Consider the following 144,179-nt stretch of genomic DNA (forward strand, 5'->3'; position numbering starts at 1 on the left):
TACTAGCCCTGAGGGTGGGTACACCCTCTTTGTGCCTCCTCCCAAGGGGAGGGGGTCACATTCCTATCCCTATTGGGGGAATCCTCCATCTAAAAGATGGAGGATTTCTAAAAGTCAGAGTCACCTCAGCTCAGGACACCTTAGGGGCTGTCCTGACTGGCCAGTGACGACTCCTTGTTTTTCTCATTATCTCCTCCGGCCTTGCCGCCAAAAGTGGGGCTGTGGCCGGAGGGGGCGGGCACTCCACTAGCTGGAGTGCCCTGGGGTGCTGTAACAAAGGGGGAGAGCCTTTGAGGCTCACCGCCAGGTGTTACAGTTCCTGCAGGGGAAGGTGATAAGCATCTCCACCCAGTATAGGCTTTGTTACTAGCCACAGAGTGACAAAGGCACTCTCCCCATGTGGCCAGCAACATGTCTGGAGTGTGGCAGGCTGCTAAAACCAGTCAGCCTACACGGGTAGTCGGTTAAGGTTTCAGGGGGCACCTCTAAGGTGCCCTCTGGGGTGTATGTTACAATAAAATGTACACTGGCATCAGTGTGCATTTATTGTGCTGAGAAGTTTGATACCAAACTTCCCAGTTTTCAGTGTAGCCATTATGGTGCTGTGGAGTTCGTGCATGACAGACTCCCAGACTGTGAGAAAACAGGGCTGATTGCAGAGGCCCCCTAACTTTTTGCCCCCATTTTCCACTTTTTGCTGGTGTTTTCCTGACTCTGATGGTGCCCTGGGTACTGCTAACCAGTCCCAGGGCCTGTGCTCTGTGTAAAATGGATATGCAAATTAGGCTAATTATAATTGGCTAAGTTAACCTACCTATAAGTCCCTAGTATATGGTAGGGCATGTAGGTTTAGGGACCACAGCATAGGTAGTGCACCCATAGGTGCACTGCTGAGGTGCCCAGTGTCATGTTAAAGGCAGGCCTGCCTTGCTGGCTGCTTTTAAGTTAAAGTTATATGCAAATTCGACTTTGGAATTAAAAGTAGTTCCAAAGTCTTAAACTACCTTATTTTTACATATAAGTCACCCCTAAGGTGTGCCCTATGTGCCCCTAGGGCTGGGTGCCATGTAACTATAAGCAGGGACTTTATAAAAATAGTTTTATAGGCCCTGGTGAGGTAAAAACAGCCAAATTCGTTTTTCCCTCATAGTAGTAAATGGCCTTCATAGGCTAGAATGGGGAGACTTTGTTTTAAATTTTAAAGTCTCCTTAAATGATGCATACCAAGAATTTGGTATCAAATTAATTGTTGTAATAAATCCCACAACTTCCAGTTATTGGATTTAATATAACTTGTTCAGGTAGAGAGTTTTAGACTTTACCTAAAAAGTTGCCAATTTCAGCCCTGCATTGTTTTTGCTGCTGTGCTCTGATTGGCCAGCCTGTAGCAGCTTAGCCAAGCTGCCTTGATGAGGTGTGAAGTGGCCTGGCTTCACACAAAAGAATGTGCCTGTGGGAGAGAATCTCCCCTCAGCAGATGGTGAGGCAGGAAGGGGGAGGGCTGCCAAACTGGTCTTCAAAGGCAGAGAAGGACATTTGGAGCAACCAGCAACACCCCCACATCCTGCAACCCCAGACAACTAGGTGCCCCCTTGATTAGATTAGGAGAGGGGTGTGTTTATGATTTTTAGCCACACCAGTGGGTGGGCTCAGCCAGATATAACCTCCAAAAATCTGATTTAGCCATGTTGGATTTTTAGAGAATGTTGCCTTCTGGGATGGATTTTTGCCACACTTCCCAGGAAGTGGTCATCACAGGGGGACGACCCTGTACCTGATTGGAGAACCAGGACCCCCCTGCATTTCACCCAGGAGCAAGGATAAAACTGGCAGACCTGCACCCACACCTCAGATCCCCACCAGATTTCAACAAGAAAAGAACTAAAGGAGAAGAAGGACTGCCCTGCTGGACCCCTGGCCTGCACCTGGAACCTGCACTCAGAAGGACTGCACCAGCTGCACACTTGGGCTTCACCACAAGAAGGACTTTGCCTGGCTTCAACTGGTTCAAGGAGGGACTCCCTGTTTGCTACAGGTGAAAAATTGCTATCCAGAGTCCCCTGCACCAACTCCTGAAGAAAGTGACCAGCTGACCACTGTCCAGTGGCCAAAAAGGAGTTTGCGCCAGGAGCATTCTGGGAGTTGTAGTCCGCACCCCCCAAGGACCATCACAGAACTTCTGGACCCTTGGGGTGAGCTGTGGACCCCAAAAGAACCTTAAAAGGACATCTGGGTGAAGCCCCAGAAGTTTGGAGAAGATTTGAGAATTTTTGTAAAAAAGCTCCATAGAGGGACCGACCCGCCGCGGAAATTCTAGCCGGCTTGCCTCAACCGCGACCCGGCCTGATTTGGTGGTTCGTCCCGGTAAAGAAAAATCTCCGAAAAAGAGACTAAGTCCGAAGGTAAAAAGTTGACGGGGACCTCCCAGCCATCGTATCCGAGAAGGGCTCCATGGACGTCGGATCAAGATCCAGGTTTACCCCGGTCGAAGGATTTTCACCTCGAAAAAACGACTAAGTCCGAAGGTAAAAATCTCCACCGAGGAATCCAGCATCGCGTATCCGGAGAAGGGCTCCAGGAGGTCAGATAGGACTGGCAGGTTCGTCCCGCTGAAGAAAATCTTCAAAATAAAGACGAAGTCAGAAGGTAACTTTTTAACCGAGGCCTCCCGCGACCTGTAGCCGAGCAGGGCTCCATCGCGGTCGGCCTGAAACTTTGACTTTGCCCCGTTCGAGGTGCAACCAGATGACCCGATTGGCGCTTTTTGTTTCTAAGCGCTAGAAAAATTATAATTCTTTAAAAATTCATATCTCCGGTTCCCTTTATCCGATTTTATTCGTTTTTGTGTCATTTTAAAGATAAAAATATAAACTATTTTTATAAATTGGTTTTGGATTTTTAAACTGTTTCCTGTGTTTTATTTAATTACTGTTTTGTGATATTTGAATGCTTTACACACTGTCTCCTAAGTTAAGCCTTGACGCTCGTTGCCAAGCTACCAAGGGTTGAGCTGGGGTTAATTTACTGAGACCTAACTGGACCTAAGTGGAGGTTAGTGGCTTGTTGCTAGGTGTAGGTACCTACCTGCCCTTACCAATAACCCATTTTCCAACACAGACCATATACTCTTATGGCTACCCTGCACTTACAATGTCGAAGGTTTTGCTTAGACACTGTAGGGGTACAGTGCTCATGCACTGGTGCCCTCACCTATGGTATAGTGCACCCTGCCTTGGGGCGGTTAGGCCTGCTAGAGGGGTGACTTATCTATACTGCACAGGCAGTGCGAGGTTGGCATGGCACCCTGAGGGGAGTGCCATGTCGACGTACTCGTTTTGTCCTCACCAGTACACACAAGCTGGCAAGCAGTGTGTCTGTGGTGAGTGAGGGGTCCCCAGGGTGGCATAAGATATGCTGCAGCCCTTAGGGACCTTCCCTGGCATCAGGGCCTTGGTACCAGGGGTACCAGTTACAAGGGACTTACCTGGATGCCAGAGTGTGCCAATTGTGGAAACAAAAGTACAGGTTAGAGAAAGAACACTGGTGCTGGGGCCTGGTTAGCAGGCCTCAGCACACTTTCAAATCAAAACTTAGCATCAGCAAAGGTAAAAAGTCAGGGGGTAACCAAGCCAAGGAGGCATTTCCTTACAGGACACAACAGGCTACAAGACACCTTTCCTGCAGCTGCCTGCTAATCAGTCCCAATTGGACCTGCTATGGACCCTGGTGGTTGCTTCTACTTCCTGAAGTGAGTCTTGAGCCCCAAGTGTTGTTCCTAACAGCATGGAACCCTGGGCCGTTTCAAAGTGTACTCCTCCTAACATCTCCTGAAGCCTGGGACCTCTGGAGGACTGGTATCAACCTTTGGATCTGATGAATGTGTGTTGCCACTGAGCTTTAGAATCAGGTTGCTCAGCATTGAACATTTCTGCAGCAGAAAATCCGATTCCAAGGAACCTGAAGGAGGTAATCTGGTCTCACAGTGCTCTCTTTGTCAACAGCCTGCAGACTTGCCCTGCTGGAAGAAGGTGAGCTTAAAAAAAAACTTTACCAAATTGGAATGGAGAAATTTTCACCAGGCTCAGAGGACAAAAGTATCCATTTACAGACAGACCTTCTCTGGATGCGAAATTCAAATATCACCAGCTCAGGGTTCTCTGGTCAAACGTCAATGGCTTCAAGGCTTCACTAGGACCTTGTTTAGTGGCTTACATGGTGGAGCCCTCTTGTGCCACAACCTGCTGCCTTGCCTCACCGATGATTTAGGATTATAATTTCAGAGACTGAGTCCTAAAGGTAAAACTTCCAACCATGTCAAAACTAGTTTCTGCATCCGAACCACACTACATTGCGGTTGGCCTTAACATGCGATTAGGTACAGGTCAAGTTTAACCAGGTGAACTTTAAACTTAAAAATGTTATACATCTGGGTGCCCTTACAGGATTTTTGTCTTCTTGACATTTTATTTATTAAAATTTACTCTTTTTCTAAATTGCTTTGGGGTTTTTCTTGTGTGGTATTTTCACTTTATTACTGTTTTAGTACTGTATAAATATTTAGCACATTGATTCTAAGTTAAGCCTGCCTGCTCTGTGCCATAACTAACAGGGGTTTGAGCTCAGGTTAATTTAGTAACTTAGTGGTTCTCCATGATAAGGATTGTGTTATTACATGAGGTGGATAGTTACCCCTTCAACGAATACTCCAAATTCCTACACCTCTTATAACAAAATATTCCACGTATTACTCTTCTATGCTCTCAAACAACAGACATGCTTGACGAACACGTCACATTGTGCAAACAATACAAATGCATTAGAAGCTTTACTGGAGTTAATAAAGAAACTCTTCCTTAAACGTTGATGTGCAGAGAGTAAACTCAAGTGTCTTATATAATGCTTTGCTGAAGAATGCAAATAAAAATGGTATTTTCCGAAGATGTGGATTTATTAAAAAAATATATACATACAGGTACATAATACATCACTGATAAAGCTGAAACCAAAATGGTGGCAGTATGAATACATATTCAAGTACAAACCTAGTTCTATTTGGTAACTTACAAAATGTAATGCAAGTTAAATGGTCATTTTCTTATCTCATTTCAAAATAGGTGTTTCTTAAACTACTGCCATAAAAAGTTTCATTCAGAAACCAACTTCAGACACTGTTAAAGTACTTTGTAAACTGAAGGTTCAATTGAGCAAAATAAAAAATAATAAAAAATGAAACTGTTCAACTCGCAGATTGTATGTAAAGCAGCTATATCATGCCAAAGATACATTACGCTGATTACAATCTCACACAGGTATTTAAAAAGATACTTCTAACAGGGAGGAAAATTTACAGCACAAATCCTAGCCAAGAAATAAATCTGCTCTTCCTAGCACCCCAGAGAAACAATGTTAGGGACTGGTGGAACCCCAAATGGTGCAGGTGCGATTGGACCTATGTTTCCCCCTCTGTGGGATTCAGGGAGCCCCAATGACCTCTCCCTAGAATTGTGTTTATTACTTCAAATGCAGAAGAACATCAGAGGAGTAGCTCCCAAGCTGCACGTGTGCAAGGCAGGGATTGTAGGGGCGCTTGGCAAGGTAAGGAAAATGAAAAGTGGTCTCCAATGTTGTCATGTCTCATCAACCAAGCATGCTGCAATCAGGTAACAAGTATGGTCACTCCAGTGGCAAGCTGCTAGCAACAACAAAGATTCTGACATCTAAATAGCAGAATAGCTGCATCTACACAGTCTTATAGTTGGGGACCGAAGGCCTGAATCCCCCGCCAGTATCTAAATAAAGAGGACTTTTTTTTTATTAGAGACAGGGTGCTGGGGCATGGATGTATGAAAAGGTCATCTCTAATCTCTCTCCCAGCCTACACCCAAAAAGAGAAACTGAATAGCAAATATTCTGAATATGAAGTTTTCACAACTTTGAAAACTAGAAACATATTTTTTGACCAATAAATGATTATTTTGAATTCAAGGGAAAAGAATAACTGGGTTAAAATAAAAGTTGCAGATCACACAAACAAACTTCATTGGGGGTGGAAATTAATTCAACATACTTCTCTGAGGAAAGGCTTCATTAAGACTAACATAGAGGAGATTAATTGAAATCACTTTGGGGAGGGGGAGGAGGTGGAGGCGGAGGTGGTAAAAACATTGATGAGAATGGAGGACTCTGCAAATGTGGAGACTGATGTGGAGACAGTGGTGGAGGCATTGATGAGAATAGTGGCATGGATGAATATGAAGGGTTACATGAATGGGAAGTAGATGGAAGCAGTGGGTTTGATGGAGGTGGTAGTGATGGGAATTGATGTCTATGTAAAATTTGATGAGTTGGTGAAGAAATTGTTGAGAATTGGTGGCTATGGGATTGATAAGGGCTTTCTGTTGCAGATAATGGAGGTGGAGGGGGTGGTGGAGGCACTGAGTATGATTGGTTATATAAATGCGGCATGTTATGCTGTGGCCAACTCATGTTTGTATTTATAGGTGGGGGGGGACTTTGCCACATAGTTTCACGGCCTGGGTAATACACCTGGTTAGGTAATCTATTTTGTTCTTGATTTACAGTAATTCGTTGCTGATAATGTGGTGGGCAATTATTGAGCCTCTGGTTCCATTTGTTTGAAGGAAAATCTCTTGAACATGCCGGATTCGAACTGCTGTACTGGTGTGAGGGATATGAACTGCTCTGCTGTCTCGATTCCCTTTGTGCTTTGTTAGTAAACTTCTTCTGTGAGAAACCAACACTGTTTCGTAGAGCTTGTGAAGAAGGGCACTGTTGAGGGTTTTGCTTTTCATTCACTTCCGAATTTCCTGTATGAAAGAGAAAATATAACTCAGCAGATAAAGTAAAAACAATACACATTCATGTTACTAAAATGTATCTAAAACTAAATCAAGAGCTTTTTTTACATTATTAGCATTTTCATATTCTGACAAATTTAATTACACACGAAAAACGTAATCAGAAACTGGCTTCACACTTTCACAATAAACTTTTTTCAAATATTACAATTAATTAAGGTTAATGGTAAGAGTAAAATGTTTATGATCTGGTCATATCTGCTTAAGCTTGTCTTTCTTATCAACTTAACAATATTTAATTCGCAATTGTTTGTGGATTGGTTACTGCATTTTCGTTACTCTTTATATTTACTGTACGTGAAACATAATACAAATGAATTCATGCTTTAAAAATAAATATAATCTGGCAAATACAACTTAGCTTCTTGTCCAAAAATGGGTAAATTAAATTAGGCTCACTTATAGGAATACTATGTAACTTTTCAAGAAATTACGGGTGGGTCTAGACAACTTTATTTTTCAATGTGACTTGTCAAGAAATATATAAATCTGAAGGCGAAGCATTTTGAGAGTTGGGAACGTTTAGCTTATGCGGAACGGAGTGTCAGACAGAAACGTTCAGTTTTCACTTATTAATATAAAGTAAATGTGCAATAACGCAATCATTTCCATCTTACTGCTCTATCCACAATTCTACTTTAATTATCATCTTAGCGGCATCCAGCTTGGTCTTCGATCGATTTATCACATTTATTGAGTTGCCTGGAATCCATTTAGTCTGTGGTGTTAGCTACATAAGTAGTAACAGTTCTTTTCTTGTCATTTTTCGGTAGCGACATACAAGCTCCTGTTAATCACATAATCCATCTTTGTTTTGTACATTAGAGGGGATCTTCAAAATACCAACTTTTGCTTTTGCCATGAGTTAATTTCTCTAGTGTTCATTTTCACGTCACGAAGCTACTATTGTTATTGCTCCGGAAGCTACTTATGCTTTCCTCCTCTCTATAAGAGCTCAAATATTCTACTGAACGATCTCCACTTAGTTATTTACCCAAGTTTCCCCCGTCGTGTTGGATCACAAGGGTGAGCACAGTTGAGGTGCGGGTAAATTACCAGTCTCTCCCCTTGTCCCCTCTGTAAGAATACTAAATAGTTCATGCAGAGACAAATGCGCAACTGACAGTGCAGAAAACAGTTCATATTTTTTACACTGCAAGTATACAATTTAGCAACAGTATATACATTACGTATCAGTGGAACATCATTTTCCTCCCGTGCTTCTCTAATAATCAATTTCTAGAAAACAAAAAACCTCCCCTAGCAGTTATCAGGTAGAATGCAACAAATGAGAACACAAAGAGGCGAACAGCCATACCTAAAGCTTTAATTGCGACCGAATCAATCTGTTATGCCAAAAACCACTCACTTAGCAGACTATAGAGAAAATGTTGCACTCAAACATGTAGGAGCTGAAGACAATCAGTGATTTTGTTAGTCCTGGTAGATAGTGTCTTCGTTCGATCTACAACCTTGCATACCTTGCACCTCGTGACTGGACATGAAAGGGAAACTCAAAACGGTTTCCTTTAGGTTCATTCATGTATTATAGCAAACATAAGAATGAAAAGTGGTGGTTAAAATGCTTGAGTTAATATTGTGAATGGGGAGTAGAGGCCATGGTCGTTTTCTTTCTCTGCTCCATTTCAGAAGTTACCTTTTACAAAATGCTGTCTATTTATGTGGTTATTTGACAGATAGCAGAGGACATGTTGCCAGGGAACGCGACCCGCCTTCAGTGTTTGAAGTGTCCAACCCAACTGCATAAGGGACCTTATCTGACTCTGTCCGTGGTGTAAGGAAGACATATCATATCTGTTTGTATAATGTCTATAGCAGGAGACAATGTTATTTAAGGTGTATATCTGGTCCGACAGGGTATTAATCCCTTCATCGACAACAGCTAATGCCTTTTTTTTTTTTTTGTTTGTTTTTTTAGATTTTCCTGGTCTATTTGCCTTAACCCGGCAGCTGCTTCTTGTTGGGAAAGCTTCCAAATTTTATTATATACTTCATATAAGAAACGCTTTCAGTTGTATTTTCTGAGGCCTAACAGGAAGTCATGTAACTTGGTATTATTGGACAGGAGACTGAGGTGTTCTTTAACCGCATATAGTGAGGAAGCTCTTAACCATTGCTGGCATAGTTTCCCTACACTGTATGTTGTAACTATACCCGCATGTTCGGATGATATATAGCGAGGGTCTGGCCTATTCGTTCTAAAAACCCCTGAGGAGTTGATACAATGTTGGTGACACCCACTGGTATCTACTGGGCACAATAACCACCCGCCAGGACATGTCAGTGAAATATTAAATGTACCATTCTGGACCCATTTGTCGAGCTGATCTTCAGTTATTTTTGCCATTTACAAAATCTTGCAGGGGCAGGTATACTGAACATGTTTAATTCTTTGATCTTTGCTAAGCCTAGACAACTTGTTTTTTGCACTGTTCCATTTAAGAATATCATTTATACAGGTATCAGGCATGCTCTGAATAAAGCTTCCTTCCCCCTGATTTGCCAATGTCTAGTTCCCCACACACTTTTTAAGTCAATCGACTTCAGCCAATATTTATAGCCTTCTATAGTCAACCCAGAAACAAAGGAATCCGAATATATCAATTTTGTGTTTGTCAATAATATGTGTATGTTTTCAGCTGGTGGCAATTTAAAATAATACGACTCAGCATTTTTAACGTAATGCCCATAAAAATATGTAAACTTTTCAGGATATGTTTTGGAACTCCCTTGTGGTGGAGTCGGACAATGTTCCCATTGTGTTTAGTTAAAAATAGTTTTGGGGCTGCTTGCTCTATGTATGAAATGGTGCCCATAATAATTATAGCAAAACATATCACCATCATTTTCTTCAGAATGATAAACATCTTCAAGGCTCTATGTTGTACACACAGAGCCCTACATGATAAAGGGTCCCCACAGTTGCGCTCTTTGGCCACTTTCTATAAGCCCTCGAGACATCTTAGGTCTTCATCAGCAGCTCTGGCAGCAATCCCCTCTGTAAAAAAGGCTAGATGGGGCGGAAGGTCCTTGTTATACCTAGGCACGAAGCTATGGAATTCATTACCTTTATCATTACGGCTCACCGACCAGGAACTAATCTTTAGGCGGCTATTGAAAACATGGTTATACTGATCTCTTTATATTCGCTGGTAGGTTCTGCTGAAGCGCTGGGAGGCGTTCGGGTAGCTATGCGCTATATAAATTGGTTAACGTAACATAACATCTTCGTTTTCACATACAGTATAATACTGCAATTCAGTCATCATAGAATCAACTGTTTTCACATCCCAATCATCAGAAACAATGCCTGGTAATATTATATCATTAATGGTGAGTTTGAACACATATGGTATATTAATGACCTCCGTAGGGTCGTAAATATCAAAAGTTACTTTATCCCAAATAATCCCATCAGGAATTGGTACTGTGGAAATGTTAAAAAAAAACAAGTCTCTTTGGACTTTGTGTGATGAAAAATTTGGTTTTAGGACCTCATCTACCAGTTCAACTGTTGATTTTTCAGGAAGAAAATGACCATATATTAACAAAACAGAAGTGATGACAAAACAAATCCAAAGTAGGAAAGCTAGTACAGTCAAGGGAAGCCAAAGATAGTTCCATGGAAAAATAAAGTATGTTACTTTAAGCCAGTTCATTAGCTTACATGTTCTGACAGTTGAGGTGTTGAAGAGGAGAATGAGTCTGTGACGTCATCATTGATGTCAGCAAAATATCCAGAAGCAGTTCGTGCAAAAACTGGAGCTGTGTAAGTTGGTGGAGTCGGTGTTTCTTGCAGTGGCACAGAATAAATAGCAGCATCCGTTTGTGTTGAAGCTGTATCGAATTGATCAACTATTTCGGTATTATTTGATGTTAGTGGAACCAATGCAAGATCATTTTCCACCCTCCCCAAGCTGCAGGAGGTGTCTGTGTTGCTACTCACAACTTGTAGAGGAACGTCCCGACCAGTAGTGAGAGGGATTCTGGAACTACTGGTTGTTCTTCTTGGTCTGCTGTGCAGGATCGGCCACATGGTGTAGTTTGACATTGTCGATGGAGACAAAACGATTGTCTTTGGCACCTGCCAACGGTGGTAGAATTACAGTTCTGGTACTGTGTATTCCCAAGACTGGGACTGGTGCTAGATAAGAATGACCAAATTCCTTTTTCACAGCAACCTTTCCACGTACTAGATCCCCGTATCTAGGCATCCAGTCGGTAGGCGTTCCAGGTACATCTTTGATTCCTGTGGAGGTAGCATTGATAGAAGAATTGTCGTCACTGAACTGTTGTAAATCCTGTAAGACAGTGACACGTTCATTTATGTCAAAGGGTGTTTCCACCACCTCCACGCCAGGACCATCAAGATCTGGAACATACATTTGAGTTCCAAAAGGGTACTCATATGAAGTACGACCCCACAGGGACCTTCTAGGCAGATTGTTAAATGCTCTCTGAACTCCATACAGGTGATTTAAGCCAACTACGACCTGTACCTAAGACTCTGGCTGTTAAGGATTGCTTTAAATCACGGTATAATCACTCCACAACACTATTTCCCTCGGGATGAAATGGAGACGAGTACTGGAGTTGGACCCCCAACAAAGCCATTGTGTCCCTGAATGCCCTTGAGGCGAAAGCAGGGCCCTGATCTGAGAGGAAATCCGCAACTGCATATGTACCGCAAATCTTTAATAACAGTCCGAGCGTCAGCCGAGCATTGTGGCCACACCCATAGAAATCTGGAGCAAGAGTCAACAGCGACCAGAATATACCTGTATGCAGTGTCCGGTGTTAGGGGACTGTAATGGTCCAAGTACACACATTGTAGAGGTTTATTTGAAATTAAGAGGGGTGTCTGTGGCGGGCATTTGGCAGTGGAAACTTTAATTTGTTGGGAGATGTCACAACAAAGGACATACTGCTTAATCTCCTTGTAGAGGCATGGCCACCAATAGCGGGCTTGTAAGATTGATATTGTAGCCGCCACACCAGCCTGGGCAGATGCTACCCCTCCGTGTGCTACTTTAATCAATTGTGGTCTTATATCTTTTTTGGGAATACCTCGCACCCCTACGCCTGGTATCTTAACTTCACCGTTCAGGCATCCTCCCATTCAGTAGGAATATTTGTCAGGAAATGCTTTTGGATAGGGGGAACCATCGGGCATAACTTTCATGGCAGCCCATATGTCTGCGTCTGGTTTCATACTAAAACGAGTTACTGCAGCAACAGCAGCCACAGCTACTGCTGACTTTGCAGCTTCATTAGCCAATGTATTCCCAGCAACGTGTATTCCAACGCGCTGGTGTCCAAGTGTGTGTAGAACATGGACATTTGGTAGAGTTTCTTTCAGATCCGCTACTTCCCCCCCACAGAAGTCTGTGTTTAATGGTGTTGCCTTTAGAATCTCTGAACCCATTCTGGTGCCAGTAATGCAGGTATTCACTGAAGGACAGGACACAATAGTACGCATCACAAACAATCTGTGTATACTGTGCAGGATCCGTATGTTCCAGTGCCATCACCAGAGCTTTGAGCTCTGCTAATTGTGCTGTGCAATCCCCTAGGGCTTGCGTAAATGTATGTAGTGGACAGAACTTATTGTCCTCCATATAGCCACTTACGACTGCGCAAGCAGCAGAGTATTGATGCTTTGTGCCTATTGCAGGTTGTGCTGAGCCGTCGGTGTACATGACTGTGATATTGTTCGATAGGCAATGTGTTTGCTGGAAATGGGTATTCCAGCTCGTATTGCAAAAATTCTTGAGTTTGTAACTTTGGGTCAAAGATGTAATCTACATCAAAGGCTGTCAAAGACGTGGCCCATTGTATCCAACGTGGATGTAATACTTTAGCGTTTGGGACGCTTGCTTTTGTGGCAGCCTCTAGGGCTGGAACTGGAGAAATGACAATAATGCGTTTGCCCTGGGCTAGAGGTCTTTTTTTAATGACAGCCCTCTGAACAGCAGTGAGAATTTTCTCAGTGGGAGCAGAGCAGTGTAATGTGATTTGTAAGCTATCGGGACGTCTCACCCTCATTAAAGGTTACATAAGTGAAACCAATTGCCCCAGCAATTACTCTGATGACCAGGTGTGTTTTTGTTGTCCCTCGTGTGTAGGTGTTGTGCTGCTAGCAAGACTGTCTGCAGTTCCCTAAGTATTTGGTGTGTTCGACTGTCTAAAATTTACTTTAAAAGGTCAGGACGTATTAAGTCACATAAAGGTTTAATGCATGAAGCATAATCTGGAATATAAATTCTGACAAAATTTAGAAAACCCAATAGTGATTGGAGTTTTTTTTATCATGTTTGGCGATTGTAGTTGTATGCATTTTTCTAATAATTGTGGTGCTAGGCTCTTTCCTTCACTTGATAGCTCATATCCCAGTAACAGGACGCTAAGGAAGGGTATTTTTATTTTTTTAAGTTGAATTTGGAGTCAAACTCAGCAAATCCTACAACAATGCAGGCTACCCATCTTGAATGTTGTAGCAATTCATCATCCATAAGATAGATATCATCTACATAGGACAACGCTTCAAGGTCAATGTCGTGCAAAACTGCACTAACACGAGCTGCGAACAGTCCTGGGCTGTTCTTGTACCCCTGAGGTAAAAAACTGAATTTTTTTCTGGGAGCCTAGTCCACTGAAACTTGTTAAGTCTCTACTCTCAGGCACTATATTCTGGCAGGAAAAACTACTGGAAATATCCAGTGTTGTTTTGTATTTTCTACGCACCATATTGTTTATCAGTGCTGTGCTATGTGAATTATGCATAGCGTATGTGCGAGTATGACTGTTTAAATGTCTGTAATCCAAGACTATTCTGTATGAATGGACCGGTTTGGCTACTGGAAATAAATGGTTATTCATTGGGGAGACACAGGGTTCAATTACGCCCGGATACTTTAGTTGTGCGAGTATTTCTCTCACAGGTGCTTTTGTTTCATGTTTTATTGGGTACTGAGGTTGGGGTTGAGGTTCATTTTTAATGGGAATTACATGGTAGGGGGATTCTTTATCCCATCCTACATGATTGCGATATAACGCGGGGTGCCTGTGCCAATGCCCAATCAATGGCATAGGAATCGAGTTCCACTGGAACAAGGGGTGAGAAAGAATGTTTAACAACATCTTCTCCATATGGGCAGGTAGGGACAAATTCAGGTGGCCAATCTTGTTCAACCAACAAAACATCATATATATTTACTACGCGATCCCAAAAGATTGCGTCTATTATGCGTTCAATGTCTCCTTCTAACTGTACCCTTACTGTATACACTCTATCAGGCGTGGAGACATGCATGTCCGTAGTTTCTACTTGTAGAAAGTCATCAGTTGCTTTCACCTCCAGATGCTCTAGAAGACTCTGGTGAAATAAAGAGCAGATAGCCATCATGCACAGTAAAGCCAGCCGACAGATGGAAAGAGCGAGAAAGAGAGCATTGTAATAAAGAACTAATTAGGGGCCCAATTATTAAAGTCATAAAAGTGCACCCATGGTATAGGTCTAAGCATTAGTTCAGATTTACACATTTGATGAATCTGCAGAAATAGACCAGGAAATCATACTTCTAGAAAATATCTGTGAAGTGTATTTTAGCAAGAACAAATATGCATGTGTAGATTTGCTCATGCAAAAATCTGTTGAGCGTTTACAAGTTCACTTTCCCTCCAACCACTTTTTTCCCCACCCCCAGAAGAAGCTTTACTTCTGACCCTTCCCAGGAGTAAATTTCCAGCCTCTCTCAGTATGGGAAAAATTATCAAGGAGCTAGAGAAAACCCTTAAAGCATGCAAATTAGTAGGTTTGTACAGTCTCAAAAATGCGTTCCAGCCCTGGAACTATCCCTTACTGCTAACTCCAGCCCCAGTACGTACATCTGCAGAAAGGTTGCAAAATAGGAAAGCTGCTAGTATTCAAGCCCTACTATTAAATTAGCCCTGGCATATTTAGAGAGGCTATTATCAGAGCTCTTATATAATAAGATCACTGCCATAATTTCATTGCTGCACAACAGGACACCAATGCGATAATTAGATTTCATAGGTCAAGTAGGTTTGTACAGGAATATGCCTCATCGACAAGTAGATATTTTTGTAAATTCCAAAACCATGAAAAAAAGTTTGCCAAAAGAATAAAAAATACTATATATCTTTCCCAGAGTTTTAGGATAATTCTTCCAATCTCTAATCAGACCAATATTTAGACCAAAGAGAAGAAAACAACTGTATTGGAGCTCAAAAATATTTATATGATTAGTTTTCTACTTCTGCTGAATCAATAGGAACCACAGTGCTAGTGGCCCTAGTTTTAAGTTTGTCGTTCTTCATTACCAAATACATGGACTTTGATGTGAATATACTGCTCCTCAAAATATAGGAACATAACATATCAAAAAGCCCAAAATGTTAAGGGTCTAATGTCCTGATAAAGAGTAGGACGGATTTAGTTGCAAAGTATAGGTTGTCAGGAATTTATGTTTCTAGAATATCCAGACCTAAATCCACCTATTACAAATTAACCTAGATGAAATGGGAGAATCTATGCAGGCCTGATCACTGGGCGAAATTATGCACAGAGATGCCAATCAGATGATGAGAAAAACACATTTACCATCTACTTTGAACAGGTGGTAAATGTGAGCAGGAAGGCCAGCGAGTAGTGGGTGGCCGTTGACAGGGTGGCAAAGGGAAGGGGAGGATGTGGCTGTCTAGAGGGCTTAAAATGGCCGCCTTGCAGCTCAGAAGACTTCTGGCAGGGAATGGGCGGGTTCTTGAAGCTCAAGCCTAAACTGATTTTACTGGTTGGATTTTCCGTCCAGTAAAATTCAGTTTGATGTGTCTGACTTGAGCCATTCCTGTAGAGACAGAGCAGTACCCTGCCTGGGATACCTCTCAGCCGGACTCGTGATCAAGACTTAACAGGAGTTTTCTTCTACGATTTATAATTATAAAAAGGCTAGGAGTGAACATATTACTAAGGATGAAAGATAACATGCATCTGGCATGAGAAATCATCATATTAAACCATTTTAAGTTTCAAATCAGGGAAGACCTGCATAAAACAATTCTACATGCGAACTGAACTTTCAGAAATTGTGATATAGCAATCACCTGGTGCAAAGGAAGATGAAAGCAATTCAAATTGGCATGCAATTGAAGTTACGTACTGATAATCCACATGCAGCGTTAGAGTCGTCAGTTAAACTAACAGGACCAAGGTCATAAAGGATTAGTAATATCAATTAACAGAATGCACACCGTAGGGGAAATATTTCACGTCCTATTTCAACTACGCGAAAACTCGATTTCCTTGTTTGTTCAATTTGCTGCTTATGCCGGTCACGCTTCTCCGGTTTGCACTACCGACTTCAATCTACCATTAACAAAACTAGATCGTTTGCTAGTTTAATTACAACAAGCTATGTAGACAGAATAGTCTGCAAACTGCACATCAGCGCTATTTGTCCTTTATGTAGATTAAAAGGAACTGAAGAGATAACGGCTCTGTAAAGAGGAGATAAAAAATTGTATTAAGTACTTTACCAAACACGGGATCAGAAAACAAAATCCTACATCCTACAGTCTAGATCGTCGGTATATTAGTATAGCTCACTCAAAGTCCAAAGGTTTGTTTTTACAAGCAAGGGGTGAAATACACAACTGTCATACAAGTAAACCAAAATGTATTTGTAGCACAGAAAACAGCTGAGTTTTACATTTGTATCTATGTATGTCAATATAAGCTCATGAACACAATGGAGACAGGCGTATAAGTGAGAGATATGAGGCAGAGTACAATGAAGTGTCATTAAATAAATTAAAAACAACTAATCCGTACTGTCGTGTGTGCAAAATTTGCGAATAGTCAAAAATGAAATTCTCTTTGCAATGACTGTCCTGGAAAAATAATAGTCCACATGGCGGCTCCCATCCCACACTCCCTTTTGTTCACCTGGAGTCCAACAAAGACTCAAGGCAAATGCACCAATTATTGATATGAATTTTTTTCAAAACCTGTATTTCTATAAGATGTATAGCAAGAAAAAAACGTGGCGTGCACTCTAATCCAAAGGTAAACTCTTCAGCCGCAGAAAAATATCCAACATATGTAAAACATTCACATCTGCCTACTGGGTTGTTTGTCACTTTCCTGTGTGATGTAGCAGACATGCTATAAAGACAAAGAAGTTGACTAATGTCTATATAAACGGGAGACATTCCTTGATAAAGTGCAGCACTAGGGCGAGGTATGCACATTATTATAATACATGTACAATGTATTATATTTTATTTAGTGAACGGGGATACACCAATCTTTCTCACATGCCATCATCTAAAAGATTGTTGATGAAGACGTGGGAGAAATGAAAACGGATTTTTTAAACATGAAAATAGGCGCAAATAATGAATTGAAACATCACAACTTCAAGCATGTGGTCTACTGAAGACCTAAAGGGACTGGAAAAGAATATGCAGGAGCCCAAGGGCACATGAGGGGTCAATTAGCAGCCTTAAACACAACACGCCCAAGTTATGGCTGGAGTTGCACTTTGGGTCTGTAGGAATGGGAGTAGAGCTAACATGGTAAGCACGCTTTCAAATGAACCCATAAATATGACTGGGGTCTCTATGTGCTCCAACAAGTTTTGATCTGGGTTTGCACCCAGGCATGCAAGGGCTTTGAGTCCTCCTTTAAAGTTCAGGCACATATGATATGAGCAAAGGGTAAAATGTTATTCTCCGTGCTCTTGTGCATAAAGCGTGTCAGTTAAACCTCAGAAGGAAACCGAGTACCGCGCTGCTGTGTGCACATCACTATGCGCAATGGCAAAATAGGGATTACGACCTTTTATTTCATGTTCACTCAACAACAACAAAAACGGTGTCAAGGCCTGTTGGTGCGGCTTTATTGTGTTTCACCCTGCTCTCTCGTATGCATACCGCTCACTTTGCAATTACATGGGCAGAGTCTTTAACTACTGGTATCCACTCTGTTCTGGTGCAGTGGTACATGGCTACAACCCATGAGAAGAGGAACGAAGCATGATACGAGGTAATGTGAATGTGAAGGGCACGTAGGGGTAAATCTGAGAGCAGGGCTACCCAGGGGAAGAAGTGCAAGCATGCGCCTTGTGCACCATGAAAGGTGTATTACAAAATAATATATTTACTCATTAATAACCTGTACAGAAAGTTCAATCGGGGGTTAATAGAAGCGTGTGGAGGTAAATTAAGTAACAGTAGCTTCTTTTGTACAACCTGAAAGCGACTGATAAGATGTCGAGTAAAGACTAAAAAAAACTACACTTTTATAACCCAAACAGGATGATATAGATGCCCGAGTCACCAACCCTTTAACAAGAGGCAGGAAGACCTTTCCTTAAGCTCTTTAAAAGAGAGTGACGCACTAGAGATCTCGATGATATGCAGGCAACATGTAAGATCAGCATTGAGAGTAAGATCAAAGTATTTGGTAATAGTGATAGGCTCACATCTAAGGATGATTCCCTAGGAATACAATCTTTGTTTCATTTGCGTTCAACTGCAAAAATGTACTGGTCATCAAATATGTCACTGAAGCAAGACACTGAAGACGTTTTATGGGGAAGTAAGTGTTACTATCAACTTTGATGTGTAAGTAATTTACTAACAGTCTAGTTAAAAAATAAAGCCAAAAGAAAAAAATAAAGCAACTAAAGGGGTCAAAAAATGTGAAAGAACTCCACAAATTGCACAATAATTCTTAATTAATAAATTTCAACTTTAAAAAGAAAAAAGTACTTCAATTCACATGCAAGTAAATACTTAACAACATATTATCTTCTCTAGTACTACATGAACCTCTTTAGCACCACCTGAACTAGCCATTTTTAAAGACGGTCTCAGTGTTAAACAATGGCCGTCCCATTCAGAGTTCACAGTGAAATTCTTCCTAATATAGTTGTCAGTGTTCTCAACGTAAAACCCTTTCTTCTTGCTTTTGGCAGCCTGTTCATAATGTAAACCCTTTCCTTGTGTATTAGTCAAAGGGTTCACAATTTAAAATCAGACTCTCAGGGTAATGAGTTAGATAAATTGAGGCAGACTCAGGGCTAGAGACCGAGAACTGAACAACAAACAAAAAAAACACACAATTACCTTAAAAGGAAAAAGTATTTGAATGGACACAAAACTAAACAGTATATCGAAATGTGAAATATTTATAAGATTTGAGGTGGAATTACAAATTGAAAACTCACTTTTTAGTGGCCTCACAGACTAATCAGGGTGCAGATAGCATACCCTAAAGAAAGTTCGCAAGTGGCAAATAACCTTAAAAATGTAGGCTGCTTCCACTATCAGTAAGGTATCATTTGGCAATTTGCGTACAAGCAAGCCTTAATCATAGAAACCATTGATGATCCTTCAAAGAGCTTGGAAAATAGTAGGCTTCACAATCAAAAAGGTTAGGCTTACAGGCTTTATCACCACATTAAGTAAATAAAATGAATACAAAATATTAAACTTGACTGCCGTCTCTGCCTGGAGAGCCGTCAAACATTTTAGGAAGATTCTAACTATACATTGTTAAGAACCTGATATTAAGTATTTTCCAGTGCCAGACCAAGAAATCACAATCTAAAGACATATCACGGGGGAATTAACCCTGTAAATGTGGTCTACCCCCACTGTATATGAGGTGCCACGTAACACTGCTCACAGGCAAGCTCAGATCATAAAAAAAACCAGCAATTGTCTTATATGCAAGGCTGGCTTTTCCCAATCAAAAAGAGTTTGTCTTCAGGCTTTGTCAGGTTGTTCTCAATATAAAATGAGATGCCCACTTCCTTTGTAACCACATTTAAAAAGTGTAATCTTTTTCAATGAAACCTGTTTCATATACTAGATAAGTCACACTATGACCGTACGACTTCATCATGGCTAAACAAGGATTCCGATACTTTTAAATCTACAAATGCCCAGTCCATATGAATTATATTTTATTCTTATTGGTCTTTTTCAGTATAGCTCTAACTACAAAACTCCTGTGTTATACTCATTGTCTAACAGTAGGCATTGTATCCCATATCTCACTTAGCTTTTCTCATCTTTTGTGAATGCCATCAGGGAAGATAGATGCCACTGTATATTGTAGATTACAGCGGCTTATTTTAATACTGCCCCGGTACACTCAGTATACGAAAGTAACTCCTGCTACCTTCTCTTCTATTTAAAAATTCTCATCTTATAATTCACTGTTTAGTTCTTTGGCTATACTTTTAGCTTGCTCACCTCCCAATTCATCGTCATAGGTTTTCCCTTTAACCAAGAGATTGGCTGACCCCAGAAATGTGTTAATTGTTCAAGCTAGCTCACTAATCTTACCTGACAGGAATTATTTAGGTCTCTTCCCTATTGATTGCAGAACCCCTTTGTTCATTAACGATGGGTCAGTGTTCAATGTACAGAGATTTGGCCCTGTTTTTTTTTTGTTGCTTTCAGGGTATGATTAGCTCGTCTTTCAAACATACAATTTCCCTTTTCTCCTTTTATCTATCTGAGGGGTTTGTAAAGAGGAAAAGCTTCTCAATGAGTGTCCCGGCGCTGTCTGTAGGACTGATCCAGTTATGACTTGTTGATTAGGAAGCCATCCCAAAAAGCTACGTTTTGTAGAGTCGCTTAAAGGCCTGGATGTCCTATATGGCCTGAAGCTGTTGCACGAGAGCATTCCAATCCCTTGCACCGAGGTAGGAATAGCAACTGCCACCCAACCTTTTCCTTTTGAACTGTGGAATCACCACCAACAGGAAATTGGAGGACCGCAGTGATCTGGGCGATAAGCTCTCTATGTCAAAACCAACCCTTTAAACCTCACATGTTCCTGGACAGGAAGCCAGTGTAATTCTTTCAGGTATTGTTGGATGTGGACTTTCCTAGAGAGTTGTAACAAAAGCCATGCAGCAACATTCTGAACTAGCTGTAATCTCTTAAGGAGATAGGCCGGAAGAAGCCAATATACTGAATTGGCATAATCATACCTTGAGGTGATCAGGGCCTGGGTCACCGTTTTCTACTGTGGTCGAGGGAGAAGATGGAGGAACTTTAACATCTTAGGAAGGCCAAAACAGGAACCTAACACATTGGCCACCTGGGGGACAAGAGGCAAAGTAATCAAATTTCACCTGTAGGAGGCGGGCTCTCTATGAAGTGTACAAAAATGATGTGCACTGTGTAGAAAATCCAAGCAACCCCACCTTGGTATTCGAAGGTAAAAAGCAGATCACTGAATGCTCTGTTTTTGTGGTAGTGTGGGTGAGCAGTAAGCAGCTTATCTTGGAGATTGCTAAGCATTTGTTGCACTCAATGTATCAATAAATGTGTAAACACTCAAAAGAATAACTCAAGACCAATTTACAAAAATACTCTATATGTTTATAAAATGTTTACAACCACTATCATCAAAATTGGGTACGTACTTGTAGGAGGCTGGTCTGGTTTGTAGAGGGTAGCAAAGGTATGTACACCTTATACCAGGTCCAGTTGCCCCTTATTAGCGAAATGTAGGCAGTGTCTAGAAGCCAGGCTGTCTAGGGGTAGCTGTAGCTGAGCAGCCAAGGCTTGTCTAGGAGACATGCAAAGCTCATGCAGTACCACTGTAGTCACACAGTACTTACACACATGAAAGAAACTACTCAGTCTTACAAAAATAAAGGTATTTTATTTTGATGACACAAATGCCAGAAATACCTTCGAGACTATACTTCGTTAGGAGGTACGTTATTTACACAGTATATACACACTAGAATGCAGGAATAGCTGTAAAAACAGAAAAAAACCAGTGCAAATAGTGAAAATCACAATAGATAGCAATAGGCTGAGGAAGAACACAAACAATATACTAAAATAGTGGAATGCGAAAGTCAGTTTCCCACCTAGGCAAGTGTAGTGTGTAGAGGGGCGCTGGGAGTGAAAGAAAACACCAAAGGTAAGTAATAAAACTCACCGCAGAGCCCAGGAAAGCAGGAGTAAATCATAGTAAGTTTCTTACAACGACAAGAACACGAAAAAGAAGATATTGCAAGAACCAGAAGGGACTGCAAGACACCAACGATGGATTCCTGGACCTGAAGACCTGTGGAAGGAGGAGACCAAGTCCAAGAAGCACTGAAGAGTCCAGGACGCACAGGAGCCCCTGCAAACCCGGTTGAAGGAGTAAAAGTACCACCACCGGTGAAGAACAACAGTCCGTACTACACCCAAGAAGACAGATGCGGGTTCCTAGTTGGTGCAGATGATGTCCCACGCCGGATGGAAGATTGCAGTCTGGTTTGCGTTGCTACATTCCACCACAAAGCTCACAGTTAGCAGAAAATGGTGCTGCCCGGGACCAGGTGGCCTCTACCCAGGAGAGGGAGACAGAGGGTGCTCTCAGCAACTCAGAGAACCCTCAGAGGACCAGGCAGCATGCACAGGAGCCCCACATCACAGGGACAAAGAAGGTGCAAATGGAGGCCCATGCAGCACTAAACAAAGGGATCGCACGCCACCGGAGAACCACTCAGGAAGCTGTGCGTCGCAAGGAGTGCTGGGGGACGGAGCTGTGCTGTTCACGAAGAACTTCGTGGAAGGTTGCACGCAAGCCTTGGCAACTGCAAACCATGTAGTGCACAGGGTTACTGTCTTGTGTGGGGAGGTAAGCTTTTACCTCCACCAAAGTTGGACAACTGGACCATAGGACCGTTGGGACCACTTCAGCCCACCACCCGTGTTTCTGGATCCACACACTTCGTCAGGAGAGGGTACCTACGCCACTGGTCGTCACTGCAGAGGCGTGCCTGCTGAAGCAGGGAAGTGACTCCTTCACTTCAAGGGAGATTCCTTCATTCTTCTGGTACAGGCTGAAGACAGGCACTCCTCGGAGGATGCACGACCTAGAAACAGTTAGGGATGCTTGCAGGAGCTGAAGATACAATGTTGCAGAAGTTGTCTTTGCTTCTTTGTTGCAGTTTGTAGAGTTCCTGGAGGTCCAGATGCAGTTCAGTCGTAAGATAGTGAAGTAAAGAATGCAGAGGATTCCTGCTGGAGTCTTGCCATCTGAATCTGTGGAAACACCCAGAGGAGAGACCATTAATAGCCCTGAAAGAGGGATTGGTTAGCTACACAGGTAAGCACCTATCAGGGGAGGGCTCCGGCGTCACCTGCTGGCACTGGCCACTCAGATGCTCCGAGTGCCCCATCACCTTGGAATCCAAGATGACAAAACCCAGGGACACTCTGGAGGAGCTCTGGGCACCACTCCTGGGGTGGGGATGGACACGGGAGTGGTCACTCCCCTTTCCTTTGTCTAGTTTTATGCCAGAGCCGGGACTGGGGGTCCCTGAACCAATGTATACTGGATTATGCAAGGAAGGCACCATCTCTGCCCTTCAAAGCCTTTCCAGAGGCTTTGGGAGGCTACCCCTCCCATGTATGTAACCCCTATTTCCAAAGGGAGAGGGTGTAACACCCCTCTCTCAAAGGAAATGCGTTGTTGTGCCTGCCTTCCTGGGCTGGAGCTGCTTGAGCAACAGGAGAGCAGAAACTGGTCTGTGAGGTGACAGTAACTGGAGCTGCCTGAAAAACCTGAGAAGGCTGGTATGGCAGTACTGGAGGTTCACTGTAGAGCCACCAGAGTGCATGGAATTCTGCAAACAATGCTAGAATCAGCATTGGGGTATAATTCCAAGATGTTAGACACCTTATATGGCCATATTCGGAATTACCATTGTGAAGCTGGGCATAGGTACCGCTTTTAAATACCATGTACCCTGCTCTTGTGTGCTACAAGGTCTACATAAGGGTGACACAATATTTAAAAGGAGGTTTGTTTTCTATCGAAAAGGGTTCATTTTAACAGGTCGGGTTGCATTTTTAAACTGCAGCTGCCGAACTGCTGTGTCAAGCCTGGAGTCTGGTGTTTTCCTGGTCACACTAGTAGATCGCACAGTAGTGTTGCAGCCTCAGGTAACTTTTTACTTTGCTTGCCACAGGTGTACTTTAAACACCACATACTACTGATTTATAGGAAAATTAAATATGCCAATTCAACATGTTTTAGGGGGTCAAAGCACATGCACTGGTGCCGGGTTAGCAGTGTCCCACTGCACAAAAAACAAAACAAAAACAAAACAGCAGCATAAGTCCACAAAAAGAAAGGGAGACCAGGCAAAAACATCCACTTTCTCACGCAATGAAGCAGTATATGTATAGTTGTTCTAGCCATGTATGCTTTTTCCTCACTTTCCACCTGTATGCTATAAGCCTCCCAAAAAGAGCTGCCCCTCCTTATGGGAGTACGTCTGCTTTCTGAATGTTTTTTTTTTTAATCAGACTAACCTTTTCAAATTTACCATTCTTATCTACTGTGCTGTTGATAGAAATGACTAAATATTTTATCAATAGGCACAAGTCAAACATCAAACAGATCCAAGGATTCCAGGTCACAAAGAAAATGAAGTCAAAGGTGCGAGATGTGATTAACATTTTCGTACAACAAATAAAGATTAAAGGGTAGCATATGCCATGGTAATCATTTGTGAAATGGTGCCCAAATATAACGACATTCTAACACATGAAAGCCTAATAGATAAATAACTCACGGGCTTGCACAGCTGTTCAACTTGTGATACATGACTATAATAAAAATGTTTTATTTACATATATTTAATCTCCAAGTTGCAATGCTGGGCATAAAAAAAACTTAAGCTAACGAGTTTAGCTGCCACTCCCACACAACTTGCACATAATCATATTCCTTGGCAAATCATTCACCTCACTATTAAAAACAAATCACATGAGTAAAACTAAAATTATTACACATTTTTATTGTTACCCAGTAATTTGGCAAAGGGTCTTAATAATCTAATCAAGCCGTAAGACATATATGGTTCCAGTCATCTAGTTCATTCTACTTGCATCACTTTTATGAATGTTAAATATAGCACACAGTCACGCTTGCATCCTAATCATCAGCAGCACAACTATCATTATCGCAGAAGGTACAGTGGCACTGGGCTCCAGGCATGTTAGGGGTGTTTACTATCCTCGCCCTAGGAGACAATTTCCTTGTTTGTAATAGGACCACGGCACTGTGACATTCCTAACCTTTATTCAACAGATCTGTCAGTGCAAACTGACAAGCAATGGTGCTAGAACTCAGTTTTGGGCCATTTAGCTTGTTCATTCATTTTAAGTGCACCAATAATCTAGACATTCGTTTGGAGTGCAGAAAAAATGTAGCAATCCACCATCAGCGGCTCGTAAATCCTCTGAAACAACTTTTCAAGTTTGAAACTGGGATCACTCCTCTTGAACCTTCACCCCAAAATATTCTGAAATATTCAGGTGTCACTTCTCCAATTACACGCTTTGCCCAATCCTTGACTCACAGAGGGAACTGCTGATTAGTATGCGAAAAATAATACTTCTTGCTGGTACACTGGGCAAAAGTGAGGCAGACTAGTAAGGTGAGAACAATCCAGTACTATAGTGTATGCACTATAGGAAGCCAATTGTACTTTTACACTCTTGATGTACACTTCTATATAAACAGGAATGCAGTCATCCTTTGGATTTTCAGATGAAAGACCACTCCAACAGAAATAAGCTAAATATCAATGTATTAATCAGACACAAGTGTGCTACCACAATACATAATGGCACACAACTCAGAATGGAAAGCATCTGAAATATACCTGTTTGCTTGCCTTGAATTTTCTAGCAGACCAAACTTCTGCTGCCCTTTGGAGGAAGATAATTAGGCACAGAGTTCCAGCGCACTGACATGTTTTGTATGGCTAAAAGTTCAATTTTGCCTGTCTGCTTTTGGTCCATTCTGTTATTCCATGCCATCTGTAATGGATCCAGTATCATCATAACCAGAGGTGTGGAATTTAATAAAATATGTACTTGTCAATGGGATTGAACTGTAAAAAAAAAAAAAAAATCTACTTGTTCCATTGGTGACATGTTGTGTGACGACAAATTGTGGCAGCAGTCTCACTATAGAAGAGCTCTGATAATAGCCTCTGATTTTGCCAGGGTTAATACTACAGCAGAGCTTGAATACTAGCAGTTTCCTTATTTTTGCCACCTTTCTGTAGATCTATATACCGGGGCTGGAGGAAGCAGTAAGCAATAGTTCCAGGGTTGGAGTGCCTTTGAGTCTGTACAAACCTAATAAGTTGCATGTTTTAAGGATTTTTACTAGCTTCCCTCCAATCATTTCCCATACAGAGAAAGTCTGGAAATTTACTCCTGACAAGGGCAGAAGCAAAAGTTCTTCCAGGGCTAGGAATAAAAAGTGGTTGGAGGCAAAATGAATTTGTAAACGATCAATAGATTTTTGCCTGAGCAAATCTACACAAGCACATTTGCTCATGCTAAAATACAGCTCACAAATATTTTCTAGGAATATGATTTCCCGATCGGCTTCTGTAAATTAATTCACACGAATGAAAGCCATAATTCTGCACTAACGCAAAGACATATACCATGGGTGCACCTTTGTGTTTTTCTTTAAGAACTGAGACCCCAATTAGGGCTGGCATTAACCAAAACCTTTTTTTATTAAAATTCTATTTCTCGCTCTATCCATCTATTGTCTGGTTTACAGTGAGTGACAGATAATATTCCGTTCTTTCACAAAGCGCATATTGGCACACAAAGTAGTTTTGTTCAGTGCTTGGAACTAATTGGCAACGTGTGCTTTTTGAGAAAAAGCTAAATTATTTTTCCAATGTTTGTTAAAATAGTGAGGGCCTAAAAGCTCCCACAACTAAGTTTTACAAAAGCCATGTCAAAACAAGACATGCATTGACAAAACCGAAAGACTGACTGACCACGGATGTCAGATCGGTTAGCTTTGGTAATGCGTGTTTATTTTCATGTTTCCAGTAATCTTGTTGAAACTGGTTACAGTGGTTTTCCATTACAAATATTTTTGGGGAAATACTAGTATGCATCAACACATTTTACTAAATGATGCTTCAAAAACATTGGTACCTAAAATTTCTCAGTAATTTAGCAAACCCTTTTTTTCCTAGTTGCATCCTTTTTCGAACATTTTATTTTGAAATCAAATAATCATCAATCTTGATTACACTTTTCTACAAACATAGCATTGAATCAGACAGCATTCTGGTAGCTTTATATTTAGCCTCATATTGTTAAACTTTTAAAATGTGTCTAATTTTTTTTTTTATTGGAACCAATGCCAGTTGTGCAGTCAAAGCTTACTAAATTTATTTAAAGCACTCACTTTAATAATCAAGTCTTTGCATTAATAACCCATGTATACAAGCCGAAACCGCATTAACACATGGACAAAATTACCTCAAATGCAGACTGTTCCCTTCCCTTTAAACTGGCAGCCTAAGAGTTTGTTCTGCAGAGGGGTGGGTCTACTTGTTGCAAGGACAAAATAAATATGAAGACTTGTTGTCCTTGACCTTGAACAATGTGTCCTGGTCATCGGGCTATAGGAATTAGACACCCCTGATAACCTATGGAAAAGTAGAGAATATTGGGATTCCTTACATCAGTATACCATTCAGCAACAAAGCAACCCAAGAAAGGGACACAGAGGTCTTCCAACATCACCATGTTCTAAGTCAGTGGTTCCCAACCTGTGGTCCGGGGACTCCTGGGGGTCCGCGAAGGCTCCTCAGGGGGTCCACGACTGCTCAGAAAGTTAAATAATATTGACAGAATAGGTCCCCAGCATTCAGTAATGACTCAGTAGGGGGTCTACGTATTCCAATAATGAGTCAGTGGGGGTCCCCGGGTTCCAGTAATCATAAAGTGGGGGTCCACAGAAGTCAAAAGGTTTGATAGCTCACAATTAGTGGATGAATTGAATTACTTATGCAGTTCTGTTACCTCACCCCATCCAGCGTGCAACACTAGGATCAATTTCCCTCCTGGCGACATAGTCAAAGTAACAAACTAAAATGCATGCTTCCTGATAAAAAATGTCCTTCAAATGAGCAAACTGATTGAGAGTAACACACTAGATATATCACTCATAATTGAACATTGCTAATTGATAGTGTTACCAGTGACTTTTTGATATTCTGAAGGGTAATGGTTATTCAATAGGGACAGACCCAAAGGTAGGCGTACTAGGGGAGAAGCAGCCATTATTAGGGAGTTATGTTTAGTGTTTATCACTTCCATTCTTATTATCAACTGAGAAGATACATGCTTATACATATAAAACCACCCCTACCCCCGTTTCTTTGTTGATCCTTCAAATTTACCCTCCCTCTTGACTTAAGGTTAACTTATCAATTAAGTAATGCACTGTAATTCCGTTCTTTACTAACCTTAAATTGTAAGTTACATGATTCTTGGTGTTGGAAAGTGGATTACTGGTAAGGGCAGGAAAGAACTTACACTTAGCAACAGGCCACTAACCTCCATTTAGGTCCAGTTGGGTCTCAATAAATTAAACCCGGCTCAACCCTTGGTAGCTTGGCAACGAGCTACAAGGCTTAACTTAGGAGGCAAGTGTGTAAAGCACTTAAAAATCACAAAACAGTAAATAAGAAAAACACAATAAAAATCCAACACCAATTTATAAAAAATAGATTATATTTTTTATCTTTAAAATCACACTAAAATGATTAAAATCGGATAAAGGGAATCTGAGATGAATTTTTGAAGAATTAATGTTTTCTAGCGCATAGAAGCAACTAGAGCTCAAAGGGTTAAAAAAGGTCACACTGGAAAGGGATTAAGTCCAGAGTTCAGGCCAGCCACAAGGTAACATTGTCACACTTACTTCCAGAACTGTTTCTTGATTCAGGAAAGTGGTCCACAGCACCACCAAGGGTTCAGAGGCTCTGGTGTGCCTCTTGGGGTCTGGGACTACAACTCCCACAATGCACCTCTTCACCTTATAGAGTTGCTTCAAACGTCTTTAAACTTCTGGATCTTCTTTCAGAGCTCATTTTGGGTCCTTGAAGTGTCCACAACTTGATCCAAGGTTCCAGGAGCTCTTGAGTTGCTCCTTGGGAGTTGGGACTAAAATTCCCAGAATGCACCTATTTTAGGAAAATCTTGCACTTCTTAGAGACAATGATGAGAATAGCTAACTAAGCCACCAATGTTTAAAGACTACAGTAAGCCAATTCACGATCCTTCGAACCTCCTGAGTACCTACTGTAAAGATTACAGATATTCCAAAACATCACCACACATCTAGTCTGCTGGGCTTCTAGATTCAGCTACATCCGCACCCTCCTTCAGTTACATCACTGGCCCCTAGTTATGAGTTTACTTTAGACCTCTCTGCCTTAAGTCAGGTCCCTGCTTCATTCAGTCTTTTAGCAAATAATATCTACAGCCAATCACCCTATCTTCCTCCTCTAAAAAAACACTGTTACCAGACACATGTTTGCCAGTAGAAGGTTGGAAAGTCTGAACTTCTCGGTCTGTTCTGAAAGACTGAGAAATTCACTGCTTGATCATAAACCAAGATTGCATGCCCTGTTAAGTTCATATACATGGCTAAAATGTGTCTGTTCTCCAAACTCTACTTATATTTATAGTCTTCTACCAGTCAATGAGTGGTTTACATCACCACCAAGAAAAACCGGGTGTGTGAGCAGTATTGCAAGTCCATGTAATAAGCAACAGCTTGACAAATTACAGAATGCAAGCCGCTATCACCCAAACATCTCCACACACTGTTGCAGTGATCCACTCCCAAATGCAAGAGGATCTCGATGCAATCTCTGGCTCCCGGGGAGCACGTCTGGTTGTGCCTAGATGGTACTTATGAGGTGCATTATCAGAAATCAAAGTTGTAAACGTTTTGCCTGGTTGTCATTGTGACCTTAGCTGGGAAGTGTAGTGGTGCTGCTTGAAGAGAAAATGTGTTGCTACAGATGGATCAAAGAGTTAAAGTTAATCACAATAAAACAAGGGAGGGAATTCCCTGATTAAATAGACACCCGTAGAAATGCAGGTATCATAACAAAGAGTGGTATGCAGGGCAAACACATCGTTAACAATCAATATATGCACTGACAAAATACAGTTCTGAGCCATTGGACCGATACTGCAATTTTCAACAGAGAATAACACACAATAGAACAATGAGGTAATCCAGTGGTATGTGGAAAACAATAGCTAACGAGCAGTAGCAGCTAGTCAGTATCCAAACGGTACAATCGTTTCTGGACAGACTTATCTCAAATCCGTGTTCATTAAAGGATGGTATTTCAGCGAACTAATATACAGGTAGATGGGATCTTACACAGGCAAACAGTGAAAACTCATAAATCCAGAGCATATTAAAAAAAAACATAGAACTGATACTGCTTCTAATAAGATATGTAACATTTTGAAACTAATATACTTGATAATTAATTCGTAGTTTTGCCTAGTTACTGTCAAATTTGATTGACAATCTAAAAATATTTTGAACTGATAAGCGGAATTATCTACTCATAAGCCCTGGTCCATTTCTTGCTGCTAATATTTCATGAATACTGGAAAAGATGAAGCACTAATTTTCCCCCACACCGTTATGTGTTTCTGCATGAACTGTATGCGGTTATCTTCTTCATTTGGTGGTGGAAGTCAGCATATTAAACGTACTGTCTGGAATTTTTTTTATTTAGTTGACCCGTATCCATGAAGTTAGTTCCACATTTATGAAGTCTCACACTGCACAGAAGGTGTCCACAAATTCTGATTTATTTTGAGGTAGGGTATCCAATCTCAAAAAAAATCCACTACGCCTTTTTAAAAGCATATACTGCTAGATAAGGGTACTGGGAAAATGCTTTACCTTAAAATCACCCTATTAACTCCTCATGAAAATGAGGTACAAGACCTTGTTGACCTTTGCCTTACGTTTACAGTCCTTTTTCAAAACCTTGAAAATCCAGCAATGTCACGCTTGATTGGATTGCTGGATTGTGAAGTCTGCGGGTTGACAATATAAAAAAAGGTGGGTTAAGCCTATCAATGGCTACGCTTTGTAAAACTTGAGGACTTGTATAATGGGGCCGTAATTAGATTTCTTGGGAAATCCTACTTCAACAGTTTGGTAATCAGAGTATGTCACTGTGGTTTACTGTTACCCAGATTTGCAGCTTCTTAAAAATAATTATGTGGTCATAAAGAAAAAGATCTGTTATATGGTATTCCATATATAAAAAAACATGGCTGGGAGGAGTGGGCATTTAGTATCAATTACCGCATCAACAAACTAATGAGGCTGCACTCCCAATCTCTTGTTTAAAGTTCATAAGTCAACTTACTGTATTTAATAAAAGAGTGACAGCATCTTTCGGAGGTAGACTATATATCACTTTGTGCCGCCAATTTTAACTGAATGGCATTTTTATCTAGAAAGCCAGCACCTGAATGATTGCATAGAATGTACCCTTCAAACCTGGACCAATGCCTTAGATGCAAAGCAGAGAAGAGGAGTGGTTGGGTCCATACATGTTATGAGTGCCCAATGATTCAACAATTTTAAGAGGGGGTATTTCGTGTAATCAGTAAATGTTTGTCCACAGCCGTTTCTCCATCCATTATGCTAGGGCTATTTAGCACATCCTGTGAGGTCCATCATCTACATGAATTTCAACAATATTTTCTCTCAATAGAAGTTGTGGTTGCTCGTTCACCGATTCTCCAAAACTGATAAACATATGTGGTCCTGTCATATTTTCACTGGCAGAATAAAATAGTTAAGAAGAGGCCTATGCCAAATGGGTTTGGGCCCTTCTGAGGTTTAATGCAACATGGGGTGTTATTTTTTTTTTTTATTTTTTTTTTTAAGGAACGATTCAGAGTTCATTATTCTTTAACATATGTTTGTGTTATTTATATTATTCCGTAGGGGATATGATGAGCGATATGTTCAACTGTATACTGATCTTTGGAACCATGCGGTACTCAGGGAAACTGTTTTGCACAATCGGTTTGGCTGCTATCTATTTATGCACTTTAAGCCTTTACTGTTACTTTTATATGGACTAGCCCCTGGATGAGTTCTAGTAGTCCAGTACTGGATTGCAAGAGGCACCTTTTTGCCAAGGCTCCCTGCACTTTATCATGTTGCTGTTATTCACATATAGAATTCATATAGGACTTCGCTCTGAAATGTATATTAACCCCTTCTGTGCCCAGGACGTAATGGTTACGTCCTGAGGCACAGTGCTTGTGTGCCCAGGATGTAACATTACGTCCTGGGCACAGAGCCCAGAGGGAGCGCTAGCGCTCCCTCTGTGGGGTTCTCCCCCCCACCCCCCAAGGCAGGGATGGAAGGGGACGCCCTTCCCCTCCCCCCAACCCCCCCACAACTCCTGTGACATCAGCGCACAAGCTGATTGTCACAAGGCCTCCTCCCATCGCGCTGGAAGCATTGCATTTCTCTTCCGATCACGTGGGGGAGGTCGAGAGAGGCTTCAAAGGGAAGGAAAGTTATTGTTAAGGGTCACTCCCCACGGGGGTTGGGGGGGGGGAATTTATTTTAGGCCATTCCTGTCCCCCCGGGGGCAGATCAGCCTATTGCTATTAGGCCGATCTGCCCCCAGGGGGGGCAGAAACCTCTAGGCGCCAGGGCAAATTTTGTTTGGGGTGTTTTTTGTTTGTTTTTTCAGAGCTGGGGAGCGACCCATTAAGCAAGGGTCGCTCCCCTTTGGGGGGGGGGGGGAGGATTGTATTTAGACCATTTCTGCCCCTCTTGGGGGCAAATCGGCCGATTTTAGGTCAATTTGCCCCCAAGGGCAACTAGGCACCGGGGATCTTTTTTTCTGCACCAATGTCACGCAGGGGGAGTGACCCCATAGGCAAGGGTCGCTCCCCGGAGGGGTTGGGGGGCAAATTTATTTTAGGCCATTTCTGCCCCCCCCCGGCCAGCTGAGCTAGAGGCCAAAATCCAAAGGTAGGCACTTTGTAAAAAACACTTCTGTTTTCTGTGAAAAAATTTGATGTGTCCACATTGTGTTTTGAGCCATTTCCTTTTGTGGGCGATAGGCCAACCCACACAAGTGAGGTACCATTTTTATCGGGACACTTGGGGGAACGCTGGGTGAAAGGAAATTTGTGGCTCCTCTCAGATTCCAGAACTTTCTGTCACCGAAATGAGAGGAAAAAGTGTTTTTTTGGTCAAATTTTGAGGTTTGCAAAGGATTCTGGGTAACAGAACCTGGTCAGATCCCCACAAGTCACCCCATCTTGGATTCCCCTAGGTGTCTAGTTTTTCAAAAATGTGCTGGTTTGCTAGGTTTCCCAGGGTACCCACTAAGCTAGAGGCCAAAATCTACAGGTAGGCACTTTGCAAAAAACACTTCTGTTTTCTGTGAAAAAATGTGATGTGTCCACATTGTGTTTTGAGCCATTTCCTTTCGTGGGCTCTGGGCCTACCCACACAAGCGAGGTACCATTTTTATCGGGAGACTTGAGAGAACACAGAATAGCAAAACAAGTGTTATCGCCCCCTTGTTTTTCTCTACATTTTTTCCTTCCAAATGTAAGGCAGTGTGTAAAAAAAGACGTCTAGAATCCCTAGGATGTTGGAAAAAAAGGACACAAATTTGGCGTGGGTAGCTTATGTGAACAAAAAGTTATGAGAGCCTAAGTGCGAACTGCCCCAAATAGCCAAAAAAAAGGCTCTGCACAGGAGGGGAAAAGGCCTGGCAGCGAAGGGGTTAAATGTATGTTTTCTACAATCTGCTCAATATTTAAGAAACAACATCGATCATCAAAATATTCTGGCTGTACAAATCTTATTTTTTTCAAAAGCCTTTGCTCTTGGTTATTTCACTATATAGAAGTTCGAGGTTTGCCCTTATATATATGTCACTTACCCAGTGTACATCTGTTCGTGGCATGAGACGCTGCAGATTCACATGCTGTGCACTGTTCCTGCCATCTAGTGTTGGGCTCGGAGGGTTACAAGTTGGTTTTTTCCGAGTCATGGGACCGAGTGACTCCTCCCTTTCGGCTCCATTGCGCATGGGCGTCGACTCCATCTTAGATTGTTTTCGCCGCAAAGGGTGAGGTAGGAGTAATGAATATACTAGAGGTGCCCATGCAATGGAGTAGCAATGTATGTACATACTGTGTATTAAAATAATAATTATTTATATATTTACAATTTTCATGCAACTAAAAACGGCTACAGGCTCCCGGGGAGGTGGGAGGGCACATGTGAATCTGCAGCGTCTCATGCCACGAACAGATGTACACTGGGTAAGTGAAATTTTCCGTTCGATGGCATGTGTAGATGCAGATACACATGCTGTGCATAGACTACAAAGCAGTAATCTCCCCAAAAGCAGTGGTTAGCCTGTAGGAGTTGAAGTTGTCTGAAATAATGTTCTTAATACAGCCTGTCCTACTGTGGCTTGTTGTGTTTCTAACATGCTACACAGTAATGATTAGTAAATGTATGAGGCACAAACCAGGTGGCTGCCTTACAAATTTCTGTCATTGATATATTTCCAAGAAAAGGCATTGTAGTGCCTTTCTTTCTAGTGGAATGTGCCCTTGGTGTAATGGGTAATTCTCTTTTAGCTTTAAGGTAACCGGTCTGAATGCATTTAACTATCCATCTGGGAATGCCTGGTTTGGATATAGGGTTACCTGCATGAGGTTTTTGGAAAGCTACGAACAATTGTTTTGTTTTACGAAATTGTTTCGCTCTGTCAATGTAATACATTAGTGCTCTTTTTATGTCTAATGTATGCAAGGCCCTTTAAGCTACTAAGTCTGGTTGTGGAAAGAAGACTGGGAGTTCCAGTTTGGTTTAGATGGAATGGTGATATGACCTTTGGTAAGAATTTTGGATTTGTACGGCGAACCACTTTGTTTATGTATTTGTATAAAGGGTTCTTGAATAGTAAATGCTTGTATTTCACTCACTCTTCTAAGTGATGTGATGGCTATAGGAAAGGCTACTTTCCAAGTTCGAAATTGGATTTGACAATAATGCATGGGTTCGAATGGTGGGCCCATGAGTCGTGTTAATACAATATTAAGGTTCCATGAAGGTACTGGTGGTGTCCTTGGGGGTATGGTTCTTTTTAGTCCTTTCAGAAATGCTTTAATAACTGGGATTCTAGAAAGCGCTGTTGTATGTTTATTTTGCAGATAGGCAGATATTGCAGTGAGATGGATTTTAATGAAAGAGAAAGCTAGATTAGACTTTTGTAAGTGTAGTAAATAACTTACAATTTCTTGTGTGGAGGCATCTAGTGGCATCATTTGATTAGTCTGAGAGTAGCAAACAAATCTTTTCCATTTGTTTGCGTAAAAATTTCTTGTAGGTTTTCTCGCTTGTTTAATGACCTCCATACACTCTTGTGAAAGGTTTAAATGTCCGAATTCTAAGACTTCAGGAGCCAGATTGCTAGATTGAGCGATGCTGGATTCGGGTGTATGATCTGTTGTTTGTGTTGTGTCAACAGATCTGGTCTGTTTGGTAGTTTTATGTGGGGTACTACTGATAAGTCCAACAGTGTTGTGTACCACAGTTGATGTGCCCATGTTGGTGCTATGAGTATCATGTTGCCTGAAGTCTGACGCAACTTGTTGACTACAAATGGAATGAATGAGAGGGGGGAAAAGCGTAAGCAAATATCCCTGACCAATTGATCAATAGAGCATTGCCCTTGGATAGGGGATGTGGGTGTCTGGATGCAAAGGTTTGGCATTTTGTGTTTTCGCTTGTGGCCAACAGATCTATGCTTGGTGTTCTCCATTTTTGAAAGTATTTTTGAAGTACTTGAGGATGAATCTCCCATTCGTTTGTTTCTTGGTGATTTCTGCTGAGGCTATCCGCTAATTGATTGTCTATCTCTGGAATGTATTGTGCTAACAAGTGAATGTGGTTGTGGATTGCCCATTTCCAAATGTTCTGGGCTAGAAGGGAGAGTTGGGATGAATGTGTCCCTCCCTGTTTGTTTAGGTAATAGATGGTTGTCATGTCGCCTGTTTTAATAAGAACATTCTTCTGTGTGAGAAGAGGTTGAAAAGCTTTGAGTGCTAGGAAGACAGCTAACAACTTCAAGTGATTTATATGTAGCTGTTTGACATCCCATTGTCCTTGAATGTTGTGATTGTTTAGGTGAGCTCCCCAACCAATCACTGATGCATCTGTTGTAATTATGGTCTGAGGCACCGGGTCTTGAAATGGCCGCCCTTTTCTTAGATTTGTGGAATTCCACCACTAAAGAGACATGCATGTTTGGCGGTCTATCAAACACTAGATCTTGAAGTTGACTGTGTGCCTGTGACCATTGTTATGCAAGGCACTGTTGTAAGGGTTGCATGCTTAGTCTTGCGTGTGGAACAACTGCAAAACATGATGCAATCATCCCTAAATTTTCATGACAAATCTGACAGTGCATCGTTGATTTGTTTGTATTTGTGTGATTACATTTTGGAAAGCTTGTATCCTTTGTGTATTTGGATATGCTAGCGCTTGCTGAGTATTTAGTATTGCACCCAAATACTGTTGTATTTGTGCCAGTTGCAGATGTGATTTTTGGTAGTTTATTGAGAACCCTAGTGTGTGCAAGGTTTGTATTACATAATGCATATGATTATGGTTTGCGTATGACTGTCTGAATTTATTAGTCAATCGTTTAGATATGGAAAGACATGTATATGTTGTCTTCTTAGGTAGGCTGCGAATAGCGCTAGGCACTTTGTGAATACCCTTGGAGCTGTTATTCCAAAGGGCAACACTTGGAACTGATAGTGTTTTCCTTGAATGACAAACCTGAGATATTTTGTGTGTGCAGGATGGATGGGTATATGAAAATATGCATCTTTGAGGCCAAATGCTGTCATGAAATCGTTTTTTTGTAGTAGTGGGATGGCATCATGTAGAGTTAACATGTGAAAATGTTCTGATAGGATGTAAAGATTGAGGTTCCTGAGATCCAATATTGGCCTAAGGGTGCCATCTTTTTGGGGAATTAGAAAATATAGTGAGTAAACTCCTGTCCCTATTTGAGATTGTGGTACCAATTCTATTGCTTGGATTTGACCTTTTCTTGTAACGACTGATGTGTTCTGTGGATAGTTTGTGTGACCTTGGTGGTATATTTGGAGGAGTGTGTATCAATTCTAGGCAATAGCCTTTGCGAATAATCAATAGTACCCAATTGTCTATGGTAATGTTTTGCCAATTTGTGTGGAACTGTTGTAGCCTTTGCCCACAGGAGAGGTGTAGAGTGGAAGGGAATGAGATAAGTCACTGTTTAGGGTGCTGTGGAGGTTGCTTAGAGGTCTGAAATTTCCCTCTATTTCTGGGGTACTGTCCTCTATATGTGCCACTAAAACCACCCGTTGGTATTGCGGTTGGTAGGTTGGCTTTGCCTGTGATGTGGATGCCTGTTGTCTGTGGTATGAACCCACCTCGAAACTGAGGTTTCCGAAAGGATCCCCCATATGGTGTTGAGTATAGGGCGCACATTGCTTTTCCTGGGTCTGAATCCCTTCTTAATTTTTCTATGGCCATGTCAACTTCTGGCCCAAAAATATGTTTTTTATCGAATGGCATATTTAACACAGCCCGCTGTATTTTTGGTTTAAATCCAGAAGATCTGAGCCATGCATGCCTGCGTATTGTGACTGCAGTATTGACACTTCTAGCAGCGGTGTCTGCTGCATCTAGATCAGATCAAATTTGATTGTTAGTAATGGCTTGCCCTTCTTCCACTACTTGTTGTTCCCTTTTTTGGTGTTCTTTGGGGAGATGCTGGATTATGTCTTGCATCTCGCCCCAATGGGTTCTGTCACAGTGAGCTAACAGTGCTTGTGAGTTGGCTATCCTCCACTGATTTGCTGCCTGGGATGCAACTCGTTTCCCTGCAGCATCGAATTTCCTGTTCTCCTTATCAGGTGGGGGCGCATCTCCTGATGACTGACTGACTGCTCTTTTTCTGGCAGCGCTAAGGACCACAGAATCTGGATGTACCTGATGGGTGATGTAATCAGGATCGGAGGGTGGAGGTTTATATTTTCTCTCTATCCTGGGTGTTATTATATGTGCCTTAACAGGTTCACTAAATATCTGATCTGCGTTTTTTAACATGCCTGGGAGCATGGGAAGGCATTGATATTTAGAGTGTGTTGAGAATAGGGTGTTAAACAAGAATTCCTCTTCTAGGGGTTCTGTACGCATGGTGACCCCATGGTATGCTGCAGCCCTAGCTATAACTTGATTGTAGACAGTGCTATCCTCAGGTGGTGAAGGTTTAGAGCATGGGTACTCACAAACCTTTTCTCGGGGGCCAAAATTGCAGTATGGTTTGCGGCCGAGGGCCGCACTGAAGTGATGTGACAGCGGGCGGCGGTGCTTAGAGGGGGCGGGGCTTAGAGGGGGAACAACCACCCCACCCCCTTTTTCAAAACATCGCCATCTGCTCTCACCCCTACCCCAGTAACACACACAGCGCCATCTGCTCTCACCCCTACCTCAGTAACACACACAGCGCCATCTGCACACAGCGCCATCAGCTCCCACCCCTACCCCAGTAACACACACAGCACCATCTGCTCTCACCCCTACCCCAGTAACACACACAGCGCCATCTGCTCTCACCCCTACCCCAGTAACACACACAGCGCCATCTGCTCTCACCCCTACCCCAGTAACACACACACAGCGCCATCTGCTCCCACCCCTAGCCCAGTAACACACACTGCGCCATCTGCACACAGCGCCATCTGCTCTCACCCCTACCCCAGTAACACACACAGCGCCATCTGCTCTCACCCCTACCTCAGTAACACACACAGCGCCATCTGCACACAGCGCCATCCGCTCCCACCCCTACCCCAGTAACACACACAGCGCCATCTGCTCTCACCCCTACACCAGTAACACACACAGCGCCATCTGCTCTCACCCCTACCCCAGTAACACACACAGCGCCATCTGCACACAGCGCCATCTGCTCTCACCCCTACCCCAGTAACACACACAGCGCCATCTGCACACAGCACCATCTGCTCCCACCCCTAGCCCAGTAACACACGCTGCGCCATCTGCACACAGCGCCATCTGCTTTCACCCCTACCCCAGTAACACACAGCGCCATCTGCTCTCACCCCTACCTCAGTAACACACACAGAGCCATCGGCACACAGCGCCATCCGCTCCCACCCCTACCCCAGTAACACACACAGCGCCATCTGCTCTCACCCCTACCCCAGTAACACACACAGCGCCATCTGCTCTCACCCCTACCCCAGTAACACACACAGCGCCATCTGCACACAGCGCCATCTGCTCTCACCCCTACCCCAGTAACACACACAGCGCCATCTGCACACAGCGCCATCTGCTCCCACCCCTAGCCCAGTAACACACGCTGCGCCATCTGCACACAGCGCCATCTGCTTTCACCCCTACCCCAGTAACACACACAGCGCCATCTGCTCTCACCCCTACCCCAGTAACACACACTGCGCCATCTGCACACAGCGCCATCTGCTCTCACCCCACCCCAGTAACACACACAGCGCACACACACAGCGCCATCTGCTCTCACCCCTACCCCAGTAACACACACAGCGCGCACACACACAGCCCCATCTGCTCTCACCCCTACCCCAGTAACACACACAGCGCGCACACATACAGCGCCATCTGCTCTCACCCCTACCCCAGTAACACACACAGCGCGCACACACACAGCGCCATCTGCTCTCACCCCTACCCCAGTAACACACACACACAGCGCACACACACAGCGCAATCTGCTCTCACGCCTACCCCAGTAACACACACTACATTAAAAACAAATAAATACATAACCAAAGAGCCTTACCTGACTCAAAGCACTGTAAAGATGCCACAAATGTGGAACAGCAGGCAGGCAGGCGGGCAGCAGACGTGGAGCCGGTGACAGGAAGCAGACGACCAAAGTCCCATAAAAGTTAGCTGCAAGCGCTGACTTTTATGGGGCTTTGGCTTCCAGGATCGTCAGGGCAACACCATAAACAATGGCCGCCGCATGTAAACCTAGAGGAGGGCCGCGGGAGCATGCTCCCGCGGCCCTCTTCTATGTTTACATACTGCTGCCATTATGATATGGCGTTTGGTGTGCGTCTCGCGGGCTGCCAAGCTAGGTCCGTGGGGCCGCTGGTGGCCCGCAGGCCGTACTTTGAGTACCGTTGGTTTAGAGGTATAGTTGTCTGGGTCATTACTAGGAATGGGATCTGGATCATAAAGGTCCCATGGATCCACATTGTCCTGTTGTGAGTCATAAGAGTGAGTGGGTGACTGCACTGGTGTAGGACTAGTAGGAGGAGAGGTAGGTAGGTGTGGAGAGTGAGGAGGAGAATGAGAAGGAGAAGATTGGGGAGCTGGTGGTTTCTCCTTCTGCTTTGGCACTTTTGCTGGAGGTTGCATAGTGTCCAATTCCTCCTGAAAGGCTAGCTTTCTTTTTGTTTTTAGAGGAGGTGCTGTCTGAATTCTGCCTGTTTCCTTATGGATGTGGATCCTGGACTGCCTTTCATCCACAACTTCAAGTATTGGTTGTACTTGATACTCCTCTTCATAGGTTTTGTGGCTTTCTTTAAGTCTTTTTGAAAGTCCATGTTCCTCTGTGTATGCTGGCCTTTTCGGCTCTGAAGCTGGCTTTTTCAGGGTCGAAAAAGATGATGCTTTCGGCTCCAAAAGTTATTTTCGACTCCGAAAAATTATGTTTGCTCGAGTCGGACATGGAGCTCTTTTTTGCCTCCGATGTTTTGGGAGGAGTGGCCTTTTTCGGTGCCGAACTAGTAAGTTGGTCACCGGTAGTCTTTTTTTGGGCCAAGCCATGGCCTTCCGGCAGTGGCATACACAAGGCCTTATGTTTTTGCGAGGGGACAGGGGTAGGGGTACTCACATGTTGTCCTGCTGTGACCAGTCTGTCTTCTTCTGATTCCTGATCGGATTCAGAATCTCGAACCGAGACCGCTGTTTGCATCAGTTCTTCCTCCTCCCCGTCCAGATGTTCACTGCTTCTCGACGCCATTTCGAGTCTTTGTGCCCTCCTGTCTCGAAGGGTCTTTTTCGATCGGAAGGATCGACAGGCCTCACAATTTTCTTCCCGATGATCCGGGGAATCGCAAAGATTGCAAACCAGATGCTGGTCTGTGTACGGGTATTTGGCATGGCACAGAGGACAGAACCGGAATGAAGTCCGATCAATGAGGCTTCCATGTGGTTGGCCCATGCGCAATGGAACCGAAGTGGAGTCACTCGATCCCGTGACTCGAAAACACTTCTTCGAAGAAAAACAACTGGTAACACTCCGAGCCCAACACTAGATGGAAGAATAATGCACAGCATGTGTATCTGCAGCTACACATGCTATTGAACATATATATACACACACATGAATACACACACATATATGTACATACATATACATATTTAAACCATGAGTAAATATACATTAAACAGGTTTAAAGAGTATGTGTGTAGTTTATTGTTATGACATAGTAGCGATACATATTTCCTAAAGAACTATATATAACTAGAATATACACAATCAGATAAAAAAATATTTATCAACATAAGCACATGCAGTCCATAGCTGTTTGGATATGGTGGTTATGAAGGAAAGAGCCAACTCGAGTAGTTTCCTGAAGACAAGATAGTTATCTGTGGCTCTTATAGTTGGGGGTAATGAATTCCATAGTTTGGCTGCTTGAACGGAGAAGGATGTACCACCTATAGACTTACTTATATGGTGGTGTTCTAAGGCAGGGTTGCCAATCCTGAGCTGAGGTTTCTTTGTTGAATGTATTTGGTTATTTTGTTTCTGATAAAAGCAGTCCTGTTCCATGTATAGCTTTGTGGGTGATACAAAGCAGCTTGAAGGTGCATCTTCCGGCAACGGGCAACCAGAGTAGTGCTTTCAAGACAGGGGTTATGTGGGCTTGTGGCTTTACATGTAATAGTATGTTCTAGAAATAAAGAAAATATTTTTGCTATCTAAAAACCATTGGTCTGGAGTCAAGTCATTGAGTGTGTGCTTCTTCTATTGTCTGTGTGTGTATAACAAATGCTTTGCACTACCCTCTGATTAGCCTAACTGCTCGACCACACTATCACAAAAGAGCATTATTATCTACCTTAGCCTCTGTTAAGCCTCCGGGGAACCCCTGGACTCTGTGCACACTATCATTTCGATACAGTATATACAGAACCAGCTTCCTACATTTGGTGTAGTTTATTCAGAGCCAGCTTTGTACATAAGCCAGTGGGCTGACAACCTTTAGGGTGGCTACACATTTTGTATGACGACTTCCTAAGCCTAGTGGTTAAATTACTTCCAAAGTTAAAAGCATTTAAAAGGTGGTGTCCACTTCAGCCCCCCATAGTCATTTTCAGTCTGTCAAGGTAGAGAAATTAAATATGTGTTTGCAGTTTCTTCCTTTACGCCCACTTAGCGATGTGGAGTTCTCACTTGATAAAGTTTTAGCAAAGTTTTTCGGCACATTTTTTTGAAGTTCTTCCCTGAATTGGAGAAGTCTCTACAAAACATCCAGACACAACAGTGGGGAAAAAAACTGAAGATGGTGAACTAAGGTGGGAACATCTGGAGGAAGTAATTCAATGGTCACAACGAGACCCCGAAAGGTGGTTCTGTCAAAGCCCACCAAAAAAAAAAAAAAAAAAAAAATAGAAAAAGAAGACCGATTAGAAATTGGGTGAAAAAGAAAGTTACACACCCAACCAGTAGATGGTCAAATGCACATCATGTGCATCCAGAGAAGATTCACACAGCAAAATGGTAGGGAAGGCCCATTCCCCCTTCCTCCTAATTGCCTGCATACATAAAGTGAAGGCTAGTTTCAATGAAAAGGTGCCAGTTACACCTTATGAGTATTAACTGCTCACCTGCACCCTGCTGTGCAATTATGAACAGAGATTAAATAGAGAATTCAGTCTTTTGTGTATGAAGCACTTCGTATCAAGGATCTTACCATAACAGACATCCACCAAAACAAAACACTATGGGGGTTATTCCAACTTTGGAGGAAGTGGTAATCCGTCCCAAAAGTGACGGTAAAGTGACGGATATACCACCAGCCGTATTACGAGTCCATTATATCCTATGGAACTCGTAATACGGCTGGTGGTAAATCCGTCACATTTGGGACGGATTACCACCTCCTCCAAAGTTGGAATAACCCCCTATACATCACAGGTCAATCAAGGCAATAGCATGCTCAATAATAAAAAGAAAAGAGACATATGATATGCAAATTTATATTTTAGCATTCAAAGTGATAAGACATGGTTAATGCCCAATTGCAATACCATTATATGCGCAATCACTCATATTACTAAATGATGTGATCAGTATAACTATGAACAAAGAGCTAACAATTAAGAATAGATCCTCATTCATCATTAACAGGTTTAGCCGGGCAAAGGGCTCTTTACACGTGGATGATAATTACACTATATAAATATATATATAATTTTCTAATTAGCTGCTGTGTGGATTTAGCATCTTAGCTGCTATGGCGTTTTAATGGAATACCAATGTTGATATCAGATATAATTGTTTGATAAATAAACTTTTACATTTCCAAGATATTCGAGAATGAATGACTTGCTCACTTCGTGTGGTGTTTCCAAAGCGGAAATAATAGTGGAGCACAACAGGTTAGCAAAGGAAGGCACTGCTCCTCTCAAATCAACCTCCTGACTAACGCGTTTGGCAATGCACACAGTGCTTTTTATAAACCCATTTATTAATGGCAGCGTGGTCACCTGTTTTATGGTTCATTGTACACAGATTTAAAGACACTCCTATATGGTGGAACTGCAATTCTTACCGGTTTCCTTCTGCTCAGTTTTCATCTTCTTTCGTCCTTCATGCATGGACTTCCGTTGCTTCCTAGCTTCCCTTTCTTTTTCATCATCGCTGTAATCTAAAACCTACAAAAGTGCACAGGTTAATATTGATTAGAATAACTTTCTTCAAAAATCTCTACTACTAACGGTCTTTCCTAAGAAGAGATACTCTTAATCAACGAAATTTTAAACATTTCAATAGTTATTGCCTTATGACTGGGTCGGATCAAGTCATGATTTTTAAAAAGTCCCAATCTTTATTCTGCAACTCTCCTGATGCTGTTACAGACAAAGCAGTTTTTATATCTTAAGGCTACCAGCAGCCCTGGGTTAACCTATTTAGGTAGGATCCAGCGTGTCCAAACTGAGGGCATTAATGGTCTGAAAAGATTTACACACTTCTAGAAGTTCAGAATGAAATTCGTGGTGGTTTGAAAGACTCAGGTTACCACAACCTGTAATCAAACTATGGAGTTATTTTTTTATTCTGAATATCGACCACTTCCAACTGAATTGCTTCTAGACATTTACAATAATGTGCTTGTGAGTGTTAAGAGGGAGAGGCAAGAAGTGATAGACTATGTAGATTTTTAGGTTTTTTTCCGATGGATAAGAGGATGTGGTCAGTATAGCGGAATTGAGGTGCCTAGGTGACAGAGGAATTGCTAACAAAACTGGCATCTTGCGTTTGGGTAGCTAGTGGTTTAAGTAGCTGTCCCCAAAAAAGCCTGCATCTGTACCATCCACCATTTTTAGATGCTGAATAAAACAGCACAGGCTTTGTCACTTTTGAGACCTTTTTTTGTTACTTTATAGTGCCTTTAAAGGCTACCCATTGCTTACCAATTGATAGGTTTCATTACCACTCTCATTTTCATGCCTCTTATTCAATAGGTTCCACATGCTTTTTTTCCTCTTCGTGTGTTTGTCCTTCACCTGGAGAATGCATACATTACTGTGTTCCACCACTGCCCACTTTTTCAGGTGCTAGTTGCCTTTTTAAGCTCTCTAGGAATGTTTTTAGGGTCGAGCCTGCATTGCATGCGCTTGCACATGCGTTTCCCTTGTGAGACACTTTAGGAGTTAGAAAAGGGCTCGGAGCCCTGTCCATGTCACGTCGGTGTCTTTCATTGGTTCGTGGGTTTGCCTGTTAAAATTTGCTTGCTTTCATTAGTGGAAGGCATGCATACCTCATGCCTTTTCCGGTGGTTAGCCCTTCTCGAGCGCAACAACCAAGTGCTGAAAACATGCGAGGCTTGCATTTTTCTGTCCGGTTTGTGGACTACTTTTTATCTTTTTTCACAGCACGATCTCACTTGGCAGAAGTCGAGCGCTTTCCATGACATCGACCCCGTTACAAAGTTAGTTGCACTTTTGCCGGTTACGTAGATAATTGCACTTTTGCGGATAGGTTTCACTACGAGTGAACTGTAGCAGCGCGATTGCGCTCTTTTTTTCCATTTAATGTGGCAAGAAAAGTCTGGTTGGGAGTTTACAACTGCTAATAGCTCTAACTCAGAGAAACGTGAGACCAGTTGCATTGCAAATGCTTGTTTCTCGTGCTGTCTTCCCCCATGCACTTCTCCAACCACTGTGTTCCTATCCCCCTGGTTGTCCATGTGCTTCCCTAACTCCTCCTGCCCACTGTCCATGTGCCTTCTCCAGTCCCTCCCATCTACTCTCAATTCTCCATGTGCCTCTCCTGCCTACTCTCCCACCCTCCATTGTCCATATGCTTGCCCCAGTCCCTATCATCCATCCTTTGTTGTCAGTGTAATTGCTATAGGTACTCCCACTCACCTTTTGTTGTCCATATGCATTTCATAGCCCCTCCCACCCATCTTCTTTTTTCCGTGTACACCCCACCAGCCACTCTTGCCTGTCCTGCGTGCTACCCATGTCCTTCTCTCCCACCCTCTCTCCATCCATCCGTGTTGCCTCATTCCACAAGCCACTCCCCAATTTGTTTCACGGGACGAGTTGGTAGAAGACATTTCACACACATTGAGTGTGGGTCAGAAGCAGTTGTCTTCCTCCCACAGGAGAAGGTACCTGTGAGGAAAACTCCCTTCAAATTTGAAGAAAAGTATGGGGAAAATGTCAAGTGAAGGTGGAAATATCTGAAATGTGAAGAATAAAATTGAAGGGAAAGCAGTTACTAGAGGTAAGAGTATCACATTTATTTTAGCTGTGTGCTACAATGTCGTCTGTGTAGTGAGTAAAGGAAGTTTTTTTTTTTAAAAGACAAAAGTAAAAAAGAAAAATGTCTAAAACCAGACCTCTCTTGATGTCTACGGAAACGTCACCAGATTTTGAAATTTGAGCTGCCTACCTCCACTGTTACTGCTAAATACTGATTTTTAAATTTCATGCTACCTAACTATCACATACTGAATATACACTACCACATACTGTGATGGTAGATGTATAAAGGTAGGTTTAAGTATCCTACCCTTCAGCTGAATGACATTTACATTTTGCTTGGCTAACGTGATGCAGCAAACGTGAAATACCTGCATGCAAACACGCTGCCCTGGCCAAAAGCAAATATTCAAAGTGTATAATTATAATTTAAATAAAGACATCTGTAATCTCTCTTCGAATATATATTTACTTTTAATATACATACAATTAATCATACATCAATAGGACAATGCATCAGGTGTGACAATAGCGAACATAAGTATTACTTACATCAGGAGGTGGCTCCTCATCATTTGTCCATGACGCATCAGATCCTTTCTGCCTATGGAGTACCAAAAAAGGCACTTTACTGACAGTACACAAGGTGTAAATTTCAAGCAAAACTACACTCAAGCAGTGGAGTACCAAAAAAAGCAGTTTACTGACAAAGATGTAAATTACAAGCTTTGACTTATGCAAGCAAAACTACACTCAAGCAGAACACACGTTCTGCTTCCCATAAAGTGGAATGATAATTCTGACTTACCATTTTATCCCATTTCAGGGGCTGAAAAGGCGATGTGACCTTTACAAACTGACTTTACCAACTATCCGCCCACCATCTTTGATTAGAAGCGAATAATTCACCCATGGGAAAGTCAATTAGTGTTTAGGGTTCATTGTCAGGAAGACTAGCACTTAAAAATAACAAAAAGGTACAATTGCTGGGCACAGGTCTTGTGTTGTAAAGCATCTCTGAGATAAGATCCTGCATAAGGGGAACTGGACTCTATGTGTTTCACTTTTATGTAAAAAAGGTAGATGAAGTGTCCACAGTTTGCAAGCTGACTGGTGGACATGCAGGTGTATCATGCTCAACTTGATTTTTTAATCTCTTCAACGCAAATGTATTACTCACATTTACTGAACGTAAGCAAGTAAAAGTAGTCATGTTTGGCCAGGAACGGCCTAATGTCCTCTGGCCTATGTCAATAATGCATAAATTATGAATTGCCCTGTTTTTCTTGATTGTAAACGGTAGAGCTTTTTCAGTGAAACTGAGGGTTTTTTGTGCAAGTTCAAATCTTCCTACTTTCCTCAGGATTAACTTCACTATAGGTTTTTTTTTCTCCATTTTTTAAAAATATACACTAAGTTCTTATTTCAATACGTTTGCAGCCAACCCCACACCATACACAGCCGAAAGGAAGGGGGTTGGGGCTGCTGCGTTTAGTCAGAGGGCCTGGCCTGTGACCAGGCCCTGTGCTCAACCCAGCGATGAACACAGTGGGGTGGGTTGTGAGCAGGGCAACATTTTTTATTTATTTTTTTAGCTCTGTGAGACTCACTGGACCATAGTGGGCATCACTGGTTCATGCAAATCTCCTGTGGGATCACAGCGGCACAAAGAACACACAAAAATCTGTCTTTTTGACCCCTGGGAACCATCCTGGAAGGGCTAGGGGGGCCAGGGTATTCTTACCATGCACCTTTCTATATTTTTTAAAGATATTTTCAAGACTTGAAGAACAAGTCCAAATGTTCTGTAATGGCAGCTGCAACATTTTTCTTCATGTAGCAGCTGCCAATCACATTGTGCAGTCCTGCGATTTCAGATTTCATGTTTTGTCCCACAGCAAAAGATATCTATACATTTTTAATCTTAATTTCTCTAGAATAGTTTAACAGAATTACATTAAATCACAAAAGGAACATTTACTAACTTTCTAGCTTCCTCCAATCTGTCATGTTTGGTGTAATTATATTAAGCCTTTTTTACTGTACAGTCTAATTTTTAATATGAATAAAAAAAAGAAAAAAAAAAAAAGAACCAGGCCGGCACAATGTTTCCATTTCGACTTGGCAAAAATTAGAAAAAGATAAAGTACCCTGCCATTCATAATACGGATATTGTACGTCACCTCAGAGTTTCATAACCTCATAAACGGACTTGTTTATCTGCATGGAATGCCTTGGTGACTAGCAATCGCCTTATAATGTATGGCTGGGGGTACTTGATCCCTTATATTATTATTATTATATCTATACTTGAAATCATGTATTTACCAAAAGCTGAGGTTAGGCAAGACCCTCAGGGAACTAAAAGCAAAGGCTGCGTTTATATGTAGTAAATCACTGCTACCAGAAAAATACTTTGAAATCAAGTTTTCTTGCAACAAGTAGATGCCACCATACATACAAGCGCATTTTACCCATACTAATGTAGAACTGTGATGAAAATTCTTAACTAAATGACAAAGTTATTTCTTTATTCACCCATAATTTTCAATGTGTTTTAGTAAAAAAAAAATCACAAGACAATATAAGAGGCAATGATTTCAGTAAACCACTGAGAATTGGATTTCTAGTAAGTTCAGAAAACATTATTTCTCTGACCATATCTTCTACTCGGCTATGCTGTCTAGCAAAGTTGGGAGTTCTGTACAAATGTCCATATGTCAGATGCTCCCAGAGGCAGGAGTCCAGGTTTGAACTTTAGCAATCAGCGTGAGAGCCAAGAAAGCAGCAAGGAAGCCATTAGAAGCGTTACTCAAAAGCTCTTGCAGAGACACACGCTGGTCGCCGAGTGCAAATACGATTCCAAGAAATACTGACTGAAAACCAAAGGTTTCAAGGAAATAAAAGGACCATTTGTTAAGAGGGCAAAATAGTAGATGAAGTCCTGTAACATCAATAAATACAGTTACAGAATCAGACAAACCAATCTAAAACAGTAATTGTACTAATTAGAACGCAAACGTTATATTATTTGTGAAAGACAGTAAGGCAATACATAAAACATCAATTTTTAGTTGAAATAATATTAGGCATAGATGTTCAAGTAAACAAATATCGTTAACTGGATGCATAAGCACAAAGTCTTAAAAGGGAAATGTGCACATTATTTACCAACTACCGAGTTGCTCTCTAAAAACATCCACACTATAAATAAAATAATAGCTCGATGAGATGGAAACAATCTCTTTGAATAAAGTAAAACAATTTTATGACAGCGTCATGCATGGTAATGTTTTTACACAGCGTGACAGCCAACAACCAGGCATGGGCACGTTTTATGCTTTCCCTGGAGATTATGGTGTGGCATTTATGCGAGAAATACTTCAGAGCAGTGGATCTAAACCTTTTGACTTATGTGGACCCCACTGAATCATTACTGGAATCTGGGGACCGCCACAGAATTATTAAAATCTGGGGATCACCCCACTTAGTCAGTAGAAGGAAAGGATCCTGGCTTAAGCAATTTTGAAGATTTGAACCAAAAATCAATACACAAAAGTACAGAAACAACCCTTCATCAAAAACATAAATAATGAAAATATGTTAATTTATAAACAAATGAATAAAAATACAAAACATTTCATTTAAATGGGTGTGTTGGGGCTTGTCTAAATTTAACTGAGGCCACCCATTGCCCATACCATATTCTGTTTGATGCTTCTGCACTGCTCCCACCTATTAGTCTGAGGGCACCAATTTTTAGTCTCCAATTTGAAATTACTTCACATTTATTTAACATATGAAACATTTAAAAATTGTCAATTTTACATTTTGCTACATGTATGTAGACTTTATTAACCTGTTAATGATATTTTTTTTTCCAAGCAGTTGTGGACTCCCTGGTTAGGCCTTGTGGACCCCCAGAGTTCCCCTAGTCACAGGTTAAGAACGGCTACATTAGAGAATATTTGTGGACGTACCATATATAACCTACTCACTTCTCCAATGAAGTGCCCACCACGTTCACAGAATGCTAAGCAGTGCACAGCAAGAATTAAATCAGTTCAAAAATTCAACAGGCATAGTGATCATTCCATACTACTATAATTAGTGATATTTATAAGCCATTGGAGACCCCCAAGAAGGTAAATGCTTCTAGAGTTGATCCCTTTCAAACCCCGTTATTAGGCTCCATTCCGAGCTTTTATTTTTGTATTAGTTGTAACACATTCATTTAATCTGGCTAAACAGTCAGCCTAGTCGCCGTCCTCTCTCGGTGTGTAATAGGGTCAAACCGTGCTACCCTCATCAGTGCCCTAAAATGTAATTTCTGGTGCATGAATTTTGCACCCTGAGTTCTCCAGAACACCATTGTCACCCCATACAAACACCCCTTATAGTAAGTATGGCCTCTTGGGTACCTATTTGCAGATTTTGAAGCTGTGTTGTTAGCTATCTGTATTAGTTTTATTTTGCATGCACTGAAATTAGATCTTCAATAAAGGGACGTGGAGAGATGACAAATTCTGTATTTTGTGTAGAAGTATGGCTGTCAATCCTAGCTCCCCAAGCACTGCTTGGAAATCCTTACATTTCCATGTAACGCTAAATAGTAACAATCACAGGTCCTAGCTCTCATTAAAAGGACTTGTACATTGTGAAACGTGCTGAAGATATTCCAAGAATGATACCATCTCCTAAATGAGAGATTAGATTGGAGATAGAAATGGACAAGCAAAGAATGCATTAGAGAATATATTAATGATTTATAATTGTGAGTTACTCATAATGTACTTCATTTTAATATATTATATTATCCGTAAATTGATGTTATGTAAGCATTCTTCATAAACATTTAATATTTGAATTATCACTCCAGTGATTGCCACAAACCACAATATTTTCTAATGAAAATAAATAGATGAATTAAGTCAGTACGTTGAAGAAAATCCCAAAAGTTTTAATAATACAGAGCTTCCTATAAAGTTTAGGAAAAAATCCTGGTAACCAACATCAAGTTGATCAAAGACGATTTTTGAGATAATGATAGATTTTTGGATATGTGCAAGTGAAAAAATAACAACATTTAGCATGATTCAGTGCCCGAAAGGCAGGAATAGTGGGGGCAGAGACTGGCGTGTGAAAGAAGTCACTTATCAATTGCCCTTGTGTGATTTGTGTGGGCTGCCCCTTTTAACCATGACTGCTCTGTAATGTGGTTCCAGACAGTAAGACGACAAAACTGCTTTTGTGATTAAGGCTGGTAGTGATATTATGGATAGTTTCCTCAGTAAAACATTTAGTTCCTGCCACTAACTCCATAAAAGGGCTGGTATTTCTGTACTGCTACACCAAAGTCCACAGGGCAACAGGAAAGGGTCTCACCAAGAGGGGCCATTTTCTTGACCTTTAGGCTCAAGTACATACATTTCAACTAGACTTGCCTACAGAAGACTACCTGTCCCCTCCAGATGTCTGGATCCACATCTATTGCAGATTCAATGACCGCCAGCAAAACTTATTCTCAATCTCAAAGAATGTCTGAGGTGTTCTGGAACTAGAGCTCCAAAGAAGATGAAATATCGCATTTGACAACCATACCTCCCATGTATAGCCAAGGAGAAAGTGACTATGATATAAAGACAGTCAATGAAGAAACTAATTTCCCAAAGCTATCAATGTTACTTCCTTCACTACAGAGAAGAGCAGCAAGTGAGGGTATTGTTTTCCTTGACTGCCTTTCAGCTGCATCTTAACAACGAAATGCTCCTTCGGATAGCCGATGGGGCAGGCTAGTGTATCATCTGTTGCTTTCTATTCCTTAAATAGCTGTGACAGCAATGCCTAGCCATGGCTGGGATTTACATAATCTTCAACCCCTCCTTAAAGACGTGGTGAATATCAATGATCGTTTTGACTGCCTCCTTCCAAACTGCAGAAATCAGACAAAATTCATCTGTTTCTTTGGTGGACACTGCAGCTCATATCACTTGGAATGCACTTTTTAGCAACAAATGAAAACTGGTGAGGTCATCCAGGGGCAAGTCCACTGCCATAGGTGTTGGTGGTCCAGAAAACAGATCAATGTATTCATCCCATTCACCACGAGCCCTGACAGGAGTGTCATCTGGGACTGATCCCTACTCTGCCTTTTCCCATATTGTCATTCTCTGTAGTGTCCACTTCTATCAAAGTTGGAAGATAATCAGGAGGAATTGGAAAGTTCTTGAGGTAGATGCAATGGGGGTGGAAGCTGTTGTGGAAGCAATAATGGTGCCAATTGGGGTATGGTATTTGGATACAGAAGTGGAGCAGCCAGTGAAGGACGGTTTGGATGTCAGTTATTGTAATCAGGCAACATTTATTGAAGGTTCCCAATCAGGTCTACAGAAACTTGCAACGCTGGCTGATCAAAGTATGTCATCATCCAAGTAAAGTTCATAGTGGCAGTAAAAATGAGAGTGATGAATGCTGGATATTATCATATATGTCCTAATAATATAGTTGATTAGAGTCTACCATGTGATCATCTTGCCAATTTGGATCGGGGACGTACTCCTTTTCTTCACTCTGTGAACAGCTAACAACTGTAAACTTACACAAAAGTTTACCTCTGTGTATCACACCCTTTGTGTCCTGATGTTATCCACATCCTGAATTTGTTTGGCTTCTTTGGCCGAACAGGGTGTAGCTTATCAATCAATAAATACCTTCAGATCTGCCATTTCAGCTGGCTATGCACCGATTGGCGCGAACCCAGTGGGGAAACACCCCATAGTGCAGAAAGTGAGGAGAGGTATTCACCTATCCCTTCCACCAGAACCCAGGTATTCAGATTTATGGGATGTCAACAAGGTTCTAAACTTGTTCTGCGATGACAGGCTAACAGATACCTGTCTAGAAAGGAATTGCCAGCCAAACTGGGTACACTGCTATGTCTAGTGTCTTGCAGAAGGGTCTCAGATGTATACGCTGGATATTACTGGTAGAGTATTTACTCAGGAAGGGGTTATGTTTCACATTCATGTAAGAAGAACAAAATGTAATTCTCGTATGGTTTCTTACCCTTCCTTTCTAGAGTCCCCGAAATGATGTGTGGTACGTTGTATCAAAGCCTATGAAGTCATGACGGACGAGATCTGCCCACATGGGGAGCTCTCAGAAAACACTTTCGGGCTGTGTAATCCCCCCCACTATCGCCAGATGGGTTCACTGGGAGATGCAGGAGGCCGGTATTGATAGCAGGACTTTTGGCGCTCACTCGGTCAAAGGAGCGATGCCTTGGAGCTTGTCTGGGGAGCATCCTCAGTGCTGCAGATTGGTCCTCAGACTTCATGTTCAAAAGGTTCTATTTGAAGCCAATCTCCAAAATGGTGTTGATAGTGGTGGGGAAGCTTTAAACTAGCACAATCCTTGTCTCTGGTCCCGACATAGAATGAAACATTTCCTAGCTATTGTAACGGAAAGTTTCAATTCTATTAAGGAGACTGAGGTGAGGATTGATTACTTTTGAGATGCATTAGTTCGGTAAGATGGCTTGTGTTGATACTTTATATAATAGGGAGGATTGTGGTGCGTGTCGAGCCATTGTTTGTGTTGTTTATGATAGGATCTGACGATTCAAAACAGGAAAGAAGACGGGTGATGGTCGATTTCGGTCACAGCAAGCAAGAGGGGGAGACAACAGCGAGGAAGGACTTTGTTATTAGAACCAATAATGAAAGTTCTTGAATATGTTACTTTTTTCCAAAGGGCTGATGAGAATGAAGTTTTATGTTAACGTTGCTTGGCTGCTGTGGAATAAAATGAGGAAAGAACAGCGTGATCCTTGCCTCGGGGTCCTTAACAGAACTGCAACTTTCAGTTACGACAGCTAGGAATTTTTCCATTCCATACCGCTGCCAAAACTGACTAAAGGATGAAAGGGACACACTGATCAGTCTCTGAATACTGATAACTATATAAAACTCAAAATGTCTTGGCTCCTACAAGTCTAAACTTAATCTTTATAAAGTGTTTTTCGCATTCATATTTACACACTTGCGCTGGCTTTTGCGCCACAAAGTCAAGGTGCACAAACAATGGTAAAAGCCACCAGGGCCACCATGTTATGACTTGTCGGTAACTACCTTCGCAGTCTAGCTCTTGCTAACACCACTATTACCCTAATCGCATTTTACCCCAAAATTAGTACTGATACAGCAAACTCCCAGCACACGGACACACTTTCTGTAGTATTAAATTGTATCTCTTGGCATAAATACTTGTTAATCAAAATCTGGGCATTTTACCGAAGTGGATTACATTTTGTTTTCACATCTATGGGGAATTTAAGCAGCCAAAAATGCTGAGAGTCGAACCACCATATTTCCAGTATTTGAAGGGAAAAAAATAGTCAGTACCTTGTAAATTACAGGTAGAGTGACAAAATACACTTACTGCTTTAGTTTCTCAGTTTCTAAATAATTGGTGAATTCCTGAGAGTTAGGGACAAAATACATTATATCTTCCACTTTTATTCCATGCGCTGCAATGTGCTCTTCGGAATTAAATCGCAACAAGTAAGAGGGGCGTGGAATCGGTCCAAATATGTCGAATATCTGGAAAAAAAAATTAGTTCGGAGTTTAATGTGTAAAGGTCACAGGGAAACAGCTGTTAGACAATTTCACAAAACGGTAGAACCTAAGATAATATCGAGAAAAGTATTAAGCGCGAACATAAGCCATATAATTTAATGAACAAACAACTGCAGCCAGCCATCTGGCACTGTTTTAAGAGATAAAGTGTCCGAAAACGAACACTGCCGTTAATATAACCATTGACACTGGGCGGACTGCAAGGCCAAGTTTACACTATGCTATTAGTTCTTAGATAAAGGCTAGCCTTTGTTTTAAGGAACCGTCATTGATGTCCAACTCTGGACGTACACGCAAACGTGCAACTAGAAAGCACAACCGATATTCTCAGCAGTATATGTATGAACACAAAAATACATTTTGGAAAAAGTCATATAGCATGTGGATTTCCACCCACAAAAGAGAAACAGTAAACTGAACTCACGTGGTTTTAACCATGCCAATCAATCTCTCCTTTCAGAAAGACGTTCTTGCAAAGACAATTTCCTAATTTTAATGATTAAGTACAGGAAGCAATCTAAGCAGGTAAGTAAATAACCTTATGCTTTCTTTTCTTTAGGGGACATTTTTTATTGAGAGAGAAAATTATGAAGTGTTAAAACAACCTTCTCCTGCAACAGCACTGCAACTCCTCCCTCTCAAGGGGCCCCTAAACTGCTTTTAAACCTATAATGGAAATGACCTGGGGCGTTGCCCTCCCGCTAGCTGGCCGGTGGCCAATTGGGGGTGTGGGAGGAGAGTGGGCGTGCACAACACTTTCCCCCCAGTGCACATCTACGTTTGGTTGGCCGTCTTGGGCTGGCAAAACACACATACGCACAGTGCTCTCTCCAACCCGGCACTCTATTGCTGGGTGGAGAGAGCAGGCAGAGACTTCTACTCTGCCTCAGATAGCCAAGCCAGGGCGCTCCAAACAATTGTAACGCTGCTCTGAGCAGTGTCAGGATTGGCCGCAGGGCAGGCTGCAAGCCTGTGCCTGCAGTGCAGCCGAGAGAGGCAGTGCGGTGGTGCAGTCAAGTTAAGTTAAGTTTTGTTTTAACATATATTTTTTTAATTTTTATTTTGTTCACCCCACCACTTTGCACCGTCACCATCCACGACTGGAAATGACACACATTAGGAAAAACTTCATTGGAATCTGTTCATATGAGGCTGTTGAACTCATCAAATCCAACTAGTGAGTCCACGAGAACTGAAGGTATCTTACTGATTCATCATGAACACCTGAGCTGTACAATACATAGGAGAGTCAGTCCCTGTTTGCGCTTTGACACACTTAACTAGGTGTGCTGTGCAGAAACATGGACAGTGCTTCCTATCGTTTAACCATAGGGGCAGCGCTTTAGTTAAAGAAGGACCAACCTATTAATCAGTCTTTCACAATGCAGATGGCATGGAGTTTGGTTTGAAAGGGGGACAGTGAACGCTTTGCTGGGTAAATCAAAGGAATTGAATATATACACTCACACCAGTGAATTTATTTAGAACTATAATATTTTGGCGCAACTTAAAAATCATTCTAAAGTGTACAAACCTTTCCAGCTGAAGACCTGTTTTCTTTGAAAATTACACTGCCTTCACTTAACACGGGCTGGTTGAACCGAGATTCAAAGATTACTAAAAGAATAAAAACACTTAAGTCAGAAAAAAAATGTGCATTTGATAAGCTACATGTCGGCCTTGGTTAAGAGTTGTGCAAAAAATGTTTGTTGAGACTAAGTATTGGCAAATATTTCATTGTCATTTGAAACACACCAACATGCCATATAATATTGAACATAACACAACAATGAATTATTTAAATGTCAGTATACCGCGACCAGAAGGCTTACGCTGATCATAAACCATAATGTCTGAAAGCAGACATTTTCTTTCTGTTTTTATTAGCAACTTTTAGGTATTTCTCAAATACAACGATACTCAAATAGTCGTAGCACCATCCAGAAATCACCACAAACCTCCACAGCCAAAACAATGGAAAACAATAAGGCGATCTCCGTCCCATGTGCCACAATGATCGCCTATTTCCTGGATTATCGTTGGTTGGATCACACTAACTCAAAGCACTTCAGCAGCATGATTCCTTGGTCAGATAAATCATCACGTTTATTTTTTGTAGGCAACTGCATCACCTGCCCCAGAGTGACAGCTCAAACCAGCTCAAGTATCCTTGGAGAGTTATATGGCAGCAGGACCTCTTTGGAGTTGTGCAAATCCTCGCCACACGTAGTAGCGAATGACAGACACATACAGACAAACCTGCAAAACATGAATATTTATTGTGGGACTATACGCATGGTGACGCATCATATTTTCAGCGGCCTTGCTGTATGTCGCAGCTCAAGTAGGAGTCAGCACTAATTGCATCTGTTCGAAATGCCCAAAGGTCCAGGAGCCCAGCAGTCCCTTCCCCTATTAAGAGAAACACCGAGAACTAGGACTAGAATCAGTTAAGGAGGAGTCAAGTATCCTATGTGGGTGCATGTAAATGTATTCTGCTGTTTGTGAGAGTTTGTGAGCACATGTAAGTGAGCATGTGCCTGCAAAAGAATCTTGGGAGTGAGGATACAAGAGCGGTTATCAAGAGCATAGTTGCAAAAGGTGGGGCCCTTTGACATATTTTGGTACTTCTATAAATAGAAGAGGAGGCCCTCCTTCGCATGCATTAGGCATTCTAGGCATTATGCTGGACTTGGCATAAGGTCGCCTTCTTGGGCAAATTATGTTGGCTATTCATTGTGAAGACAGAGCTTTTGGGGGATGGAGACTTGGAAATATGCGTATTACATAAATTTAAACGTTTATGCGTTAGAAGCCTATAATTAAGAAAATTTAAAACTTCCTGTTATCTAATAGAAAAACATACAAGTCGAAAGTTTAGATGTCTGGCTTGTTATATGAAAACAGTTTGATAGCAGGAGCCAGTAACGGGGGTGGGAGGCAAACTTTGATATACATTGGAAAGTACGTGACTGTGTAGGATCAAAAATACTATTAAAGACAACAACGAGATAAGGCATCAGTTGCACATAGGAAAGGATAGGAGACAAACAGCTAACCACGGGCAAGGACGGGTGGTATCAGAAATAATAAGGAACCAGGTAAAATGGCATATAACATAATTCAGAAAACTGATTAAGTTAATAGTTTTTAGGCACAGTATGACAACCGCTCCCCCAAACTAACTGTGAGAAGATGCGGAATGTCGCAATCTCAGATAAGTTGTATCTTTCATGGGTAGCTGCCTTCTATATTTTTTGTTACTGATTATTAGGTTGTCGTTCCAAAAAAAAAAAAAAAAAAAAAAAAAGGTTAGCACATCTGCAAATGTAATTACCCTAAGGCCATCGGTATCAATGGCCAAAACAAGGTCTATTACGCATATTTTGGATGGTTAGCAGCAGCGAAGAATCTATGAAAGTAATCTTGTGACAGATATTATACTGGATGATGAAGATACAGATATTCTATATGTCAAAAACTGCTGAATCATCTTTCATTCAAAGAACATATGGAATTGATCAACAGTATACAGGGAGTGCAGAATTATTAGGCAAGTAGTATTTTTGAGGATTAATTTTATTATTGAACAACAACCATGTTCTCAATGAACCCAAAAAACTCATTAATATCAAAGCTGAATATTTTTGGAAGTAGTTTGTAGTTTGTTTTTAGTTTTAGCTATGTTAGGGGGATATCTGTGTGTGCAGGTGACTATTACTGTGCATAATTATTAGGCAACTTAACAAAAAAAAATATATACCCATTTCAATTATTTATTATTACCAGTGAAACCAATATAACATCTCAACATTCACAAATATACATTTCTGACATTCAAAAACAAAACAAAAACAAATCAGTGACCAATATAGCCACCTTTCTTTGCAAGGACACTCAAAAGCCTGCCATCCATGGATTCTGTCAGTGTTTTGATCTGTTCACCATCAACATTGCGTGCAGCAGCAACCACAGCCTCCCAGACACTGTTCAGAGAGGTGTACTGTTTTCCCTCCTTGTAAATCTCACATTTGATGATGGACCACAGGTTCTCAATGGGGTTCAGATCAGGTGAACAAGGAGGCCATGTCATTAGATTTCCTTCTTTTATACCCTTTCTTGCCAGCCACGCTGTGGAGTACTTGGACGCGTGTGATGGAGCATTGTCCTGCATGAAAATCATGTTTTTCTTGAAGGATGCAGACTTCTTCCTGTACCACTGCTTGAAGAAGGTGTCTTCCAGGAACTGGCAGTAGGACTGGGAGTTGAGCTTGACTCCATCCTCAACCCGAAAAGGCCCCACAAGCTCATCTTTGATGATACCAGCCCAAACCAGTACTCCACCTCCACCTTGCTGGCGTCTGAGTCGGACTGGAGCTCTCTGCCCTTTACCAATCCAGCCACGGGCCCATCCATCTGGCCCATCAAGACTCACTCTCATTTCATCAGTCCATAAAACCTTAGAAAAATCAGTCCTGAGATATTTCTTGGCCCAGTCTTGACGTTTCAGCTTGTGTGTCTTGTTCAGTGGTGGTCGTCTTTCAACCTTTCTTACCTTGGCCATGTCTCTGAGTATTGCACACCTTGTGCTTTTGGGCACTCCAGTGATGTTGCAGCTCTGAAATATGGCCAAACTGGTGGCAAGTGGCATCGTGGCAGCTGCACGCTTGACTTTTCTCAGTTCATGGGCAGTTATTTTGCGCCTTGGTTTTTCCACACGCTTCTTGCGACCCTGTTGACTATTTTGAATGAAACGCTTGATTGTTCGATGATCACGCTTCAGAAGCTTTGCAATTTTAAGAGTGCTGCATCCCTCTGCAAGATATCTCACTATTTTTGACTTTTCGGAGCCTGTCAAGTCCTTCTTTTGACCCATTTTGCCAAAGGAAAGGAAGTTGCCTAATAATTATGCACACCTGATATAGGGTGTTGATGTCATTAGACCACACCCCTTCTCATTACAGAGATGCACATCACCTAATATGCTTAATTGGTAGTAGGCTTTCGAGCCTATACAGCTTGGAGTAAGACAACATGAATAAAGAGGATGATGTGGTCAAAATACTCATTTGCCTAATAATTCTGCACTCCCTGTATTTGGTGATGGAAGTATGAAGGGGAGTGCAGAAGATCTGAAAACGCTCTTTAATGGAGTCTAACGTGCTGTATGTAAAAAAGTAAATCTTGACGGGGTAACTGCTGGTTTCATTTTAAATTAAGTGTAGGAACAGGAGGGTGACTGGTCGTCTTTGGGAACAACAGAATTATTCCCCCAAAACCTGTGGTGCAGTCATCAATATATATTTTGTACATAAGAGGTTTGTCAGAATTTATAATAGTTACCCAACCCAGAGGTATTATGACCTCACTGTGAGATTCTGAACATTTAAATTAAAGAGCTTCTTAGTTAGGGCCTCTAAGTCAACACTGAGTTGTTATACACCATGAGCTGACTGACATGCAGAACCCCCCGAGAACACCATTTCACGGTTATGGATAGAGTAGGTGGGTGCTATTGGGACTTCTTGGTATGGCTAAGGAGTTCCACATAAAGCAGATCTTTTACGGGGAATAGGTGTAGTCCTAGCGAAAGGAAAGCAGTCCGCATGCCACCACAGCATTCTGGAGAGAATCACGTAAACACAGATTCACGCATCTCCTTAATTCAAATAATGCTAAACGAACCACTGGGCAGCTCTATATTATTATACACATACATAGGGCAGTTATTTTAAGTTCAAAGCCCAATCAATGTTTATTTAATCCCTACATTTTTAAAGTTCTAGCCAATGAGACAGGGGCAACTTTTGACTCATCAGAGGGAAGTATGGAACAAGTGGTAAAGCCTTCCCTTTTACTGTTTATCCAAGGGTAGGGCCTGGTGAGTACGCATGTGTAGAGTGGGGTGCTCTCTAGGGAACAGGAGCCTTCAACGTGTTTTCAAAAGAAGAAGAATCAGAGGAGCACCTCAAGAAGAAAGGAAAATTTACAATAACACCAGATGAAGAGGTTGCCACAGACATTTGCCATTTCATGTATGTTGTGAAATAAAAGAAAATAAAGAGGAGCAAACTAATGTGGGTCAACCCTTCACCAGGCCTTATAAACTTCTAACAGCGATAAGTGGGAAAGGAGGAGGGCCATGGAAAACTAATACTGAAATGCATGTGCTTACCTGTAACTTCAATTCCCCAGAGTTCGTAATTCACTTTTAGCCATTCAGGAAGAAGCCACTGTAGGCGGCTGGCCTGGTGTGTGGTGGGTACTTAAGGTACTTATACCTTATACCAGGTCTAGGTACCCTTTATTAGTGTAGTCAGTGTCTAGAAGCCAGGCTCTCTAGAGGTAGCTGCGGATGAGCAGCCAAGGCTTATCAAGGAGACATGCAAAGCTCATGCAATACCACTGCAGTCACATTTAGTACTTACACACATGAAAGAAAACACTCAGCGATACAAAAATCAAGGTACTTTATTTTGGTGACAAATACAAAAAAAGACCATAGAGTCTATACTCCCTTAGGAGGTAAGTAATATACAAATTACATACACTACGCAGAAATAGGCATAAAAACTGTCAGAAAACGGTGCAATATAGTGAAGATCACAATACGGAATAATGGCCCTGGGGGAGTACAAACTATATTCTAAAAAAGTGGAATGCGAGAGGTGGCCCCCCCACCGATGTAAGTGGAGTGTGTAGAGAGGAGCTGGGAGTACTAAGAAAGCCCAAAGGTAAGTACCATAACACCCCCCCTAACGACCAGCAAAGTAGGAAGAAATCACTGTAAATTCCCCAGAACACACACTTAGAAGAGAATAATAATGATGCAAAGCCCAGAACTGACTGCAAGACACCAATAGTGGACTCCTGGTCAAGAGGACCTGTGGAAAAAGGGGACCAAGTCCAGCAACCACAGCAGAGTCTAGGAAGGGCAGGAGCAACTACCCACCAGACTGAAGGTGCAAGAGATGAGTTGACGGTTATGAAGGAAAGTTAGAACTGCACCCAAGAAAATGGAGTTGAGTTCCTGGAGGATGAGGGTGATGTCCCACGTTGGAAGGGGGACTGCAGTCAGGTTTATGTCTTCGGATTTCACCAGCAAGCCTTGGCACATGCAAAACTCATGGTTGGCAACAAATGGTGCTGCTGGAGACCAGAAGGACCAGGTGGACTCTACCTAGGAGGCGGAGTCAGAGGGGGTCCTCAGTGACAGAGAGAGCACACAGAAGAACAGGCAGCACCACAGGAGTCTCATAGGACTGGGAACATGAAAGTCGAAGAAGGAGCCCACGTAGCACTACGAAAAGGAGTACCACAACACCGGAAAACCACTCAGGGAGCTTTGCGTCGCAGGATTGAGTGCTGTGGGATGGAGCTTCAAGATGCCTGAATGCCCCTGGGAAAAGATGCAAACAAACTTTGGTAGCTGCAAATGATGCTGCACAAAGGGGTACTATCCTGCGTGGGAAGACAACGGCTTACCTCCACCGAAGTTGGATAGCTGGAAGAGAGGACCATTGGGACCACTTCAGTCCACCACCCGTGTTGCAGGATCTACGCAGCTCAGCAGAAGAGAAGATCCACGCAGCCAGTCGTCATTGCAGTTGGTGCCTGCAGATGCAGGGGAGTGACTCCTTCATTCAAAAGGAGATTCCTCCTTCTTTCTTGTGCAGGCTGAAGATGGGCTGTCCTCAGAGGATGCACGATAGGGAAATGTTGCAGCTGCTAGAGGGAGCCATGGATACAATGTTGCAGGAAGCATGTTGCAGCTTGTCGGCTCCTGGGGCGTCCAGATGCCATTTCTCCATTCCTCTGTATTGCAGAGGTAGTACCAATGTCCTACCAAAGTGAGCAGGCGTGGATCTATTCCTACGCTTAGTAACCCTTTCTACTTACCCTCTGGGTGTAAAGGGGGCCCTACCAGTATGGCTTCTCTTCCCACTTCCAGCTATGCTAGTCGATCTGCTAGGAACATTAAGACCCTTTGAGGTACCCTCCCCCAAATTTAGAATGTCATGTTCTGCCTCAGAGGAGTTAGGGTTTACTTATTCTTCCTCCTCCTCCATGCCACCAGCTTGGTCTGGTCATCCTGGAGGAGGAGGCCCAAGAGCAGACTCTTATTAGGGTTCCTCCCCATGCCTAATTTTCTCTCTGCACACAACCCCTTCAACTCCTTGAAGGTCAGGTTATTATAGGGAGAACCCATGACCTCAGAGGTATGTCCAGTTTCAGACATGGTGTTAGTATAGTGAAGGGTGTACCTAACCTACCTAACTCCTAGTCTCTCTGAAAGACGTTTAGAGCAAGGGCTATGCCTAGACCCTAGCTTAGCTAAACTTAAGAGACGAGCTTTCTACACTAGGTACTATGTATACCTCTATGTAAGGAGTGGTCTTTCCTGTGGAAAGCACCAGGTGACACAGTGATAAGGCAAGTGCTTATCCCACCACTGCACACCAATGCAGGAGGCTGGCCTGGTGTGTGGTGGGTACCTAAGGTACTTACACCTTAAACCAGGTCCAGGTATCCCTTATTAGTATAGTGTTGTCATTGTCCCGAAGCCAGGCTCTCCGGAAATAGCTGTGGATGAGTAACCAAGGCTTTTCTGGGAGACATGCGAAGATCATGCTATACCACTGTAGTAACACACAGTACATTCACACATGAAAGAAAACACTCAACGTTACAAAGATCAAGGTTCTTTATTTAGGGGACACAAATACCAAAAATACCATAGAGGTTATACTCCCTTAGGAGGTAAGTAATGCACAAGTTATATACACTAGTATGCAAAATTAGGCATAAAACAGTGCACTATAGTGAAAATCACAATAGGGAATAATGGCCCTAGGGGGTGCACAAGCCATAGACTAAAAAAGTGGAATGCAAGGGTCAGCTCCCCAATTAGGTAAGTGGAGTGTGTAGAGAGGAGCTGGGAGTACTAGGAAGGCATAAAGGTGAGTTCCACAATACAAGGCTAAGACCCCCCTCTATTACACCACCAGAAGCATGGCTACAACAGCAGTAGTCAATGCTTGAATGGCTTTGCAGAACATTGCTGTGGAGCCACGTGGAAAAGCAGGCATACCTTCACCAAGCACTGCAGACCAGATATAAATGCACCAGCTGACTGCAGTGTGATAAGCAGTTCTACGCAACTTGTTTAAATAAGGTGAGCCTGCTTCATGTTGTGTTAAATTATTATGTCCTGTCTGTTATTCTAATTCAGGGATGTGAATATATATAAGATACAAAACTGAAGATACAAAGCTGGAGAATAAATTAAGTACATTTGATATATCACATACCACTCTTCCCCATCCTCAGAAAGTTTACGTCTATCCAAAGTACCCTTTACTGAGCTATGGCGACCTCTAAGGGAACCAAGAGAGCTCAGCCCCTCCAGCTCATTGACTGGAGTTCGGGTTGTTTCAAATGAGGTGGATTTGCTACTAAGCAAACACTGTGGTTGAGAGCTATGGCCATTCTATCATGCATTACTGCTATTTAAAGTTACAGGTGATTCACAGCCAGACAACAGAAGTATATAAAAGAGTCAGTACTGAAGAACCACAGCTCCTGGTCGTGGGAGATCACACAGCTATGTTATGAAATTAGCTGCAAGTTGATTTCACTTTTATCTTAATTTACTCACACATCATTAACACATTCAGTTATTTGCTATGTGGACAAGAGTACTATGTAGATGACTCCCCTTAGAGACCGACTTTAAATTATTACAGATTCATGCTGACTGATCCTTCTTAACAAGCGATGGCATTGAGAAGATGAACCTTAGGATCTCAAAGAGGAAAACATTTTCAACAAAAAACAATACAATCTTTAACACTTACCCAACTGATCAACAATGCTAGTAACTACTCCAAAAGGCCTCATTTCAACATTGGCAGGTAAAGTGATGTCGATATCATCAACTGCAGGCAGCTCCTAACAAAATAAAAACATTTACATTAAAAATAAAAAATAAAAAAATAAAAATAATGATCCTAGTGCAGGGTACTCTTTGCACACCATTGTCAACAGCAGTGAATATCGAGAGTGACATTTCTCAACGTCCTTTTACCTGGAGGAATTACCCTAAGGAAACCAAGCTGTACAAAGTTTGCTCAAAACCGAGATACAAATTAGAAATGTATACAACACCAGCCCAAATGCTTTAATTCTAGAACATTTTTCTTTATATTTTTACACTTATGTATCAGGATGGGCTACCTAAAAGAGCAGCCCCTGAACAAGACCCTACTTACATAGAATTTGCTAAAGTTGTCAGAATACAATGAGGTCTTCAGCTATGGGTGCATACTATGCTTTGGTAAGGTTTTTTGTAATGTTGTTAAATCATATACATTGTAATAATGATGTTTATTGAAATTACACAGCTCCACAAATTTTATGAAGTTTGGTTTACCTCCATGAACTCCTCATGGATATTGTAAACACCCTCTGTATATCCTTAACATCAAGGTACCTTACTCGCAAAGGTATAAATACAGTGTCAGAGCATGTCTCTGAAACAGAGCATCATTGCAGGCTTATTCCAGCTGGCCATGGTATTCAGAAACTTACAACAGGCAGGTAATGACTGCCAGATTCATCTACCTGTTTTCTCCCATTCAGTCTACTATAACCCTGAATGCCTCTACTCTGTTTCCAGTCTTATCTTTGCATTCCCACTTTGACATCCGTACAAAACAAACAGTATTTGCTTTTATATCCATCCGCAGAACCACTGGCTTTGGCATTGCTTGTTTTGCCTAAACATTTAGTAGCAACAAGCAGGTCACATTGTAATAGTGAAGAAAGATGTCACAAATATCAAAAGATGGACATCAAGGGGCACACGTGGGCGCCATTTTGAAATGTTATACTTTGTTCTAAAACACATTCAAAGAGGACCGCCTTTGCACACATGCAAGGGTGGCCATCTTGAAATGGTTTCTGTCATCAAGTATACCAAATACCATTCATACATGTTGACATGCAACCACACACAATGATGCCCTTCTCTGAATGTTGTCTTAATTCTTTATGGCAAAAACACAGACATGTGCAGACATATGCTAATTGTTTTTAAGTACTTTTTCATTGATAACAGAAATGCTCATATGAAGATGGCTGTGCTTGCAGTGCCTCCATAGGACGTGCTGCACTGTAAAGAACCATAAGGTATACTAGCAGAGTCTGGGAGATCTTGGGCTTTTTTTTTTTTTTTTTTAAAGAAGCAAATAAAAAATATTAAAAATAAAGCTGACACTGCCCTACTAGTCCTGGTACTCAAGGAGTCTCTTTCTTTGATACATACGCTCAGTCAAGATGTCATCACTCCCAGAGAGGGGACACAATGACTGAATTGGGTAGCTCCATTTCCCCATGCTGTATGCTGTGGCAGGCCAAAGCAAAGTTTGAATGACAACTTACGAGAACAATGTTTGAAAAACAAAGACCGAAGTACCCTATATGCATGTTTTAGAAATTGGGTCTCTAGGTAGCAGAAGTATGCACCCTGTCCAAGTGGGGACCACAATCCTAGTCAGGGTAAGTCACAAGCTCCTCCTAAATTATCCTCTGCTCACCCTCTGGTAGCTTGGCACAGACCAGTCAGACTTAACTTTAGAAGCAATGTGTAAAGTATTTACACAACACACAATCAGTAACATAGTGAAGAAAACAGAAAAACACTCCATACTAGGTTAGAAAACAAAAGTATATTTTTATGAACAAAATAACACCGAAACAACAAAAATCAAATAAGCAGAAGTGAAGATGTAAAGTTTTAAGCAATAAATGAACGGTAGTGCTTAGAAACAGAAAGCGCAAACCAGAGCTATCTGGTTGCGCTAGACTGGGCCAAAGTCAAAAGTTCAGGCCGGCCATGAAGGAGGGCAGGCCGGCTACAAGATCCACGCAGGGCCCGGTGGGCAAAAGTATCTTTATCCTTGATATGTGTTGGTTCCGATCAGTGCAACAATCTCGGTTTTGGGTCTGTGCTGAAGAGAGGAGTGAAGTGAGTCTTCGATACAAAGGATGAAGGAAATTAGTTGATTCTGGGCCACACAGAGGAGACGATGCATTGCGCAGTCGGCAATGCGGTGCTCCAATTCTCGCATCAGCAGCATGCTGTCAATGACGGCGGTGTCCTTGATCCTCCCAGCAGCAGCGATGGGGTAGTGACGCGCACGGCAAAGGTGATGCAACACTTGTACCAGCAGAACAAGGTTGATGTGCAGTTCTTTCAGGGGCATCCGGAAAAAACTCACTTCCAAGGGCCCAGGACTGGATTGCACCACTTGGCAGAGCATGACTCAGTTGGCAGAGTCCAAAGGCTGTAGCAAGATTTTTGGGAGTCTTTTGAGTTCCTGAGATTTTAGAAAACAGGAAGCAAGCCACCAAGACCTTGGAGTCACTCTGGGTTTAAGTGATGCAGGTCCAGTCCGTCTCACTTAGATAGGGGAACATCAGGCAGCAAGGCAGTTCAGCAAGGCAAGAGTCCAGCACAGCAGGGATCTAGCAGAGTAGAAGGTTTTTAAGCAGCACAGCAGTCCTTCTTCCTGGCAGGGTCTTCACAGGTCCAGATGTGTACTGAACTTCTGATGTCTCATGTCCAATACTTATATCCAGTTAAGTGGGGGAGACTTCAAAGGAAGCTTTGAACTGCACACCCTTCCTGTTCTGGCTCCAGATGTATTACAGGGGGGTAATTAGGCCTTTGTGTGTGTGCAGGCATAGCATATTCAGGTATAAGTGTGAGGCTGGGCCCAGCACTTCCCTCTCATCCTCCCAGGAGATGCATGCAGTCACACCCTGGTTCCCTTTGTGTGAAGCTGCCTATAGAGTATAAACAAAGCTCAGCTGTCGCCCAGACAGACCAGAGACAGGCAGAAGGCACAAGATGGAGTAAATGACAACTTTATAAAAGTGGCATTTGGTAAACTGCAATTTAAAATCCAATTTCACAATAAGTTGTGATTTTAGATTGTAGGTCCAGTGACACCAAATTCAACAAACGTAACTCTTCCAGACTGTGAATTACACTTATAAGATGTAATAAGGCAATCCCAATGATAGCCTACGGAGAGATAGGGCTTGCAGTCGTGAAAAACGACTTTGCCCGTTTTTCATTACCAGGCCATGTAAAATTTATAAGTACATGTCTTACCATTTTAAATACATTGAACCCTGCCCTCTAGGTTGTTGAGGGCCTACCTTAGGGGTGACAAGCATATAAAAATGGAAGGTTTAGGCCTGGCAAGGTTTATCTTGTCAGGTCCAGGTGGCAGGGAAAACCGCACATACAGGCCCTGTAATGGCAGGCCTGAGTCATGGTTAGAGGGCTACTTAGGTGGGTGGACCTATGACTGCTGCAGGCCCACTAGTAGCATTTAATCTACAGGTCCTGGGCACTTGTAGAACACTTTACTAGAGACTTATAAGTAAATGAATATATATGCCAATCGGGGTTAAGCCAATGTTATCTTTATGGGAGACAGCAACAGTACTTTAGCACTGGACAGCAGTGGTAAAGTGCACAGAGACATAAAACCAGCAGAATCAAAGTCAGAAAAATTGAGGAAGGCAGGTAAAAAGACAGGGAAAGACCATCCTAAGACCATCAGGTCTCACGGTATATATATTATATATTGTCTTAAAACCTCCAATAGCTGTCAAGTGCATACTAATATTCATCATTAGGGGTTCAATCTTGGTGAAATGGAATTTCAGCTTATTTCATCCCACCACAAGTTTAAGATACCTGCCAATAAAGCTTTGTTTTATACTCAATTGGATACAGTTGGTTATTGAATGTTCCTTATCATTAGGATTCATTTTTGACAGAAGACCATCTTCTGCCACACAAAATCTTGCCATAAATATTCTCTTCATGCTTCGAGTGCTCTAAACTACAGCCTTAAATCATATTTCAAAACTATGATACAATCTCTAGTACTGTCAAAGAGGGCTCTATGCCATTATGTTGAAAACGTACTTTACATCGCTAAGAACAGCCATCCACACAGTGGAAATACCAATGGCTTTTCAAGTTACAATGGCTCTTTCTAGTGACAGAACCTTCTGTCTCAGTTCCCTTATAGCTAACATTCTGATACTTTAACTGCATCTTCAGTTCTCATAATCAGATTGACTTGTATGTTCATATCCTTATCAAAAGTACCTCGAAAAGGGATAAACTGAATTTTATAGTAATCCTTTGTAAACTGCTTGGGGAAACCGTACTATGTCAAATATGATGAAATATGTATTTTTGCACTATTTTTGGTTCTCAATTTCATTTTGGATATCATGCAATATAGTTTCTGCTTTTCTATTGTTTCCTTGTAACTGTAAATCGAGTATTTCTGTTTTTCTGGGCAGCATTTAACTTATGCATTTTAGTCTCTCTAAAGCACCCTTATGCATGGTTGGCCTGTTTGTACTATATAAAACTGCAAATACATTTTATTGATCATGACAAATTTTCTAGGGACACATTTATTAATGGATGCTAACAGTAATCAACCTATTGGTACTCATTTTACTCTGTAGAATGAAATGGCTAACCAAGCCATGAAAGTCACACAAGAATCAATATAGCAGGCATATTAACTTACAGAGCTTGTTCACTATGGTAGATAAAGAATGATTTCATTCTGTAATATTCACACATATTTATTCTTGGGATGCTACTCACTCCACTCCCTATCATCTTGAGTTCCTCCTCTAGCATTTTAATTTACTTAGATATCAGTATGCACAGTCAATTTACTTTGCCCTACATTCTAAATGCCTTCCTCTAGTACTTGCTTTAATCTGCTTGAGATCTGGGATGTCTGTGTGCCACAATAACGTCCACCAAACTGAACTAACCCGGTAATGTCATCTGGTAATCGGCGAAAATGCCTGATACAGAACGGAAGATGTACACAGAACCCTAAACAAAAAAAAATTCACATGACTAAATTCCAGAAAAAGTCAAACAGCAGCAATAAAATATTTCACACAAGAGAAGAAATTAACCAACTATGAAATCCTGGAAAATAAATTCTGAATGGTGACAAACTATTAGCTTTATCACTGTTAGTTTAAATGTAACTGCAAAATAAAAACATAAAATAACATATAGTCTTACTGACAAAAAGCCATTATGTTTTTGTAGTAATTCTGGCAGATTACAATTGTCTGTATACATTGGCAGAGAAAGTGAAGAAAACAGCAGTAAAATATAAACGGAAATAAAGGGCCGGCTCCGCAACCAAGACAATGAATAGACAATTAATAACTCTATTTCATAGGGGCAACTAAAAATAAATGAAAAAAAGTGTGGTGTCTGTATAACGCAGAATTCCAAACACTTAATAGTTATACATGATGTATTTTTAAAAAACTATTAGTTTTGTTCGCGTTAAAAAAACAAGAAGCTAAAAATATCAAGAATAAAAACATTTGACACTCAATGGGTACACGGAGAAAGATAATGGGAGCAAGTGGCGTATACACTTCATCTGAGAAACATAGACGGAACAAAGAAATAGCCTGTCCATGGGACCAGCTCGGTTTTACAAAGATATAATTCCATCTTAATCTTCTGCGGCATGTTCTATTAGCAAATAGTCTCTAAGTGGCTGCCAGATGTCCCCGGGGGAAGGTACTGGCTTGTAGGAAAGCGTAGAGTTCAGAATTGGTATTGCAGTATGACATATCTTGTACCCAAGCAGACTTAGGGGGTCATTCTGACCCTGGCGGTCATGGACCGCCAGGGCCAACGACCGCGGAAGCACCGCCAACAGGCTGGCGGTGCTTCCGGGGGCATTCTGACCGCGGCGGTAAAGCCGCGGTCAGAAAAGGGAAGCCGGCGGTTTCCCGCCGGCTTCCCGCTGCACCAGGGAATCCTCCACGGCGGCGCTGCAAGCAGCGCCGCCATGGGGATTCCGACCCCTTCCCGCCAGCCTGGTTCTGGCGGTTCTCACCACCAGAACCTGGCTGGCGGGAACGGGTGTCGTGGGGCCCCTGGGGGCCCCTGCAGTGCACATGCCACTGGCATGGGCACTGCAGGGGCCCCATAACAGGGCCCCACATTGATTTTCAGTGTCTGCGTGGCAGACATTGACAATCGCGACGGGTGCAACTGCACCCGTCGCACACCAGCAACTCTGCCGGCTCCATTCGGAGCCGGCTTCCTCGTTGCTGGTGCTTTCCCGCTGGGTGGGCGGGCGGCCTTTTGGCGGTCGCCCGCCAGCCCAGCGGGAAAGTCAGAATGACCGCCGCGGTCTTCTGACCGCAGTACGGTCTTCTGGCGGTTCCCGCCAGGCCGGCAGCTTCCGCCGCCGGCGGGGGTCAGAATGACCCCCTTAGTAGAGAACACACTACTTCCCCAAATGGAGTGCCACTTGTCTTTTGGATAAAAGCAGTGCAATGGCAGCAAAGCATCTTAGTTCGAGAGATAGTGGCTTGACATAACCTAAAAAGTCCATCAACGGGCCTGGGTCAAGTGTTCGTTCAACCATGAGAGTGAGAGAGAGATTTGGTATAAATACCCTTCCAATATGATTTGAACTTCACACAGTTCCAAGTCAAGTGAGCAAAGACTATCTGCTCCTCTTTACATTTGGGGCAATGATTGGCTCCATTAGTGTCTTGGATGTTGTACAAGGTCTGTGTAGAAATTTATAATGCAAAAGTTTGTGACGGTGATTACTAGAAGTAAGTTTGGTTTGCTTGCACCAATAAGACCAGGTCTTATCTGGGATGGGGTGTCCCAGATCATGTTCCCAGGTTGCCCGTGATCTTTTCACACTGACAGGACGCCCCTGCAAAGAAGTGTGATAAAACCTAGATGTAATGTGGCAGCTATCTGGGGTAGAGATCGGTAATGTAAGGGGCGAGAAATCTGTAGTTGCTTGGGCTATGGTTGAAAAGGTGTCACAGTGCGTGCTATGTAAACAGTGGAATATGAACCCATCCATAACACGGAGGCCCCCCACCTCTTCCAAATTAATGGAGCTAGACTTAAGGGTGCCGTTGACTAATAGGTCACTGACTACCTGTAGGTTATGAGCAGTAAGGTGAATGTTGTACCAAACTTTCCTGAGTAAGGGGAAGCAAGGGTTGTTTATGAGGGGTATATGCAAGAAATATAATGTTTGCCCACCTAGATAGAGTAAGAGTTAGGACAAGGTCCAGCAGGTGGCAGATAAGGTCTGTATTTCAGTGGGATTCCAAGGTAACCCACGTGACAGTAAAGAAGAAAGTGGAAAATTTGGCACTTGAGCCTGTTTAGGTTTGAGATACGGTAGTCTAGCATCCAGGTGGTACTAGTAATGTGCAAATAGCGATTGAGCCACTAAGTAGTATAACTGTAGGTCGGGAATCCCTAAACCACCACACAGGGAAGTGTCTACCTCATCGAACTCGGGGTCGGAAACCAGCCCATATAAGCTGTGTGAGTAACCACCTCAATGCGTCAAAAAACTATTTGTCAAGGCGATAGGTGTGTTTAAAAAAGGGCATAGGAATCATGGAAGAACCAACATTTTAATGCCCAGCTATTGTTAGAGGCAATTTAATCCAGCCTTCTATCTGGGTCGTGAACCTGTCTATAGCAAGACCATTGTTACGCTGTACAACTTCGGCTCTGTCCCTGTGAATGTATATGTCCAATATTTAAAAGAATCTCCGAACCATTATAAAAGGGATTGTAAGGCACAGGATGTTGTGACGTCCGAAAGGGGAAACATCTTAGATTTATTCCAGTTAATGGACACACCAGAAAGTAGGTATACATGAATATGCTCAATTTCGCTTCTGTTCCTGAAACTGCTATGTTTTCAGACAAATAAATGTTGACCTGGACATCAATTAAGCACAGCTATGAACAGAGTTTGTGGCCCCTGAACTTAACTTTGTCCAAGCTGTGTCTTGGATTGCTACCCATGGTCTCATTGTTCATGAAGGCAGCAGCAGGAACACAAGCAAACAGGAATCAGAGTGTCCATTTACCTTCTTTAGTTTCCATTTATTGATATTTCTTTGACCCTCTGTCGCAATACAGAAACTACTGAGGTAGCAAAATAGGGCAGGTGTCAACTCTAATGTCAAAGACTGAGTCATGTCACTTTTGGGAAAACTGGAATTTTGGTTGAACTTTCCAGAACCAGATGTGGGAGTAGCCCAGGATCTCATCCCATACAAAGGCTGACACTGGGTGTAAATAGTGGACCGTCAGACCACCACTTGAGTACACTACTGGACCCTGGACTTGTGGTAGACCTCAGGACTGGCTGGACCCCCGAGGACTGCCAGCTGGTACCAAAGGACTATATTGCTGTTTGAAGACCTGCCTTGCTGCTTGCTTGAAGGAGACCTAGGCCATCTCCTTCAACCCAGAACCACCAAAAGTGATTCCAAGGGCTAGTTGACTGGCTATCTGTGCGAGTAACAAGGACGTAAGCTCCAGAGACCTTGAACTCTGCACTTGACCTCTGCTGGAGTGAGTGCTAACCTGCACCTCCTACACACTAAGGGGATCTCTCCAGGTTTTGGACCCATGGAGTTGGTGTTAGAGGTGCTGCTCATGCCTAACCCTAAACATTGTGGACTTAAAAATGTCAGCAAAAACCTGCCCTGAGAACTGACAGAATAACAAAACCTAACTGCCAGCATATCCACCCGTGATGCATCGCTGGTCAGCCTGACATCATGGTAGCTTCCACTATGTTCCTCTGGGCAGCAGCAAACCCTGTTCAGCAAGACATTTTGGCAAAGGTATACAGTTTTGTGGAGCTCTCGTGGGCTTCAGCCTGAAGCTTTGCCCCGCTGGAGATTTCCGACTAAGTCCTAAGGTAAAAATCTTCACTGCAACTCTGTTCAGCAAATCCCCAACGACGACACTTCCTCCTCCTCATCACAGTCTGCTGCTTTGCACACCGACATCTACCTTCTCATGAACTTCTTCTTTAAAATATTGTTAGACTTGGCATCCTTGGAGTGGTCTCCCCGAACTTTTTGCCGCTGTTTCCCAGGTTGTTGATGTGTGCTGGACTCCGATTTTGCTGTTTTTGTTACTCTGGGCACTTTACCACTACTATCCAGTGCTAAAGTGCAAGGGCTCCTATACAAAATGTGTATGTAATTGGTTTATCCATGATTGGCATATTTGATTTAATGGTAAGTCCCTAGTACAGTGCACTAGCGGTGCCCAGGGCCTGTAAATAAAATGCTACTACTGGGCCTGCAGCACTGGTTGTGCCACCCACATTAGTAGCCCTGTAATCATGTCTCAGACCTGCCACTGTAGTGTCTGTGTGTGCTTTTTGAAAACTGCCAATTCGACTTGGCAAGTGTACCCACTTGTTAGGCCTAAACCTTCCCTTTTCTTACATGTAAGACACCCCTAAGGTAGACCATAGGTAGCCCCATGGGTATGGTGCAGTGTACGGTTAAGGTATGACGTATACTAATGTGTTTCATATGTCCTGACAGTGAAATACTGCTAAATTAGTTTTTCACTGTTGCAAGGCCTATCCCTCTAATAGGTTACCATGGGGGCTGCCTTTAAATATGATTAAAACATAGATTCCCTTTAGGAGCGTATAGACATTTGGGGTTTCTGAGCTCACAATTTAAAAATAAATCTTTTAGTAAAGTTGGTTGCTTAAACCATTCTGTGACTATGGTCGATTCCCTGTCTGGGACAGTTGGTCTGTTTTCACCTCTCTCTTAGACAGTGACACAAAGGGGTGTAGCCTGCATATCCTGATGAGCCATATGTGCTAGGAGGGAGGGGAGGAGTGGTCATTCACACCTGAAAGGGCTGTGCCTGCCCTCACACAATGCAGTCACCAACCCCCTGGTGGTGTGTGGTGCCTGGTCAAGGCAGGATTTCACAAACAAGAGAGACTTTCCTTTGAAGTAAGCCTACTTCAAAAGGCCAAAATGGGTATAAGAAGGGCACCCAAAACCACAGACTTTAGATCACTTCTGGAAAACAAGAGGAACCTCTGCCTGGAGAAGAGCTGAAGAGAAGTGCTGCCCTGCCTGTGCTTTGTGGAGCTATCCTGCAGTTGCTGCTTCTGCCTGGTGAAAGGGGGCAAAGACTGGACTTTGTTATGCATTCCTGCTTGTGAAGAAATATCCAAGGGCTTGTCCTGAGCAAGCTTGCCGCTGTTGTTGAAGTCTCAGGGCCATCAAAGGCTTCCTCTGCCAGCACCTGGACTCTCTGCTGAGACTCATGCCCTGCCAAGTGGTGCCCTATCCAGTTCCTGGGGCCTTGACAGGTGAAGCTGGCAGACCAAGCATGAAAATCCACGCACAGACTGCTGTGCGGGAACTTTCCGACGTAACCCCCAAGAGTGACCAAAGCACTGGCCATGTCATAGCTTTTTTTATTTCAACTGGTGGGTAGAACTAGGCAAGACTGACAATAGGAGGGAGGGTGATAGGCAGGGAATGAGCACGAGTGAGAGATAGTCTGAGAGAGATAAAACTGTTTAGAAAATGCGCTATGCTGTGGGCATCACTGGCCACGTCATGGCATTTTTATTATGGTGGAGGAATGCAACACAGCCAATAGGATCGGTGGAAGGGATGAAGAAACCAACAACAGGGGCAGGTGAGGTTGAAGAGGAAGAAGCAAAGGTCAGGAAGCAGCAGGAGCATGGAGTGGAAGAAGAAGCAGCAAGTCACAAGGGTGGGAGGGGATAAAGTGACAAGAAGGAATACAGGGGGTGGGAAGGGACAACACACCAGAAACACAGGGTGGGAGGGGAAGATGCAACAGGAGCAGGGGGTGAGAGGGGAAGAAGCAACACGGAGCACAGGGTGGGAGGAGAAGAAGCGACACAGATAATGGGTGGGGGGGTAAGAGGGGAATAAGCAAATAAATAAAATAATACCTGAATCACAGTGCCAGCAGTGGATTGACAGAGGAAGGACACTAATCACACTAAATCAATCATTAGTTGGTCCATGCCCCACGTGAAATAAGAGGCAGTAAAACCAGCATGCATTGGACAAAAAAAGAGGCAGCAGAGAAAAGTGACAATGAACGGTAAGCAATGGGTGGGCTTCCCAAATACCAATATCCCTCACAGCGAGAGTGCATGCGCTGTCAGCAGGTGAGACCTTACAAAATGGAAAGACATATACAATTTTTTTGTTCTTAAGATGCAACATCGGACTAGCAGGCTGCTTTACTTTCGCATGAGAACAGGGGTCAAAGATCCCAGTAAAATAGGTGTGTCATTTACAGTAAGAGAAGCCAATGGCTGAAGTGGGCTGACCTATTGTCCCATGCTGGATGGTGGGCTGAACCAAACTAGTAACAACTGACAGTTTAACAGACTATTTGACGGAGACTGCAGACCAAAAGCCCTTATAAGTATTCATGTTATACATAAATATTTTTTCAAAACAGTAGTCTGGCGACACACCAATGTAGTCTTAAAGGCCAGAAGTAAAAATACATCACTCTTCATAGCTGAAGAACCTAAAGTACTTTAAAAAGGGGCAACAGCGTACAAAGCACCGACTTGTAGAGACCCATTCTTTTTCACTAGCGCTTGCATGAATGGTTAGAGCTTCTAGCTTTGTGTAACGTTTAATACTTTATAAAGAACTTCACTGAACTCAATGCATTAGATACCCTCACAATTAGATTTGACTTATTTTGTATACATTAAAAAGACAGTTTAAGAGAAGTGGCAAAAAATATGAAGAATTTTAATGTTTTATTTATTGTTGCTGTGGGTATGAAGTGTAAAATTGCATCATAATAAAACACAGCTTCACCACCAGAATCATTCACTTACATTTAGATGTAGTACATCTTTGGGTGTGACGGGAAAGCCCTTGCCATCTTTTCCCGGTAGGTCCTCCTCATCATCTCCATCCAATAATAAAGCAGACAAGGACACAGACGGGAAGGCGGTAGATGCAGAGGAGGAAGACGATGAAGAAGAGGACGAATCAGAGTCTGAATCACTACCAAAAAAATATTTTCAATATCAGCTCTATTTTCAATTAAAGTACAGAAATTGCAAACATATGGCCCATCATCAACAAAATATGATAAAACGTCACAGGCACATAAAAACGCCTCCCGCTAAAATCCAGCAGTTCAAGACCTCAAAGAAACGGCCGAGTCATCGGCACAGCAGGATATCTAGAATGCATTAAATGTGCACCCTGAAAGCAGAAATTGAGCAAAATATAGCTCTTACACATTTTCCTAAGCGTTTCGTGGTGCACTGCATGACATTCACTTGTCAAGTCGCATTTCCAAGGTGTTAAAAGATTTACTCACCACTTTTCTGTACCAAACAGATGATCAACACACTGAAAAAAACAGTTTCTAAAAAAAAAAGAGAACCTCACTTACGAAACACCTACATGGACTTCCAGAACCCATAAATCTCAGCCTACCGAGTAGTGTGGATAACACATGCAAACCATTCAATCATTTTCCCCGCCAAAACATGCCCAAAAATGCAATGTCTCACACTGAGAGCAAGGGAAATGTTGACCTTGCCCATCCTCTCCCACACTCCAAAAACAATTAACTCTACTCAAGCAGTTATTGGCTCCACAACAGATCACGCAATTGCCACTACCTCGGAATGCTTCTCATCACTACTCAAACTTCAAAGTGTGCAAAACATAGTAACTCATTAGCTTCTTAATCTGCCCCATTATTCCACCATCTCAAGCCATCTTTCAGCTAGGCACTGGTTCCTAATCTATAAGCGGATGCTATTTAAAAGCTTCTGCAATTTGGAAGAGTTTCCTCTTACTAGGCAGCAAAAGTCTGGAATTATCTTTCTTTGGAAATAAGACGAGTATCCAGCTATCTTAAATTCGGGAGGAAAATCAAAACCTGGCTTTTCAAATTATAATTGTGTTGTAGATACTGTCTTGCATATCCGTTTAGCACCAGGACATCTTTTTAGTAACTGCACGCTTTCTGAAAACTATATATATGTTTATATTAACACTAAAAGGGATGCTACTATCTTTGGTCACTTGATCCGTTTTTGGCTACAATTTACAATGTTTGCAAATCAATGTGTTAAATTCAGTAAAACAATAAGGTTCTGAATGGGTTACACAAGCATATAAGGAAAAGAGGTTTCAAACGGTCATTATAACATCACAGAGTGCATTATTCGTAGTGTAAAACCAGGCACCATTTTCAAAAACGATATGCAAAATATGAACAATGATGTCATAGCAAAATATTATCATTTAAGTACATAATGTTCAACAAACCTGTCAGAAGAAGAATCTTCAGATGAAAGAGAGTGACTTTTGATTTGTATGGGTACAAAACTATATCCTGGAGCAGAGTGCGTTATTGCTGTGAGATCAACATCTGAATTTATCGGAGACCCGTTTTCCGAGTTTAGACTACTCAATTGAAACTCTGCAACCTTCTCAGAATCCTCATCTCCTGCTCCTGAAAAACCTTCGTCAACCTGGTTTTCCCAAGCCATTATTTCAAGGACTTTGTCTCCAAATGTTTCTTTGTTGCTGGCTTTTGTAGGTTCTACTTGTAGTTTATGTTGTTCATCTGAGCTATTGCAGTTATTTGTGTATTGGTTGGTTATGGAAATCATGTCATCCTTGACATTGCTAGAATCAAATACAATGGGTACATTATGCTCGAGCACCAATTCAGTACTTTCTGCCTTTGTTTGCTCATCAGGTCCAACATTCTGAGGTCCAACATTCTGAGAGGTGTCTGCAGCCAGGTTCATTTCCATTACAGTGTTCAATTTCCTGAAAAATATTCAAAATAAGTGCATGAAAAACGTGTTGATACGTTTCAAAGTTGTATATTCTTTGCAGTGGATGATTTAACAGAAGATAAGTAAAGTATAAAAAAACGATTAGGATTTTAAATCATCACTGATCAAGGAAATTTACTGTGCAATCCAAAGATCTGAGAAGTAAAATTTAGCAATTTAGGTCTTGCATCCGTAAACCGTGTTGATTATATCCTGAGCAGAATCTACTCAGGGCTTTCAGGACAGGGAGCAGTACTCTTTCCTCATATAAATTGTTCACATAGCATTTACTTGATCATGCAAAGGCACCCAAGTATGTACACTGGACATCCCCGTTAGGTCAGACAGCTCTCAGATGGCAAAACCACACATGAGCACCAGCATCCCAATAAGAGTGAGACCCTTAAGGAAACTCCTTACAAATCTTGGGATGAAGTACAATTCCAAAGGACGGTCTATACTAACATCCTGCAAAGACCCATACTCCCACTGCCTAGAGCATACAGACAACTTTTAAAGCAAGCAAGGATTTTTAAATGACACTGAAACAAACAAATGAAAAGCAGTGGGTGGGCTCTAAGCCCACAAAGAAGTATATACTAAAGTACATAAAACAGATCTTGGAAGCTCGACCTAAAGAAAAAGAGAAAGGGACTTCCTAACAATATTCTGCAAAGCTTACGGGGTAAAAGGGGGGAGGACAGAGGAATAGACAAGATAGGGGAAGAGACATGTAGAATGCGAATGAAAGAGGCAACCTGATCTAGACATAGGAGTTGTTGAAAGGAAGGATTTATTCAATTGGTAAAAAAACTGGTTGCCAGACAGGAAGTGTAAGGAAATGCCTCCTTGGCATGGTTACCCCCTGACTTTTTGCCTTTGCTGATGCTATGTTTTGAATTGAAAGTGTGCTGAGGCCTGCTAACCAGGCCCCAGCACCAGTGTTCTTTCCCTAACCTGTACTTTTGTTTTCACAATTGGCACATCCTGGCATCCAGGTAAGTCCCTTGTAACTGGTAACCCTGGTACCAAGGGCCCTGATGCCAGGGAAGGTCTCTAAGGGCTGCAGCATATCTTATGCCACCCTGGGGACCCCTCACTCAGCACAGACACACTGCTTGCCAGCTTGTGTGTGCTGGTGAGGACAAAACGAGTAAGTCGACATGGCACTCCCCTCAGGGTGCCATGCCAACCTCACACTGCCTATGCAGTAGAGATAAGTCACCCCTCTAGCATGCCTTACAGCCCTAAGGCAGGGTGCACTATACCATAGGTGAGGGCACCAGTGCATGAGCACTGTGCCCCTACAGTGTCTAAGCAAAACCTTAGACATTGTAAGTGCAGGGTAGCCATAAGAGTATATGGTCTGGGAGTCTGTCAAACACGAACTCCACAGCACCATAATGGCTACACTGAAAACTGGGAAGTTTGGTATCAAACTTCTCAGCACAATAAATGCACACTGATGCCAGTGTACATTTTATTGCAAAATACACCCCAGAGGGCACCTTAGAGGTGCCCCCTGAAACCTTAACCAACTACCCGTGTAGGCTGACTGGTTTTAGCAGCCTGCCACACTCGAGACATGTTGCTGGCCACATGGGGAGAGTGCCTTTGTCACTCTGAGGCCAGTAACAAAGCCTGCACTGGGTGGAGATGCTAACACCTCCCACAGGCAGGAGCTGTAACACCTGGCGGTGAGCCTCAAAGGCTCACCCCCCTTTGTTCCAGCACCACAGGGCATTCCAGCTAGTGGAGTTGCCCACCCCCTCCGGCCAAGGCCCCACTTTTGGCGGCAAGGCCGGGGGAAATAATGAGAATAACAAGGAGGAGTCACTGGCCAGTCAGGACAGCCCCTAAGGTGTCCTGAGCTGAGGTGACTAACTTTTAGAAATCCTCCATCTTGCAGATGGAGGATTCCCCCAATAGGGATAGGAATGTGACCCCCTCCCCATTGGCTACTAACCCCCCAGACCTAAACACGCCCTTAAATTTAGTATTTAAGGGCTCCCCTGAACCTAGGAGCTCAGTTTCCTGCAACCTAAGAAGAAGAGGACTGCTGAGCTGAAAAACCCTGCAGAGAAGACGGAGACACCACCTGCCTTGGCCCCAGCTCTACCGGCCTGTCTCCCCCCTTCGGAAGAAAACTGCTCCTGCGACGCTTTCCCCAGGACCAGCGACCTCTGAATCCTCAGATGACTGCCCTGCTGTAAAAGGACCACGAAACTCCCGAGAACAGCGGCCCTGTTCACCAAGACTGCAACTTTGTTTCCAAAGGAGCAACTTAAAGGCAACAGCGTTTCCCACCAGAAGCGTGAGACTTGCAACCCTGCACCCGGCGACCCAGACTCGACTGGTGGAGAAACAACACTTCAGGGAGGACCCTCCGGCGACTCCGAGACTGTGAGTAACCAAAGTTGTCCCCCCTGATCCCCCACAGCGACGCCTGCAGAGGGAATCCCGAGGCTCCCCCTGACCGCGACTGCCTGACTCTCAGATCCCGATGCCTGGAAAAGACCCTGCACCCGCAGCCCCCAGGACCTGAAGGATCGGAACTCCAGTGCAGGAGTGACCCGCAGGAGGCACTCTCCCTTGCCCAGGTGGTGGCTACCCCGAGGAGCCCCCCCCCCTTGCCTGCATCGCTGAAGAGACCCCTTGGTCTACCACTGATTTCAATTACAAACCCGACGTGTGTTTGCACACTGCACCCGGCCGCCCCCGTGCTGCTGAGGGTGTACTTTCTGTGCTAACTTGTGTCCCCCCCGGTGCCCTACAAAACCCCCCTGGTCTGCCCTCCGAAGACGCGGGTACTTACCTGCTGGCAGACTGGAACAGGGGCACCACCTTCTCCATTGAAGCCTATGCGTTTTGTGCACCACTTTGAACTCTGCACCTGACCGGCCCTGAGCTGCTGGTGTGGTAACTTTGGGGTTGCTCTGAACCCCCAACGGTGGGCTACCTTGGACCCAAACTTGAACCCCGTAGGTGGTTTACTTACCTACAAAAACTAACAAATACTTACCTCCCCCAGGAACTGTTGAAAATTGCACTGTGTCTAGTTTTAAAATAGCTATATGTGTTTTATTTGAAAAGTATATATGCTATTGTGATTATTCAAAGTTCCTAAAGTACTTACCTGCAATACCTTTCATGCAAAGTATTACATGTAGAATTTGAACCTGTGGTTCTTAAAATAAACTAAGAAAATATATTTTTCTATACAAAAACCTATTGGCCTGGAATTGTCTTTGAGTGTGTGTTCTCATTTATTGCCTGTGTGTATGTACAACAAATGCTTAACACTACTCCTTGGATAAGCCTACTGCTCGACCACACTACCACAAAATAGAGCATTAGTATTATCTCTTTTTGCCACTGTCTTACCTCTAAGGGGAACCCTTGGACTCTGTGCATAGTATTCCTTACTTTGAAATAGTACATACAGAGCCAACTTCCTACACTGGTGGATCAGCGGTGGGGTACGAGACTTTGGATTTGCTGGACTACTCAGCCAATACCTGATCACACAACAAATTCCAAAAATTGTCATTAGAAATTGATTTTTGCAATTTGAACTATTTTTCTAAATTTTTTAAAGTCCTGCTAGGTCCTTGTGTTAGTCCCTGTCAGCATTTCTTTTATAGTTTAAAAGTTTTGTGAAAGTTTGAATTAGATTCTAGAACTAGTTTTAGATTCTTAAAAAGTATTCCAACTTTTAGAAACATAATGCCTGGTGCAGATGTGAATGTGGAGGAACTCGGCCTCACACCTTACCTCCATCTTAAGATGAGGGAGCTAAGGTCACTCTGCAAAATAAAGAAAATCACAATTGGCTTAAGACCCTCCAAACAACAGCTCCAGGAGCTTTTGGCAGAGTTTGAAAAAGCCAACCCCTCTGAGGATGACAACCCAGAGGAGGATGTTAGTGACATGGAGGAGGATTCCCACCTTCCAGTCCTAACTAGGGAACCCAGGGACCCTCAATCCCTGATTCCAACTGTGATAGTCAGAGATGCTGCTTCCCTCACAGGAGGGGCCAGCACCTCTGAAATCACTGAGGATAGCCTCAGTGAAGAGGACATCCAGTTAGCCAGGGTGGCCAAAAGATTGGCTTTGGAAAGACAGATCCTAGCCATAGAAAGGGAAAGACAAGAGATGGGCCTAGGTCCCATCAATGGTGGCAGCAACATAAATAGGGTCAGAGATTCCCCTGACATGTTGAAAATCCCTAAAGGGATTGTATCTAAATATGAAGATGGTGATGACATCACCAAATGGTTCACAGCTTTTGAGAGGGCTTGTGTAACCAGAAAAGTTAACAAATCTCACTGGGGTGCTCTCCTTTGGGAAATGTTCACTGGAAAGTGTAGGGATAGACTCCTCACACTCTCTGAAAAAGATGCAGAATCTTATGACCTCATGAAGGGAACCCTGATTGAGGGCTTTGGATTCTCCACTGAGGAGTATAGAATTAGATTCAGGGGGGCTCAAAAAACCTCGAGCCAGACCTGGGTTGATTTTGTGGACTACTCAGTGAAAACACTGGATGGTTGGATTCAAGGCAGTGGTGTTAATAATTATGATGGGCTGTACAATTTATTTGTGAAAGAACACCTATTAAATAATTGTTCAAATGATAAACTGCATCAGCATCTGGTAGACCTAGGACCAATTTCTCCCCAAGAATTGGGAAAGAAGGCGGACCATTGGGTCAAGACTAGGGTGACCAAGACTTCCACAGGGGGTGACCAAAAGAAAGGGGTCACAAAGCCTCCCCAGGGGAAAGGTGTTGAGACATCCAAAAACAAAAATAGTAAAGAGTCTTCTTCAGGCCCCCAAAAACCTGCACAGGAGGGTGGGCCCAAAGCCTCTTCACAAAACAACTTTGGGTACAAGGGTAAAAACTTTGATCCTAAAAAGGCCTGGTGTCGTAGCTGTAATCATCCTGGACACCAAACTGGAGACAAGGCCTGTCCCAAGAAAAGTACCACTTCTAACTCCACTCCAGCTAACACTGGAATGGCTAGTCTCCAAGTGGGATCAACAGTGTGCCCAGAGCAAATCAGGTGTCACCCTGAAGCTACATTAGTCTCCGAGGGTGGGGTGGATTTAGCCACACTGGCTGCCTGGCGTCCTAATATGCAAAAATACAGGCAGCAGCTCTTAATTAATGGGACAAGTGTAGAAGGCCTGAGGGATACAGTTGCCAGTGTCACCATGGTGACAGAGAAACTGGTTTCCCCTGATCAATACCTGGCTGGACAAACTTATCCAGTCACCAATGCTGACAATCAAACTAAAGTACATCCCATGGCAATGGTAACTTTAGAGTGGGGAGGGGTCAATGGCCTGAAACAGGTGGTGGTCTCCTCAAATATCCCAGTAGACTGTTTGCTTGTAAATGACCTGGAGTCATCAGCATGGGCTGAGGTAGAACTGAAAACCCATGCAGCCATGCTGGGTATCCCTGAACTGGTGTGTGTCAAGACAAGGGCACAGTGCAAGGCTCGGGTTGAAAAAGTAGAGCTGGAGTCTGGAAAAAGGGCCCAGCCTACCAAGAGGAAAGGAAAGACAACTGGGAAACCAGCTGCAACACAACAACAAAAAGAGAACCTCTCTTCTCAGGAAGAAGTTCTGCCCTCTGAGGGAACTGAGCCTATGGAGTTAGAACCTTATCAGGTTGAGCTCTTAGGCCCAGGGGGGCCCTCAAGGGAGCAGTTGTGTAGGGGGCAAGAAACCGGTCCCTCTCTTTAAGGCCTTAGGCAGCAAGCTGCTGAAGAGTCCAATGGCAAGAAAACTGGAACACATAGGGTCTATTGGGAAGATGGGCTCCTGTACACTGAGGCAAGAGATCCCAAACCCGGTGCCACTAGGAGAGTGGTAGTGCCTCAGGAGTTCAGAGAGTTCATACTGACCTTAGCCCATGATATTCCCCTTGCTGGGCATTTGGGACAAACCAAGACGTGGGAGAGACTAGTCAACCACTTCTATTGGCCCAACATGTCCCAGAAAGTTAAGGAGTTTTGTGTCTCCTGTACCACCTGTCAAGCCAGTGGTAAGACAGGTGGACATCCAAAGGCCCCGCTCATTCCACTTCCAGTGGTGGGGGTCCCCTTTGAAAGAGTGGGTGTGGACATAGTAGGTCCACTTGAACCTCCCACAGCCTCAGGAAATATGTACATACTAGTAGTAGTGGATCATGCTACTAGGTATCCTGAAGCTATTCCCCTTAGGTCGACTACTGCCCCTGCAGTAGCCAAGGCCCTCATTGGTATCTTTACCAGAGTGGGCTTCCCTAAGGAGGTGGTGTCTGACAGAGGTACCAACTTCATGTCAGCATACCTGAAACACATGTGGAATGAGTGTGGAGTGACTTATAAATTCACTACACCCTATCATCCACAAACTAATGGCCTTGTTGAGAGATTCAACAAGACATTAAAAGGCATGATCATGGGGCTCCCAGAAAAACTCAAAAAAAGAGGGGATCTCCTCTTGCCATGTCTGCTTTTCGCTTACAGAGAGGTGCCTCAGAAGGGAGTAGGGTTCTCACCCTTTGAACTTCTGTTTGGCCACCCTGTAAGGGGACCACTAGCTCTTGTGAAAGAAGGCTGGAAGAGACCTCTTCATGAGTCTAAACAAGACATAGTGGACTATGTACTTGGCCTTCGTTCAAGGATGGCAGAGTACATGGAAAAGGCAAGTAAAAACCTTGAGGCCAGCCAACAGCTCCAGACGTTTTGGTATGACCAAAAGGATGCACTGGTTGAATTTCAACCAGGGCAGAAAGTCTGGGTTCTGGAGCCTGTGGCTCCCAGGGCACTTCAGGACAGATGGAGTGGCCCTTACCCAGTGCTAGAGAAGAAGAGTCAGGTCACCTACCGGGTGGACCTGGGCAATAGCAGTAGCCCCAAGAGGGTGATCCATGTGAACCGCCTTAAGCTCTTCCATGACAGGGCTGATGTGAATCTGTTGATGGTAACAGATGAGGATCAGGAAGCTGAGAGTGAACCTCTCCCTGATCTCCTCTCATCAAACCCTAAAGATGGTTCAGTAGATGGAGTGATCTATTCAGACACCCTCTCTGGCCAACAGCAATCTGACTGCAGGAAGGTCCTGCAACAGTTTGCTGAGCTCTTTTCCCTAACCCCTGGTCAGACACACCTGTGTACCCATGATGTGGACACAGGAGACAGCATGCCTGTCAAAAACCAGATTTTCAGACAGTCTGACCAAGTTAAGGAAAGCATCAAGGTGGAAGTCCACAAGATGCTGGAATTGGGAGTAATTGAGCACTCTGACAGCCCCTGGGCTAGCCCAGTGGTCTTAGTCCCCAAACCTCACACCAAAGATGGAAAGAGAGAGATGAGGTTTTGTGTGGACTACAGAGGACTTAATTCTGTCACCAAGACAGATGCCCATCCCATTCCTAGGGCTGATTAACTGATTGATAAATTAGGTGCTGCCAAATTCTTAAGTACCTTTGATTTAACAGCAGGGTACTGGCAAATCAAAATGGCACCTGGAGCAAAAGAAAAGACAGCATTCTCCACACCTGATGGGCATTATCAGTTTACTGTTACGCCCTTTGGTTTAAAGAATGCCCCTGCCACCTTCCAAAGGTTGGTGAATCAAGTCCTTGCTGGTTTGGAGTCCTTTAGTGCAGCTTATCTTGAGGATATTGCTGTCTTTAGCTCCAGCTGGCAGGATCACCTGGTCCACCTGAAGAAGGTTTTGAAGGCTCTGCAATCAGCAGGCCTCTCTATCAAGGCATCCAAATGCCAGATAGGGCAGGGAACTGTGGTTTACTTGGGACACCTTGTAGGTGGAGGCCAAGTTCAGCCACTCCAGCATAAGATCCAGACTATTCTGGACTGGGCAGCTCCAAAAACCCAGACTCAAGTCAGGGCATTCCTTGGCTTGACTGGGTATTACAGGAGGTTTGCGAAGGGATATGGATCCATAGTGACAGCCCTCACAGAACTCACCTCCAAGAAAATGCCCAAGAAGGTAAACTGGACTGTAGAATGCCAACAGGCCTTTGACACCCTGAAACAAGCAATGTGCACAGCACCAGTTCTAAAAGCTCCAGATTACTCCAAGCAGTTCATTGTGCAGACAGATGCCTCTGACCATGGGATAGGGGCAGTTTTGTCCCAAACAAATGAAGATGGCCTTGACCAGCCTGTTGCTTTCATTAGCAGGAGGTTACTCCCCAGGGAGCAGCGTTGGAGTGCCATTGAGAGGGAGGTCTTTGCTGTGGTTTGGTCCCTGAAGAAGCTGAGACCATACCTCTTTGGTACTCACTTTGTAGTTCAAACTGACCACAGACCTCTCAGATGGCTGATGCAAATGAAAGGTGAAAATCCAAAACTGTTGAGGTGGTCCATCTCCCTACAGGGAATGGACTTTATAGTGGAACACAGACCTGAGACTGCCCATGCCAATGCAGATGGCCTTTCCAGGTTCTTCCACTTAGAAAATGAAGACTCTCTTGGGAAAGGTTAGTCTCATCCTCTTTCGTTTGGAGGGGGGGGTGGGGGGGGGGTTGTGTAAGGAAATGCCTCCTTGGCATGGTCACCCCCTGACTTTTTGCCTTTGCTGATGCTATGTTTTGAATTGAAAGTGTGCTGAGGCCTGCTAACCAGGCCCCAGCACCAGTGTTCTTTCCCTAACCTGTACTTTTGTTTTCACAATTGGCACATCCTGGCATCCAGGTAAGTCCCTTGTAACTGGTACCCCTGGTACCAAGGGCCCTGATGCCAGGGAAGGTCTCTAAGGGCTGCAGCATATCTTATGCCACCCTGGGGACCCCTCACTCAGCACAGACACACTGCTTGCCAGCTTGTGTGTGCTGGTGAGGACAAAACGAGTAAGTCGACATGGCACTCCCCTCAGGGTGCCCTGCCAACCTCACACTGCCTATGCAGTATAGATAAGTCACCCCTCTAGCAGGCCTTACAGCCCTAGGGCAGGGTGCACTATACCATAGGTGAGGGCACCAGTGCATGAGCACTGTGCCCCTACAGTGTGTAAGCAAAACCTTAGACATTGTAAGTGCAGGGTAGCCATAAGAGTATATGGTCTGGGAGTCTGTCAAACACGAACTCCACAGCACCATAATGGCTACACTGAAAACTGGGAAGTTTGGTATCAAACTTCTCAGCACAATAAATGCACACTAATGCCAGTGTACATTTTATTGCAAAATACACCCAAGAGGGCACCTTAGAGGTGCCCCCTGAAACCTTAACCAACTACCCGTGTAGGCTGACTGGTTTTAGCAGCCTGCCACACTCGAGACATGTTGCTGGCCACATGGGGAGAGTGCCTTTGTCACTCTGTGGCTAGTAACAAAGCCTGCACTGGGTGGAGATGCTATCACCTCCCACAGGCAGGAGCTGTAACACCTGGCGGTGAGCCTCAAAGGCTCACCCCCTTTGTTCCAGCACCACAGGGCATTCCAGCAAGTGGAGTTGCCCGCCCCCTCCGGCCACGGACCCACTTTTGGCGGCAAGGCCGGGGGAAATAATGAGAATAACAAGGAGGAGTCACTGGCCAGTCAGGACAGCCCCTAAGGTGTCCTGATCTGAGGTGACTCACTTTTAAAAATCCTCCATCTTGCAGATAGAGGATTCCTCCGATAGGAATGTGACCCCCTCCCCTTGGGAGGAGGCACAAAGAGGGTGTACCCACCCTCAGGGCTAGTAGCCATTGGCTACTAACCCCCCAGACCTAAACACGCCCTTAAATTTAGTATTTAAGGGCTCCCCTGAACCTAGGAACTCAGTTTCCTGCAACCTAAGAAGAAGAGGACTGCTGAGCTGAAATACCCTGCAGAGAAGACGGAGACACCAACTGCCTTGGCCCCAGCACTACCGGCCTGTCTCCCCCCTTCGGAAGAAAACTGCTCCAGCGACGCTTTCCCCAGGACCAGCGACCTCTGAATCCTCAGAGGACTGCCCTGCTCTAAAAGGACCAAGAAACTCCTGAGAACAGCGGCCCTGTTCACCCAAGACTGCAACTTTGTTTCCAAAGGAGCAACTTAAAGACAACAGCGTTTCCCGCCAGAAGCGTGAGACTTGCAACCCTGCACCCGGCGACCCCGACTCGACTGGTGGAGAAACAACACTTCAGGGAGGACCCTCCGGCGACTCCGAGACTGTGAGTACCCAAAGTTGTCCCCCCTGAGCCCCCACAGCGACGCCTGCAGAGGGAATCCCGAGGCTCCCCCTGACCGCGACTGCCTGACTCTCAGATCCAGACGCCTGGAAAAGACCCTGCACCCGCAGCCCCCAGGACCTGAAGGATCGGAACTCCAGTGCAGGAGTGACCCCCAGGAGGCCCTCTCCCTTGCCCAGGTGGTGGCTACCCAGAGGTGCCCCCCCCCCCCCCTTGCCTGCATCGCTGAAGAGACCCCTTGGTCTCCCATTGATTTCAATTACAAACCCAATGTGTGTTTGCACACTGCACCCGGCCGCCCCCGTGCTGCTGAGGGTGTACTTTCTGTGCTAACTTGTGTCCCCCCCGGTGCCCTACAAAACCCCCCTGGTCTGCCCTCCGAAGACGCGGGTACTTACCTGCTGGCAGACTGGAACCGGGGCACCCCCTTCTCCATTGAAGCCTATGCGTTTTGGGCACCACTTTGAACTCTGCACCTGACCGGCCCTGAGCTGCTGGTGTGGTAACTTTGGGGTTGCTCTGAACCCCCAACGGTGGGCTACCTTGGACCCAAACTTGAGCCCCGTTGGTGGTTTACTTACCTACAAAAACTAACAAATACTTACCTCCCCCAGGAACTGTTGAAAATTGCACTGTCTAGTTTTAAAATAGCTATATGTGTTTTATTTGAAAAGTGTTGGACTTTTGCTTATGCAGGGTCATCCCCAGACTTTTTTGCCTCCTGCCTCCTATATTTTTTCTGACATGTTGCTGTTGGCTTTTCAACTCTGAGCACTTTACCACTGCTAACCAGTGCTAAAGTGCATATGCTCTCCTGTTTAAATTGTATGTAAGTGGTTTATCCATGATTGGCATATTTGATTTACTAGTAAGTCCCTAGTAAGGTGCACTAGAGGTGCCAGGGCCTGTAAATCAAATGCTACTAGTGGGCCTGCAGCACTGGTTGTGCCACCCACATAAGTAGCTCTGTAATCATGTCTCAGACCTGCCCCTGCAGTGTCTGTATGTGTATTTTTACACTGTAAATTCGACTTGGCAAGTGTACCCACTTGCCAGGCCTGAACCTTCCCTTTCCTTACATGTAAGGCACCCCTAAGGTATGCCCTAGGTAGCCCCAAGGGCAGGGTGCAGTGTATGGATAAGGTAGGACATATAGTAATGTGGTTTATATGTCCTGACAGTGAAATACTGCCAATTTCGTTTTCACTGTTGCAAGGTCTGTCTCTCTCTCATAGGATAATATGGGGGCTACCTTTAAATATGATTAAAGTGTAGATTCCCCTAGAGAAGAGATGGACAGGTGGAGTTTGGGATCCCTGAACTCACAATTTAAAAATGCATCTTTTAGTAAAGTTGATTTTTAGATTGTGCGTTTGAAAATGCCACTTTTAGAAAGTGAGCATTTTCTTGCTTAACCCATTCTGTGACTCTGCCTTGTTTGTGGATTCCCTGTCTGGGTCAGTTGACAGTTGGGTTGTTTTTCACCTCACACCAGACAGTGACACAAAGGGAGCTGGGGTGTGATCTGCATTTCCTGATTAGCCATCTCTGCTAGGAGGGAGGGGTGGAGTGGTCACTCTCATCTGAAAGGACTGTGCCTGCCTCTGACAATGCTGTCTCCAACCCCCTGGTGTGTGTCTGAGGCCTTGCCTGGGCAAGGCAGGATTTCACAAGAAGGTGTGAGTCCCCTTTGAAGGAAGGTGACTTCAAAGACTAAAATGGGTATAAGAAGGGCACCCAAACTTACAAACTTTAGAAACACTTCTGGAATCAAGGGGAACCTCTGCCTGGAGAAGAGCTGATCGCTGAGGAACAAGTGCTGCCCTGCCTGTGACTGTGCTTTGTGGAGCTTTCCTGCAGTGCTGCTTCTGCCTGAGTAAGAGGGCAAAGACTGGACTTTGTGTGCCTTCCATCTTGAAGAAGAAATCTCCAAGGGCTTGATGTAGAGCTTGCCTCCTGTTGTTGAAGTCTCAGGGATAGCAAAGACTTCTTCCTGCCAGCACCTGGAGTCTCTGGAGAGACCCCTACTCTGCTCTGTGGTGCCCTTCCAGTTCCTGGGACCCTGAAAGGAGAGGCTGGCAGCCTAAGGACAAAAATACACGCACCGAGCGCCGTGCGGAGAAAAGATCGACGCGAATCCGATCGCGGCTGAGAAAACGACGCGACGCCGGCTCCGCAGCTGAGAAACGACGCCGCAGGAAACGCGACCGGAGAATCGACGCCCGGAGCAGGAGAAACGACGCGCAGCATCGCTGACGAAGGCTGAGAGATCGCAACCTGCGCCGCGGGACTTTCGGACCGTCGCGTGGCTGGCTTTTTCGACGCGCATCGCCGTGCCGAGTTGTTTTCGACGCATATAACCGTGCAGGGTTATTTTCGACGCACACCGCCCGTGCGGGGTTATTTTTGACGCAAACCAGGTACATTTACACGCTAGCAGCGCTAGTGTGTTGTTACAACTACCTAAAGACTCTTTTTATTTTAAACCTTTAAAAAATCATAACTTGACTTGTGTATGTGGGATTTTTGTCGTTTTGGTCTTGTTTTGTCTAGATAAATATTTCCTATTTTTCTAAACTGGTGTTGTGTCATTTTGTAGTGTTTTCATTAAGTTACTGTGTGTGTTGGTACAAATACTTTACGCCCAGCACTCTGAGGTTAAGCCTACTGCTCTGCCAAGCTACCAAGGGGGTAAGCAGGGGTTAGCTGAGGGTGATTCTCTTTTATCCTAACTAGAGTGAGGGTCCTTGCTTGAACAGGGGGTAACCTGACTGTCAACCAAAGACCCCATTTCTAACATTGGTGGCAGGGGTGGGATTTGGACTTGTATTTGTACTTGACATACAGTAATTAAGTGTACACTACTGTTTTGATCTCAGACCACTACGTGACCACATACTACTTGTCTTGTGATTCTGCTTTTTGTTCTCTGATGTCCTCCTGGAAGTATTGATGATATTTTTGGACTTTGTTTTTGGTTGTGAAGCCTTTGCAGAATGGAAGTCAATTTCTGGCACCTATTTATGTATAAAAAGTGGCAGCTTAAAGCATTTTGCATGGAAAGGGGACTGGCTGTGAACAAGAAATCCAGAAGGGAGGATCTTGAGTCAGCCCTGTTTCAGTATGAATTGAAACGTTGTCAGGCAACACCACCAAATGAGTCTGAGGAGGATGACTACTCCGAAGAGGAGGGAACAGAAAGAGATGAGTGGCTCCTAGCTCGAATCCGGAGTCTGGAAGAGCTAGATGCAGAGCTTGAGAGGGCTGAGGAGCAGAGAGCCTTAGTCCTGGAAAAAGAAAGGATTGCAGCTCAAGAGCTGAGCTGTGAGGAGCTGAAGCTGGAGGCCATGAGGGCTGAATCCAGTTCAGATGGTGGCAGCAAAAATCTTGTATCCAGTGATGCTGCAGAAGTGCACATGCCCAGAGAGGTGGTGCCCTACTTGAAGGAGGGAGTTAACACACGCCAGGAGGTTCAGGGGTATGAGGTAGCTCCAGTGATGCACAGGGTCCCTGAGGTGGATGGGGGAACTGGCATGGGGAGTCATATTCCTACTGGTGGGAGGGACACTCTACTGACTCTAGGTGAGAGTGACAGGGAGAGGGGTTCCCCCCAAGTAGAAGTCCTGGTTATGGAGTGTGAAGACATCCCAGAAGAGTGTGGGTTGGGTGTCAGGGACAGTCAGGTACTGTCTCACCAGTCTCAGGAGGGTGATGTGGGGTGCTTTGTCAAAGCAGAGTCACTGGATGGTTGGGTGAAGGGTACTTTGGTTAATTCATGTGAGGGGCTGAGTGATGTAATTGCTGGAGAGCATATGTCTAGTCCTTATTTTCCAGAGCTATGCCAACACCAGGTGGAGTGTGAGTTCTCTGACCCCAGGGAGCTTACAATGGAGGCAGACTTCTGGGTGAGTACCAGAGAGTCTGAAGAGGCATTTGGGGGTGCTCCTGAGAGGAGTGGTCTAGGTAGTTCCCAACCAGGTGAGGTAGGGAAGGATTGTAGTGTCCCAGGTAGGTCCCAGTGTAGTGGGATGGGTGAGGGACCCCATGTCCAGTCTCAGAGGAGAGGGAATGGGGATGGGTTGAGGCCCAAGGTGCCCGAGATCCGGTCCCAGGTCCTGGAGGGTTCCCTGCGGGAACACCAGGAGGGGAGCCTAGCCTGTACCATAGGGCCATCTGTTGAGGGAGACCCCACAGTGTCAGGAGAACTTGGGGGGGCGGCTGTAGCCAGCGTCCCACCAGTTCTGGTGTCTGGCAGTACCACTCCTAGTGAGGGGGTGCAGAAGTCCAGACAGAGGGTTGAGAGGGGGTTGCGGACCCCAGTGGAGAACCTGGAAGGTCAGGGGTCAGCTCTGAGAGCAGAGCCCCCCATGAATGACCTTGGTGAGACCATTTCTGGGCTGGGGGGAATCCAGACTCTGTCAGATGGGCAGAGGTCAGGAGACCTGCGCCAGCCAGACTCTTGTGTGGCCCTTCGGGACAGTGTGTCCCTTGAGGGGGGTAAGTGTGCCCCCCTGGAAGTCCTGGTGTGCCAGGCAATGGTTCAACCGCAGGGTGGTGACTCTGGGTTGAATAATCAGGTTCAGGGGGTAAACTCTGACCTGATGGGGGGTAAGTGTGCTCCCAAGGAAGTCCTGGTGTGCCAGGCAGTGGTTCAACCGCAGGGTGGTGACCCTAGGTTGGATGACCAGGTTCAGAGGGTAAACTCTGACCTGGTAGGGGGTAGGTATGCCCCCCAGGAAGTCCTGGGTTGCCAGGCAGTGATCCAGTCTGTGGGTACAGACCCTGGATTGGGAGGCCAGGTTAAGGGTGTCTCCCCTGACCTGGAGGAAGGGGCTACTGCTAACAGTGCCCCTACCATGTTGTCTTCTGGGGGGGCCACTCCTAGTTGGGTGGTTCAGGACCCCAGAAGAGAGGGCAGGGGGAGGGAAGCCTCACCCCTGGCCCTGGTCCAACCTGAAGGTACAGACCCCAGGTTGGAGGATCAGTTGCAGGTTAACATCCCTGCACTGATGGAAGAATTGTGCAGGACTGCTTCTACAAGCACCCTGACAGTTTTTGACTCTGGGGGTGCCGCTTCTGCAGGGAGGGTACAGAGCCCCAGAGGGGAGGACCAGGGTCAGGTTGTCATCCCTGACCTGGTGGAAGAGAGAGTGGTCAAAGGGTGCCAGGCACCTGGGGCTACCACCCCCCACTCTCCACAGTCACAGTGGTTAGAGAGGCCTGAGGTCGGGCTCTCATCCCTGACAGTTGTCTGGGGCCACTGTGGCTTGCTGTCCTGGTGGACAGAGTTGCCCCTGGGGGGGGGGAGGACGAGAGTCACACCCCGGGGGTGGAGTGGGCAACACCACTGTGTTGGCCCTGGTGGTACTATCTGCCCATTGCAATACATCTGTGAGCAAAGTAAAGTTAGGTGTTGCACAGATGGTGTCTGTAGATGTGGAGAAGGGTTCCCCATGGGTTAGCTTAGTGGGCCCTGAGAGTATGGACAGAGGGATCCAACTGGAGTCAGGAAGGCGTAGAACTGGAGCATGCCCCTGCTGTTGTGGGCCTGGGTCCCTGTTCTATCGCCCCAATCAGGGAAGTACATCAAGGTATTGATTGTTCTCCCCTGGCTTTAGGCTGGTAGGGGGTCGTGTTGGACTTTTGCTTATGCAGGGTCATCCCCAGACTTTTTTGCCTCCTGCCTCCTATATTTTTTCTGACATGTTGCTGTTGGCTTTTCAACTCTGAGCACTTTACCACTGCTAACCAGTGCTAAAGTGCATATGCTCTCCTGTTTAAATTGTATGTAAGTGGTTTATCCATGATTGGCATATTTGATTTACTAGTAAGTCCCTAGTAAGGTGCACTAGAGGTGCCAGGGCCTGTAAATCAAATGCTACTAGTGGGCCTGCAGCACTGGTTGTGCCACCCACATAAGTAGCTCTGTAATCATGTCTCAGACCTGCCCCTGCAGTGTCTGTATGTGTATTTTTACACTGTAAATTCGACTTGGCAAGTGTACCCACTTGCCAGGCCTGAACCTTCCCTTTCCTTACATGTAAGGCACCCCTAAGGTATGCCCTAGGTAGCCCCAAGGGCAGGGTGCAGTGTATGGATAAGGTAGGACATATAGTAATGTGGTTTATATGTCCTGACAGTGAAATACTGCCAATTTCGTTTTCACTGTTGCAAGGTCTGTCTCTCTCTCATAGGATAATATGGGGGCTACCTTTAAATATGATTAAAGTGTAGATTCCCCTAGAGAAGAGATGGACAGGTGGAGTTTGGGATCCCTGAACTCACAATTTAAAAATGCATCTTTTAGTAAAGTTGATTTTGAGATTGTGCGTTTGAAAATGCCACTTTTAGAAAGTGAGCATTTTCTTGCTTAACCCATTCTGTGACTCTGCCTTGTTTGTGGATTCCCTGTCTGGGTCAGTTGACAGTTGGGTTGTTTTTCACCTCACACCAGACAGTGACACAAAGGGAGCTGGGGTGTGATCTGCATTTCCTGATTAGCCATCTCTGCTAGGAGGGAGGGGTGGAGTGGTCACTCTCATCTGAAAGGACTGTGCCTGCCTCTGACAATGCTGTCTCCAACCCCCTGGTGTGTGTCTGAGGCCTTGCCTGGGCAAGGCAGGATTTCACAAGAAGGTGTGAGTCCCCTTTGAAGGAAGGTGACTTCAAAGACTAAAATGGGTATAAGAAGGGCACCCAAACTTACAAACTTTAGAAACACTTCTGGAATCAAGGGGAACCTCTGCCTGGAGAAGAGCTGATCGCTGAGGAACAGGTGCTGCCCTGCCTGTGACTGTGCTTTGTGGAGCTTTCCTGCAGTGCTGCTTCTGCCTGAGTAAGAGGGCAAAGACTGGACTTTGTGTGCCTTCCATCTTGAAGAAGAAATCTCCAAGGGCTTGATGTAGAGCTTGCCTCCTGTTGTTGAAGTCTCAGGGATAGCAAAGACTTCTTCCTGCCAGCACCTGGAGTCTCTGGAGAGACCCCTACTCTGCTCTGTGGTGCCCTTCCAGTTCCTGGGACCCTGAAAGGAGAGGCTGGCAGCCTAAGGACAAAAATACACGCACCGAGCGCCGTGCGGAGAAAAGATCGACGCGAATCCGATCGCGGCTGAGAAAACGACGCGACGCCGGCTCCGCAGCTGAGAAACGACGCCGCAGGAAACGCGACCGGAGAATCGACGCCCGGAGCAGGAGAAACGACGCGCAGCATCGCTGACGAAGGCTGAGAGATCGCAACCTGCGCCGCGGGACTTTCGGACCGTCGCGTGGCTGGCTTTTTCGACGCGCATCGCCGTGCCGAGTTGTTTTCGACGCATATAACCGTGCAGGGTTATTTTCGACGCACACCGCCCGTGCGGGGTTATTTTTGACGCAAACCAGGTACATTTACACGCTAGCAGCGCTAGTGTGTTGTTACAACTACCTAAAGACTCTTTTTATTTTAAACCTTTAAAAAATCATAACTTGACTTGTGTATGTGGGATTTTTGTCGTTTTGGTCTTGTTTTGTCTAGATAAATATTTCCTATTTTTCTAAACTGGTGTTGTGTCATTTTGTAGTGTTTTCATTAAGTTACTGTGTGTGTTGGTACAAATACTTTACGCCCAGCACTCTGAGGTTAAGCCTACTGCTCTGCCAAGCTACCAAGGGGGTAAGCAGGGGTTAGCTGAGGGTGATTCTCTTTTATCCTAACTAGAGTGAGGGTCCTTGCTTGAACAGGGGGTAACCTGACTGTCAACCAAAGACCCCATTTCTAACAAAAAGTATATATGCTATTGTGATTATTCAAAGTTCCTAAAGTACTTACCTGCAATACCTTTCATGCAAAGTATTACATGTAGAATTTGAACCTGTGGTTCTTAAAATAAACTAAGAAAATATATTTTTCTATACAAAAACCTATTGGCCTGGAATTGTCTGAGTGTGTGTTCCTCATTTATTGCCTATGTGTATGTACAACAAATGCTTAACACTACTCCTTGGATAAGCCTACTGCTCGACCACACTACCACAAAATAGAGCATCAGTATTATTTATTTTTGCCACTATCTTACCTCTAAGGGGAACCCTTGGACTCTGTGCATACTATTCCTTACTTTGAAATAGTGCATACAGAGCCAACTTCCTACAGGAAGAGAACCAGAACGACACCAAATGATAAGAGAAGGATAAGGACAAGGTACAAGAAGAAGAGTAATTCGATAGCGTATATCAGCAGCAGCCATCTCTAAATGGATTTTCTTAAAGCATAAGACAATTCAGGTAAAAAATGTCCACTGGGAAAGCGAAAGTCTACATGGTGGCCATCTAGCATTAAAAAAAAAAAACTGGCATTAACAAAGCAAACAGGTTTCAAGAGTGAGAGCTATTGGTAAGGCAACGCTTGTTTTAGATAGTAGGAAATTGTAAAATGGAATAACTGCAAATTATGCATTTGAAAAATTCTTTCCTTAATAGGACCATGAAAGGAGCAATGTTTCATTTAATTTCAGTGTTGTTTTCTACAGCTTGCTGCCCAATTTGCACTGAAACACCACCTTTTAATTTAGGCACAGAAATTCAAATTATATACCCAGCCTCTGCAAGGCCTCTGCAAGGCACAACAGCACCAGAAAGTCAACTAGAAAACAGGTGCGGTGTTTGAACTTGCTTGCTGAAATTGTTGTCTAATAGACCAGATCATACACAAGATGACAGCACCAGTGCCAGATGCTGCAGCAGGGTATTGAGTGATTTTGGAAGAAGAGTGCCACACTGCAGAGCCTAAGGTGAGTAGGCCAGAACAAGAGACGTTGGTGACTTTGCTTGTCAAGTCCCCTCCTAAGCGTGAGCATCTGATCGGTCGACTTCTGTAAACACTCCCTGCTCAGGAACTGCTTACAAGAGGAAGCATGGAGCACTGGCGTAGACTTGGACTTTCTCTTGGCATGTGCTCCCATGGTATCCTCTTACTGGTGAAAAACTGTGCATTTTCTACCAGCAGCCAGGGACTTAGCACTCCAGAGCTCAATGATGCTGTGCAGATCACTCAGTGCGCAATGGTACAATGTCTTATGACTGCCCACTATGTGTGTGAAGGCAGTTGCAGGGCTTACCTCACCACCAGGGAAGGCTTCACACAGAAGCACCATAGAGAGCAGATGGCAAGACCACAGACTGGCATTTCCATGTTGCCACTGCCCTTTCCAAAACCCACTAACATGAGCTACAGCACAACCATATCCCTTAATATGACTTCCAAGCCAATTAATTTTTTAGGAGAAATTACGTTTCAGATGTGTTGACTATTTCCAGTGCAAAACTTTAAATGAACATGGAACAGTAATTATCAAAGAGAATTCACACCTTAAAAGGACTTGGTTTTCAATAAAAGTAGCTCTAGAATTTACGTTAAGGCCACTCTTCTTTTTTGGAAATGTCTGTGTGGTGAATTACAAGACAAATGTCACATGAGATTAACATTTTAGATTACTTTCAAGTGAAATAAAAGGAAACCATGCAGTTGACCATGCAGTATATATAACAGATTTCATCAAGATGGTTGTTCAGTCAACCCAACTGGCAGAAGAATTACTTAGGGCCTGATTACGACCTTGGCAGATGGTATACTCTGTCACAAAAGTGACAGATATCCCGTCGCCATATTACAAGTTCCCTTTATATCCTAAGGAACATGTAAAATGACAGGCGGGACATCCGTCACGTTTGTGACAGAGTAACCCATCCTGTCATGTCTTATTTAGAGCCCTTGATCTGGAATACAGCCTTATGGCATAAAGGGCTTTTAAATCCAACTTAGAGGCAACCTAAAGAACTTCAGTAGTAGTCATCTACTGGTTGAGATTAAAAAGTGATACCTATGGCAACAGCAGTATTGTATCTTGTACTTTGGAAGCAGTCAAGCTTTCACCAATATGATGATCAATTTCTACTTTGATTCAAAGTTAGGAAGCCAAAAGTAAACCTCTGCCTGTGGCAACTGCGGAGCTTTGTAATCAAACACCCACCTTCAGCTTGTAAAATGATATATTTCTTTGACTGTAATAATTTGCTGTAACTGTAATCTGCTCCAGCTATGTTTTTCTGCTGATGCTAGTAAATGTCTAAAGAAAGTGCCCATGACTCACACTTTCACCTTCCCTTTCACATCTTGGCTCCTGAGATGATAAAGTTTTGATTAGGTTTCTCAGTTGAAATGTTTACATTCTTGTGCCAATCTGAAGATCTTCTTCCTTTCTCTTGAACTGAAATCTTCAGAAACTTGTATCCTGCTTAAACCTGACTCCATCATGCGCTCCCCATTACAGGGAACTCCATTTAGTGCCACAAACGTGTGCCTTGCCCTTGTAGTTAAAAGCATGATCCAAATTCACTTTGCTTTCTGCCTCATTTTCACAGCTTTCCCCTGCCTTTCCCTCCTTTTTTCTGAGCGCTTTCTGCCTCATTTTCACTACTTTCTCCCTCCTTTCCCTCTGTTTTCCTGAGTGCTTTCTCCTGCTTTTGGTCTCATTTTCACTGCTTTATACCTCCTTTCCCCAATTTTTCTGAGTACTTTCTTGTGCTTTTTGCCTTTTTTCTCTGTTCATTTCTTTTTTCCCTATTACCGCCTTCCGCCCATTCCTCGCCTAGCCCCGGCCACCACCTCCCAGCCCCTTCCTCCCTCCAAGGACCTACTCAATGGAGGCCGCAGAGCAGCTGCACAGCGAGCATGCGTAGGAGGCTGGCCTGGCTTATAGTGGGTACCTTGTGGTACTTACACCCTGTGCCAGGTCCAGTTATCCCTTATTAGTACAACAGAGGTGTTTCTAGCAGCTTAGGCTGACAGGAGGTAGCTATGGCAAAGCAGCTTAGGTTGAACTAGGAGACATGCAAAGCTCCTACTATACCACTTATATCATATAGCACTATATCATAATAAAACACAATACTCAGAGTTACTAAAAATAAACATACTTTATTTTTATGACAATATGCCAAAAGTATCTCAGTGAGTGCCCTCAGTTAGAAGGTAAGTAATATACACAAGTAATAAGTACACAAACCCAAAACAGGTAAGTAAGAGTACGGAAAGTAATGCAAACAGTGTAGAATTACAATAGGATGCAATACGTGAACATAGGTCTAGGGGCAACACAAACCATATACTCCAAAAGTGGAATGCGAATCATGAATGGACCCCAGACCTATGGGAACTTGTAGAGGGTCACTGGGACTATAAGTAAACAGTCAGCGTGTCCAAGATACCCCGCCCCAAGACCCTGAAAAGTGGGACTAAAGTACACCTACTACCCCCAAAAGGACACAATAATCGTGATGGGGAATTCTGCAAGAACCACAAACACCAGCAAAACACTGAAGATGGATTCCTGGACCTGATGACCTGCAAGGCAAGGGGACCAAGTCCAAGAGTCGCAATAATGTCCAGAGGGGGGCAGGAGCCCAGGAAACGCCGGATGAAGGTGCAAGGGAGCTTCCTCCAGATGGAAGAAGCTTAGGATTCTGCAACAACGAAGAGAGCTAGGATCTTCTCCGTTGGATGGAAGATGTCCCACGGCGTGCTGAAGTTTGCAAGAGTATTCCCACGCAGAAATACCGCAAACAAACCTTGCTAGCTGCAAGGGTCGCAGTAGAGGTTTTTGGTTGCTGCTGGGGACCAAGAAGGACCACAATGTCGCCCCTTGGAGGAGGAGACAGAGGGGGCGCTCAGCAACTCAGAGAGCCCCCACAGAAGCAGGCAGCACCCGCAGAAGTACCGGAGCAGGCACTTAGAAGATTTGTGAACCGGAGCTGGCTCAGAGTCACAAAGGAGGGTCCCATGGCGTCGGAGTCCAACTCAGAGGGTTGAGCACTGCAGGATGGAGTGCTGGGGACCAGGCTAGGCTGTGCACGAAGGAATCCTTGGAGGAGTGCAGAAGCCGGAGCAGCTGCAAATCACGCAGTACACAGGTTTGCAGTCTAGCGTGGGGAGGCAAGGACTTACCTCCACCAAACTTGGACTGAAGGATCACTGGACTGTGGGAGTCACTTGGATAGAGTTCCTGTGTTCCAGGGACCACGCTCGTCAGGATGAGAGGGGACCCAGAGGACCGGTGATGCAGTCTTTTGCTGCCTGCGTTAGCAGGGGGGAAGATTCCATCGACCCACGGGAGATTTCTTCTTAGCTTCCAATGCAGGGTGAAGGCAGGTGACTCCTACAGCATGCACGACCAGGAAACAGTCGAGAAAGCTGGCAGGATTAGGCGCTACAATGTTGCTGGTAGTCGTCTTGCTACTTAGTTACGGTTTTGCAGGCGTCCTGGAGCAGTCAGCGGTCGATCCTTGGCAGAAGGCAAAGAGGGAAGTGCAGAGGAACTCTGGTGAGCTCTTGCATTCGTTATCCCCAGAATACCCCAGAGGAGAGACCCTAAATAGCCAGAAAAGGAGGATTGGCTACCCAGAGAGGTAAGAGCCTATCAGAGGGGGTCTCTGACGTCACCTGCTGGCACTGGCCACTCAGAGCAGTCCAGTGTGCCCCCAACACCTCTGTTTTCATGATGGCAGAGGTCTGGGACACACTGGAGGAGCTCTGGGCACCTCCCCTGGGAGGTACTGGTCAGGGGAGTGGTCACACCCCTTTCCTTTGTCCAGTTTCGCGCCAGAGCAGGGCTGGGGGATCCCTGAACCAGTGTAGACTGACTTATGCAGAGAAGGGCACCATCTGTGCCCATCAAAGCCTTTCCAGAGGCTGAGGGAGGCTACTCCTCCCCAGCCCTTCACGCCTATTTCCAAAGGGAGTGGGTGTAGCACCCTCTCTCAGAGAAAATCCTTTGTTCTGCCTTACTGGGCTGGGGCTGCCCAGACCCCAGGAGGGCAGAATCCTGTCTGAGGGGTTGGCAGCAGCAGCAGCTGCAGTGGAAACTCCGGAAAGACAGTTTGGCTGCACCCAGGTTCTGTGCTAAAGACCCGGAGCATCATGAAATTGTCTCCCCAATACCAGAATGATATTGGGGGGACAATTCCATGATCTTAGACATGTTACATGGCCATGTTCAGAGTTACCATTGTGAAGCTATACATAGGTAGTGACCTATGTATAGTACACACGTGTAATGGTGTCCCCGCACTCACAAAGTCTGGGGAAATTGCTCTGAACAATGTGGGGGCACCTTGGCTAGTGCCAGGGTGCCCACATACTAACTAACTTGGCACCCAACCTTCACCAAGTGAGGGTTAGACATATAGGTGACTTATAAGTTACTTATGTGCAATGAAAAATGGCTGTGAAATAACGTGGACGTTATTTCACTCAGGCTCCAGTAGCAGGCCTGTGTAAGAATTGCCTGAGCTCCCTATGGGTGGCAAAAGAAATGCTGCAGCCCATAGGGATCTCCTGGAACCCCAATGGCCCGGGTACCTAAGTACCATATACAAGGGAGTTATATGGGTTTACCAGTGTGCCAATGAGAATTGGTAACTTTCGTCACTAGCCTGCAGTGACAATTTTAGAAAGCAGAGAGAGCATAAACACTGAGGTTCTGGTTAGCAGAGCCTCAGTGATACAGTTAGGCACCACACAGGGAACACATACAGGGCACATACTATGAGCAGTGGGGTCCTGTCTAGCAGGATCCCAGTGACACAAGGGCTAAAACAACATACATACAGTTAAAAATGGGGGTAACATGCCAGGCAAGATGGTACTTTCCTACAGCATGCAGCTGGTGCTCAAAAGGCATGTACAAGGCATGCCCATCTGCGCCTGTCTATGCAAAGACTGAGCCCAGCGCCAAGACCCCTGGCTCTTCCATCCCATGAAGATATACCAGCACTGACCTCCGATCCCTGGAACCCCGGATGCACCAACAACCACTTCTGCCACTCATCCTTGCATACCACCAGAGGACCGTTCTTCTGCCAACACTGCTGCCTCACCTTCAACACCAAAGCAACCAACACACCCAACACATCTACAGAGACCACCACAGCATAACACCAGTGAATCCTACTCAGCGCAATTTAACTAGTTAAACACACTACCAAGGTCTGGGACACGATCTGATCCCTCACGCTGAATGTTGCTCAACCCTACCTCCACAGCAGACATCGCAACCGCCATCCCCGAACGTTACAAGATAATACAACGAGACCAAACCAACAAGCACGGAGTCAGAATTGCCCTCATTTACAGCAACACCATCCCCTGCATGACATCCCCTGATGACCCGACACCACTAATGGAACACCTCAGCTTCCAACTCCACACAGACTGAAAAAACAGCATCAGAGGCACCTTTGCTGGCAGACCACAAAGGCTGTGCCTCGGCTTCTGCAGCGCCACCCTGGAACTCATCGCCCCACAAGCAATCGACTCAGAGCCCTACATATTCCTATTACTAGGGGACCTCAATTTCCACCTCAACGACCCCATCAAGGTCATCTACACTGCCCTCCTGAAAAGCTTAGCAACACTGTCTTTAAGCAGCTCATCACGGACCCTAACCACATAGCAGGACACACGTTTGACCCCATCTTCACTTCCAGCGACGGAGTCAGGTACATCCACACCACTCACCTGGTCAGACCACCACAGCGTACACTTCACCATCTCCAGACCCACATATCCCAGCACTGTGTTCCCCAGATCCATGCGGAGAAACTGGAAAAAGGTATCAGAAGACCAGTGGAATGACACTCTCCACTCCCACCTCCCAGAGCTCACCTACCTTGCAGCCACCAAGAACGACACCACTACCTCCCAGGAACTGTGTGACAACCTCATGGACTTCTTCCATGACAAGATCTTGGCTATCTACGAAAACTTTGAATGCCAACCCTCCGTCCCAGACAGCATCAACCAGCTCAAATGCAGAAATACGAACCCCAAACACCTTTACCTACTGGGAACTCCCCACCATGAAAGACACTATCTCCATCATGAACTCTATACATTCAGGAAGGTCCTGAAAACCTTAATCACCGCAGCCCCCTTCCTGGAGGTCTGGAAACACGCTGAAGAGAGGCCCTTCCTGAAAAAAACATCTGCTGATCCAGCCAAATTGAAGAACTACCAGCCCATCTCTCTGCTCCCCTATCCAGCTTCCCTTTCCCTCGCAGACATCCCACAAATCCGTCGAGCCAACAGCTGAGGATGCTCCTTTTCACACATTGGAGCCAAGGCTTGGAACAAACTCCCCCTGCACTTCAGGACTACACCGTCACTCCAGCGATTCAGAAGCCCTTATTGACCAAGTACTCCCTGCACCATTGCACTTATGCACTGCTCTTTCTTCAATCAGCCGGCTCAGAGGACATTATTTTCACAATATACACTTTCTTAAAGTTGGTGGTAAGGACAGCAGGATTGCTTGGGTAGCTTAATAATACAGTGGCACCCTTTGTATGTTTTGGCTTAACATGCCATGTATTAAGATTATTTTTAAAGGCCTGTGAAGTTCCGTGCTAATAACAAACCTAATATATAAGCGGAATATGACAACAGCCACTATCACATTTATTTTGCGTGAAGCAAAAATTATCTAGATTACATTTTTCTATATCACCCACACGTTCAACAAACCTGCAAGTAGGTCTTCCAAGAGATACCATTTAATGTACTGTGTTTGGTGACAATATCTTATTTGTTAAATGAGTGTATTTTTTACTCAAAGATTTTTTTGATGCATTTGCACTACTTGACGATATCCTGGCACCTACCCCTGTCATGGGTTAACATTGGGATTCCTTATTAAATGTATTAAGCTGTTATTACTAACTGAGAAGATATATACACACATATACATACAAATACAGCATTAGACAGATCACTGAAATATCTCAAGTGTACTGAATCGCTCACGATTCAAAAAATAATTCCGAGCGTCGCAAGATCTTAAATCCAGCTCAGTGCTGGCCTTGTAGGGGGCCTTTCATCTTGATTAAAAAGTTATAGGAGGTCATTATGACCCCGGCGGTCGGTGCTAATGTGGCAGGAGCACCGCCAACAGGCTGGCAGTACTTACCACCACATTATGACATTGGAGGGTACCACTCCGACCACCATGGCGGTAGCGGCCACCGGGCTGGAGATGAAAATCTCCAGCCCGGCGGCCGCCATTGTTCTGCCAGTGGAATTATGTCCCTGCCTACCGACATAGTTTTCGTGGTGTTCGTAACACCATGAAAACCATGGCGGTAGACCCTATAAGTGACAGGGAATTCCTTGCCCGTCACTGATAGGAGGACCCCCCCAGTTTCCCTACATCCACGCCCCCCAAAACACAGACACACACTTATCCACACATACATACATTCATGCACACATCCGCACACACATAACATACACATTACCATACATACACAAACAACACCACACACACACACTTGCATTCGCACACACACACACACACACACACACATACATACATGTACACCCCCCACACACACAAACACCCCCCACCTCCCTACCCTGTCGGAGACCCGACTAACCTGAATCCAGGGGGTCTGAAAAAAACATCTGCTGACCCAGCCAAATTGAAGAACTACCAGCCCATCTCTCTGCTCCCCGGCAGGGGACGGGGCACTGCTACCGCCAGCAGAACACCGCCAGGCATTATTATTTGTCATAATATGGCTGGCGGCATCTACTGGTGTGGCGTTGCTGGTGGCAGAAGAGCCACCTTACCTCCATCCACCAGTATGGCCACAGCCAGATTTCCGCCCTTCTTGGGGCGGGAATCCAGCTGTTGTCATATTACGGCAGACGGATGGTAGCCGCAACGATGGTCTTTTGGGGGCCGTCGCGGTTTTTACCACCATTGTCAAAATGAGGGGCATAGTCTTAAAGAGGGTCCAACTGATGTACGACAATTGAGACCGAAACATCAATGCATAATCCATCTTTTGTTCGAAAAACACTTATCTATGAAGAGTCTTGTACTTTTTGTAAAGACAGTCTTTAGTTGTATGTTTGAAAGTGTGTATTTTGTACATCGACATATGCTGGAGAATATTTTCATTATACTATAATTATAAATTGTCAATGTACATTGTGATTTGTGTTTCAAACCTTTGGGAATTTGTGTTGAGTACTTGATCTCTTCAAAATATAAGTTTGGAAATATATTACACCTGCATCTACATTCTGCTTTCTTTTTTTTTAATTGTTGTAAATATTTTAAATAACTATTCAATTCAGTTGGGATGTCACTTTTAGGCATCAAACAAATAACAAATGTATTTGAAAGATTGCTTTCAAGTAAATCCCTTCTTGGTACCTTCACTTCTCTAACTTTTTAGGAGTGGCATTTTAAGAACTGCAATATAAAATATGACTTTATCATAAGTTGTTGATTTTAAATTGCGGTTCCAGACACCAAACTTGATAAACACATCTCTTCCAGATAGGGAATTAAACTTATGAGATGTGATAAAGTAATCCCAATGTTATCCTACGGAAGGAATAGGCCTTGCAGTCGTGAAAAGCGTAATTGGGAATTTTTCACAACCAGGACACGTAAAACTTAAAAGCACATGACCTACTTTTTAAATACAATGCAACTGGCCCATGAGCTGTCCAAGGCCTTCCTAATGGGTGACCTATATATATATATTAATAATAATAATAACAAGGAAGGTTTAGGCCAGACAAGAGGTTTAACATGCCAGGTACACATGGCAGTTTAAAACTGCATACACCGGCGCTACAATGGCAGGCCCGAAACATGGTTCAGTGCTTCAGACCAACTAGCAGCATTTAATTTACTGGCCCTAGGCACATGCAGTGAACTTTGCTAGAGACTTCTAAGTAAATTAAATATGCCAATTGGATATGAGCCATTGTTACCATCTTTAGAGAAGAAAGCATGTGCACTTTAGCACTGGTAAGCAGTGGTAAAGTGCTCAGAATCCTAATGCCAACAAAAACGGAGGTCAGAAAAAGAGGAGGAAGGCAAAAGGTTTGGGGTGACCCTTCAGAGGGGGCCATTTCCAACACCTTATATCTGATTTCACAATATGCAGGAACAAATTATACTCTCCTCTTCCTTTATCCATCTCCTTGTGTGTTTCTGTATGTGTGTCTACATATGTATATTCCAGTGTTTGCCTCTCTTTGTAGACATCTGTGCATGTATGTTGCTGCCTGAGCTTGTGTGCACGCACGTCCTAGCGAACCAAGTCTCCAGAATTTATCGGTATGCGTGCAACTAATCTGCAGCACAGGCTGCGGCTGATGTGGAAATGCATTACCAAAACATTGAGCTTTCAGCAGTGGTTATACACTGAATTCGTCAGCGTAAACTGGGCTCAAGGAGTGGATTCACTCCAACCCATTTGGTTTAAAGTCCAAACACAGTCCCAAACAGTATAATAAACAACCGCTTACTATGATATGCGTTCACAACACCAACAAGAACCAAAGAACGCCCTTCAGATTAACACACTAGCAGAGCCCTGACCTGGGAAATGCCAGTTCCAGGCTGGTACACCCATTCACATTCCTGATATAAACAATGATGAATGAACATGTTGCAGGCAATGAGGATCAAGCAGACCTCTGGTCACCGGAACACAGAAGTGCCACTGTAGTTATTTGAGGCACACTTTCCTGGCAGGTTTAAGACTGGGTGGCTGCTCCTACATTAAAACATGTTAATGTGCTATGTGTTTCGATTAAACGGTATTTGGCATCTGATTCTGTTAAACCTAAAGAGATTCTATATTTTTTATATATAGCGCGAACTTGACCTAAAGGTATCAAAGCGTTTTACATGATAACCAGTTACATTACACATTCATCTTTTTTGGCATGGAGAGACTAAATGATTTAATCAGAATCACAAGATATTCGTCGGATGGCGAGATAGAAACCTGGTTATCCAGATCCAAAATAGGCAGCTCTGGCCATATGATACATTCTAACGACCTTATATTACACACATTAACGGTGACCACCCGCCGGCTACTCACACGGGCAGTCTATGCAGTCCGCCTCACGTCCGTCGTCCAATGCTTATTTTATTTATTTTTTAAGAGGGGCGCAATGTGCTCCTCTTTAGCACTTCCGGATCGAATAACAACCAATCCCAACAGCTAAACATTTCTGGGCGTGGTCTGAGAGAGTAGGTTATCGTGCTAGTGTGTAAGGCGACAGTCCAGCCAATCATAGTGCGTCACACAGAAGTGATTGGTTGTGGAGTCCGCAAGATCTTTGTCTTATCCACCTCTTACAACAGCTAGTACTGTCTTTCTTGATTAGAGATGGTCTTTTCATTGGATTCGCTGCGCTTCGCTAGTGCTGTTTGGTGGCGGCCATTTTGGTCTGGGTGTGATGAGAATGCTGCTGTCTGTCGCTCTAAATCGGTGACGAAGAGGCCGAATGTTGGGCATTGTCACTGTCTTTTTACGGCAGGCAGCGTGTACTTTCTTTTGGCATTTCTTTTTGGGGGTTTGGTTGGTCGTGATAGCAGTACAAGGAGCGACTGGGACCGTTGGAGCTTTTGGGGCTCGGACTGGGGAGGCGGAGAACGAGGGGATACGAGGAGGTAGTTGTCTGAGGCACGTAGCATTTCTAATATTTACTGACACAAGAAGTGGTGGACTTGGTAAAAACATTACTTCGGAAACCCCGCAATGTATGACAGGAAAGGGGGCGGAGCTTGTAAAGCAGAAACTGACGATCGATTTATAAATTTACTTAACCCCTTCGCTGCCAGGCCTTTCCCCCCCTCCTCTGCTCAGCTTTTTTTGGCTGTTTGGGGCAGTTCGAGCTTAGGCCCTCCTAACTTTTTGTTCACATAAGCTACCCACGCCACATTTGCATCCTTTTTTTCCAACCTCCTAGGGATTCTAGAGGTACCCAGACTTTGTGTGTTTCCCTGAAGGAGACCAAGAAATTAGCCAAAATACAGTGACCATTTCGATTTTTTTTATTTATTTTTAAGAGGGCTGCAGAATGCGGCTCGTGTTTTTCCCCCTGAAAATGGCATCAACAAAGGGCTTGCGATGGTAAGATTGCCATCTTCCCAACTTTCAGGAACAGGCAGACTTGAATTAGAAAACCCAATTTTTCAACACAATTCTGAAATTTTACTGGGACATACCCCATTTTTTACTATTTTTTATGCTTTCAGCCTCCTTCCAGTTAGTGACCAAAATGGGTGAGAAACCAATGCTGGGTCCCAGAAAGCTAAACATTTCTGAAAAGAAGCCACAATTGTGAATTCAGCAAGGAGTCATTTGTGTAGATCCTACAACCCTACAGAAAATAACAGCTGAAATAAAAAAATATTGAAATTGAGGTGAAAAAAAACAGCTATTTTTCTCCACGTTTTACTCTGTAACTTTTTCCTGCGATGTCAGATATTTGAAAGCAATATACGGTGATGTCAGCTGGACTCTTCTGGTTGTGGGGATATATATGACTTGTAGGTTCATCAAGAACCCTAGGTACCCAGAGCCAATAAATGAGCTGCACCTTGCAATGGGTTTTTATTCTATACCGGGTATACAGCAATTAATTTGCTGAAATATGACAAGTGAAAAATAGGTGTCAAGAAAACGTGCATTTCCAAAATGGCCACAAGATAAGGTGTTGAGAAGCAGTGGTTATTTGCACATCTCTGAATTTCGGGGTTCCTATACTAGCATGTGAATTACAGGGCATTTCTCAAATAGATGTCTTTTTTTACACACTGTCTTACATTTGGAAGGACAAAATGTAGAGAAAGACAAGGGGCAATAACACTTGTTTTGCTATTCTGTGTTCTCCCCACGTCTCCCTATAAAAATGGTACCTCACTTGCGTGGATAGGCCTAGCACCCGCGACAGTAACAGCCCCAAAACACAACGTGGACACGTCACATTTTCACAAAGAAAACAGAGCTGTTTTTTGCAAAGTGCCTAGCTGTGGATTTTGGCCTCTAGCTCAGCCGGCACCTATGGAAACCTAGCAAACATGCGCAATTTTGAAAACTAGACACCTAGGGGAATCCAAGATGGGGTGACTTGTGGGGCTCTGACCAGGTTCTGTTACCCAGAATCCTTTGCAAACCTCAAAATTTGGCCAAAAAACACCTTTTCCTCGCATTTCGGTGACAGAAAGTTCTGGAATCTGAGAGGAGCCACAAATGTCCTTCCACCCAGCATTCCCCCAAGTCTCCCAATAAAAATGGTACCTCACTTGTGGGGGTAGGCCTAGCGCCCGTGACAGGAAAAGCCCCAAAACACAATGTGGACACATCACATTTTCACAAAGAAAACAGAGCTGTGTTTTGCAAAGTGCCTGGCTGTGGATTTTGGCCTCTAGCTCAGCCGGCACCTATGGAAACCTAGCAAACCTGCGCAGTTTTAAAAACTAGACACCTAGAGGAATCCAAGTTGGGGTGAGTTGTGGGTCTCTAACCAGGTTGTGGTACCCAGAATCCTTTGCAAACCTCAAGATTTGGCCAAAAAACACTTTTTCCTCTCATTCTGATACAAATGGTACCTCACTTGTGTGGGTGGGCCAGGTGCCTGCAACAGAAAAAGGCCAAAAACTTTTAGAGATTGAGGGGATAGCACACCAAGTTGATAAGCACATATTTTTCTTTTATACATCTTTTAGAATGACTTTGCTTTGGAGACCCATGCAAGTGAGGTATCATTTTACTTGGGGGACTGAGGGGAACGCTGGGTGGTAGAAAATGTGTGCCGCAGCGGTGATCCTACAAATAAAAGTGAGGAAAATATGATTTTTAATGCAAATTTTGAGGTTTACCGAGGAGTCTGGGTAAGAAAATGTTGGGGATCCAGGCAAGCCATACCTCCTTGGACTCCTTGGGGTGTCTATTTTTAAAACCTGTCTGGGTTTGGTAGGTTTCCCTAGATGAAGGCTGCACCCAGGACCAAAAACATAGGTGCTCTCTCCACCCCCCAAACACAGGTAGTTTTGCAATAGATCATTTTGGTGTGTCCACATACTTATGTGATGTTCCAAACACTAAAATTGTGAAAAGAAACTCACTTAGGTTATGTTGAAAAGACCCCTCACCCACCAACGAAGTTGATGGCATGCTACATCATCGGGTCCCACCCGAGACACCTAGCGTGTCGCAGATGTGCTGCGACGCCTGATTACAGCGGAGCAGGTTTTGTCATTTTTACCGCACATACTGGTTGTATTTGGCACAAGGGTGAGTGATGGTTCAGTGGATCACATTTTATTAATAAGATATTTCAAAAAAATGAAATGCACTGTTAATAACTGAAAGGCCAAAAAACTGAACCAATGACTCACAGCTCGTGAGCTGTAAAGCCACGACAAGGCACCAACCGCTTTACAGTCCATTCACACACCTTTCATACATGACATACATAAGATAACTCACGCCACCAGTCACGGGCCCAGCACATTACAACACTTGCATCGACAGACAGCGCCACTCAAGGGCCCATCACTTACATACGCCCACATGCCTGATACAGCAAGCTGATGGGAGTGTGTGGACTGGCGTTTATCTGGCAGTGTGTTGCTGTAGCCATCAGCAAGTCAATATGTACACCGTCAGCCTAGCGCCACTCCACACACAATGGCATTACAAAGCTCTAACTAAGTACATGACAGAAATGCCAACCATGAAACTGAACACATGAAAATACAAAACAGGCAGTTTACACACATGGTTGTTCCCAGTAATTCTTCTGGGAGTGGTAATTCTTGAAACAACCACCCACACATAGCCCAGGCTCTGAAGGACAATCTGGGCAGTACATTCTAGTCTCCCTCCGGATACCTCTTCGAAAACACACTCTACATTTCTTTGCTGGAAAGTCTTTTTTGGGTGTGGGAGGAACGTGCTCAGCAAAGTGGCGATCTTTCAATCTAGCCACAACCTCCACCACTGCTTCTCTAGGAACTCTGGCCTGTTCCACCACAATAAGGCTCTCTATCACTGACAAATGATCAGTTTTTGATCCCCCTCTTATTTGTACCCCTGCTGACAGATCTGCACAAATTTAAAAATGGCAACAGTAAACTAAACATGCTAACTGTTTGCACAGTTTCATCAAACAACATCACATTTATAGGCACATAAAAATAGCTTTTCAGCTGTCAAGATAATACTATTATTAAACACTTTGAAGCCAGTCCAACTCTGTTTTCAAACGCCATCATGAAATCATGTTAACGAATTGACACCAAATCAGCTCTGCTGCTTTTATGGTTTGGTGTAATTCTATATCAGAGAACAAAGTTTCCTATGGAAGTCAAAATGAAAAATTCAAATTTGTAACCCCCTTTTATTTTTCTCCTTTAGATAGATCTGTCTGAAACTTGACATCCCAAAGTAACCCCAATGTCGTTTTTCTTTTTTTCAGAAAGTTTTGTACAGATTTGTCAGATGCGATCAGAGTTAGCTGATGATCGGAGAATTATAAATGCACCTTCCTTTGGGAGGCTGGATGACGTGCAATGTTCCAGCAGGGAATGCATTTGGCACTGGCCTTCTGTCCTCACACTATAATCTTTTGGTGTGGAGCTGTGATTAGTGCACGGTGCAGGACTGCTGTATGGCTACTGTTTTGGTTCTGCCCCAAGAGGCTTGGAAGTAGCATAGGGTTATGAAGGGTAGACGGGTTGATCTAATTGTGTAGTGGTGCTCATCCCATGTAAACAAATAAGTAGCTAAAGGAAAAACATCCCTTGGGTTCGACACATAAGGCCTAATTATCAGTTGTGGTGCTCCGACCGCCACATTAAGAGGTTGGCTGGCAGCCCCGCCAACCTATTGCCGTCCTTGCTGGGAACTGAGATCCCTATGGGCTGACGGCAGTGCAGGTTGGAATCAACCAGGACGGCACTAAAGTCAGTGCCGCCCTGCTGATTACAACCTGGTTCTCTGCCAGGCTTTTCATGGTGGTTTTACCACCATGAAAAGTCTGGCAGAGAACAGATGCAGGGGGGCCTCTGCACTGCCCATGCCTGCGGGCAGCAGCATTGCAGCGAGCTAGATTAAGAGCCAGCGACAATGCTGCAGCCACTTTCCTGCTGGGCTGCGGTCAGGCCAGCGGAAAAGTCTTAATGGGGCCGGCGGGCAGGTAGCCAGCACTGTGGCAACCACCCAGTATGGAGTTTGGCAAATGGGTGTTCCCGTCGCCAAATTCATAATCGGGCCCATAATCTTTAAAAAGCAACACAAGCCACATGATTTCTTGATGTGCCTAGCTTGTCACAGAAGGTCACTGGTTGTATCCTGCCAACAATCCACAATGTAACAACAGAAAACATAAGTATTCATGAAATACGTGCATGGTGTTAAAAAACGTGAGGGACAGACCATCCAGCAGTTCCCAAAGCTCTTTTCTGTATTTAGTGTGTTGTGTTGGCATGAGTCTTTCTACATAGCTAATGCTGTGTATAGCTGGCCGGAAAATGGAAACAATACACCACGGATAGGCACATCCTTGTAGTGCCCAAGGCGCTAAATAGATTAAAAACTTGCCATTTTGCTAGTGTCTTTTTACTTGGCATCTCTTTGTATGTTCACGTTATGCGTGCGGGCTCATGAACTGTATATTTGCAGTATACACTTTATTAATGATTCCCCCATCTCGACTTTTAAAGGTGGGCATGCACCAGCATTCCTAAATCATGTATTTACTAGCTGTCACCAGTGTCTATGACTTAGCTGTTGTAAATGACATAAAATGATTTTATAACTGCTCTGACATACTGCAGAAGCAGCAGCGCTTCAACATATGTTCTTATTACAACAGTACACTATCGTCGACCGGTGTTAATTTTCACCCTTGAAAGGAAAGCCCCCTGCTCACACTCTCACTAGATTGTGAGACATCGTGTGCATTGTTTTAAGTAGTAAAATATATTCTTCAAAACTTGCGGTGACGCTTTTGCAAGTTTGGAGATATATTGGTTTAAAAGTCTTTGGCCCCATTTCTGTCAGTTCATGCATCAAACAACTGAACCTCAAGAGCTGGACCATTACAGCAATATTTTCACTCAGTGAGATGTATAGTTCACAAATGCATGCAGATCTCTTTACATAATCAGCAGTTTGCTTTGAAGAGGTAACATTTCTCTAACTAGGAAAGGGAAACGGTTGGTCAGATTTCAAAAAACGTAAAAACCGTCCTTTGCTTTAAATAAAAAGACACACAGCTCTGTAATTATATGCCGCGACTTAGTGCAGGGGAAGTGCTACAATGAAAGGATATCACATACTCAGAATAGTCACTAGAATTATTGATGCATATTGTTAGGTTTATATTGTTAGGTTTCTAGTAAAGAGGATGCGTTAATGGCAAAGGTGCAGACCAAAATGTCAATGTTGATGTTCCTCTGATGTATGCAGGCATATACGTATAGAACCAACATAATAATGCTCTGAACGTGTTACATCACAATAACATATCTGAGTCCGATTACAACTCGAGCGATAACGTGGGTGCAACCAGTTCACCCTTAAATTACCATTGGTGCAAGGTGCAGTAGTTAACAATTTGTTCTCAATTCTGAATTTGACTCCTGTGAATAGAGAATCATGTACACATTGCACACAAATTCACCCATGCTTTGCAAAAGAGCATCTTGTACAATATGCTCCTCACTCTGATTTTGCTGATGTTTTCCTTGCGAAAGTCTGGAGTGCACACACCCACATCCTGTGTGTTAAGCCTGTCAGCCTCAAGGTGGTCTTCCCCTACACAGTTTGCCTTACCCCATCTCGTTTTTGTTAGCCTTAGGACTCTGTGCAGTTTACCACTGCTAACCAGCGCTAAAGTGTGTGTGCTCTCTCCGCTAAACATGGTAAAATTGGCTTATAACAAATGGCCACATTTCATTTACTTGTATGTCATAAATCAAATCAAATCAAATCAAATCATTAACATTTATAAAGCGCGCTACTCACCCGTGCGGGTCTCAAGGCGCTAGGGGGAAGAGGGTTACTGCTGCTCGAAGAGCCAGGTCTTGAGGAGTCTCCGGAATACGGAGTGGTCCTGGGTGGTCCTGAGGCTGGTGGGGAGGGTGTTCCAAGTCTTGGCCGCCAGGTAGGAGAAGGACCTCCCACCCGCTGTGGAGCGGCGGATGTGAGGGACGGCGGCGAGAGCGAGGCTGGTGGAACGGAGGAGACGGGTGGGGGCGTAGAAGTTGAGTCGTCGGTTGAGGTATTCTGGTCCCTTGTGGGGGGCTTTGTGTGCGTGGGTGAGAAGTCGGAAGGTGATCCTTTTGCTGACTGGGAGCCAATGCAGGTGTCTCAGGTGGGCGGAGATGTGGCTGTTGTGGGGTATGTCAAGGATGAGGCGGGCGGAGGCATTTTGAATACGTTGCAGACGTTTCTGGAGTTTTGCGGTGGTCCCAGCATAAAGGGTGTTGCCGTAATCCAGGCGGCTAGTGACGAGGGCGTGGGTCACGGTCTTTCTGGTGTCAGCGGGGATCCAGCGGAAGATCTTGCGGAGCATGCGGAGGGTGAGGAAGCAGGAGGAGGACACGGCGTTGACTTGTTTGGTCATGGTGAGAAGAGGGTCCAAGATGAAGCCAAAGTTGCGGGCGTGGTCTGAGGGGGTCAGTGCGGTGCCAAGGGCCGTGGGCCACCAGGAGTCGTCCCATGCGGTCGGGGTGTTGCCGAGGATGAGGACTTCCGTTTTGTCTGAGTTCAGTTTCAGACGGCTGAGCCTCATCCAATCTGCGACGTCCTTCTTACCATCTTGCAGGTTGGTCTTTGCGCTGGCGGGGTCCTTGGTGAGGGAGAGAATAAGTTGAGTGTCGTCGGCGTAGGAGGTGATGATGATGCTGTGCTTGTGTACGATGTCGGCGAGGGGGCTCATGTAGACATTGAAGAGTGTCGGGCTGAGCGAGGAGCCTTGAGGGACGCTGCAGATGATCTCGGTGGGGTCTGAGCGAAAAGGAGGGAGGTAGACTCTTCGAGAGCGTTTGGAGAGGAAGGAGGCGATCCAGTCCAGGGCCTGGCCTTGGATCCCGGTGGAGCGGAGGCGGGTTATTAGGGTGCGGTGACAGACGGTGTCGAAGGCAGCCGAGAGGTCGAGGAGGATGAGGGCGACTGTTTCACCGTTGTCCATCAGGGTTCTGATGTCGTCTGTGACTGAGATGAGGGCGGTTTCAGTGCTGTGGTTGGCTCGGAATCCGGATTGTGAGGGGTCGAGAAGGTTGTTGTCTTCAAGGAAGTTGGTAAGCTGTTTGTTGACGGTCTTCTCTATGACTTTGGCAGGGAAGGGGAGGAGCGAGATGGTGCGGAAGTTCTTCAGGTCGCTTGGGTCAGCCGTAGGTTTCTTTAGTAGGGTGTTGACTTCGGCGTGTTTCCAGCTTTCGGGGAAGGTAGCAGATGAAAAAGAGGAGTTGATGATGGTCTGGAGGTGCGGGGCGATGATGTCGTCGGCTTTATTGAAGATGAAGTGTGGGCATGGGTCCGAGGGGGCGCCGGAGTGGATATAGTTCATGGTGGTTTTGGTCTCTTCAGTGTTGATGTGGGTCCAGGCGTTGAGGGTGATGGCTGGGGGTGTGGGTTCAGTGTTGCTCAGCTGGGTCTGGTGTCCGAAGCTGTCGTGGAGGTCGGTAATCTTATGATGGAAGCTGGGAGCTGGGGGGCGGGGCGTGCAGGAGGTGGCGGCAGGAAAGCGGAGGGAGGGGGGACAGGTAGAGGGGAGAAGAGATGGGGGAGGGGGGTTAATGGTGGTGGTGGGTGAGTTTAGGAAGAGATAGGAGGAAGGTTGGGAAGATAGGGGAGGGGGGGTTGTAGAGGTGGGTGGGGGTGAGAGGTAGAGGGAAAGGATAGGAAGATAGGGGTGGTTACAGAGGGGGTGGCGAGTGAGGGGGAAAGATAGAGAGATAGGTAGATAGGAGGAGGTGATGAGTGAGGGAGACAGCTAGAGAGATAGCTAGATAGGGGTGATACAGAGGGGGAGGCGAGTGAGGGAGAGAGACGAGACAGGAGCAGGAGGACAGGCGCGGGAAGAACCAGGGAGCAGGTAAAAGAAGAAGAGGAGCCGAAGAACAGAAGACAGAAGACCACAGAAGAAGGTAAAGAAGAAGAGGAGCCGAAGAACAGAAGACAGAAGAATACAGAAGAAGGTAAAAAAGACGAGGAGCGCAGAAGACAGAAAAATACAGAAGAAGGTGAAGGTGAAGAAGAGGAGCACAGAAGACAGAAGAATACAGAAGAAGGTGAAGAAGAAGAGGAGCGACGAGCAGCAGAGGAAAGAGCCAAGAAGAGGGGCAGAGAAGAAGAGGCACACGCAGGTCGCGGTGCAAAGGAGAGAGAGAGAAGCACACAGATGAAGACAGAAGACGGGGAGCTGGAGGGAAAGAAGACTACAGAAGAAGAGCGCAGAGGAAGAACAGAGAAGAAGAAAAGAAGCAGGAGAGAGGGTGAGTAGTGCGGGGCAGGGCGAGGGGCTGGGCGGTGGGGGGGTACTTACTGCGAGGTAGCTGGGCTTGCTAGGAGGTCTCAGGAACCTGGGCTGGAGGAGCTGCAGCGGCAGGGGGAGCGACCTACCCTTGGGTCAAGGGTCACTACCACTGTCGTGCAGCGGCCGCCATAAGAGGGAGGGGGGGAGGAGTCAGCTGGGGGTGGGGGACGGGAGTGGGGCGGCGAATGGGAGCTGGGGGGCGGGGGTGTGCAGGAGGTGGCGGAGGGAGGGGGGACAGGTAGAGGGGAGAAGAGATGGGGAGGGGGTTAAGGGTGGTGGGGGGTGAGTTTAGGAAGAGATAGGAGGAAGGTTGGGAAGATAGGGGAGGGGGGGTTGTAGAGGTGGGTGGGGGTGAGAGGTAGAGTGAAAGGATAGGAAGATAGGGGTGGTTACAGAGGGGGTGGCGAGTGAGGGGGAAAGATAGAGAGATAGGTAGATAGGGGTGATACAGAGGGGGAGGCGAGTGAGGGAGAGAGACGAGACAGGAGCAGGTAAAAGAAGAAGAGGAGCAGAAGAACAGAAGACCACAGAAGAAGGTAAAGAAGAAGAGGAGCCGAAGAACAGAAGACAGAAGAATACAGAAGAAGGTAAAGAAGACGAGGAGCACAGAAGACAGAAAAATACAGAAGAAGGTGAAGGTGTCCCTAGTAAAGTGGTACTACCTGTGCCCATGACATTTAAATTAAATTCTACTAGTCTGCCTGCAGCCCTTATTGTATTACCCACTTAAGTAATATCTAAACATGTCTGAGGCCTGCCATTGCAGCCTGCATGTGCAGTTGTAAACTGCCATTTCGATCTGGCAAAATAAGCATTTTGCCAGGTCTAAACCTTTCTTTCTAATACATGTGTCACCCCCTAATGTAGGTCCTAAACAGCCCATAGCACACAGTTCAGTGCATCTCAAAAGTTGGATATGTACTTTTAATTTTGACTTGTATTGGTAGTTTAAAATCCTTATATTTGTTTTGCACAACTGCATGGCCTGCCTGTCCCATAGGACAACACTGGCTTAACTCATTATATTTATCAAGTGCTAACTTTCAATTGCGATCAGGTAGGAACATCAAGTTTGGTGTCTAAAGAATTGCAATTTAAAGACCTCTTTAATGGTAAAGTGGGATTTTAAGTCACAATTCTGAAAATGCCACATTTAGAAAACTGTCCCAACCATTTGGTCTCTGCAGCTTGGGCCACATGATTAGGTATAGCTGGCAGTCGGTGTCTGTGTATTGCTCCCAGACAGTGAAACAAAGGGCCATCTCTGACTTGATGAGGGGGAGTATCTGACACCAACTACACTTGCTCATCACAAAGGCTCTGCCTGGACACACCCACAAACGTTTTGACACTAGTCGTTTATGACCCCAGATAAGCTCAGGTACAGGATTGGAAGGCAGGAAATTTCAAGCACCTCTGGGTTTGGAAGCCTCCAGAACCTTCTCTTACTTCAAAGCTGGCACCAGGTATAAATAAATGACACTCAGACCCAAATCTTCAGTATGCATCCATGGCTCAGAATATCACAACACTCCACAAACCAGGAATTGTGGTACTTTGTTCAGCAGGCCTGAGTCCTTGTACTGAGTCCCGGTATCCGGTGCTAAAGTGCTTCCTCCTTAAAATATGTTTAATTGGCTTTTACCAAATTAACATATTTAACTTACTTGTAAGTCCCTAGTAAATTGACACTACCTGTGCCCAGGGCTTGCAAATTAAATGCTACGTGTCGGCCTGCAGCACTGATTGTGCCACTCACTTAAGAAGCACTTTAAGCATGTGTCTGGCCTGCCACTGCAGCGTGTGTGTGCAGTTTTAACCTTTCTTTTCACCCATAGGGTAGGCCCTGGACAGCCAATAAGGTAGGGGGTGGAATATTTTAAAAAGTAGAACATGTATTTTTAAATGGCATGGATGTTAAATGGAATTCTGAAAATGCCACTTTTAGAATTGTGGCATTTGCTTGCCTTTAACCATTCAGTGCCTGGAGCTGGTATCTGAGTCACAAAACTGGGTGTAGTTGACAGTTGGGCTTTGTGTATTCTTCCTAGACAGCCACATTCAGTGACAAGCTTCATTGTGACTGATTATGCCATCACTGGCCGGATGGGAGGGAGTTGCTGGGGCCAGTCCCAATTATATGTGAATAGGCTGTATCCTGCCTCTACACAAAAGGCTGCATACCCCCTGTAGTTAGTCTGAAGCCAGGGCCAGGAAGGCAGGGCACCTGTGCACTTCAAAGGCACAACTGTGTATAAATACTGGACCTCAGACACCACAACAGGTCTGGACCTGTGAATACTTTGCCAGGAAGTAGGACTGTTGTGCTGCTGAAAGGACTGTCACTGTGCTAGACTGCTGCTCTGAAGGACTGCTGCCCTGCTGTGCTGACCTTCTGCCTGCTGCCCTCTTGCCTGGGTGAGAAGGACTGGATCTGCATCTCTTGAACTCAGAAACCAGAGTGACTCCAAGGTCTAGTTGGCTCACTAGATCTGAGGTCTCAGGGACCAAGCAGGCTCCCAACAACCTTGCATCTGCACCTGGACTCCGCCATCTGTAAGTGTACCCTGCCAAGTGGTGCCACCCCAGTCCTGGACCCTTTGAAGTGGGCTTAAGTTGTCCTCCAGTCTCTGTGGATCCTCTGGAAATAACGCATCTCTGTGTGAAATAGCTGCCTGAGACATATCATTTTTGTAGGCAACACATTATATGGTATGGAATAGTTGTACTGCAGCACACTCCACATCGCTACGGTTATTTTGCATTTCATTCTATTCAGAAGAAAATAAATCTCTTGTGTTCCCAGTATGGTTATGGAAACAGGGAAAAAGGGAGGAGTCTGAGGAAAATTATGTTAAGCAATAGTAAAAAAAAGTTTGATTGGTTCAGGTTAAAAGCAAAAAGAGGCACGTTAGGTGTAATTGTGTCAAATCAAGGACTTTTGAAGAGGAAACATGGTCAATTTTAGGGTACCAGAAATTGTGAAGAAAGACATGTTGAAATATGGTCAAAATCTGTCTATACAAGAGGTGAAAGGAACTGCTGTTCTGTTGGAAATTGGTCAATGAGACAGTGAATAGCTATGGTCAGAGGGATGGTAAAGGATGGTAAGCATGCCAGGATCATTCAGAAGTAAACTAAGGTAACCAATATGATTGTAAATCAGTATGTAACCCTAGGGTCCTGCTGAAACTGTACCTAGACCTTTGCAGGTGTCTAATGTCAGCAAATCAGACTGCCCAACATACCTTGTGATCTCTAGAATGATTAGAACAACAGGGAAAGGCCGATAGTGCCCTTAATTTCTTGCTCATTGGACGGCCATTGTGCATTGTGCTAACTCCTATATATTGAGAAAATACTGCAGAAGTAATCCATGAACCCAACTAAGACCTGTGTAAAATATATATCATGCCCCAATGTCTAGAAGGATATCAATAAAAAGACATTTAACTGTGACAACACAAGGAAAATTTGACAACAAAGTTGAAAATCAAAATGTATTTGAAAAATTATAAAATAAAGAGTTGAGAGCAGCATCAATTACTAATCATAAATATGCTCAGGTGTAAAAGAAGTGAATACATAGTGCTTGTGGAAGACTAGTGAATGGCACAAAGTGAAACACATAGAAGAACAATGAATGGCAAATAGGACCAAATTAATAAATATTGTGCATGAATAAGGACAGCCCAAAATTTCATTAACCTCTTTCATCTGTTGGACGGCTGGGAGCCATCCAGCACCAAGGTGCTCGTGTTCCTCGGGCAGCTCCTGGCTTTCACCACACATTGCAGTGGAAATCCCTCTGGTGTGGGAATCAGAGGAATTTCTTTTGCAAAGGAACAGCGTCAGGCACTGGGGGAGAGCTTCTCCTGCTCCCAATGCTGTTTCTTTGTTTCCATTGAAATGATGATAAGTGCATGCAGCGCACTGATGTCCTTTCACTGAAAATGAAAAGGAAATGAGTCAATAAGCTCATTTCACTTTCTCTACCTTGGTGCTCGCGGGGCTGAGCACCAAGGCAGACGGGAGAGGTATCATTGGAAAGGAGAGATACCTCTCCTTTGTGGATTTCTGTTTGGAATATTATGATTGGTATTATTACCCCTGATCTGCCCGCCATGGGGGCATAAAGCCCCCTAGACTCCAGGAATTGTTTATTTATTTTTATAAAAGAGGGCTGGGGTTTTCCCACAGTGGGCATGGCCATGGCTCCACCCAAAACAAATGGGGCTAAAGTCTTTCTGCCCCCCCTGGGGCCAGATGGAGTAGTTACCCCTGATCTGTCCCCTGGGGGCAGAAAGCCCACTAGACACCACAGAATATATTTTTGAATAAATGAGGGTTGGGGGCTGCCTACCACCATGAGTGGTTATTCCCCATCCCAACTGAGGAAGGCAATAGTCTTGGATACTTGGGAGAGTGCTGGATGAAAAGAAGTTCATGGCTCCCTGCAGATTCCAGAACTTTGCATCACAGAAATGTGAGAAAAAAATAGTTTTTTAGGTAAGGTTTGAGGTTTGCAAGGGCTTCTGGCTGCAGAAATGTGGTGTAACCGTGCAACCCAGCCCACCCTGGATACCCCTAGATGTCTAGTTTTCAGAAATGTACAATTTTGCTAGGTTTCCCTAGGTGCTTGCTGAGCTAAGTTCCAGAACCTAGAGCTACCCATATCAAAGAAAAAAGTGTCAGTTTTGGGTGGACAAATGTGCTGTGTCGATGTTGCATTTTGGGCTGTTTCCTGTCATGGGCACAAGGCCTACCCACACAAGTGAGGTACCATTTTTATCGTGAGACTTATAGCAGCATAGATAGCTCCCTTTGTGTCTGGCTGTCTAGAGGGAATTCGCAAAGCCCATTTGGCACCCACCCAAACTTGTATTGGAGACAAAATACAAGCACACAGGGATAAGAGCAGGAAAATGCAAACTTTCTAAAAGCACCATTTTCAAAATTGTAACAAAAAATCTGTCTTAACTATCAAAAAGGATTTATTATTACAATTCTCTAGGTACTAAACTTGACAGATTCACCCTCTTCCTAATCAGGAATTACAGCTTATTAAATGTAGTAACGAATCCCCAATGTTATCCTATGAGAGGGGTAGGCCTTATAGTAGTGAAAAACGAATTTGAACGTTTTTCAATACCAAGACATGTAAAACTTAAAAGTATTTGTCCTGCCTTCCAATTACATAGCACTTTGCCCTATGGGCTACCTAGGGCCTACCTTAGGGGTGACTTGTATGTAATGAAACCTGAGTTTGTCGACATCCTAAGGCCAACCAAAACAAATTCAGCAAAATTAGAGTTAAGCATGCAAAATGTTTGGGGGAAGACCATCCTAAGGCTATCAGGCCTAACTACTCACCTTTCTGGGAGTTCATATCACTAAGCCAGAGAGCCTAGAGAGACTATCCCCATTGGTGTGTTCTGTGCCATGTCTGTGTTGCACTATAAAACCCATTCCCTGTAGGGAGATGGACTACCTCAATAAGTTTGTATTCTCACACCTTATTTGCATTAGCCACGTCAGGGGCCTGTGCTCTGCCTGAATCCAGAAGTGAGTCAAAAACAGGTGTGGGCTTGCTGGAGCATTTTCACCCTTCATAAGAATAAATGCTAATTGAGGTCAACTGATCTTTGGACCCTGCATAGGATGTGGTACAACCATTTGCTCAATTTCAATATCAACCAATTTCTTACACAGTATGTGGCCTTACAGGAAAACTAGTCAGGGATAAAGTTAAGAAATTTGTTACATACTTAAGCACAAAATCATTTAAACAACTCACAACACAAAGTTATAAAGGTACAAAATGCGAGGAAATAAGTTCAGACAAACTAACATTAATAAAACTGAACATTTGACAAGGCCAATGCAAAACATCAACAAGATTATCTGGGAAACAAAAAAATAAACGTTGCTCAGTTTTGATGAACATCAATACACTTAAAATCCTAGAAGGTTCAATTTAGCTGGGAAACCATACTATCGGCCAAATTAAGGGGAAACGTGTAGGGCGAAACACGTGGGCAAAAGACAAAAGAATTAAAAGATCAAAAAGAATCTGGAAAAAAGGCAATCTCGGGCCAAAGGCTACTAATGTGGGCAAAAGATAGGTAAAAAGGAAAGCGTCAGCATATCAGAAGCTCGATCGAGAGTCTTCTGAAGGGTTTGGAAGAAAATCTCTAAGTCTCAGTGGGGCAGCTCAAAATGGACAAAGGCAGAGAGGAAGATACCTCTCCAAGGGGTTCAACATGTAGGAGCGTTCACTTGCAAGGGTTCTGAAAGATCTCTGACTCAAGTCCAACTGGTCAACAACTTATCAAAGTTCAAACAGCAGTGTGATTTATTCTGGACAGTAGTTCATTTTAGGTTGAAGTGGCATCATCCAATAGAAATTGATCACGCAGCTCCAAAGTGAAACATGAGCACATCCTCCCAGGTCTGTCATGGGAACATCATCCATCCATGTAGCTCTACTTGAGTTAGAAACAAATGTTTACATTGCTAGTCCACAGTCCAGGATGTTCCAAATCAGAAGTCAAATTGTATAATGCTTTATGTGTAAGAGTCTATTACCAAAGCTAGTCTTCTCATGGGATTGAAATATGAAAGAAAGTTCTCATTATGGAAATTACTTTGAATTTTTTGCACAGTGACGAGAAACAGGACCTAACTGGTCTCACTTAAACTAATACAACTGAGTTATTGAACACATTAATGCAGCAAATAAAACACATTTTTAATATGCAAACTGTTAATTCTTCATTAATAATTCTTCGTTAGCATTCAAATTTCAATAACTTTAAACTTAATATATTTCAGTCAGCATAACATAGAATTCATTTCTCTATTTTTGCAGATGTATTTAAATCATAGATCATTAGAAAATCACTATTGTTTCAATACTTACTATTAGTATATATTCTAAATTACATCATAATATGTGTTTAATCCTTCAAACATTTAGTTAAGGTTTCTAACATTGGTCTAAACGAATGCACATCTGATCTGACTTCTCATTGCATCACTATACAATCAAACTATTAGTACTTTGATTAACATAGCACAACACTGTCACATATAGATAATTTCTGTGACATGAGGCACATAACTCAAGTTTCTGCTACATCAGTCCCCCTTTGATGATGAATCAAGCCATCACAAAATACTCCAACTCTCATTTTCAATGAGACAGCTCAACATTTCAGAGGCTTATTCGGGTAAAGCCTTCTGAAGTCCTCTAACTGCTTGATGTTACTATAGTATATACTTCTAGTCTCCATCTCAGTCTCCTCTTTTCTCTGTCTATTCTTCACTCTCTTCTCCTTCAACTTCTTGACTAATTTATAAAGAGCAACTGGAACTAGAGCACACAAATTAATTATCAATAGGGGCCTCAGGATGTTTTTCACAATTTCTCTCCCTAGATTCCAATAGCTGAAAAACCACTACCTATCGATTCCCGTGCTTCTGTCACGATTAACTCTTTCAGGTCATGTTTGCTATTTTCTTATCTCTTTACTATTTTCAGGTATGTAAGTACAACATTGTTGAGTATGCAATACCTTGCAAACTCTACCTTCCTTTGTGAGAAGATTGTCTAACGCAAAGCGATTTTGCAAAACCATTGATCTCACAGTAACCATTTCTGTGTTCATGAATAACACCTGCAGTGTCTGTAGATAACTGATATACTATTGGTGTCAATTTTCTAATCTTGAGATCATTAAAGATAATACCTACTGATGGAATTATGCCCCCAAAAATAACTCCTACAGTCTCTGAAGCATTCGCTTCTCTCTGGTATTTGATTTCTCCGTCCAGACTGGATCATTAAAATAGTCCACATGGTACATCTTTGGACAAGCTAGTCTCAGATAACCTTTACCATACCTGCCTTTCATGAAATTACAATAAGCATTCCTCCAAGATATGAAATAAACACCTGGTATGGTGGGGTCTTGTCTGTTCAACATGCAAGTCCAAACACTCTAAACAAAACACAACTTCATTTACTAGTCCCTAAAAATGTTTGTCATTATTTGATCTAGATCTACATACACATAAGTTCCCTACATGTTGCCAATCTATAGCCAGGAATCCTTGATTTCCAGCTACTGAATATGCTTCATCATTTTCCCAATTTTGTAAAACTATTGCCTTTTCAGTTTTTGATTTCATAGCGCTTATCCTCTCCAACTTATCAAACAAATTCCTTTTCTACTTGGCTAAAATGCAAGTCAAATTGTCCTTGTGGGCATAAACTGATGTAGGCTCAAAGAAACTTCGAAGTGTATCAATGTTCTTTGTCTTTGCAATGTTACTCTGTTGTTTGGGGACAATTGAGAACACTTAGTCATAATTTGAGTAGGAGTACTTATAATACCCCTGCTGATACAACCATGTTAATAACAGACTACAGGAAATTCCGTAGGTTAGGGGTAAACTATGATATGTGATTCCCTCACTTACTGATGGAGGCAACTGTGTACAAACATAGCAATCTCTAGCTTTACATACTCATGTCATAATTTGTCATAGACATTTGTTGATAAATCACCTCTAGAATCATCAATGTGTGAATATTTCTCATCAATGTACAGGGCATTCTGATTTGCAATGGAATTTGCTAAATTTGTGGCACTTGTGAATGTATCTTTCTCTAAATCACTTGCTATGGGCAAACTCAATCCAATGAATAATAATAATACCATGGCAACTGCCACTACCACTAAACCTATAAATATATATCTGCATTTGCTACTTCTATTTGTATTCAACTCCATGGGCTCTCTAATTTAAGACCAACAATTCTAATTAAAAAAACAAAAATCAAAAAATGCGAAGAGGCTTCAAAATATCACTCTTTTTTCAGTCCTTTTTATTTGTGAGCAAAGCAAAAATCAAAATGAGTCTCTTCACCATCACAAATTATCCACAAAAAGTTCCTTGATCTTTTAGAAAAATCACCAAGAGTTTTCTCTACATGCAAATGTTCAGCTTTTACTAAAAGTACAAATGTATCTAATTAAAATACAACTCATAATCCCTGATTTTCTAAAACGTGATGTCTTTGTTCATTAAGCGGCATTGAGATTTCAGCTCCACCGCAGTTTGAAACTCACGAATATTGAATTGGATTTGAATTATTAAAGCAAAAGGTTGCAAACTCCTTCTCCCAGTCATTCGCAGCTAAATATGTCTATTCAGGTGCTGAGTACTGCTGGCTTAGTACTCTCCTTCTCTTTGAACCAACAATGTGTAAATATTTCTCATCAATGTACAGGGCATTCATAACTACAATGGGATTTGCTAAATTCGGGGCACTTGTGAATGTATCTTTCTCTAAATCACTTGCTGTGGGAAAACTCAGTACAATGAATAATAATAATAATAATAATACTATGATAACTGACACTACCATTAAACTGATAACTATATGTCTGCATTTCCTAATTCTATTTTGATTTGATTCCATGCATTTTCTAATTTAAGACCAACATTTCTAATAAAAAAAAAAATATCAAAAAATGCAGAGGCTTTAAAATATAAATCTACCTTTTCAGTCCTTTTTATTTGTGAGCAAATCAAAAATCAAAATTTGTCTCTTCAGAATTACAAATTGTCCACAAAACGTTCCTTGATCTTCTAGAAGAATCATCAAGAGTTTTCTCTTCATGCAAATGTTCATCTTCTACTAAAAGTTCAAGTGTTTTTAATGGAAACACAGCTCATAATCGCTGATAATTACTTCCAAAACATGTTGTCTTTATTCAGCAAACGGCAATGAGATTTCAGAGTTCAACTCCACCACAATTTAAAACTCAAGAATATTGAACTGTATTTGAATTGTTAAAGCAAAAGGTTGCAAACTCCTTCTCCCAGTCATTTGCAACAAAATTGGTCCATTCAGGTGCTGAGTACTGTTGGCTTGGTACTCTCCTTCTCTTTGACCTTCTGTTTACTCAACCCTCAGCATCACTGTCACTTTGACTCAACTCTTCAGTTTCTTCAGCAATAGTCGGAGGTGCTTGTACAATTTTTATTTAGGCCAATTGTCTACTAGTACAGCTTTTTTATCTACAGCATCAGGTCTTTCATCAGCATCTGAGAAGTCAGTTGATTCTGTCTCAACCATTCTGTACCATCCACAGTGGTTGACTCGCTCATGACCCCATCCGACCATGCTTATATGGTAGCAGCCACTTGTCCATTCTCAACAGCTTGATTAACCTGATACCTCTGGCTCACTGTAACTGACCCTTCTGGAACAGATCCTGTATCATCTAGGGGACTTGGAACTTTGTAAGTGTGGCTCGCATGTACCCAGTTAGGGAAACCAGCGCACTTCACAGCTATAGTGGTTACCACCTGGCGAGGACCTTTCCAACACGGTTCCAAGCACATTTTCCTCACATGCTTTTTCATCGTGACCCAGTCACCAGGACATAGGTCATGACAAAGCTCTTGCTGTGGCTGTACTGTTGCCTCTTCAACCTGATGAGACAAAGAACAACCCACATCAGCCAGTCTTTTGCAATAATCCAGCACCAAGTAATCTGTAATGTTCACAAGCACATTTGCAGGCAGTGCTGGGAATCTCATGGCCAAGGGGACTACCCAGTCCTTCTGTCAAAATGTAATGCTTCGCCCAACAATTTAAGGACCTTACTGTAGAAATGGTTTCATCGGTCTGACTCTAAAGAAGTTGGAAATCTCAATTGTGGAATCAATTCCCCAAGTAACCGCTTTCCTACTGTAAGACTATCATTTCTCCTGGTAGGATAGGCTTCAAACCAGTGTGAAAAAATGCATACAGTGACTAAGACATATCTCTGCCCATTGCACAAAGGCAGCTGTATGAAATCTAGCTGTATTCTGTTGAACAACCCTCTGATCTACTGCTATGACTCAGTGTAACCACTGTTTGTTTTCCTACATTAATCTTTTGGCAAAGGACACATGGCTTTTGCAATTGCTCTGGATCTGGGGTCAAACCATATCTGTCTGAACATTCTAATTATTGCATCTCTACCAATGTGTGCCTGTCTATGATAATGTTTAGCCATACATAACAACAAGCTATTTGGCAACACTGCTCTTCCACCACTTGAAACCCAAATATCATCTTCATCTCTCTTAGCACATCTTGCTCTAACCCAACTTTGCTGCTCCTCCTCTCACTTCTTCCTGCAGCCTCTTAACGTCTTCCCATGTATCAATAGCAGTTAACAGGAAATTTGGACTTGTCTCATCATTTGCCTTGTTATTCCATTCTCCTTTAAAAGAGGTACAGCTAAGGGCATAGTATCTGGCCACTTCATCCATACATGTATTTCCTAAGGTTACATAATCAGTAGAACTTTTTGTGCTGTACACTTAACAACAGCAATTTTTGCAGGCAGCTGTAATGCATTCAACAGATTGTAAATTCTGGATAGGGGATCCAGAGTGGGGGTCATAATCCTTCTCTGGGTCCATAACTGTATGAAATCATGAACAACAGCAAAACCATCAATCAGTCAATCAGGGATTTGTAAAGCGCACTACTCAACCGTGAGGGTCTCAAGGCGCTAAGGAGGGGAGGGCGAGAAGGTGGGGGGGGGGGCGGGCTGCTGCTACTGCTCAAAGAGCCAGGTCTTGAGAAGTTTCCTAAAGGTAAGGAGGTCCTTGGTCTGGCACAGGTGGGTGGGAAGAGTGTTCCATGTTTTGGTGGCGAGGTGTGAGAATGATCTTCCGCCTGTTGTAGTTCTGCGGACGCGTGGGACAGTTGCGAGGGCGAGGTCGGCGGAGCGGAGACGCCGGGTCGGGGTGTAGAAGGAGAGTAGTCGGTTGAGGTATTCTGGTCCGGTGTTGTGCAGTGCTTTGTGAGCGTGGGTGAGGAGTTTGAAGGTGATTCTCTTGTTGACTGGGAGCAAGTGCAGGTTTTCCAGGTGGTCTGTGATGTGGCAGTGGCGGGGAATGTCCAGGATGAGGCCTGCGGATTTCTGGATGTGTTGCAGCCTCTTCTGGAGTTTGGCCATGCTATCACTGAAAATGGCCACTTTAAGCTGTTCAGAAACACAGCATGCTCTGGTAAGAGTGATTAAGTCAGCTAAAAAGACCCCTTCAATTCACGAGGCTTCTATCACATCTGAGACCGTGCAAAATGCATAACCAGCTATCAGGGTACCACTTTTGTCTCTTAAACAGGAACCATCAGCAAACATGACATAGGGGGTTATTCCAACTTTGGAGGAGGTGGTAATCCGTCCCAAATGTGACGGATTTACCACCAGCCGTATTACGAGTTCCATAGGATATAATGGACTCGTAATACGGCTGGTGGTATATCCGTCACTTTACCGTCACTTTTGGGACGTATTACCACTTCCTCCAAAGTTGGAATAACCCCCATAGTCATTTTCAGTTAAGGAAACATCTTGAATGTCAGCTCTTGGTTTGGTGCACAGTTCAGTCACATTGAGACAGTCATGCTCAACCTCATCCTCGTGGTCATTAACATTTTCAACATGATTTGTCAATAACATAGCAGGATTCAGAATGTTATTCTTGATATTTACATTGGGAGGTAAAAGTGTAAATTTCTCATATCAGGTCAATTGTGCACTTGTTAGATATTGGGTATTTCTGCGAGTTAACAGGATTTCCACTGAGAGGGTAATTAAAGCATTCAGGTGATGACCCATAAGAATGCTTTCACACGGTTCTCTGCTGACGCTGAAAGCAGCAAATGCCTTTAAACAACCAGACAGCGCTGAAGCCACAGGATCAAGGGCGGCAGAACAATAAGTCCGAGGCTTGTTCACATTTCCATGCTGCTGTGTCAAAACTGAGAAAGCACATCCATCCTTCTCACAGCAAAACAAATTAAAACATTTGTTATAATCAGACATTCCCAGAGTTGGGGCTCAGCATAAGCTTTTTCTCAGCTCTGTGAAGGCACACATGCAGCTGTTATATAATAGTACTGATCGGACACCTCTCTGTGTGTCAGCCTCTGTAAAGACTTGGCTAAAAGGGAAAAGTTTGGAATCCACTGGGGACAATAGCCAACCATTCATAGAAACCATTCCCAGAAACATTCAGACTTCTTTCTGTGTGACAGGGGGTTTCATTTTCATGACTTTTGAGATTCTCACTTTCTGCACACCTTTCTCAATGTGGTGACATAAGTACAGGAATTCATTCTTGCATGCTTTCCTGATTTTCTGGACTTCTTCTTATTTATTATGATATGGGACTCCAGCGGAGGTCCACGTAACAAAAGTAATAGAACAATATATCAAAAACATGTAGGAAAAAAATATATAAAACATTGGATTCAGTACATTCATCAATACAAATCATCAAATAACAATTATATAAAATCTAAAAGAAGAAAAGAAAAAATGTCCATTATACAATACCTAAAGGAAAAAAAAGACACCAAAGTAAACAAATATGACATACAAAAACATAGTCATCAAATATTACCTCAAAGAACATGTTTGGAGGCTTCCCTTTGGGCCCTATAAAAGTGCAACGTGTGAGAAATAGCATACAAAGGATTAAGGCCCTCATTACAGCCCTGGCGTTGGGTGTTAAAGCAGCGGTAATACCGCCAACAGGCCGGCAGAAAAAAATTGGAATCACGACTATGGCAGACACCGACAACATAGACAGCCACTTTAACACTCTGACCGCCACGGCGGTGGAAACAAACACCGCGGCGGTAACCACCAACAGACAGGCAGAACACAAGGTTCCGCCCACTGTATTACAACACGCCTATCTGCCACCTTTTTCGGGGCAGAACCAACGCTATCAAAAGCACTGCGGAAACAGTGCACAGAAGGGAAACCACTCACCTCTCGACACCCAACGAGGAACCAGGACGCCATGGAGCCCGAACTACACGTCCTGCCCATGCTGCTCTTCCTCCTTCTGTATCAGGAGCAGGACAGATGCCATCGACAACCACGGTGAGTACTGCACCCACAACACAGGGGAGAGTGGGAGGGAAAAGAGAGTGACACACACATGCAACACGTAATACCCCCACCCTCACCCACAACACCATACACACAAATACATGCAGCAACATTATATATACACTCCCTCACCCCCTGGAAAAATGCAAGGACAAAAGGAAATGATTGTAACGAGTGTAATCAATAAAAATCAGATAGTGCAAATTCAAAAATCAGTATATACAAATATGTACACCAACTACACAAGTCTGGATAGTGTTCCAATCATTGTCCGTGGACGAGTGGTCCCAAAATGAATGGGCGAAGCCCACACAAGATACCTGACTCGAAACGGAGAGAACACTGCAGGGGCATCAGGTCGAAATGAAACAGGCACCTCAGGGGGAGGAGGGCACCTCAGCCAGATGAACGCACAACGCCACTGCTGCACGAAGGGGCTCCATGCCCACTGCTGTATCCTGGGGAGTACAAAGCCACAGTCTCTCAAGTCTTTCCAGTGGGTGGTTTGCCCACTGCTCCATCCTGGGGAGTGCAAAGCCACAGTCTCAAGTATTTCCAGTGAGTGGTTTGCCCACTTCTGTATCCTGGGGAGTGCAAAGCCACAGCCTCTCAAGTCTTTCCAGTGGGTGGTTTGTCCACTGCTTTATTCTGGGGAGTGCAAAGCCACAGTCTCTCAAGTCTCTTCAGTGAGTGGTTTGTCCACTGCTTTATCCTGGGGAGTGCAAAGCCACAGTCTATCAAGTGGATAACAGTCTCCACTGGTTCGGGGGGGGGGCTTTGTGCCCAGAGTGCTTCATCCTGCCAAGAACTGAGGTAGTGGATGTGAATCTCCACTGGTTGTGGAGGGGGCTTTGTGCCCAGAGTGCTTCACCCTGCCAAGGACTGAGGTAGTGGATGTGAATCTCCACTGGTTCTGGAGGGGGTTTTGTGCCCAGATTGCTTCGTCCTGCCAAGGACTGAAGTAGTGAATGTGAATCTCCAATGATTCTGGAAGGGGCTTTGTGCCCAGAGTGCTTCATCCTGCCAAGGACTGAGGTAGTGGATGTGAATCTCCACTGGTTCTGGAGGGGGCTTTGTGCCCAGAGTGCTTCACATGCAGTGTGGCTGGTCCCATTACTTCACATGGGTGTGTGTGACACAAGATTGCCTAGGAACAGGTAGCATGACACGCCATGGAGGCAGAGACATACCCCACCCTATAGCGGCTTCGCCTGCCACCTGCAGGTGCAAACAGTGATGAGAGTCATGCCTCATGGAAGCTGGGCAGGGTCCAGGAAGTCTCCTCCAGCCTCGGACGGCTGCCCACTGGGGATGATAGCCATGTCAGCTGTGGTGGCACTGTCTGAGCACGTCGCGGGCTGGTGGCGGTGCTTGTGGCGGTGTCTGTGGTGGAGGTGCTGGCATTGGTGTGTCAGCACCTGTTGAGGGACACAGCAGGACGTCTCCTGCAGCCTCGGACGGCTGCCCACTGGGGATGGTGCTGGGGACTGTTGCTGAGGCAGCAGACGTGCAGGTGGCGGTGCTGGTGGCGGTGCAGGTGGCGGTGTCCATCGCCGCACAGGTTGGTGTAGTAGTTGACAGAAGGGGTGGCTCTAGTCCTTCAGTCGGAGCCACCGTGCCCTGTCCTGACCTGCTCTTCGGCTTGTGCTCCTTCCCCACCTTTGATGTTGCCGCAGGTGTCTTGCCACTGTCCCCTTTTGGTTTGAAGGAGCCCTTGGTGGCTGGTAGGTGCGGCTTCTCCCTCTGGGATGTGGGTACCTTCTTCACCTTGGCAGGTGGCAGAAGGTCCTTGGCCTCGCTAGGTGGCACACTGCCAGGCCTGATGGGTAGCGCACTCGATGAGAACGCAGTTGCTGGCACCACTGTGCCTGGGGATTTGGTGGCTGAGGTGCTGGGCTGTGACCTGGAAAGCCTGGCCCTAGGGGAAGGCCGGGGTGGGGGAGGTGGAGGGAAGAGGTCAAAGTTAGCCAGGAAAAGTTTTTTAGACACACTGGGACGGGAAGATGAAGGGGGTTTGGGAGTGGAGGAAGACGTAGTGGTTGTAGGAGGTGTACGTTTGCTGAATTTGGGTGAATGTGCATGGGCCGGAGGCTGTTGTGAGGTGGATGGCTGTTGGGTGGGTGTGTGCCTGCGTTTGTGTACTTTGGGGGAGGGCTCACAGACACACTGGGAGAGGACACTGGGGGTGTGTGAATGGTAGTGGGGTGGTGATTGCATGTGAGCGGTATGTGGTGATGGGCATGCTGGCGATGGAGGTAGTGGCTGAGGATGTAGTGCATGCAGGTGTGAGTGGAACGAGACAGGGAGGGAGGAGGAGGACGTGGAGAAGGGGGACACAATGGAGGCAGTGGATGTTGCTGTGTCTGCATGGGTATGGTGCTTGTGTGAGTGGCTGTGGGATGTGTGGTGGTTACGTTTGCCATGTCCACTCGTGTGTTGAGGAGTGTGCATGCTGGTCTGATGGTGTGCTTGCGATAGGCTGAGGTACAGGGGATTGGGTCTGGGTGGGAGGCTGGACACAGGGACAATGGCTGCCATCAGTGGTGAGGCAAGAGTCTGAAATGCTCTCTGTTGGCCCGCCTGCCCAGAATGAATGCCCTCCAGGTATACATTTGTTTGTTGCAAATGCCTGTCAACACCCTGGATGGCATTCAAAATGGTAGATTGACCAACAGTGAGGGATCTCAGGAGGTCAATAGCCTCCTCACTGAGGGCAGCAGGGCTGACTGGGGCTGGGGCTGAGGTGCCTGGGGCGAAGGACAATCCCACCGTCCTGGGTGAGCGGGCACGGAACACACGCTGAGGGGCTGCTGGGAGGGTGGTGCTGGTAGGGGGGGTGGTGCTGTACCTGTGCCCGCCACCGCAAGGGAGCTCCCATCAGAGGAGGTGTCGCTGGTGTATGCTCCTGTCCCTGTCGTGGAGCTCCCCTCACCCTCCGTCCCACTGGTGCCTTCAGACTCTGTTACCTCGCCCTCCAGGGCCATGTGGGATGAAGCTCCCTCCTGCTCCGGTGCCACTGCTCCTCCACGAGATGATGCTAATGCACGCAAGAACAGGGTGACAAAACAAAAAGAGGGGAAAGACAGAAGAAACACATGTTCAGTGCATGCAACACCACTACCGTTGGAGGACACAACACACAGGGAGCAGCCCTATGCACTAAGCCATGCAATATCAGTTCTTAGGAAATTCACATGCCCATGGGGGACGATGCCTTAGCCCAATTGCTGCACACCTGGAACCCACAGGAGCCTGACAAGGTGTAGTTGGCTATTACCAGTAGTGGGATTGGGGTGCCACAGAGCCTGCCTAACAAGGGACCTACCCTACCAAGTTTGCCCTGGCCTAGGGGAACCCACAGCCCACTTCCCCCAGCCAGACACCCCGTAAAGCACGCAGAGTCAGCTGAATGAGAGTGTACTCACCCCCTTGTGGCTGCTGTGATGCCCTCAAGCGCCCATCCAACTCCGGATAGGCCACCGCCAGGATCCGGTACATCAGGGGGGTCATGGTGCGACGGGCACTCCTTCCACGTTGGACGGCCATCCCCAGCTGGGCCTCCGCCGGCTTCTTGCTCCAGCGGCGCAGGTCCTCCTATCTTTTCCGGCAGTGGGTGCTCCGTATATGGTAGACCCCCAGGGTCCGGTCGTCCTTGGCAATGGCACGCCAAATACCCTTCTTCTGGTGGGCGCTGACCTAGAGGAAAAGTGAAGTTAGAATGGATGTTAATATCCCGTACATTTCATCTCACGCATTGCCAAACACCTCCCACCCTGGGCCAGACATACATACACACACACTATCCTGACATGCTGGCCTGTCCCCCTCCCCACCCTTTTCCATCCACTACACTCCATACAATCATGTGCCATCCACCATGCTCACAGTGTACTCACCTGTTTGTCTGGAGGACAGTACAGTTGCGTGTACTGGGGGAGGACCCCATCCACCAGTTTCTCCAACTCCTCCGAAGTGAAGGCAGGGGCCCTTTCCCCAGACACTGTAGCCATCGTCGCTTCCAGACACAGGTCACAGCAGCACTTGCAGTGTAGGTCCTCTCCTGTTGAAGGTCAGGTATCAAGTGAGGGAACAGTTAGAAAATGGCGGCCACGTCCATGGCAGTGCGTACTATCACCACCGACGTACATCGTGATTGGCTCCTGGGACCCAATGTTAACCAATGCTGAATTGTGCCGTGGTCTTCAACCGCCTACCATGACGGTGTACAACGCCATCGCAGTTACCTCATTTCCCCTTGTCCCACCTTACATGTCAGGCAGACGCCATTTCAGGGGGCCACATGACAGGCAAAAAAACTGTGTCACACCTATTTAGGCCTGGAATACGGACAGATAAAGGCACATTGCGAATTTCTAACGTTTTAGCAAATAACACATTGTGATACCTAAGTGTTCGATGACCCTCTTCTCACTGTTCTCCTCCATAGGGCACGTCTGCTGGGGCAGGTGATGAGATGGCGGCAGCCTCCGGTGTACAGACCCCTGGTGGACCTGTCGACAATGGAAAAGAGACACATCATTATCACTTACAGACTTGATCGTGCAACAGTCTAGGAACTGTGTTCCCAGTTGGAGCCAGACCTGATGTCAGCTATCCGCAAACCCACAGGAATCCCCCCTCTAGTGCAGGTTTTGTCTGTACTCCATTTCCTGGCCAGTGGGTCTTTTCAAACAACAGTGGCCATGGCATCAGGGATGTCACAGCCAATGTTCTCTAACGTGTTGTCCATAGTGTTGTCTGCCCTGCTGAAACACATGCGCAGCTACATCGTTTTCCCTCAAGTAGAGGATTTGCCAACAGTGAAAGGTGACTTCTATGCCCTGGGACATATCCCCAACATCATTGGTGCCATTGATGGTACACATGTGGCATTTGTCCCCCCCGCAGGAATGAACAGGTGTACAGAAACCGCAAAATCTACCATTCTATGAATGTGCAGATGGTGTGTTTGGCAGACCAGTACATCTCCCATGTGGATGCCAAGTATCCAGGCTCATTGCATGACGCTTATATTTTGAGGAATAGCAGCATCCCTTATGTGATTGGGCTACTCCAGAGGCACTGTGTGTGGCTAATAGGTGAGCCTAAAGTCCCCACACAGTTTCATTTGGGGTCTGGGTATGGGAGATTCCCTAATGTTTGGAGGCTGTCTAACAGTTGTCCCTCGACATTTGCAGGTGACTCTGGTTACCCCAACCTGTCATGGCTACTGACCCCAGTGAGGAATCCCAGGACAAGGGCAGAGGAACGATACAATGAGGCACATGGTCGAACTAGGAGGATTATAGAACGCACTTTCGGCCTCCTGAAGGCCAGATTCCGGTGCATCCATCTTACAGGTGGATCCATGTACTATTCGCTGAAGAAGGTGTGCCAGATAATCGTGACCTGCTGTATGTTGCATAACCTGGCTTTGCGACGCCAGGTGCCTTTTCTGCAGGAGGATGGGCCTGATGGTGGTCTTGTGGCAGCTGTGGAGCCTGTGGACACTGAAGAAGAGGAGGCAGAAGAAGAAGATGTAAACAACCGAAACAACATCATCATGCAATACTTCCAGTGAGACATAGGTAAAAAGATGGAACTGCTTCCCACATCTCATGCTATTGTTGGAGCTAGCATAAGTCTGACATTTTCACTCTGTGTATGGACCCTGACTTGTTACTTTGCCTTTCCATTTCACAGATCTGGGTCCCAGTTTGTGCCCTCTGCTATGTTTACTGCTGGCCTACAGCTGTGTTACATTGGTATGTGAACAAGTACATTGACATTGTTATATTCCAGAGGTTTTGCAATTACACATTTGTGAAAGGACAGACTGACTCCAGATTGTTTTGTGATTCAAGGGTGTTTATTTCTGTGCAAATAAGTGGAGGAGCTTGTGACATGGGCTGGGGTGGTGGTGGAGGAATGTCCATGGCAGAGTCCAGTCTATTTGTATCACAGGTGCATTGTCCAATGGGGCATAGGAAGTGGAGCAATGGCAGTTTAAGGTGGACGGGGTGACAAAGTGGGACAGAAGGGTGACATTCAGAGCGATCTTATTTCCTGGCGGGGGTCTTGGCAATATTCTCTGTCTTGTTCCTGGATCTCAGGGACCGTTTGCCGGCTGGTTCTCCTTCTGCAGTGGGTGGGGTCCTGGTGGCCTGGTGTTCCTGTGGCGGTGCCTCCAGTCCACTAGCGCCGGCAGAGGTGGAGGGCTGTTCATCGACCAGGCTAGTGTCAGGGGCCCGTTGGTGTGACACTGTGTCCCTCATGGTATTGTATAGGTCTGCCAGCAACCCTGCAAAGGTGACCAGGGTGGTGTTAATCGACTTCAAGTCCTCCCTGATCCCCAGGTAGTGTTCCTCCTGCAGCCACAGGGTTGCCTGAAACTTGGCCAGTACTGTGCCCATGGTCTCCTGGGAATGGTGGTAAGCTCCCATGATGTTGGAGAGTGCCTCTTGGAGTGTCGGTTCCCTGGGCCTGTCCTCCCCCTGTCGCACAGCAGTCCTCCCAGCTTCCCTGTTATGCTGTGCCTCTGTCTCCTGAACCGTGTGCCCACTGCCACTGACCCCAGGTCCCTGATTTTCTTGGATTGGTGGGTTTCCCTGGGTTCCCTGTAGCGGTGGACACTGCTGATTGACGTGTCCTGGGGACAGAGAGATGGGCCCACTGGGTGGGTGCTGTGGTGGTGTTTTCTGAGGGGGGAGGCTCTGTGGTGGTTTGTGACTGTGTCAGGGGAACCAACTGTCTCGAGGTCCCTGATGGGCCGGGCTGGTCATCTTGATCCAGACGTGCAGAGCTGCTGTCATCCCTGTGGGCCTCTTCTGTGGGGGGACTGGATATGTCTGGCACCTCCTGTCCGTTGACGTTGGGTATGGGTCCTGTTGGGGTGTGAATGCATAATCTTAGTATCTGTGTGTGCAATGCGTGAGTTAACCTTCACTCCTGTGCTTGCATTATTTCTGTGGTCCTTGTGTGATCGGTGATTTTGGGGCATGAGTGAGTCTCTCTACTGGACATGCTTTGGTGATGGGTGTCAATGCATTGGTGTTACATGCAGGGCTTGGTTTTGCGATGTGTGGGTTGTGGTAGTGGGGTATCCGTGAGGTGTTGGGGTGATGGGTGTGAGGGTGAGGGTGGGAGTATGTGATGGCATGCAGGTAGGTGGGGATATAGTAGTAAAGATTTGTCTTACCAGAGTCCAGTCCTCCTTCTACTCCTGCGAGGCCCTTAGATACATGATCGCCAAGATTTGCTCCTCCCATGTTGTTAGTTGTGGGGGAGGAGGTGGGGGTCCACCGCCAGTCTTCTGTAGAGCAATCTGGTGTCTGGATACCACGGAACGTACCTTCCCCCGTAGGTCGTTCCACCTCTTTCTGATGTCATCCTGTGTTCTTGGATGCTGTCCCACTGCGTTGACCTTGTTGACGATTCTCCGCCATAGCTCCATCTTCCTGGTGTCTTTGAGGCGCCAAGAGTTCAGCATGGCTAAAAGTTAGTGGCATAGTGGCTTGAAGTTTAGTAGAGTGGCATAGGAGCAGTGGCGTAGAGCCCAGTGGTACAGAGTACAGTGCAGTGGGGTACTGTGCAGTTGCTTAGAGTGCATTTGCGTAGAGTGCAGTGGCATGGGACAAAGTAGAGTGGCATAGAGTGCAGTGGAGTAGAGTGGCATGCAATAGAGTGGCAGAGAGTGCAGTAGTGTGGAGTGGTGCAGTGGCATAGAGTGCAGAGTAGACTCGTGTGGCAGAGAGTGCAGTGGCGTAGTGTTGAGTGGTGCTGTGCAGACTTGATTATAGTGCTGTAGAGTGCAGTTGTGCAGAGTGGATTGATGCAGAGTAGAGTGGCATAGAGTGCAGTGGCGTAGAATGCAATAGTACAGAGTAGATTGCTGTACAGTGGCGGAGAGTTCAATGTTGCAGAGTAGAAGGTAGTGGTGTACAGTGCAGTTGGCATGGGGTAGAGTAGCATAGAGTGTAGTACAGTAGAGTGGTAGAGAGTGCAGTAATGCAGAGTGGTGCAGTGGCAGAGAGTGCAGAGTAGACTCATGTGGCATAGAGTGCAGTGGCGTAGAGTGGTGCAGAGCAGAGTATAGTGCATAGGGTGCAGTGATGCAGTGTAGTGGCATAGAGTGCAGTAGTACAGAATAGTGTGGTGTAGAGTGCAGTGTTGCAGAGTAGAGTGTCAGTGCAGTGATGTGGAGTGGTACAGAGAACAGTGGCATAGAGTACAGTGGTGCAGAGTAAAGGGCAGTGGCATACAGTGCAGTTGTTTAGAGTGCACTGGCGTAGAGTGCTGTGGCATGGGGCAGAGTAGAGTGGCATAGAATGCAGTGGAATAGTGTATTGGTGTAGAATGTATTAGTATAGAGTAGAGTGGTGTAGAGTATGGTGGCGACCAGTGCAGTGTTGCAGAGTAGAGTGTCCGCGTGAAGTGGTGTAGAGTGAATTGAACTATAGTGCAGTGGCGTAGAATAGATTGTTTCAGGGTAGTGTGCAATTGCATAGAGTGGAGAGGGCCAGGGTAGACTGCACTGGCTTAGAATGCAGTAGCAAAGAGTGCATGGCATAAAGTAGATTGTTTCACAGTAGAGTGAAGTGGCTTGGAATGGAGAGGTGCAGGGTAGAGTGGAGCTGAATAGAGTGTGATGGCATTGAGTGCCGTGGCATAGTGTGCAGAGTAGATTAGAGTGATGTACAGTGTATTGATGTAGAGTGCAGTGACATAGAGTTGATTATTAAATACTAAAGTGCACTAGCATAGAGTGTGTTAGACTGCAGTTGCGTGCAGTGCAGTGTTGCAGAGTGGCATAGAGTTCAGTTAAATAAAGCCAGCAAATTGAAAGCAACAAAATGTGAGTTACAAACCACAAGGCCAGTGGTAAGCAACGGGCGGAATGCATTCACAAGGAAGCACTGTGAATATGCTTAAAGTGACAGCCGTGGGATACTTTGTGGGGAAAGTTCAGCATTTTAGTCCCGTCCGTATCTTGCAGAAGTTTGGCCACATCAATCACCCAGGTAGTATGCCAAGAAGACCTGGGGTGGTTTCCATGTTGCAGGAAAGGTCCGTACACCCATTCTATCAGTTTGCCACCAGTTCCTATGGTGTAGAGCTTTTGGCACACCTTGTAGGGGTATTGCTAGGTGGCAGACATGAAATAGGACATTTAATGATTATTTAAGGTGGTTGTAAGTAAGGAGTTGACCAGGGTGAAGATGGTAGTCTGCCAAAAAGTTTTGGAAAATTTGTAGCTCGCCATCCAGAAACAAATCCCCCAATTTTAAGATACTTGCAGCATGCCACTCCTGTAGAAAATACAGAGCCACCCCTAGTTTCCCACCCGTCCAGGGTGTGCACCAGCGCTTCAACCCGTATAAAGAATGTGTCATTTATATATAGGGTGTGTTTGGAAAAATTTAGAGAAAGCACAAGGCTCCAATAATCTACTCGACCACTCCCCATGGCGAGTTTTTTTCTTATGCGTTTGAGCTATTTTTTTATTCCACTTCACCCTTCTAGCGACTAGACAAATAAGAGGTGTTCTGTCCAATTAGAAACTGAATTAGCACTTAAGACGCCTTTAAATCTTATCCTTGTCACATTTTCTCTGTGTTCAGAGACAGAGTTCAAAAGTCAGTTTGTCTTCTTGGATTGCAAATAATTTTCCTTGTGACTGCAGAGTTCCTGGATTTTGTAAGGTAAACTGTCTGACCAAAGTGAAATGAGAGGCTTTTGGTATCTGTTTTTTCTTAACAAACATCTGTTTAACTAAGTCAGCTTTACAAACATTTAAAAATTAATTTCAGTAGCTGTGGAATACCCTTTTTTGTCGTAACACTGTACGTGGTGATGTGCAAATGACAAATGTTTTGTGAAAGCCAATTTACACAGAATTGTGTTTAATCACTACATAGTATTATCATTGAAGCTGCAGGTTAATGAGCAGCTTTTCAGACACTTTTGGGAAATGTACTGTCTGTAAATGACAGTGTGCTACCACATCACGCTCTGGTAATATATTTTTTTTAAAGTGATGGTTTACACATAAACTGAGAAAAACTCCTGCTCTGATGGCACAGCTATTAGTCAACTAAGAGGCAAGTCATGCATGGATCATGTGTAACCTATATGTGGGTTATATTTATTATACATGGCGCAAACATTTAGGTGGTCATGACAACCCTGGCGGACGGTGTTAAAGCTGCGGTAATACCGCAAATAGGCCGGCGGACAAAAAAAGGGAATTATGACCGTGGCGGAAACCGCTAACATAGACAGCCACTTTAACACTCCGACCAACACGGCGGTACAGACAAGCAGCGCAGCGGTCACCGCCAACAGACAGGCGGAAGACAATGTACCGCCCACAGTATCACAACCCGCCAATCCGCTACCTTTTCCGGGGCGGATTCACTGTGGATAAAAACATGGCGGAAACAGCTTTTGCAATGGGAAAACGCTCACCTTAACACACTCCACGAGGAAGGAGGCCACCATGGAGCCCGAACTACAAATACTCCCTGCGCTTGTCTTCCTGCTCCTGTACGATCACCAGCAACGAAGGCACCAAAGACAACGGTGAGTACTGCACCTACGACATAGGGGAGGGGGAGGCAAAAGTCAGGGGGACACACATGCAACACCCCCAACCCGACCCTCACCCACTACAACACACACACCAATGCATTTCCAAACAGCACAGTAACAACCCACAACCCCCCTGGAAGAATGCAAAGACTAAAGGAAATCAGTTCAAACATTGTAATGTATCAAAATACAGTAAGAAAATATATACAGATATAAATACACTTTCCAAATATATACATCACGATTAGTACTGCAGGTATGCACATATCAATGTCCGTGGACCACTGGGCCCAAAATGCATGGGCGAGGCCCACACTAGATACCTGTCCACAAACGGAGAGAACACTGCAGGGGCATCAGATAGAAATACAACAGGCACCTCAGGGCGAAGGGAAGAGGGGGGCACCTCAGCCGGATTACAGCACCACACCAGATCCACGACGGGGCTCCATGCTCATTGATGTATCCTGGGGAGTGCAAAGCCACAGTCTCTCAAGTCTCTACAGTGGGTGGGTTGCCCACTGTTCATTCCTGGGGAGTGCAAAGCCACAGTCTCTCAAGTCTCCACAGTGGGTGGGTTGCCCACTGTTCAATCCTGGGGACTGCAAAGCCACAGTCTCTCAAGTCTCTCAAGTCTCTACAGCGGGTGGTTTACCCACTGTTCAATCCAAAGCCACAGTCTCTCAAGTCTCTACAGTGGGTGGGTTGCCCACTGTTCAATCATGGGGAGTGCAAAGCCACAGTCTCTCAAGTCTCTACAGTGGGTGGGTTGCCCACTGTTCAATCCTGGGGAGGGCAAAGCCACAGTCTCTCAAGTCTCTACAGTGGGTGGTTTGCATACTGTTCAATCCTGGGGAGTGCAAAGCCACAGTCTCTCAAGTCTCTACAGTGGGTGGTTTGCCCAATGTTCAATCCTGGGGAATGCAAAGCCACAGTCTCTCAAGTCTCTACAGTGGGTGGTTTGCCCACTGTTCAATCCTGGGGAGTGCAAAGCCACAGTCTCTCAAGTGGATGCAGGTCTCCACTGGTTCTGGAGGGGGACTGGTGCCCAGAGTGCATCACGCTCCCCGTGACGGTCCCAGTTCCGTCACTGTCCCAGCTGCACATGGGCTAACAATGCTTGCCATGGGGGTGCTTTGCCCTGTTCAGCCGTGCTTTGCCCTGTTCAGCGGTCTTCACCATGGCGGTCTTTGGCCTGTTCAGCGGTGCTTTGCTATGTCGGTCTTTGGCCTGTTCAGCGGTGCTGTGCCATGGCGGTCTTTGCCCTGTTCAGCGGTCTTCACCATGGCGGTCTTTGCCCTGTTCAGCGGTGCTTTGTCCTGTTCAGCGGTCTTCACCATGGCGGTCTTTGGCCTGTTCAGCAGTGCTTGCCTTTGCTGTCTCTGACCTGTGCAGCGGTGTGTGGCATTACGGTCCCTCAGTGCCCAGCGGGGCTGTGGCTGCCGGGGCCCTCCAGGTCACTGACGCTGGCGGTGGTCTCCGGACCAGTGACGATACTGGTGCCCTTCAGAGCACTGACTCTGGCGGTGGTCTCCGGACCAGTGACGATACTGGTGCCCTCCAGGGCACTGACTCTAGCGGTGGTCTCCTGACCAGTGACGATACTGCTGCCCTTCAGGGCACTGACTCTGGCAGTGGACTCCGGACCAGTGACGATACTAGTGCCCTCCAGGGCACTGACTCTGACAGTGGTCTCCTGACCAGTGACGATACTGCTGCCCTCCAGGGCACTGACTCTGGCGGTGTTCTCCGGACCAGTGACGATACTGGTGCCCACCAGGGCACTGACTCTGGCGGTGGTCTCCGGACCAGTGACGATACTGCTGCCCTCCAGAGCACTTACTCTGGCGGTGGTCTCCGGACCAGTGATGATACTGCTGGCCTCCAGGGCACTGACTCTGGTGGTGGTCTCCGGACCAGTGACGATACTGCTGGCGGTGGCGTCCCGGCCGGCAGGGACAATGGCGGCCTTCTCCGCCGTGCTGCTCTTCCCAGACTTTGGAGACTTCTTCTGCCCCTTCACCACCTTAAGAGGAGTCACAGCTGACTCAGCACTCCCCCCAGGACCCTTGTGAGCTGTTTTGCCGGCAGGAGTCTGCACCCTCTCCCGTCAGCCACTTTCCAACTTAAGGTGCTTTACAGGGGGTGGACTGGCAGTGCTTTAGCTCCGTGTCACACTGACTGCCCTGGTGGCCGGTGCACTCCACACACCTTTAACACGCACCACTGGTACCGGACCTTTTTGGGCTGAGGTGCTACTACGGGACCTATGAATTGGAGGGGTGGGGGTGGTGGGAAAGAGGTCAACGTCGCTGAGAAAGAGTTTCTGACGAACACTGGGATGGGTAGCTGGAGGGGGTCTGGGAGTGGAGGAAGAGGAGGTGGTTGTAGGAGGTGTAACTTTAGGTGATTTGGGTGCAGGTGCAGGTACTGGAGGCTGTCGTGAGGTGGATGGATGTTGGGTGTGTGGGTGCCTGCGTTTGTGTACTTTGGGTGGGGGCGTCACAGACACACTGGGAGTGGACACAGGGGATGTGTAAATGGTAGTGGGGGTGGTGAGTGCAGATGAGCGGGGTGTGGTGCTGGGTGTTCTGGTGCGAGTCCTAGTGCCTGTAGATGTAGTGCATGCAGGTGAGAGTGTAGACGACACTGGGAAGGAGGAGGGAGACGA

At 44.6% G+C, this 144,179-nt stretch overlaps 1 protein-coding gene across 2 annotated transcripts; it reads right to left on the minus strand.

Annotated features, from left to right (window-relative positions):
• Nucleotides 1-4,929: 4,929 nt before the first annotated feature.
• NAF1 (nuclear assembly factor 1 ribonucleoprotein) lies at nt 4,930-107,587 on the minus strand. 2 transcript variants are annotated; one of them, XM_069243771.1, is made up of 9 exons: nt 107,477-107,587; nt 77,833-78,342; nt 76,377-76,548; nt 64,410-64,503; nt 56,087-56,169; nt 54,355-54,515; nt 46,468-46,519; nt 43,755-43,857; nt 4,930-6,827 (listed from the first exon to the last, which is right to left on the minus strand). In XM_069243771.1, the coding sequence occupies exons 2-9, from the start codon at nt 78,324-78,326 to the stop codon at nt 6,109-6,111; spliced, it is 1,878 nt and encodes a 625-aa protein (XP_069099872.1). In that variant the 5' UTR covers nt 78,327-78,342; nt 107,477-107,587; the 3' UTR covers nt 4,930-6,108. The 2 variants fall into 2 exon arrangements, with proteins under 2 accessions (XP_069099872.1, XP_069099880.1); XM_069243779.1 differs by lacking the exon at nt 4,930-6,827 and adding an exon at nt 21,590-22,991 and having other exon boundaries at nt 107,477-107,521.
• Nucleotides 107,588-144,179: the final 36,592 nt, after the last annotated feature.

Source organism: Pleurodeles waltl, chromosome 1_2 (assembly GCF_031143425.1).
Source record: "Pleurodeles waltl isolate 20211129_DDA chromosome 1_2, aPleWal1.hap1.20221129, whole genome shotgun sequence".
Lineage (NCBI taxonomy): Eukaryota > Metazoa > Chordata > Amphibia > Caudata > Salamandridae > Pleurodeles > Pleurodeles waltl.

Coding starts and splice junctions, on each gene's coding strand:
- NAF1 (XM_069243771.1), bottom strand. CDS start 78,326: ATGGAAATGAACCTGGCTGCAGACACCTCTCAGAATGTTGGACCTCAG. Junction 54,516..56,086: donor ACAGGTCTTCAGCTGGAAAG/GTTTGTACACTT, acceptor TTTTTTTTCCAG/ATATTCGACATATTTGGACC. Junction 46,520..54,354: donor GAAACTGAGAAACTAAAGCA/GTAAGTGTATTT, acceptor GGTACTCCATAG/GCAGAAAGGATCTGATGCGT.